This window comes from Schistosoma mansoni, chromosome 1, assembly GCF_000237925.1.
Source record: "Schistosoma mansoni strain Puerto Rico chromosome 1, complete genome".
NCBI classification, from domain to species: Eukaryota; Metazoa; Platyhelminthes; class Trematoda; order Strigeidida; family Schistosomatidae; genus Schistosoma; species Schistosoma mansoni.
In genome coordinates this window covers 47,578,516-47,710,995 of record NC_031495.1, presented here as the reverse complement: position 1 = coordinate 47,710,995, position 132,480 = coordinate 47,578,516, and the positions used below count along the sequence as shown (strand labels likewise).

Here is a 132,480-nt window from a genome sequence, read left to right as displayed (position 1 = left end):
AGACGGATTAGTCACCGAGTTGTACATTATTATGTCATGTTTGCCTACTTCTTAGTGCTAATCGAATTCTATCCATACAGTTGCAATGTGGCCATTTGTTCAAGTGTTCGATAGAATTCGATAACCATTCTGAATTGGAAAAACATGGGATCGGTTACCACTCTGTGATGAACTAGTGTAAATATTTCAGTTCTACAGGAGGTCGGTGACATGACCGTTGTGGTTGACTGAATTATCGTTGATTGTCGAAGTGACTAGATAGACTCCTGTAAGAAGTCAAGAGACTGATCGACAGATGAATACTTATTCCACATTCAAACACCAGATAAGCTAGATTACAACTGGATTAACACAACATATCAATACATTTATTTTCAGGTCGACGCACTTTATGATAATCAACAGATCGAATTCCAATAAACCACAACTCATTCCCCTCACATATACTTCAATCAGACATAACAGTCAGTAGAGACTCGAATCGCTCCGTACTAGCACCTCTGATTATGACACTGATTGGCGTAGGTTCGAAGCCCACACAGGACATCCATTCACTCAAGATTCCAGGTACACCTTACTGACGAGTGCCAGCTAGCACGAAACCTGTGTCTACGGCTTCTTGTCCGTTGCTTCCGATCAACTAACATGGTACAATTCGGTCACTAATATCAGATAAAATCACGGTGACAACCTACTCCAATATAAATATTTCACCCCATGCAACAAACCAAAGAAAACAACAAAAATGAATGAAACACTTTAGGAAATGTTATGAAAACTCTTAGGTTTAAACTACCATGGAGTACATAGGTAGCTTGAGACAATGATTCGGTTGTGCCACTCATTCACTAGCTAACGAGGACAGCTAGTGATGTTCGAAAGTATTCCACAAAGGACACTCACAAGTTCAGTGATGTCAGGTTGTGCTTGTATTTTCGACTGATTCACACAATTTCCCAATCAACAAATATACGCCTTGCTATGCTCACTCGCAATTTTAAAACTGAAGTCACATAATTCTCAATTGTAAATTATTACCGAACTCCTAGACTAGGCGGAACACGAGTTAGGAAATCCTAGGTTCGAAGGCTGACGAAGCGCACACATTCAACTATCACGATGACTTTGAACAAAGCCAGAACAATAAGGTCTACAGGACACAGTCAACCAACTTCACATCCAATAATAATCCCGTATCCTACTTAGTCTTATCAATATATTACAGCTCCCACTCACTACTCTCTTTCTCTATATCACCACAACGAAATTAGCAATATTTTCAAAACACGGGTTCACATCATTCTCTCTGCATTGATCAAACAACCATGGTTTGGTGGCTATTATACTCTAATATTAAATGTTGTAATTCTAGACTGATTCTAATTCACGAGAAGCACTCAATTAAAAACACGAATTCATCTCATCCCGAACGTCTGGCTTTCCCCACAGGAAGCTTCTTTGACTCATTGGAAACCTAGTTACATAACGCGACATGAATTCACCGTTAACATTTCGCACTAGTTGACTTTGAATTGAAATCAGCATAAAAATACCAGGCCAATATGCCAGCTTACAAACATGCTCACGCATACACATGCACCATCTCACCCCTTCCAGTTGTTGCCTACACAAACGCCACTTCTATATCAGCTACATGTAGGCATCTCCCAACAACCCCACACATCGTTTTGCAGAATTAAAAGACAACCGGTCCGATCACCACCTACAAGCCTGAACACATACCTACCACTTACAAAGTATAAGGTTAATAACTCCGACGACCAGATATAGATTACAATAAATTCACCTCCATACGTAAGATTACCCAACTGACCGACCATCCGTTCTTCAACACACTGTCGTCAACTGACTCCATGACACATAGGCACCTCTAACAATTAAGTAGACGTTGATTACATTTCACCAACCAGTCAGTCAGTCAGTCAGCTACAACGTAGGACCAGGCACATTTATGCATCGATCCAAGTTGCCATACTTCGTTAGCACAACAAGATGAATACCGGATTCATAGAAGTAGTTAATTTAGTGGTGGTAGTATATAAAAGATAGGTTGTATATTTATTTATTTAGACACATAGATATTGGTACAAGGAAGCACCAGATACATATGCGCCGCACAAATCTCATTCGATTTGTGTGAGGGCTGTGATACTGCCCAGGTGCCCAAACTGAAGCAGGTGGTTTTCCTAGGGGGCCACACCCGGAGCCTTTGACCTAAAGGTCTGATCCACAAGGCAGTGGAGCATCGTAAGGAGATACAGTCCCATGGTAGCCGGTGACCAACGATTGATTCATACGCCATTTGTTCCATTAGGATACTGGAGCCCATGTACACCATTGGTTTGGAATCAAGGTTTTCCAACTCCCCTAGGTAAACTTACCGTGTCCACCAACCCGGTCAAAGCGCCGGACATTCGCTTTTCGTCCTCTCAATTTCGTAAACAACACCCCCGCCACGAGAAGGCAGTGAGTAGGACTTCCCTGGCAGAGGCTATATACGCGTAGCCATGTGAGAGCATTTCGAGAGGGAGGGCGGACTCTCCCCACTCTCGGCCGTACCAGGGCATTTGGGTTGTATATAAGGATATAGTATAGGGAGGAAGAAAGTTATGAAGCAATTTTAATCTCAAGGTTTAAGGGAAGATAAAGAGTATATACACCGACGCCATTGTGATCGATTCTGAGCCACGTCACCTAGAGTCTCCAACCATTGGTTACGACAGTCACGCGGACCCCAACCAAGTAGTCTGCATCTGCCAACATGGCTCAGACTAGAAGTTAGTGACTTCAAGCACTGATGCCACGTTTTGGTTTGGCCGCCCCTAACTTTCTTCCAACCATACCCTACACTAGTCAGCATAGCGCGTCGTGGTAATCGGTGTTCAGGCATACGTAACACGTGGCCCAACCATCTCAGTCGATGAAGATTCATGACCTCATCAACTGATTTACCATCATTCCCTAATACCCTGTGTCTAACCTCACTATTACTTACCCGGTGATCCCAGCAGATGCGAGCAATATTTCTAAGACATCTGTGGCATCTTCTACTCTTTATTGCCATGTTTCACAGCCGTAAAGTAGAACAGAGCGAACTGCTGCGCAGTATACTCGGCCCTTAATTGATAGACGGATATCTCGTCTTCGCCATAGGTAACGTAAGTTGGCAAAAGCCAAACGAGCTTTTTGAATCCGTGCTGAGATTTCGTCAGACACCAACCCATTAGGGCTGATCAGACTTCCAAGATAAGTGAAGTTGTCGACGCGTCCGACTACTTCGTTCCCTGGCAGCGACACCACCCAACCGTTGCTGCTACCTTGACGCGGTGGTCGGGCTTGCCTATCATGATGAGCCAATCGAGCTATACTGGCTGGAACAATCGTCCCTCAAGGTCCTACCATGCCAGGCAGGTCGGTTGAAGAGCGGTAAAACTAAAAGCAGCTAACCCAAGGGCCGAATTCGTACTGCTGACTGTACAGAGGTGTGACAGCAGTAAGGTGTTCCCTCTAGACAACCAGCGTAACAGCGATGCTGCCTTCCCACAGGGAGGGGTGGGGTTAGAAAAGGTCGACCCTAAAAATACACACCTCGCCCTATCCCACGGATATCCGTCTGCGGCGGTAAGGTCCCAACAAGTACGGAGCTAACACAAAAAGGTCGTGTGTGACCGACCTCAAACAGTTGTCCCTTGGGCACTGCGGTCACACCTCAGGTCATTAAGACCACTTCTAACCCAATTTCCTTTTCAGGTACCTCTAGAAGAACCCTTCCACGGTGTGGGCAACCGGGAAGTGATAACTGCCCTCATACCTCTAACAACACTCAAGACCACTGTATTTCACCAACCTACATATCCCAACTTGCCATACTATGTGAAACACGCGCATTGTAATCCCTACTTATTCTACATTTCGTCTGTTGTTGGGCGGTAAATAACTAACTAGCAACTGGAGACCATTCACACCAATCAACTAAGCACTTACCGTCTCACGAGAAACTATCCAACTTAACTGGGTTGTTAGTCGAGTTCTCGAGCAAATACACCTACAGACTAAACTGCTCACTAACCACAACGGCACTCGACAAATAGCCTTATCACTACACTAACCAACTAAACCTAAATCCCTATCGGAACATCCACTCATTCACTCTTCTTGACGCGTACGCAACAATGCTCCACAACTACACCGGTCAAATAAACTAGGAACAGACGACGTGCTGCCTAAATCGCAACCGAAATAGCCCTGAGGTACAAAAGCCACATCGCACATATACAGATCCCCAACACTCAACTTACAAAGTTTTTCCTAACATCGAGGGAGGAACGAGACAAAGAGAGCGCACACTATCCTACAATGAACGACTAGACACTACACAACGATATTCACTACTCGCAAATAACGAAACCCTGACCCTGTACCAAACAACCGACAACCACTAAAAATCAGAAGTCAAAATTCATTACCAATGAAATCTAAATTCATTATTCAAGTACCAAACAATTTATCACAACAATTATAGGTTAGTCGACCTCCTCGACGGTTGGTCCCTTACCACTTCCACCACCAGCACCACTTGCCTCATGCATGCCTCCTGGCATACCACCAGCCTGGTACACCTTCGTAATTATCGGCGCACAGACCTTCTCCAACTCCTCCCGCTTACTTTCATACTCATGCTTCTCCGCCGACTGATGGACGTCCAGCCAACTAATTGTATCCTCACACTTGCTTATTATTACTTGACGATCACTTTCAGGTATCTTTTCTTTAAGCTCACCCTCCACTTGCTGTTTCATTGTGTACACATAACTCTCAAGCGAGTTCTTTGCAGAAACACGATCTCTCTGCTTCTCATCCTCAGCCTTGTACTTGTCCGCATCGGCTACCATCCGCTCAATCTCCTCTTTCGACAAACGACCCTTGTCATTTGTGATCGTTATCTTGTTCTGCTTCCCAGTACCCTTGTCAACAGCAGATACGTTCAGAATACCGTTCGCATCTATATCAAACGTCACCTCAATCTGAGGAGTACCACGAGGAGCAGGTGGGATACCTGATAGTTCGAACTTACCAAGCAGATTGTTGTCCTTAGTCAGTGCACGCTCGCCCTCGAACACCTGGATAAGCACACCAGGTTGGTTGTCCGAGTACGTCGTGAACGTTTGAGTCTGTTTCGTCGGAATTGTCGTGTTACGCTTAATCAAAGCCGTCATCACACCTCCAGCCGTTTCAAGACCCAATGATAGTGGAGCTACGTCAAGCAACAACAAGTCCTGCACAGCCTCACACTTATCACCACTTAGAATAGCTGCCTGCACAGCTGCACCATAAGCCACAGCTTCATCCGGATTAATAGATTTGTTCAACTCTTTCCCGTTGAAGAAGTCTTGCAACAGCTTCTGCACTTTAGGGATACGAGTGGAACCACCAACCAACACTATGTCGTGAATCTGGGACTTATCCATCTTAGCATCTCGTAAAGCCTTCTCAACGGGATCCAACGTACCACGGAATAGATCGGCATTCAACTCCTCAAATCGTGCACGAGTGATCACCGTGTAAAAATCAATACCATCACACAACGAGTCAATCTCCAGATTCGTCTGGGCACTCGAACTCAATGTACGTTTCGCACGTTCACACGCTGTCCTCAGACGACGCAATGCACGCTTATTGCTACGAATGTCTTTATTGTATTTCTTCTGGAACTCTTTCACAAAGTGATCCACCATGCGATTGTCAAAATCTTCACCTCCCAAGTGTGTATCACCAGCAGTAGACTTCACCTCGAATATACCATCCTCAATCGTCAAGATGGACACATCAAATGTACCACCACCCAAATCAAATATCAACACATTACGCTCACCACCAACCTTCTTGTCCAAACCATAGGCAATTGCCGCAGCTGTCGGCTCGTTAATGATTCTCAACACATTAAGACCAGCTATAGCACCTGCATCTTTCGTTGCTTGACGTTGACTGTCATTGAAGTAAGCAGGAACCGTTATAACAGCGTCACTCACCGTCCTGCCCAAATAACTTTCAGCAACCTCCTTCATCTTCGTCAACACCATTGACGAAATCTCCTCAGCGGAAAACATCTTTTTCTCACCCTTATACTCAACACAAATCTTCAGCTTCCCACCGACTTGAGTCACCTCGAATGGCCAATGCTTCATATCACTCTGCACTGATGGATCATCGAACCGACGACCGATTAGACGCTTCGCATCAAACACTGTATTTGTTGGGTTCATCGCCACTTGGTTCTTCGCTCCATCACCAATTAAACGCTCAGAGTCTGTGAACGCCACATAACTCGGTGTCGTTCTGTTACCCTGGTCATTGGCAATTATCTCCACTTTACCATGCTGGAAAACACCAACACACGAATATGTTGTACCAAGATCGATTCCAATGGCGTTAGGCATTCCAAGATATGTTAAGACGAACAAACAAAAGCAGCCAAGTCACTCAATTAACACTACAACAAGCTGTACACCTCTTTAAATCCTTTTCACGTAGAACGTACTAGAACTTTCTATGACCTTCGATAGAAAACAATCGACCAATGGCCTGTCGACAAGTATTTGCTATTAGCCAATCACACTCAACCATCAGACGACTGACCAAATACTCACAGACAGGATGGTTTCCTAGTCGAAATTCGACGTATAGCCTCCCTAAGTACAATGCGATACAAGGTGCCTAATAAAAACACAATTGTCTGGCCAGTGTGGACAAATCGACAAAAACCAAGACGTGATTCTATCCCATTCACACATTCACAACCTCGAACGCAAAAAACATTCCAATATCGGTTTGACTACTGACATAATTATAAGTAGTTGAACTAACACGTGCGATATTTCGGGGTTGGGCATAGTTCAGTTCAGACGGATTAGTCACCGAGTTGTACATTATTATGTCATGTTTGCCTACTTCTTAGTGCTAATCGAATTCTATCCATACAGTTGCGATGTGGCCACTTGTTCAAGTGTTCGATAGAATTCGATAACCATTCTGAATTGGAAAAACATGGGATCGGTTACCACTCTGTGATGAACTAGTGTAAATATTTCAGTTCTACAGGAGGTCGGTGACATGACCGTTGTGGTTGACTGAATTATCGTTGATTGTCGAAGTGACTAGATAGACTCCTGTAAGAAGTCAAGAGACTGATCGACAGATGAATACTTATTCCACATTCAAACACCAGATAAGCTAGATTACAACTGGATTAACACAACATATCAATACATTTATTTTCAGGTCGACTCACTTTATGATAATCAACAGATCGAATTCCAATAAACCACAACTCATTCCCCTCACATATACTTCAATCGGACATAACAGTCAGTAGAGACTCGAATCGCTCCGTACTAGCACCTCTGATTATGACACTGATTGGCGTAGGTTCGAAGCCCACACAGGACATCCATTCACTCAAGATTCCAGGTACACCTTACTGACGAGTGCCAGCTAGCACGAAACCTGTGTCTACGGCTTCTTGTCCGTTGCTTCCGATCAACTAACATGGTACAATTCGGTCACTAATATCAGATAAAATCACGGTGACAACCTACTCCAATATAAATATTTCACCCCATGCAACAAATCAAAGAAAACAACAAAAATGAATGAAACACTTTAGGAAATGTTATGAAAACTCTTAGGTTTAAACTACCATGGAGTACATAGGTAGCTTGAGACAATGATTCGGTTGTGCCACTCATTCACTAGCTAACGAGGACAGCTAGTGATGTTCGAAAGTATTCCACAAAGGACACTCACAAGTTCAGTGATGTCAGGTTGTGCTTGTATTTTCGACTGATTCACACAATTTCCCAATCAACAAATATACGCCTTGCTATGCTCACTCGCAATTTTAAAACTGAAGTCACATAATTCTCAATTGTAAATTATTGCCGAACTCCTAGACTAGGCGGAACACGAGTTAGGAAATCCTAGGTTCGAAGGCTGACGAAGCGCACACATTCAACTATCACGATGACTTTGAACAAAGCCAGAACAATAAGGTCTACAGGACACAGTCAACCAACTTCACATCCAATAATAATCCCGTATCCTACTTAGTCTTATCAATATATTACAGCTCCCACTCACTACTCTCTTTCTCTATATCACCACAACGAAATTAGCAATATTTTCAAAACACGGGTTCACATCATTCTCTCTGCATTGATCAAACAACCATGGTTTGGTGGCTATTATACTCTAATATTAAATGTTGTAATTCTAGACTGATTCTAATTCACGAGAAGCACTCAATTAAAAACACGAATTCATCTCATCCCGAACGTCTGGCTTTCCCCACAGGAAGCTTCTTTGACTCATTGGAAACCTAGTTACATAACGCGACATGAATTCACCGTTAACATTTCGCACTAGTTGACTTTGAATTGAAATCAGCATAAAAATACCAGGCCAATATGCCAGCTTACAAACATGCTCACGCATACACATGCACCATCTCACCCCTTCCAGTTGTTGCCTACACAAACGCCACTTCTATATCAGCTACATGTAGGCATCTCCCAACAACCCCACACATCGTTTTGCAGAATTAAAAGACAACCGGTCCGATCACCACCTACAAGCCTGAACACATACCTACCACTTACAAAGTATAAGGTTAATAACTCCGACGACCAGATATAGATTACAATAAATTCACTTCCATACGTAAGATTACCCAACTGACCGACCATCCGTTCTTCAACACACTGTCGTCAACTGACTCCATGACACATAGGCACCTCTAACAATTAAGTAGACGTTGATTACATTTCACCAACCAGTCAGTCAGTCAGTCAGCTACAACGTAGGACCAGGCACATTTATGCATCGATCCAAGTTGCCATACTTCGTTAGCACAACAAGATGAATACCGGATTCATAGAAGTAGTTAATTTAGTGGTGGTAGTATATAAAAGATAGGTTGTATATTTATTTATTTAGACACATAGATATTGGTACAAGGAAGCACCAGATACATATGCGCCGCACAAATCTCATTCGATTTGTGTGAGGGCTGTGATACTGCCCAGGTGCCCAAACTGAAGCAGGTGGTTTTCCTAGGGGGCCACACCCGGAGCCTTTGACCTAAAGGTCTGATCCACAAGGCAGTGGAGCATCGTAAGGAGATACAGTCCCATGGTAGCCGGTGACCAACGATTGATTCATACGCCATTTGTTCCATTAGGATACTGGAGCCCATGTACACCATTGGTTTGGAATCAGGGTTTTCCAACTCCCCTAGGTAAACTTACCGTGTCCACCAACCCGGTCAAAGCGCCGGACATTCGCTTTTCGTCCTCTCAATTTCGTAAACAACACCCCCGCCACGAGAAGGCAGTGAGTAGGACTTCCCTGGCAGAGGCTATATACGCGTAGCCATGTGAGAGCATTTCGAGAGGGAGGGCGGACTCTCCCCACTCTCGGCCGTACCAGGGCATTTGGGTTGTATATAAGGATATAGTATAGGGAGGAAGAAAGTTATGAAGCAATTTTAATCTCAAGGTTTAAGGGAAGATAAAGAGTATATACACCGACGCCATTGTGATCGATTCTGAGCCACGTCACCTAGAGTCTCCAACCATTGGTTACGACAGTCACGCGGACCCCAACCAAGTAGTCTGCATCTGCCAACATGGCTCAGACTAGAAGTTAGTGACTTCAAGCACTGATGCCACGTTTTGGTTTGGCCGCCCCTAACTTTCTTCCAACCATACCCTACACTAGTCAGCATAGCGCGTCGTGGTAATCGGTGTTCAGGCATACGTAACACGTGGCCCAACCATCCCAGTCGATGAAGATTCATGACCTCATCAACTGATTTACCATCATTCCCTAATACCCTGTGTCTAACCTCACTATTACTTACCCGGTGATCCCAGCAGATGCGAGCAATATTTCTAAGACATCTGTGGCATCTTCTACTCTTTATTGCCATGTTTCACAGCCGTAAAGTAGAACAGAGCGAACTGCTGCGCAGTATACTCGGCCCTTAATTGATAGACGGATATCTCGTCTTCGCCATAGGTAACGTAAGTTGGCAAAAGCCAAACGAGCTTTTTGAATCCGTGCTGAGATTTCGTCAGACACCAACCCATTAGGGCTGATCAGACTTCCAAGATAAGTGAAGTTGTCGACGCGTCCGACTACTTCGTTCCCTGGCAGCGACACCACCCAACCGTTGCTGCTACCTTGACGCGGTGGTCGGGCTTGCCTATCATGATGAGCCAATCGAGCTATACTGGCTGGAACAATCGTCCCTCAAGGTCCTACCATGCCAGGCAGGTCGGTTGAAGAGCGGTAAGACTAAAAGCAGCTAACCCAAGGGCCGAATTCGTACTGCTGACTGTACAGAGGTGTGACAGCAGTAAGGTGTTCCCTCTAGACAACCAGCGTAACAGCGATGCTGCCTTCCCACAGGGAGGGGTGGGGTTAGAAAAGGTCGACCCTAAAAATACACACCTCGCCCTATCCCACGGATATCCGTCTGCGGCGGTGAGGTCCCAACAAGTACGGAGCTAACACAAAAAGCTCGTGTGTGACCGACCTCAAACAGTTGTCCCTTGGGCACTGCGGTCACACCTCAGGTCATTAAGACCACTTCTAACCCAATTTCCTTTTCAGGTACCTCTAGAAGAACCCTTCCACGGTGTGGGCAACCGGGAAGTGATAACTGCCCTCATACCTCTAACAACACTCAAGACCACTGTATTTCACCAACCTACATATCCCAACTTGCCATACTATGTGAAACACGCGCATTGTAATCCCTACTTATTCTACATTTCGTCTGTTGTTGGGCGGTAAATAACTAACTAGCAACTGGAGACCATTCACATCAATCAACTAAGCACTTACCGTCTCACGAGAAACTATCCAACTTAACTGGGTTGTTAGTCGAGTTCTCGAGCAAATACACCTACATTCTAAATTACGAGTCACGTGCCTTTAAGAAACTGTTTAGTAACCACAACAGCACTCGACAAATTGCCTTGTCACTACACTAACCAATTTTTTTCATGTAAAACATTCTAGAACTTTCTATGACATTCGACAGAAAACTTTTTCGTCACTTGACTCTAAGAAACCTATGCACTTGTTAAATTTTCCATCCTTTATATTGCACACACACATGTTTACATATATATACCGAAATGAATTAACATGACATTGATTTATTCAGACCTATTTTTTGACTGATCACATAATATTTGTTGTACGGTTTTACTTCTTAAACTTGGATTAATTTAGATTTGGTTATTGACTCTCTGAAGATGTGGCTTACTCTGAGTCACGAAACGTCAGAAAATCTTATTTTTCCATTCATTGTGATATTACAATTACATATTATTTATTTTTTTGCACTCGGTTCTCTCGAATATTTCATACAATATTTTTTAATCCATTATGATGACTAATTTAATATTTGTTAAGATTCTTGAAGGTGTTGTATCAACAAATACTCACCTTTCAACTATTGGGTTACGATTTCTAGTTCTTCTTCACATTTTTCCGATTGAGTTGCTTTATAGCATTACTAACACTCAAACAAAGACTGTGACTCAAAATTAATTACACAAACCAGCATTTAATAAACTACTGGAATTGATTTGAAGAATATTTTGAAATCTTTTTCTACCACAAAATCTCCCAATGTAGTTTCCTTTATCATTAATAATTTATATACACAGACGTAATGATGTTAACTTGGTGACTTACACCGTATGCTTATTATATGACTTTAATCCTCTGTGTAAATATCATAACAGACAAGCTTTATGGAAGACATATGCGTAACCTTGACAGAACTAATGCTCCATAAAAGTCCAAGAAGACGCAGCAACCAATAAAGTTTCCCTTAACTTCATCTGTAACCTCTGCTCTACAACATCGTCTCAAAGAGTTCAGTAAGTAGTTGTCAATCTCCTTAATCTATGTGACTAGATCAAGTGACTTATCCGTGTACCATTATGACACATTATTTTCCCGCATCTAGTAACAAAACCATATACTAACACTTAATAAAAAAATTAACTGTGAGTGATTACCATAATCACTACTTATGAGTACTGCCTATGGTGGGCTGTCATTCATATGTTCTGAAAGAAAATTCTGTAGAATTCTTCACTCAATCTTTCTTTTTGGTCACCTAAACATTTTAAGTTGAACATAAATTTCTTGTAGAAATATGTTTTATGCTGACCCCTGAGATAATGATGACCTTCAGATAATTGACATTTTGTTTCTCCATGACTATACATCGTTACAATTGAGTAATCGTATATCGTAATTACTTATTCCAAATTAGTTTATTATGAGGGTTTATGTAGATTCAAAATGTTTAAAACGCTTTTCAGCAATTAGATTGTCGAAAATAATTCGAAATCAAATTATACTGAATTTACGTTATAGTGAAATGTGAAATTCTATATTTAACATTCCTATTTCAATACGTTAATAAATATTTTAATGATGTTTCTCATGTGGACTTACAGACCATTTCAAAACCAAGAAGCATTAACTATTTCAGCTTAACAGTTCAATATTATCTAGTTCTTAGTTGTTTTCTAGTTAATGTAAGTTTATAATAATAGTTCTCTCCAACATTGAACTTACTTTCCACTAAACTCTTTAATTTATTAATAAAATATTATTGCATAGTTTGTATGCTAATAAATCCGTTGTAGATTGTATTCGACACGGATTGATCCTTTTTGGATGTCGTTGCAAAACACGAAGCACTGGACAGCTGTTTCACCCTAATATAGGACTCTTCAGTGGTAAGCACTCACTATGATGAATACAACGTATAAATTAGGACCGATCTTCACAAAACCTCTTCAACTTAGTTTAGAAGGATGACATTCTCGAAAAAAGAATTTCAAACATTTGTTTGTCTTCTTTTAGTTCAAATGTAAATGTGGCTTATAAAAATTTATTATTTATTTATTTGAACGCATAAATATTGGTACAAGGAGGCACCAGATATATATGCGCCACTCAAAAAATTGTCATTTCATTTAATTCTGTGAGGGCTATGATATAGCCCGGGTGTCCAAACTGAAGCAGGGGCTTATAAACATAACTTGATAAATTATAAATGCAACACTGTATAATAACATTTGATTCTTGGTTTGTTACGCAGCTTGTGAAAATAAATTCTGGCAATATCATCATCAAGTATTGTCTAATTAATACATTCTAAACTATTCTCAGGTATAATCAGTCACAAAAATTATAAACAGGAATTTAGCTAGTTAAATAACCCGTGAGATTGACAAACTAAAATATTCTAATGTACTGTAATTATCAAAACTTATCTTTAAAAGTTATCAGTATGTCCAGATCCTGTAATATAATTTGATACATAGCTCCTTTTTTCATTACAGAAACAACGAATGAAGTAAGACCTAAGTTTTTGAGTTAATAAATATTCGTTGCATCAATATCACTGACGATTTATTTGTTAACTAGAGATTAATTGCAATTTTAATTGTAAATAATGGGTAGTTAAAACCAGAGGGTTATGTTAACAGTTAATACTACTAAATGACTTCACATAGATGGACATTAGGAACCAGAAAGAACTAAACAGATGTTTCAATCCAGTATGAGACTCCTCTATAGTGTGTAGTAAATATCCTCCCAGGGACAGTGGAAATGCACCATCGACAACAAAGGATAGTGATCGTATATGATATCCTTGATAAGTGATTAAAAGTAAAAATACTGACTAATTCTATGTGAGAATTGTCTACCTAAACTTCTGAGTGAATTTCGACAATTTCAGTTATCAGTTAATTCAGTATGATATTCTCTTGTATTATAGGAATTTTTGTTAGACATTTCTCTCAGATTTGAAATTTCTTCAGCTTAAAATTTGATAGAAGTTATAAATAATTAGATGTATTTGATAATCACTGGAAGGAGGAATTGTATATAAAATAATATTTTTGCCTAATATATTTTGATGGTGTTTGTATGAACTAACAATTCCTTTATACTTGATTTCGAATTCCAAATACAATACATTCGTTTGTGCTCATCCAGTACCTCATGGTTAAATTGAGTTATTTCTAGTATTCCTAGTTTGTACTATAATTCAAATACTCCTAATTATCACAACTTTTAGTGTGCTTGGACTTACCTTCCCAATAGAAAGAGACTGGGTTCATAGTATTGGTGCATAGTATTGAAGAGTAAGTGTGGGGATTTACGAATTGCGTTGATATTTTTGAAGTGTGTTGTAAACAGCAGGTTATAACAAGTGGTAAGGAAGTTTAATTATGCAAGTTTTAGCTTGATTTATATTTAATTTAAAATACGACAAATTTTCTTCAGATCCAAATTTTAACAATCGTTGAGTGACTTTAGAAGTGTCAGTCATTCGATGTTAAGTTTGTAGTTGAAAAAAAGGAATGTACTTTCCACAAGCCCTGAAGATTTTGATTTCGATCTCTGACAAGTTTCCTGATTCATACAACTCAGGGTTTCCATAGCCTTATTTATTTATATATTCACATACATATTGGTACAAGGAAGCACCAGATACATATGCGCCGCACAAATCTCATTCGATTTGTGTGAGGGCTGTGATACTGCCCAGGTGCCCAAACTGAAGCAGGTGGTTTTCCTAGGGGGCCACACCCGGAGCCTTTGACCTAAAGGTCTGATCCACAAGGCAGTGGAGCATCGTAAGGAGATACAGTCCCATGGTAGCCGGTGACCAACGATTGATTCATACGCCATTTGTTCCATTAGGATACTGGAGCCCATGTACACCATTGGTTTGGAATCAGGGTTTTCCAACTCCCCTAGGTGGACTTTCCGTGTCTATCAACCCGGTCAAAGCGCCGAACATTCGCTTTTCGTCCTCTCAATTTCGTAAACAACACCCCCGCCACGAGAAGGCAGTGAGTATGACTTCCCTGGCAGAGGCTATATACGCGTAGCCATGTGAGAGCATTTCGAGAGGGAGGGCGGACTCTCCCCACTCTCGGCCGTACCAGGGCATTTGGGGGCCTTGCAAAATGGATTCCCAGTACTCCTTCATTTTTAATTGTTGACTATCTAAAATCGCTTCATAAGGTCAATCGTACACCTGAGATAACGAAGGTTTTGAGTGAGATTTTCGGATCCAGGGAAGTTGATGATCACTTCCGTAAAATCGTATACTTAGCTGAAACATACTTCAAGTGCTTCAGGGTTTCCAATATTGGTCTAGCTAAAATCATTTCTTGATTTAAACCATGTTAATTCATGATATAAACTGAGTACTAAACAATCTTCATAAACATGTTATACTATTGACAATTTGCATGTCTATATTGGAATCTATTTCTTCAGTTAAACATTTCCGGTTGTAAACGATGTAAGATAATTAATATATAAATAACAATTGAACTTATTCTAGCTATTCATAAGCATTATTCTAAATAACTCAACAATATACACGTAACACGAATCATAATTTATTTATTTATTTAAATACATAAATATTGGTGCAAGGGGGCACCAGATATATATGCGCCACACAAAACAATGAGAATGGGAAGAGAAAGGGGTAAGATGCATATATATATATATATATATATATATATATTAATGGTGAGGGAAACTGAAATGTATAGCCAGAAGGACTCTCTCAGTTAAGGAGGTTATAACCACTCTTTATGCAGAAAGTAAAAGAAGGTTACAGCAGGATCGCCATTGTCTTCTATTCTGAGCCAAATCCGATACCGTCTCTAGCCACTGTGTACCACCATCTCTCGGACCCCGGCCAGGGAGTCGTGAAGTACCAACAGAAGCCAGTCCTTTGCAGCTTTCTTTCATACCACGACACCATGTCATACACTGACCACCTCTCCGCTTTTTCCAACCAGTCCCAGCGTCGGCAAATAATGTACGACGCGGAATTCTATAGGACGACATTCTTAGGATATGTCCAAGACATCGACGTCGATGTTTCGAGATAGTGACACTATCTGAATTATCGCCACTGTGCCCAAACACACGATGTCGAACCTCTGTATAACTAACATGGTGTTGCCACTGGATATCAGCAATCCTTCAGAGACAACGACGATCAAACACAGAGTCGTTTAGCATCTTCAACTCAGAGAAGCCACATTTCACAAACATAGAGCGAAACTGCTCTTACCGACGCGTTGTAGATCCCACCTTTTACAGCCAGACTAACATCACGAAGGCACCAAAGATGGTCCAGATTGGCATACGTCTCTCTGGCTTTCACTATACGTGAATCGATCTCATCACTAGCATTTACACAGCTACCCAGATACACAAACTGCTTGACTATTTCAATCTGCTCACCACCCAAGGTGAGTACAGGAATAGAATCCTGACAGTCTTTTAAGAGTACTTTGCAGTTTGAAGGTGCAAAGCACCTTCACTGATTAAGTGCAGATTGCATGGCTTGGGCATTATCGCACAGTAGGACAATATCATCCGCATACTCAATGTCGAAACGTCTTTCTCCAGGTAACAGATCCACACTGCCATTACTTACGTCCATCAGAGCTGTTTCTAGAATGTCGTGGATAGCGAAGTTGAAGAGGAAAGGTGAGATTGGGCAACCCTGCCAAACCTGGATACTTTTCAACAAAACAATAGCTTTCTATATATGTGATTATAGACTAAAGAATCGTAGACCATAAACAAACAAAAAAATATTGGCTTTACTTAATTTTTTTCTGAAATCTTTGTAATTGATTACCATCAAAAAAGGATTGCTGTCAACTGTTTTTTACAGACATAAACTCTCATGTTTCCCGGAATCCCAGATAATAGTGTCATATTTAACTTTTTGATCTGTTGATCATTTCATTCAATAGTTTTGCATTCATATCAGATGAATTTGAATTTCCTATGAATTCTAGAACATTCTCTTCGTTAAATCCAAAGATGAAACTAGTTTAAATTAATTTCAGTTTCATATACCATTGTCTACATTTTTTTGTTTAAAATATCATATCGAGATAATTTTATTAACACTAACGACTAAACTGTATAATAGTACCTACTATTGGATAACATTTCAGTTCTTCAGAAAGCCAATATCATCTCAAATAGATGAAGCATGTTGAAAAGAGTCCAATTCTTACAAAGAATATCACTTCCCATAAAGTTCTAGATACATTTTACTGATAAATATTAATTAACAAATAACAGAACAGAGCACTTATATGTTAAATAATCCAAAATAATCGATATGCTATAACTTGATTGATCAGCAATGAAGACTAAGCAGCAATGTCATATTAGTTACTATTTATTGATCAGTTGATTTAGACATCTTAGGAATCAATCTATAAAAGATGTTGATTTATTATAAGTTTTCTTTCAGAACCAGGTTGTTTCATTCAGGGATGAAATAAAATGAGACTTTTTTTACACGAATACTGTCGATATTGTTTTATTTAAATATACTTGGCATTATTCACAAATATCCAATAGTTATGGTGACAACTCATTAAACCCATACTTTCAATTCGCTATGCTAACGCAATCATAATGTACTCTAATAGAAAAGGGCTATTTTCCTTTTAAAACAAATATAGAAAATTCCATTGAACTGTAAAGGCAAATCATTCATTTATAAAATTTGTTCATATAAAAACTAGTATTGTTAATAATAGAAGGTGGATGAAGACAGATTTATTTACAACAGTTGGATGTTTATCATCCTTGGGATATTCTTTTCCGTAATTTGTACTAAATTTCCTCGGGTATCCATTTTTTTATGAGATGCTTTTACAGAATAGCCAATTCCTCACTTATTTTGCCGTTTGAACATAACATCCTAGCTCTATTGAAGAGCATTTTCACTAGACATCTTTTGTAACTAATAGGGCAAAAGCTGTCAAAGTTAAAATACTGTCCTGTTCATGTTTCTTTCCCATATATACTTTCCTGAAGAGTTCCATCATTTTTCCGTCTTACAGTTTGGGCACCTGGGCAATATCACAGCCCTCACACAAATCGAATGAGATTTGTGCGGCGCATATGTATCTGGTGCTTCCTTGTACCAATATTTATGTGTTTAAATAATAATCCGTCTTACAGTAAGATCTAAAAAATAGGGTTGGTTCTCTTTTATATTCCATCGTAAACGTTATGTTGGGATGAGAGTTGTTGAAGTAACAAAGTGAGCAAAAAACCTTTCCTTGTCATGGTGATTTGACATGTCTCTAATAACCATTGTTAGTTTTTTGAACTCTGCCTTCAAACTTAACTATGTTTATTCAGACACTTTGTGTACTTATTTTACTTCTTATGAGTTCGGCTCTATTGCAAACATTTATCTGAACGTCACAAACTAAAGTTTGCTAAACATTTGTTAACAATTATATTTATATTTGTAATTGTAATTTTAGGTTGTATGCAACTGATGAGAAACCGTGAAATCGAATGGATTCATTTTATCTCGCAAAATTTGTTGTTCTTGCTCTGTTTACACTTATCAAGGAGTCTGGTTGTATGAAACATACGAATCCATTTTTGAGAACAAACCATAAACAAGCGTTATGACTGAGTTTACTAAAACTGATTCAAATATGCCATTACTACAGTAGAATTTCTAATATGCCGAAGTTACATTAGATGGTCAGTACTATGAGTAAATTATTCGTGCGTGAACTCAGCTTAGATGAATGACTGCCACGTGAAACATATTCCATAAACGGTCTTTTTATCAGTTTTTATTGCTTGCCTTCTTATTCAGTAGGTTCAGGCAGGAACAATGAGTATTGACTGCTTGATTATCAACTTCTTAAGTTCTGAACCTTATTCGGTAAGATTTTGAATAGTACAGCGATTACTTACTTGCTAAAAAAACGCCAACCAGATTAAACAGCGGTACACTTTCTTAAATGTAATATGCAAAAGCTATAATGATGTACGATGAAAACACTTATTTTCAGATTAAGATGCCGCAATATAGAAAATATCCTCTTTACTAGGCAAGAAAGTACGAAAACTACTTATCTTCTAACATCCTCACTTCAATTCATCCAAGACGATCAGGTTGAAAAAATTAGCCCCGAATAATTCTAGATATATATATAAATTTAATAGTAGTAATTCCCCACAATTTTTATTCAAACATGATACAGTAAGACGATAAAATAAATGAAGCTTAATGATTTCTTCTAATATACTTGCAAAATCAACCCTAGAATAAATGAGAACTGATAGTTGGACTAAATGGGAAAATAGCCTTCACAAATTCAAACAATGGTATCAGTGTGAGTAGTAGTAATAATAATAATAGTAATAAGAATGTGAATAAATTTTTTTTACATTTTCCTAAAGTAACTTTATTACAATGGAATTAAAAATGCAAACATGAGAATCCTTGACTTAAAAGTAAGCCAGTCAAAAATGAGTAAGAAAATGTTACGTGAGAACTTTGACAATATAATGTGTACAATGAACAATTGATACATTAGTCAAGTTAATTGTATATATGTGTGTTGATTTAAATATGCATCTATCAATGTTCAGTAACCAGTTTAAGGCACAAAATAGGAAAAAAGCAATGTACAAATCACATGAACATGGAAAGTAATGGATTCACGTAAGCCATTGGGCGCACATCTGGATGAGGTACTGCCGTAAAGCTGGTAAACATTGGAGACATTTCTCCTGGTTCATCGCTACCTATCAATGTAATAAAAGCTCCTCGATTGTGCATTGTGTCACAGTAATTAGGAGCTGAGAAAACAGTAATACAGCGACCATTATGAGCAACTTCGTAACCCTCATCTTTCACCTTAAAAAAAACACAAAAATTCTTAGATGACTTAACACAGAATGAAGGTCTCGGTTTATAAATGTAATAAGGTCTAAACTGAAATCAGAATATTATTATCAAACATATTGTAACAAAATAAGTGTATTAGGACAAAACTGACAACACAAAGAAATGTAGAGTCTACACCAAAATGATGGTTGCTATATTTCATAACTTTCAGATATCGAACACAATTATCATGGTTGATTTCGCATAATAGCCAATTGGAGATCTATTTGGTAAATTTCCTGCTAAAATCTAGCTATCTAGCAACATGAATGGTATGTATATCAAAAATACACCTCAAAGTATAACATGTAAACATTTTTGACGGAAATTCACATTTCGTAATAGTAATGTGTGCAGCTTTAGAAAGCTAAACCATGTTCAACTCCCGGGTAATAACTCCAGAACGATTGAAGAAATTGAAGCTAGTCAGACAGTTAAAATTAACACAAAGATGATTTTCAACAACAAGACTAACCCCACGACTGCACGAATGGTAGCCAAGATTGGTATGATCCACTTTGACTTTCACTATACTTAAATTATTCTTATTAATGACACCACCACCACCGCTCACACAGACACCCGGATACAAAAGCTTTTCGACTATTTCTAACGGCTATATACCAAGAGTTAGCACAGGCGAAGCCTGCTACCAGTCTAGCAAATATCCTTTACATTTAGAATCTGCCAAATACATGCCATACTTACGGGTATTGCTAACCAACAACATCGATCAGATTGTTTTGTCTCCCATGCTTGGTGATGACTGACTTGCCTAATACAAGGTCCTAAAGGATCTTTGTTGGAGCAGCAGACCAGCTGAACTATTCCTCAAAGAAATCTATCTATCGAGTATGTTGTTAAGAAAAGTCAGGTAATGAGAGTGTCCCAACATCATTTAACTAGCAACAATCTGCTTTATACCACATCCAAACTGTTGGCTTTTATCATACTTGGATGACTGTTCAAAATCCGAGAAATATTGTATCGCGAAGACTAGGTTAGCCTTTGTTCTGATCATTGATGAGATGGTTATATCTTCGCCCACCACAGAATTTTAGAACACAGCCACACCTACTGGACTCAAATGATAATTGTGTTAACTGATATCAGGACGAACTTCAATTCGCAGAACAGGATAGTACACTTTGTGATTGTCTGTCGAAGAAAAGTGTGTGTGAGAAGTTTATTGATACATAGAAAGCTCTGTATACAAACAACTCAGGCAGAGTGAGAGCATAAAACCGCCTCCTCCTATTGTTTTATTTCATTTATTGATTTGAACACATAAATATTGGTATAAAGGGGCACCGAATACATATGAGTCAAACAAGTCACTTGATTTGTGTGTGGGCTGTGGTACTGCCCGGGTGCCAAAACCGAAACAGGTGATTTTCTTAAGGAGCCACACTCAGAGCCTTTGATCTAAAGGTCTAATCAACAAGGAAGTGGAGCAATGTTAGGACATGCAGTCTCATGGTAGACGGCGACCAACAGTAGGTTCATACGCCATTTGTTCCTTCGGGATCCTGGAGCCCATGTGCACCACTGGTTAGGAATAAGGGTTATCTAACTCCCCTATGTGGATCCTCCATATCCACCGACCCGGTTAAGGGGCCAGACATTCGCTTTTCGTTGTCTCAATTTGGTAAACAACACTTCTGCCTCGAGAAGGCAGTGAGTAAGACTTCCCTGACAGTGGGTGCATACGTGTGGCCATGTGAGAGCATTTCGAGAATGAGAGCGAACTCCCCCCACCCTCGGCCGTACCAGGGTATTTTGGGGTAGTACGCGGGATTCGAACCTAGGGCCTACGGTTGGGCGCATGAACGCTTCCAGTAATGGCGTTTGTCAATGAAAGGTGTACTTCAGAAGTATATAATCCTTGTGAAGGCTCTCTATTGGAACACTACTAGTCGAGTCAGAGCTTATGTGAACTGTCGTCTAATTTTTCAACCTCAAGTGATGTCCGTCAACGCTATCCACTATATCAATTTCTGTTTCATTTCATCATAGACCTACTTTTGGAAATAACGCTCTCGTCGATTGAATGTTAAGGCATTGATCTCCTACCAGGAGGTTGACTTATTGGCTTAGAATACGCAGATGATATGTTGCTGTTTGGTGAAGACCCTAATAAAATGCAGAGTTGAACTGCTATATTTAACAAGTGAACAATCACGCTAGGATCTAGAAAGCGAAGGGACTGAACCCTTAATTTTAAAGTAAATCAAGCAAATTCAGAGTATTTTGAAAATAGACCACTTGATGATCAATGCACTTACTTCATGACTTCTAATAATATAGTCTAGACCGTTTTGCTTACAGAACTTTTCAGTGACATCAGGACCAAATTGACAACCGACTCCACGTTTAGAATGGGCTCGACCTTCAGCCTCCATTGGATCAGACCACAGCAATTCACACATTATAGTGCCTTCGTCAGGTTGACGATTTCGAGACACTTTTTTTATTTCATCTAATGTGACATTATCGCGTTCGAACAATCCACCATGCATAACCTAATTGAATGTGTTAACATTGTAAATAAAGTAAAAAAGAATATTGATAAATTTTTTTGGATTAATTTTTACGGCTAGAAATAAATAGGCAGTAAGAACATGGAGAATCACAAAACTAATAGATAAGAACTAGAAAGGATTGCCCAGGACAGGGTTGGATGGAGAATTTTGGTGGGCAGCCTATGCTCCTCCACGAGGTGTAACAGGCGTAAGTAAGTAATAGACAATCCCGACCTATCTGAAAATATCATTTGTGTACTAAACTTTGAGTGATACACACCAACCAATAAAAGTATAAACATCTAACCCTTGATTTTGAAGCAAACTAAAAACAAAATTAAGTAATCCGGTAAAACTTAGTGATTAAAGCGGTTAGTTTTCAACCGATAGGTTATAGATTTGAACTCAACTCGTTACTTATGCATTGGTAGCTAGCTGGGTAGTATTGCCGAAATTCAATCAAACAATGTGGTTTAAAGCTGAATACAGAAAACTATACTTCACAAATGGGTTACGTTGCAGCCCAATATAAATAGTTGCACCACTAAATAGTTTTTGGTCCTAGACAGAATTATTGATTACCACGACTAATACTGTGGTGTGGTCTACTTATATCCATATAAGTAGTACATGGTGTGAGTCAGACATACAATGTATTTGGGCAGAAAACCGATGACAAAAGAATTGAAATGAAGCGCAATCGTTTGGAAAATGCATGAGCAATGAAAATTAAAGAACAAACAGTGAACATGGAGGCTATTGGTTGTTAATTTGCAAATTAACAGTCCATTGTATGGTTATTACAATTTACTCAGATAGTTTGTAATGTTTGCTTAAATACATTCGATTGTCCCCAACCGGTGTTTTGTTCACTACAATACTAACAATACTATTACATCAACAAATGACTACTTCCTAGAAACGTAAAATTTGTAGTTAAACTTTAAAAAATAATATAGTAATGAGATAAGCAAAATAGAAAAAAAAGTCACTAACATAAGATGTTTTTAAAACAACCTTATTTAGTCTTGTTAATGTAACAAGTAGCGCGATTGACATTTGCTCTCATTATGATTCGGTGGATTACATGTATCTTATGCTGTAAAACTGTACAATCAATCTCCTACTACTAAAAGAACTTTGTAGCAAAGCGACATTTGATCAAAACCAACATACCATGATCTAGCTTTAACACTATTATAAGCAGAATCTAATTTGTTGTAGTTATTCAAACAGCTCTAAGCTTATAAAAACTTTTTAATGATCCACTACCATGAGCAACTAAAAGTGTAAACTACTTCCAGTCTTCGAACTACAGAAAGACACACTAACATTCGGTGGATAAAAACAATGTCGAAGAGATAAGTTTCGAGAAGAAAATTTATTTCCTTTTACATTTTCTTCCATACTTTTGATTGCCGGATTCTTTCTGATCATGTGATTGAAACGACCATTCAAACATCCATTCAAATTAAACGAACATCATTTAGTACAAATAAATAAGAACTCAATTACAGAAAATCATTTGAACATGGAAAAATGACTTATGTAAATCGCTTACCAGAATTCTTTCATTAATAAGATGGCATAGAGGTAACCAGTTGAATATATCCGTGAACATATTGGCCACTTCAGAAGAATATTTTGACTTTACCTCACCTTCAAAGCCATAAAGTCTGTTCATGTGTTCGGATTCATGATTACCTATGAGGATAATTAAACGCATACATAAGTGTATGACGCCGAAAATTAAAAGAGCATAAAATATCTGATTTAATACCAACTGCTCACCTCTGGAAAGATAAAACTTATCTGGATAAAGAAGCTTAAACCCGAACAAAGTGAAAATACACTCCACTGAAAACGATCCCCGATCAACAAAGTCACCATTGAACAACTAGAGAAACAAATCCTGAAAGTAATATTGCTTACGTAAGGATTATCTTTGCTCGGAAGCCCGTTGATTTGAAATATGTTCATAAGATCGTAGAACTGACCGTGTATATCCCCACAAACAGTAAACTTAGACTTTTCTGGGACTTTAATGTCTACCAAACTTGGTAAGTCGCGGAGATATAAGAAAATTTCTTTCATTATCTACAAATAAACAATAATAAATATCACGTTAGACATATTGTAATGCACAGCAAACGCTATCATATTAGAAATAAATGCAATTAATTAACAACTAGAATTTTTTACCTAATTTTGGACGTATGTACATCGCTTCAAGTTGCCATAGCCCATTATCAAAGAGAGATGTTATCAGGCGAAACCCCTGAATAATAGAGGTAGTAACAGTGTCGTTGGTTATAGGAAACACTAGGCATCTAATGATAATTACTACTGGAAAATTTATTATTGCTTCAACTCGCATTCAGACGAATCCTACTAAATCATTTATTGACATTCATCTCTATTTCCTTTATGTTGCGACACTTATGCATTCCCCTTTATTGTCATTCTGTGTATTTTATTTTTCAGCTTTACAGCAGCTTGCCTATGGTAATAACCCTGTCCTATCTAAACGGTTTCAAGTAACTGACTGGTCGAAAGTTGAATGCTACAGGCAGTATCACAGTCAACACACAAATCATTTGAATGCTACCAACGACTAGGAATATTGAAACAGTCTTTCTGAAACCACGTATACCATTCAAACTAGCCTACTTCAACGTTTGCACATTAATGCAAATCAGACAACAGATGGGGTTGGTTCCTTCTTTAGAAAGTCGATGTCTGTTGTCTATCCGAGAACCATATTCAGGACTCTAGTGAAGTAGTACAAATTCGCTCTCAATCTTACGCTTCGAAAAGCTGGTTTCACGTGCGTTTATCCGTGGACCCTTTTGCGTATTTATCTGATTTTCCCAGCGATGATGTCGCACTAAGCACCAGAGTTGACGAAGCACTGACCGACTGGATCCCGATTAACAATCGGTTATGTTAGATTAGAAAGCTCCATCAGAGTAAGAAAAAATCGAAGTGGAAAATAAGTCTTTTAGCCATTTCAAACTACACTCTGATAGATTGCAGCCCGGATGCGATCAATGATTAGTTTTACCATCAGTTAACAGTTCAACAGGTCTACAGAAAGTGCGTACAATAGATGTTGTAGTAATAGCAGGAGAATTGAATGCTTACGTCAGGGATGTAGGTACAAAACAGAATCATTTAGGTGGTCGATGGAGGCTTGTTGGTCGCAGGTTAGATAACAGTGACCACCTACCGCAACCTTGTGCAGACCACAACCTATTTCCGGCTAGCACTACCTAACAGCACAGTCATCGCCCATGTACCACCTGGCATCCTCCCTCCGCATCTCAAACCTGGACTCAGATTGATCACATCGCTATCAGTTACTGCTGACATGGTTGTGTACAAGACTGCCATTCCTTTTGAAGTATCTATATGGACTCTGGTCATGCCCTAGTTTACGTTAATCTTATCTTACGTTTTAGTGGCCAACAAATTCATCGTCCCAAACGGATCGATGTCGGCAAATTGGTTGCAGCTTCTGTTGCAAATAAATGTCAGACTGAACTAGGTTCAAGGTTAGCTACCATCCACCGAAAAGTATAGGTGAGCATTGATTGCAATTGCATAACGCCATGAAAATGGTAAGTAAAGTTGCTTGCGGCTTCGCGAAACGTCCCACTTATAGGTACAGGGTTTCTACAGGCTCATTACAAATCATTGAAGCCCGTTGGTCTACTCTGTGTGACTGCGAGTTTGATCATAAGCGAAGGCTGTTACGTAATGAAGTTGTGTAAAGCTTGCGTAAGGACCGAGAGGCCTGGTGGTCGGAGCGTGCCACTGAGTTGGAAACAGCAGTTGCATCTAGTAACTGCTAGAAGCTCTCTCAACTCATCCGAGTCACTGGCAGTAAGAAGTCTGATGTGATCAAAACAATCTGTAGAGATGGCGGGATGCCAATCACTAAAATCTATCGACATCTTGGACTATGGACAGAGTTTTTTGAGGAGCAGTTTAACTGGTCTGCTGCCCCGGCAACATCGATCAGACTGTCCTTCTCTCCATGACCTGTGACTACTGATCCACCAAATGAGGCGGAAGTCCGCAAGGAACTCCAACTCTTGAAGCGCTACAAATCACCAGGCCCAGATGACCTACCTTCGGTCCTTTGTAAAGTTGTTGGTGGCTTTCTGGTCTGGCAATTAGGGAGTGTTCCAACATCATGGAATGAGTTGATAGTTGTTACTATCCTTAAAAAGGGTTCATGTCGTTTCCGTAACAACTGTCGGGGGACAAGTCTACTTTCGATTGCGTCCAAACTATTGGCCTCCAACATACTTCGTAGTTTGTTCAAAATTCAAGAAAGATTGACTCGAGAGGAGTAGGTTGACTTTCTTTTTGGTCGAGTACGTATTGATAATATCTTCATCCTCCGCCAAATTTTAGAAAACTGTCATACTTATCACATGCCAACAATCGTAGTGTTTCTTGACATTAGGGCTGTCTTCGATTTGTTGGACAGGACTGTTCTCTGGGATTGTCTATTGAAGAAGGATGTGCCTGGGAAGTTTATCAATATCTTGAAAGTTCTATATTCAAACACCCCAGGCAGAATGAGGGCATATAACCAGCTCTCTCCACTGTTCCATTCAAGCAGTGGAGTTAGACAGGGTTGTATAATCTCACCATCCCTCTTCAACTTTGCCATTGATGACGTTCTGGGAATAGCTCTGATGGTTGCAGGTAATGATGATGTGGATCTGTTACCTGGAGAAAGACGTTTCGACATTGAGTATGCGGATGATATTGTCCTACTGTGCGATGATATTCAGGCCATGCAATCCACACTTAATCAGTTGGCAATCAGTGTCCGTAGGTACGGTGTATACTTTGCACCTTCAAAGTGCGAAATGCTATTACAAGTCTGGTAAGACCATAATCCTACACTCACTCTGGTTAGTGAGCAGATAGAAGTAGTCAAGCAGTTCGTGTATCTGGGTAGCTGCGTAAATGCTAGTGATGAGATCGATTCACGTATAGTGAAAGCCAGAGAGACGTATGCCAATCTGGACCATCTTTGGTGCCTTCGTGATGTTAGTCTGGCTGTAAAAGGTGGGATCTACAACGCGTCGGTAAGAGCAGTTTCGCTCTATGTTTGTGAAATGTGGCTTCTCTGAGTTGAAGATGCTAAACGACTCTGTGTTTGATCGTCGTTGTCTCTGAAGGATTGCTGATATCCAGTGGCAACACCATGTTAGTTATACAGAGGTTCGACATCGTGTGTTTGGGCACAGTGGCGATAATTCAGATAGTGTCACTATCTCGAAACATCGACGTCGATGTCTTGGACATATCCTAAGAATGTCGTCCTAGAGAATTTCACGTTGTGTATTATATGCCGACGCTGGGATCAATTGGAAAAAACGGGGTGATAGGGAAACATTACGGGACTTATTAGTGAATAGCTTCTCTGGATATTGATCGACTTGTATTCATATCGAAAACCACAACAATAACTGAGATCCAACTTAAATATAATTTGAAATTCATTCACGAAAAAATAAATATCCAGTTCAGCTGGCACGTTTTTGTGGAAAAGAATGAAGTCGCGAAGTGTTTGATTTGAATTATAGCATTTTGGCATTTACTTCATTTAGAATATGAAATGGGCATATCGCTATTAAATTGCTAAATTGGACAAAAATGTTAACTTACTATTATGGCATATTTCTTGTGTAATACTTTTTGAGATTTGTAATGCTCCATTAAAGCTAACATAAACGACTCCGTGACAAAGTATTTCCCATTACTATCCTGTTCTAAGTGCGGACCATCGTAACTAGATTCTACAGTAATTGTTGATAGATCAAAAGATTCTAGTGGAGATGGCTGATCTTCTACTGCAATGGCTTTTTCAAATGCTTTGCGACGAATTATTTTCCGGCATTCAGTCAACTTCTCACGAGCCATTTTGTCACTAGGTGCAACTCGAATAACCTATTTAAGATGAAACCTTATATTAGCAGATAATATTAAAGAGAACATTCTTAATAACTCGACACACAAACACCAAATGTTATTGACTTTCTAAGACAAATCAGGTGGAAATTTGAATCCTATGGTTGGAATTGTATGATTTTATTAAATCACTACTTTACTGAGGTTAAATTGCATTGAAAGTAGCTCACCACATACAGCAATAGTACGATTATGTCCTTACAAAGTAAAAGTTTCATAAGTTACGGTGTAAATGATTTATGTACGGTATGGTATATCGTTACACTATTCAAACAGACACAAAATTTATTGGGAATTAGACTACGGCAATATTTTATAAATTATTATATGAGGTTTATATTCGAAATAACCTGTGACAAGATACTTTATCAGTGTGCAATTCGGCAGTTTAATCCATGTTATAAGACCTGTCTGACCACATACCTTTTAAAACCAAACAAAAGAAATAACAAAGTGGACAGAAAATCCTCCGTTTAGTTTAAATTGTCGAATTGTAACACCTTGGTATGAAAACTAATCTACAGCATTTTATCCAACCAGTTTATACTATCTTTATTTATTTAAACACACAAACATAAGTAGGAGGCACCAAATAGATATGCGCCACATAAATCTCTCGATTTGTGTAACGGCTGGGATACTGCCCGGGGGGAAAACTATGGGAGTTATCGGCAGCAACATAAAGGATACATCAAATTATGTAACAAAAGTGAATACTAATACAGTAGAAAAAAGGAGTAACAAGATTTCCGAAAAACTTGCAAAAATTTAGCGACAAAGAAACACCTTACTGTTGCTGCTTCAAGCTACGACATGAACAGATATGATGTGCATGAAAATGAATATTAATGTCAGAATTATAGTGACTTCGCCGAGGATCATAGAGAGAGATGCTGAGTCACAAGTAGAATTTTATATTTTAAACATTTTCAAAATTATTATATTCCTTTACATTACTAAACAGAAGAAACTAATTCGCAATACATTGGATATTAAAGAATGACTTTGAGACAGACAGGTTTTCATCCCGTAAACTGGGCGAGAACTTTAAAGATAGTGAGAAAGTTCGCAGTTTTGAAATAGGTTGTACTTAAGTGGTGAAGATCCTTGCACTAACTTTCAGGACTTATTGTGGAAGGAAACTGTGATTGAATTCAATCGAACAGGTAAGAACAGAACACAAACTGGATCCTACGAGATGAGAAGCACATGGGTTGGTTTTGTCATTAAGTTCTGGAGGATTCTGTGTTATACTAGATAAAATGTTGATAATTTCAAAAGACCTAGTTGAGAAAATAATTAGAATTTTCATAAAACGTGTGGCATCAGATGAAGTGTGTGGAGCGACATTATACGTATTGTTGAATCTTTCATCATTGCTATACACGATGTTCAGTTTAATTCATTCAGTATTTCAAAGCATTTCTTCAGTAAGTGATGATTAATTAACATCCGTAATTCATTGGATCGTGTCTCGACAACTAGAAACTCAGTGTTCAGTGAGGTAACTCCGAAATTCCGTCATAAAAATTTAAATTTTTCAAAACTTCAAGTAAATTTGTTTTTAATAAATGACAAAGCTTAAATGTTCAGATGTCAGGCTAGTAGAATACTTCGTGTACTTACAGTTTCGTAGTCAGCCAACGCCTCCTTATACTGACCTAATGCCATGTGTGCAGATGCCCTGCGATAATAACCCTGAACAAATAAAGAGATCCAGATGACAAACCTTCACATAGGAACTATCCAAAGATATAGCTTTAGAAGCATCATCCAAAGCATAACCGAAACACTCTGTACGAAGATAAGCGAGGCTTCTGTTGGCCAAATAGACAGCAGTTTCCCGAATTTCAATCGCCTTCGTGTATGCATCGATGGCTTTTTCATAGTCCCCATCTAGTTGAAAAATACCGTTATACACGTGTCCATATTTGTGTGCGTGAGGTTTGTCCATGCATTACCTTTAAAAAATTTGTTAGCTTCTTCTTTTAATGCTTCTGCTTCATCCGAAATAGTCGATAACGTCATCCTCTAATTCACGTGTGCGCCGTTCAGAAAAAGTTTGGACTGACGGGCTCTCGATTAAATGGTTCAAATTTTGGTATGCTGAACGTCGTAGTTAGAAGTTAGTTGACGAATAATTTTCACCAGTTTCAGATATAACCCTTTCAAAATTTTTGATTATTTTTTTTACAGAAATGAGTCAACATTTTTAGATCAATGTCGGTTGCGCATGAGTGTTCAAATGGTTCAAATGGTTGAGGACGGAATAGAAGAAGCTTTTGATTAACGGGCTTCCGTGTCTAGTAGCAGTGGATCACGAATACCTCCAGGCAAGAACCTAGGTATATCAACGATAATAGAGGAAAAAAGAATTTGATAAATCAAAATAATATGTTATCCTTAGTCCTCAAGAATAAGTCAAGTTTCCTCCTAAAGGACTCCTGGGAAGTCGCTTGGACTAGCTCAGTCGGCAGCGAATTCCAGCATTTGACAACTCTTACGAAGTAGAAGTTGTGTCTGCAGTCTGTTCTGTTATGTTGGGTCTCCAGTTTCTGGGTGTTATCTTAGTTTAGTGTTGTGGCTAAGCTTAAGAAGATGTTTAAGAGGATGACCAGAAGTGTCAAAGATACTGTGGGTCATAAGAAGGTCACCTCTAAGACACCTGTACTCTAACGGATAAAGGTTAAGTGACTGAAGGCGCTCTTCTTAGGGTTTGAATTTGAGTCCCCGAACTGATTTCGTGGCTCGACATTGGATACGTTCCAGAGTGCCCTTATCCTTTTGAAGGGAGGGAGGAAATACTATGTTTACATACTCTAAATGGTGACGAATAAAACTGTCAAAAATTATGCCGAAAGTTTTACCGTCAAACTGGCCAAAAATGCGCTTCAATGTTACCAGTGCAAGTTTTGCTTGAATGGCGTTTATGTCACAGTTAGCATACGACTTCAGGTCGTAGAGTACCGACACTCCTAAATCTTTTTCGACTTGGGAAACTTCTAGAGAGGAGTTACCTAAGTTGTAACTATAGTCTGCAACATGTCGCAGATGGACTACTTTGCACTTTGAAGTGTTGAAGGTAAGTCCGTTGTCGTCTGCCCAACTTTGAAGTCGAGTCAGATCCTCCTGAAGTGCTAGTATATCCTCATGGTTACATATCTCTCTCCAAAGTTTCACATCATCAGCAAAAAGCAATAAGTCAGATGAAACTTGTTGAGGAGGATCGTTAATGTAAATCAAGAAGAGAAGTCCTAGTATTGAGCCCTGGGGGACCCCACTAGGACATTCCATAGCCTGAGAGAGAGTGAAGTTATCCCTGACCCTAAAATGTCGGTTTTCTAGATATGAAGTGAGCCAGTCAATCAGAGGGGGTTGGATACCCAGTCGTCTAAGCTTCTTGATAAGACATACGTGGTTGACCCTATCAAAAGCTATTGAGAATTCAAGGTAAATGACGTCAACCTTCCCCTTGTGATCAAGGATGATTGTCCATCTATCCACTGCAGTCAGCAGGTTGGTCATACAAGAATGACCCTTTCTGAAACCGTGCTGTTGGGGTGAGAAGAACTTTAAGGATAATAAGTATTCTTGTATACGGTCGTATACAAGAGATTCAGTAATTTTAGAAGGTATGGAGAGAAGGGCCACTGCGGGTTCATTGCGTCGACCTCCTTTGAAAATTGGTGTGATGTGAGCCAGTTTCCAAATTTCCGGTAGTTTGCCTCTGCTTAACGAGTATGAAAACATCACGTTAAGTGGTGATGCCAGGATTGAAGCTGCTTCCCTCAATATAGCAGAATGAACCATATCCGGACCTGGAGAAGTGTCTTTTCTTAGGTGCTGCAGTTTACGGAGCACCAGGTCAGCACTCAGGTCTTCTTCGGAAAGTCCTGTACAGGTGCAGGTGAGGCTTTCGTCAGTAAAGTTGATGTGGGTCAGCTGGAATTTCTGAGAGTATTGTTCAGCCAAAAGTTTAGCGGCATCACCGTCGTTATTGGTCGGATCATTAGGACCTAATAGTTGGGAAACTCCAGTTTTGCCTTGTCGAAGAGAAGCTGCGTAACGGAATAAGCTTTTCGGATTGAAGACAAATTTATCGATAAGCTTGGTCTGGTACTGAAGAATGTCTTCTCTTATTGCCTTTGAACATATGTTCCTTATATGTTAGTATTGCCTGTATGCGTCGTTATTGTCAGTTCGTTTATATTCGGCCCAACAGTGTCTTTCATGGCTTCGCAAACGACGAGTGTGGTTCTTGATGATTGTAGGTTGTTTTTTGGGACCGTTCGAGGAACTGAATGCTCAGTAGCACATAAGATCATGTGCAGTAAGAAATCCCAATGAGCATCCACTTCAAGTTGGGGGGGAACATCCCAATCCACCTGTTTTAGATAGTCATGTAAAGGTAACACATTCAACCGTTTGGAATTCCAGCGCCTGTTGTTAGTGGGATATCTTAGCTCCGTTTTGCTGTCTTCAATTGTGTGGCCCATAATCGTCATTATATTTTATTGTACTTTAAACATGTGTACCAATCATTAGGTTTCTATTCTGCTTCTATTAGGGAGGATGAATAGTTTGTGACTAAATATGAGAAACAGACACACAGACGTAAATTATTCTATGTGGATATTCGAACTTTCTGAGGATTTATTCCCTGATTATCCTTCTTTCACTCCAAAGTGAGATAAGTCATAATGATATCGGGATCTTCGTATGGTATATAGAATGTCAGTATGAGAACAAATGGTAGGAGAGAACACAAGTCAAATCCGAATAAGCGTTCCTGGGAGTTAAACATGTAGTGGTATTGGTCCTAACCACACAATCGTCAGAGCTGAACATAGATAACTGTGAAAGCAGATATCCAACATTTAACACGAAGAAAAGGTCAACTATGGTGAACGCTGGAATATTCATGCATTCAATGAGAAGGCATGGCTCAGACTTGCAGAAGTGGTCATTCTTCAACCATTATCATGAGTTTTGAACGAGCCTTGGGGATATTTGTTGTGTCTAAACACCTTAGACTTTTGGCAGCTTACACAGGAGCGTGCCCACTCCCTCTTGTCTTTATTCATACCAGGCCAAGAAAACCGTTCTGCTATGGGCTTGATGGATGCACAAACACCTGGATGAGAAAGTTTGTGCAGTGTATTGGAGACGTTGCGTAAATAATGTTTGATGTGGCACATAGCAAAGTTTCCCTTTCTGTTCTCATCTGTTTAATGAGCAGATTTAGGGTTGTTGAGGTTAGCTCGTTCTGAAGATCCATGTCTTCTTTTTGAAGCCTGGCGAGTTTAAGATGGTCGATTTCCTGGAAACTGTTCAAGGAAGCCATACGGGACAAAGCGTCGGCAACTACATTGTTTGCTCCAGAAATGTGTTGTGCATCTGAAGTGAACTGCGAAACGTAGTCCAGTTATCGAGACTCTTGAGGTGAGTACTTGTCTGAAGACGAGCTCAAAGAGAAGGAGAGAGGTTTGTGATCGGTGAAAAGAGTGAATTTTCGGTCTTGCTATCGAAAATTCTGCACATCGGTTCACTGTCTAGCAACAGCCTCAAGAAAAATGTTAAAGGTTGCCAGGTGTGGTTCACCCATTGCTGTGTGACTCCTCCGTTTTCTGAGTCAGATGCGTCTACTGCGATACTAATGGGCACTTGAGTGTCCTGACGTGTCAGCATAGTTGCCTTTGCGATAAGTTCCTTAACTGTGGAGAATGCTTTTCTCGCAGTATCGTCCAAATTGATGGATTACGCATTTCCACGAAGTTGATCGGTTAACGGTTTCATGAGGGATGCGCATTTCGGTATGAACCGATATAGAAACTTACAAGAACGTTTAATGTGCGCAACTGCCTTATCGTGGTCCGTTCTGGGTGATCCAGGATTGTTGCCACTTTGCTTCTTAGAGGTCAGATGCCTTGAGCATCAATAGTGTGTCCTAGGAAGTCTAAGGAGTCAGTTCCGATTTGGAATTTCTGAATGTTAACAGTAATGCCATGCCTTTGGAGTCGTTTGAAAACAATGTCCAGATGCTGGGGATGAGATTCTATGTCTGGACTTGCTATCAAGCAGTCATCAACATACTGATGTACGAAGTTGAGACCTCGGAAAACGTCATCGATGAACCTTTAGAAGTTTTAGGCGGTATTTCTTAGGCCGAAAGGCATTCGCAAACATTCGTGGAGTCCGAAGGGAGTGATGATAGTGGCTTTTGGAATATCGTCAGTAGCCATAGGTATCTGGTTATAGGCTTTAACGAAGTCGATTTTCGAAAAGACAGTTGTACCTTTCGATGGTTTCCTCATTCAATCGCCGATAATTAACAGTTGGGCGCTACCACGTAGATCCAGTGAATGGGCTTGCGTAAACCCACGTTAAGGTAAACGTACTTTTTACCGTATGTGGAGATTGAATTTCCATTTGACACCTGTAAGTTCAAACCAGATTCGTGAAGCCGGTTGTTAGAGTAAGCAGGAGGAACGCTGACATCTGCGCCAGTATCGACGAGGTACTGATTTTTCGTGATCACATCTATGACATATAACAGACGGCTATGTTCGCCGGCTACGGTTGCCGTTAACGCGTGCCAGCTGGGAAGTTCCCCGAACTGTTTTCGTATCAGGTGATTTAAAGTCCGGATAATTGCTGGGTTTTCCGCAATTTTGGGGAGACTTTCCACACTGATTATGTTACCAACACCAGTTGGGGTTATCCGTCAGTCGTAGTCTGGAGACAGATCGTCTACGTGGGATGCTTCTTCGCAGGATTTGCGGCCGTTTACGGTCATCACAAAATCGAAGGAAACGTGAAAGTGTATGACATAGATCCAAAATGTCATTTTGTTCCTTTTGAGGTTTTTCTTTGACTGAAAATACCTCGGCATTAGAGGCCTTCGTGATTTCGAGGATGCGGTCGGCAGACGTAGCCAGCCTGTCTATGGCGTTGTTTTGAAACGAGACGAGAACTGCTTGCACCTGTTGCGGACGTTTAGACAAGAAATGTTGTTTGAATAGGCCTTCATCGGACGTTCTTTGGCCGATAACTTCTCTCAATCTTAGCAACATGTCTGTCGCAGAGCCATGTTGCAGGTCGATACTATTAAGGAGTTGATCTAATCTTTGTCTATCGGTTAGATCTCCGCGTTTCAGAATCCACCGTTTTAGGGTTTCGTAAGGTTCCGAAACTTCACTGGTAAACATACTAGGTGTCACGTACCTGTTGAACTCGCGTGGTAGTGACTTTACATCGGCGAAGAATTGTGCGCGTGAGTCTGTCATTCCGTACTCATAGAAATTAGCCTCTGCGTAGCAGAACCAGGCTTCGATGTTGTCTGACCAGAAAGGTGTGGGCGTAGTCCTTAGCTTAAGTAATTTGTGAAAAATGAAGTAAAATATATCCGAAAACTCGAAGAAAATATATCACAATATAAAAAGTCAAAATAAAACAATGTCTTATGAAATTCCAAAAAGGAACAGACTCACAGTTTATAGGTTGGTGTACCATATCACATCAGGCATAACAAATGAAGATACCAGGGTATCTTAGTTTGACAAAACTTTACCAGTAACACATATAATTGAATCGCGCCCGCCCAATGAAATGAAAAGTCAGAAGCGAAGAGGCTCAAAGATATATTTGATGGATTATCAACATATCGAGGAGTGACTGATCTAATCTGGCTAGTGATCGCAGGAGATGTTGTGCATGCCATTCCAAACCGTGATCTGGTGAGGATGCATGACCGAGCAACTTCAGCTAAATGAGTCCATTAAAACTATTGTGGTCAGCATCCAATATCGAACACTTACAAAGCTATTGATTTTGGGGTTTCATTTAGTGCTACATCGTCCTTTGTGTTGTACGGTCTTCAAAACATCCATAGTACTTTCAGGTACTGATCACGAGGTGTGATTTTGACGTTAGCTGGTTCGTCACACCATTCCCATCTAACTCGAGTGGGACCCCAACCATTAGACAGAGACCATCGATGTTGATGACCCACATTATAAATAATAGTGAAATATGAAGATGCTTTGATGAGCCGCAGTTGGGTAAATAGCATCGATTAGCGATGAGTGGATCTGAATTTACATACATAGTTTTCGCGTTTGTAGTATAAGAATAGTCAAGCCGTGAAACGACGTCGACGGGTTATATTCATTACTGTGATGAGATTGATAGTATTTGTAAAATGTGAAGTCTTTGTACGTTGTCGTTCGCGTTATGACGGATGCATCGAGTTATCGTTAAATTTATATTCGTAGGATGATCAGAGGAACAGGATAGTGACTGGGAGACGAGATAAGCGGAGTCGTATTAGTTTTTGGTCGTGCAGCTCAGAGTGATTTTTGTTGCTTAAAGGAGATGCACTCAACCGTACCACGGCATGATTGTATCCCGGGTGGACTTTAATTTATGGACGACCTTGAGTGACGCCGAAGTGACCTTCGAGGTTGCCGGTGTGTTTGAGTTGCCGACATTGACCTTAACGTTAAACCTCACTCTACAATAAAGAGAAAGGGTTCAAACATTTTAGTTGCTGGTTATAGGAGAGTTCATAAGACCCATCAATAACTTAATTCCCACACGTTGAACACTCAAGTGTGTTAGCGACCTTAAAAAGGCATAAATTGACAGCTTGAGTGCAATATTTCAAGTGATGTCTCATGTAAGTGGGGTTTAGAATCTGAAAAAAAGCATTGGAAATCTCTGGGAGGTGACCGTTACACTCGAAACCCTTGACAGCTGGTGCATTTCATCATGCATTCGTTTTCGATCCATGACTTCTTATCATCCTTAGGTCTTGTTGTTCCAGTGTGTACATACTAGAAGCGATATACTGTTAACGTTATTCTGATAACCATTCCTATATCCAGTGTACATTAGCGCACTGTTTCAGAGTTAATCTGCTAACCCCAACTTTGGGACCATCTAACTAATTTGTCTAAATCAGCCCGGAGGTCAAGATGTTCAGCATCACTACATATTGTTCTCTAGACTTTGTCATCCGCAAGTAAATTTCGGTGGCTAAATTAGTCTTGGTAATTTCTTGACGTGAAGGCGAGAAAACAGGGAACCTGAGGTAATACTTTCGTACACGCATTTTTTGACCGATTTCTTTCCGTATGGCGTCTCATTTACCCTCACTCCAGGCATTTGGCCTCAGAGGAAGTTCTTGTTCGCTTTTGTATTTTATTTCATTCCAAAACTGAAGAGTTTCTGTGCTAGCCTTAATCAAATTCTTTGTCATAATCTGACTATCAAAACGACAGGCGAACCGCTATCTTGGGTTCCTGTCCAATCCACTCCCGCAATTATTGAGTTAAACATGACTTATTATTTCGAAACCCATGTTGTTCAAAAGTTAACGGGTAATGTTACTTTTATGACTCGAACTATCTTTTCAAATACTTTAACTATTAAGCTAGGTAGACTTTCAGGACCGTAGTTGGACCCGATTTCCCCTTTCATACCTAAGTAGAAGGCTAACGATAAAATCCTTCCAATCATCATGGAGTTAATTCTGGGGAGGCAGCATGTCGAATAGCTCTTAAGTGGTTCAAAATCCCAAATACAGGTACACGTGAAAAACCTAACAAAAAGGACTACAAATGGATGACAACATTGTCACTAATGGTAGTAGGAGACATGCATATGTTACTAGTGTTTTGTTATGATTTTTTCTGAATATCGCTTAGTCGTAGTAAAACTACAATTTATTGATAGCTGAGGGTACTTTGTGTTACTTTTTTTTCTATTTAGGAGTTAGGATCACTCTCTGCAATTATTACATCTAAATGCGTGACTTTTCATACCAGATTAAGTAGCTTTGACGAAATACCCTTAAAATGGCGAACAAGTGGTAATAGAAATAATATTTCGAAAATACTGGGAATAAAGGAAAAAGTTGATAATTGAATGAACTCCAATTTTATTATAGGTGTGTTGGTGACAAATTTACTGATTACCTACACCATGAAAGATTATTTATTCAATAAGAACCAGTAGGAGAAATCCAAAATAATCCTGTTCTCATGGTTTTAACGTTGTAGAAACGAAGAGAAAGAGACGTTTTTTAAGAGCACTTCAGTTCTGTAGGTTTTACTTCCTATTCTTGAAACGTGCACCTAAAATCCATAGAGCAAAGAGATTATGCAACTATCAATATTGACCTTTTCGAACTCGTCCTACTAGATGTGGATCGAAGCCATTACGGTTGTTTATAAAAAGGAACTTATTGATCTAGTAAGACTTGAGACCTGAGTACAGATGAAAAGATGTAGAAGCAGATGTTTACTCCTTATAATGCAGTTTGTATGTAGAACAAATCAGTGAGTCTCTGTTCCTATTTCCTTCCCAATTACTTTGGAAAATTCACTTACTGATTCACCGAATAATAAAAGTCTTGATGGCATACGGATACTAAAGTAAATCATGTTTTTTGTTTGAATTCCTCTCATCGTTGTCTCATAACAGTATTTAGTCGTTTATCAGCAAAGTCGTTTGAGAAAATTATTAGTACGATAAGTAGTCATCTATAAAATTATTTTAGGTTTTACAAAGTATCCTAAGGAACACGTTAAATATTTCCATATATTTGAAGTTTTTACAGCGTTAAGATGGAAAAACACTCATAAGTCTTAAGAAGTTCATAGTCTATGCGAAACCACTGCTCATTTTAGTTTCATTAATTTTCTGACAAAAGGTTTCTGAATTACGGTAGCTGTTTATTCATAAGCTTAAGTCCATCATTAAAGCCTCATGCTCGGCAGCATAGTTTAACAACTTGCATGCTTTTAGTCTGCCTGGTTGAAAGGTTAACATTCCATTCATTTTTCCTGTCTTTTATTTATTTAGTAATTTTATCCGTTTTATAGCATCATGGATGCAACTGTTAAAAGACCACTTGGGCTATTGATCTTATTGTTTTGGAGTTACTTCTTCACTTCGCTAGCTCGGAGAGCCATACAGAATATATATCATATAATCCCAGTACAATATAAAGGAACTAAATCAAATACTCATTTAGGTAAGTCATGTCGTAAATTATTCTTGTTACTACGTAGGTAAGATTTTGGTTCAGTTGTATAACTACTTGACTTCTAGCCAGTGAATTGTGGGTCATATGTTCTGTGTTATTCTGTATCGTCGTTTTTATTATAAAGTGACTAAAATCCATCACGGTTCCATCAAATCTCTTGTTTCTTCTAACTTAAATTTAGAGCTGCCGTTCATACATTCATAAATAATGCGTTATAAGCCTTTTGAATATGATCTCGTGTTTGTATGATAAAATATTAATTACTAAATTTTATAACTTATAAATATCCAATATCTGATTAGTCCGAATAGTATCAACATTTCGTGTATAGTACCTTTAAAATGAGTTGTATATTACTTCCTTAATCTTGTTTCAGGCTCCATTATTACTGCTCAAACATTGGGTTATACAGTTACAAAATTAATTGGTGGGATTCTTATGGATCACTTAAATCCACTTCGAATTTTTATTTACTCTCTGATTTCAGCCTCAGGTTCACTTTTTCTTTTATCGGGTAAGTAAATATTTTTCTCGCTTGACTTGTACTTATTAAAACACATCTTTTGACCTCCCATCGTTTCAAAGTCTATTATTTATAAATAAATGAACGGAAACTATGGAAAATCCCTTTTGTATTGCATTTCATCATATCAACTTATTTAACAAATATAATTAAATTTATAAAAAGTAGAAATAGATTCTATCATGTTAATGAGTACATCCAATGTTAATTTCTTTAGTTTCATCTCACCAAACAGTTTGGTTAGTATCCTATGGATTGACCGGTTTAGCACTTGGTTCTAGTTGGCCAGCCATATCAAAGACACTTCGTACAGTAAGTTGACACCAAATCTGTAATTCGATTTTTATCATACTTATATATGACAATTTTGAAATTGCTTAGTTCAATGTCCCGATAACAGTAGTGAATGGTAGCTTTGGGATCCATTTATGGACCAGTATTATGCATATATATTTTTTATCGTATAATTGCTAAATAACCAAACTATTTATATTCGTGTTCCTCTTATTATAAGCTTTATTTTGATCTATAGACTATTGTACGGTTTACCATTCTTGAGTTATCCCTAGTCTATTAATTGCTGCCTCCCACATTTGGTTAAATCTTGTACAAATGTTATTTTCTATTTTATGGTACGATGTGGTCAGTCTGTTTGGTATATAAATTCAGTATGTTTGAAATACTCCGCCTTTAGCTCTTATAGAGTTACTGCCGGTCCCAAGCCCGGGTAAAGGAGGAGGGTTGGGCATGGGGTTAGCGATCCCATCCCGTAGGAAAGCTAACTCGCTAAAAAAACGCTAACCAGAAAAATAATTCAAACCATTTAAACTCTGCCCTGGGAGTTCAAGGAATAATTATGACGCCTCATGATGAAAGCCGAAATTTTTCGGAAGTCACGAGGCCGATACACCTTCTAACAGGCTCAGGACAGAGTTGGATGGAGAATGCTGGTGAGCGGCCTATACTCCTCGACGAGGGGTAACAGGCGAAAGTAAGTAATGTTTGAAATACAAGGATTCATACCGCAGGGGCTGTTATTGGTGTTCTTGACTTAACTGGCTGGGCTAGGCAGAAAGCAAGACCGATACGTACTCTAGACTGCTCGTGCAGTTTTCGTGTGTCACTGTTCCAATCGATAATTCGCCGCCCTCTGATTGGCGGTCTTACCACGTCATACATTAACCGGGCATCCACTCGGCCACAAGATATAACACTTAGTCATAATTTCCTGTGAATATTTTTACGGGTGAAAATGAAAACTAGGAGGTCATTTTTATAAGAAGGATTAATTCAAGTAATAAAATCCATGTAGAAGAAATGTTCGTTTTCTCGAAGTAATGTTTATATTAAGAGGATATCTTCATACTTACAAACTATGTTCGCCCCTAAATGCTCTGGTACGGCCGAGAGTGGGGAGAGTCCGCTCTCTTTCTCTCGAAATGCTCCCACATGGCCACGCGAGTTGGAAAACCCTGATTCCAAACCAATGGTGTACATGGGCTCCAGTATCCTAATGGAACAAATGGCGTATGAACCAATTGTTGGTCACTGGCTACCATGGGACTGCATCTCCTTACGATGCTCCACTGCCTTGTGGGTCAGACCTTTAGGTCAGAGGCTCCGGGTGTGGCCCCCTAGGAAAACCACCTGCTTCAGTTTGGGCACCTGGGCAGTATCACAGCCCTCACACAAATCGAATGAGATTTGTGCGGCGCATATGTATCTGGTGCTTCCTTGTACCAATATCTATGTGTTTAAGTAATAATAATAATACAAACTATGTTCTCTTCCTAATTGGTATAAACTATTATTCACATTAATTTTTTAATAGTAAGCGGACATTAATTCGAGCTAGTGGAACAAAGGCTGTAATATATATATATATATATATATATATATATATATATATATATATGAATCATTTTGTGAATGTGCAGTTCCTTTGTTAAGTAGTCCAGGGGCTAACCATCAAGTTACAAGTATGCATCATGCCTCATCAATAGGGACGATCGTAGCTAAAGAGGATTACTGTATTTTAACTAATTTATCTTGTGGAGCCGTATGTACTTGACTCTGAGCCATGGTTTACATGACGGCTAGTGATAATACTCCATTTCCTAAAGTGTAGCAGACAGATTGGGATTCAAACTTGAAACTCATTAATTGAAAGCAGAGTGTTTAAATAACCGCTAATGCAAAAAGTATCACTAGACTTTAGCCACTAGATATCATTTGCGAGATGTTTTCTCACATTATGATTGCCTTCCAGTTAGATTTGTATGTATCTACCTTACTTTTATAATATTTCCTTTTAGTCCCTATCTTCGTTTTTGTGTTATCAGTGAATCTGCTTGGTTTCGTAGCAAACAACACCCATGAAAACAATCTCTTATTTAATAGAAGAGATAAATAGTTGATCAACAGAAACCTGGCATCTTACAGTTATTTAACTTGAAGTATTATCATTTAGGTAAATTCCTAGTTCTAGTTTAAAGTACATATATGATTTCGTTGCTTAAAGTCTGCTTAAATTAATTTTAGTCTGTGGCTTCTCAGGAATTAGCCACTTGGTGGGGATTAATATCATCGTCTTCTAACCTAGCTGGTTGTATGGGTTCTTGGATATCTATTGTTATTTCTTCGTATGCAACGATATTCCTCGGTGATTTGGCATGGAGAGCTCCGTTCATTTTTGTTGGTAAATACATATTTTTAACTGACCAGTGCATTTATTTTATGTTATACTTGTCATCAACTGTTACCTTCTATTTAAAAGCAGCTTTTTGACCTTGTATGTCATTGTATTTAGCGCTTAATTAAAAAACAGATACCCTAAAATTTATTACCATTCTTCCTACATGAAAATTAATCTGATTTTAGTTTCAGTCATGCATAATTTGTAATATTTCATATTGTCTTCTGAAACGAACTCCTAGCCATATTATCATTTTTCCTAAACAACGTTAATAAATAGATAAGTTCAGATATTTTAGGGAATAAAGGATCGTTCAACTCTATTTCAAATTCGTCTACCGATGCATGGTACAATAGCTAATAATTTGAAAATCACATTGTTAAGTGATTTTCATATCAGTGCCATTAATTAACTGATACAATCATTCGGTGGTTTCGATTTGTATAACACAGTTTTACATAAAATCTAGATTCGTCATTGTTTTCTATTATCATTTAAATCTTCAATATTTTTCCTAGCTGGTGTCCCTATTAAATGTAGACAAGCTCCGACATATTAGCTACGTAGTTGTTTCAGCTAATTGTCAAACTTTTTTGATTCCCTCTGATATCTTTTATTTGAATCAACAGATGTGTTAACTTAAACATACTTATAATTGCACTTTTGTAAAAATGAAATTCAAATTTGAAGTGATTTTTTCTATTGATGTAAATTGTGTTTTACACATCCCACGTAACATAGAAATCCTATTGCGGTAAATTCCTAGTTGTTCTCTACATTGCTGTAGAAGGGGGTCGAAATAAGCAGAATAAAGTTTAAACCTTAGTCCCACTGGTTGCGGACTGAGTGGTTTGGTGATTTTTCCACCAGCTAACCTAGTAAGACAGTTTTCTTAAAAAAGTTAAATGTATGCAAATTATCACTATTAATTCTATTGTCAGTACTCATAGCCTAGTTAATCAATATTATGGAAAATACATGATCTAAGATCTATGACGTCGCTTTACTCTGTGATTTCAATCAGAATTATGATAACATGTACGGTCACCAGACGTAAAGAATATTTTTTTTCCCGACCATTGCTGTTACCTTGACGTGGTGGTCGTGCTTGTCTATCGTGATGAACCAATCGAGCCATACTGGCTGGAACAATCGTTCCTCAAGGTCCTACCATGCCAGACAGGTCGGTTGAAGAGCGGTGAGACTAAAAGCAGCAAAACCAAAGTCCGAAGGCGGAGTCGTACTGTTGACTGTACGGAGATGTGACGTCAGTAAGGTGTTTACTTCAGACAGCCAGCATAACAGCGATGCTGCCTTCCCACAAGGAGGGGTTGAGTTAATAAGGATCGACCCTAAGATTGCACACCTCGCCTTATCCCATGAATATCCGTCTCCGGCGGTAAGGTCCCAACAAGTACAGAGCTAACACAAAAATTACCCACAAAAAGGTGGTGTGTGACCGACCTCAAGCAGTTGTCCCTTGGGCACTGCGGTCACGCTCTCAAATCACTAAGACCACTTCTAACCCAATTTCCTTTTCAGGTATCTCTAGAAGAACCCTTCCACGGTGTGGGCAACCGGGAAGTGATAACTGCCCTCATACCTCTAACAGCACTCACGGTCACTGTATTCATAATCAACTCCCTTCAATTCATATCACTCCTCCCACCTCGACTTTCGACACTAAACTTCCTCTTTCGGTTTCCTCCTCAAGTGTCACTATGACCAACGATTCTAGTGCGTGAAACACTGTCCGAGATCCACTAAAACCTCGCTCCAAACTACACATTGGAGCCTTCAACGTACGTACTTTAAGTCAAATCGGTCTACAGGCTTCCTTGGCTAAAACCCTAGATCCTCGTACGGTTGATGTATGCTGTGTCTCCGAAACACGCATACAGGATCCTAGTGTGGTCATTCAGTTGACCTCACCTCGCCAAAATGGACAGCCAACGAAATACACCCTCCGTGTATCTGGCGACCCGTTGGCTAGTTCTCGTGGACTTGCAGGGGTAGGCATAGCACTAAGTACAAGGGCAGAACAGGCACTACTAGAATGGATCCCCGTTAACAGTCGCCTGTGTGCTGTCCGGCTAAATGGATCCGTAAGAACTCGGAAGGATAGGGACACACGTCGTTGCCTTTTCGTTGTTTCTGCCTACGCTCCCACTGACTGCAGCCATGATGAAGTAAAAGATGACTTTTACAGAAAACTCTCTGAGCTTCTTCAGAAAGCTAAGCGCTCAGACGTGGTAGTCGTAGCGGGTGACTTTAATGCCCAGGTAGGCAGCTTAAATCAAACAGAAAGACATTTAGGTGGGTGTTTTAGTATTCCGGCTCAACGAACCGATAATGGTGATCGTCTGTTGCAACTATGCTCAGACAATCGTTTATTTTTGGCAAGCACTAATTTTAAGCATAAGGAGAGACATCGTCTAACATGGCGACCACCTGCACCAAACCAACGATGGACTCAAATAGACCATATTTCCATCAGTAATTTAAACCAAAGGGTTCAAAAAAACCAATAGACTTCTTCTAAGTCTATTTCACTGATGGATTCGCCTAAACTCATTCTATCAGACTCTGAACACGACAAAGAGCGAAAACAAATCAGATCTAGGTTAACTAAAAGTCTAAGGAACGATCGTTAGCAGTGGTGGGCAACGAAAGCAAAAGAATTGGAAAAGACAGTGGCTGTAGGTAATATCAGACAGCTTTTCAGACTAATAAAAGAAACCGGAATTAAGATGTCAATTGTAAGCGAAACAATCTCGGAAGAAGACGGAACCCTTATCTGCTCTCAGCCCGGACGTTTAGAACAATGGGCGGAACACTTTAGAGAACAGTTTAGCTGGCCTTCAGCTACTCTACAGTTACCCACCATATCCAAACAGTCTGAATGGAACATTGAAGTAGATCCCCCAAATTTAGCGGAAGTTCAAAAGGCTATAGATAATCTGAAACAAGAAGAGCAGCTGGTTCGGATGGATTGGCTCCAGAGGTCTTTAAATATGGTGGTTCAATTTTAGCGATTAGGTTGACTAATATTTTGGCTGAAATCTGGGAGTTGGACATAATCCCATCTGACTGGTCACAATCACTTATTGTCCCAATATATAAGAAGGGGCCAAAATCATCCTGTGATAACCATAGAGGGATTAGTCTGACTAACATAGCATCTAAAATACTTACCTCAATAATTATCGGGCGCCTAACTAAGACTCATGAACTGCAAACACGAGAAAATCAGGCTGGCTTCAGACCTGGTCGTGGCTGCATCAACCACATATTCACTATTCGTCAGGTTTTAGAGCACAGACATGTTTATCGGCGTCCGACAATGATAGTTTTTTTTTACTTGAAAACAGCATTCGACTCTGTAGACCGAGAGGTTCTGTGGCAGTGTCTGTCATTGAAAGGTGTACCTCAGAAGTACATAAACCTTGTGAAGGCTCTTTACTCGAACACTATCAGTCGAGTGAGAGCTTATGGCGAACTGTCATATGATTTTACAACCTCAAGTGGTGTCCGTCAAGGCTGTTCAGTATCCCCATTTTCGTTTAACTTCGTTAAAGACCTATTGCTGGAAATAACACTCGTCGACTAAATTTTCAGGAGTTGATCTTCTACCAGGAGGTTCACTTATCGACTTAGAATACGCAGATGACATAGTCCTGTTTGGTGAAGACACTGACAAAATGTAGTCTTCTGTTAGAACTGAGTAATAATGCCAGGATGTTTGGGATGCGTTTCTCCCCATCCAAATGTAAATTGTTACTCCAGGACTGACATACGTCAACACCTGAACTAAGGACAGGGAGTGAAGTAGTGAAACACGTCGACAACTTCACTTATCTTGGAAGTCTGATCAGCCCTAATGGGTTGGTGTCTGACGAAATCTCAGCACGGATTCAAAAAGCTCGTTTGGCTTTTGCCAACTTACGTTACCTATGGCGAAGACGAGATATCTGTCTATCAATTAAGGGACGAGTATACTGCGCAGCAGTTCGCTCTGTTCTACTTTACGGCTGTGAAACATGGCAATAAAGAGTAGAAGATGCCACAGATGTCTTAGAAATATTGCTCGCATCTGCTGGGATCATCGGGTAAGTAATAGTGAGGTTAGACACAGGGTATTAGGGAATGATGGTAAATCAGTTGATGAGGTCATGAATCTTCATCGACTGAGATGGTTGGGCCACGTGTTACGTATGCCTGAACACCGATTACCACGACGCGCTATGCTGACTAGTGTAGGGTATGGTTGGAAGAAAGTTAGGGGCGGCCAAACCAAAACGTGGCATCAGTGCTTGAAGTCACTAACTTCTAGTCTGAGCCATGTTGGCAGATGCAGACTACTTGGTTGGGGTCCGCGTGACTGTCGTAACCAATGGTTGGAGACTCTAGGTGACGTGGCTCAGAATCGATCACAATGGCGTCGGTGTATATACTCTTTATCTTCCCTTAAACCTTGAGATTAAAATTGCTTCATATCTGTCTTTCTTCATGTACTATATCCTTATATGCGATCTTTCTTTTATATGTTGCTACCATTGAAGTAACTACTTTTATGAATTTGGTGTCAATCTTGTTTTGCTAATGATGTGTGACGACTTGGACCGATGCATAAATGTGCCTGGTCCTACGTTGTAGCTGACTGACTGACTGACTGAAAGAATATCTTTTCTCGACTAATAGTATATCAATTCGAGTTGTAACACTTGTCACTAATCGAAACGAAGAAGTATGAGGATGATCCAGTTCTTCACAATATTTAGATCATCAACCGGAAACTTCTTGGATAATTGTTACCTCCTGATCTGGTTACACTGAAATATGTTAATTATTGAATTTTAAAGCATCTGGTAGTCACTGATATGTCCTCTAAAACATTTGAATTTTTTCGGGTTTTAATTTCATCGAAAATTAAAAGTATGTGATGTTCAGCATAAAATATAATTGAAGTCAATTGTTTATTTTATTTAACTAATCCTAAACTGACATCAATTTTTTGGAAGTTACCATCAAATCGATAAAATTCTTGAAATCACTCTGTAGTAACTTTCAAAGTCTACTAAAAAAATATAACTTTTTCTATGTAATAATAATACTTGATGTCTTTATTATATATTAACATCCATTTGAAATTTATGAATTTTTTTAAATTTTACAGGAGCATGTTGCATAATATCAGCTTTACTTCTTATTGTTTATCTGCATTCGCGAACCATTGATACTCTAAATGAAATCAATTTTAAGACTATACCAACTAAATATTTTAGTCCTTCTAAAATAACAATATCTAACCAATTATTGGGGAAGCATCTCAATTCAGATATAAAACACAAACGCTGTGATGATACTTGTCAAAGTTTAATGTCCACTTCAAAATTGGTTCAAAACACTTATGATACAAGTAATCAGGAAAGGTGTTGTAATGAAAGTGAGATCATGTTATTACTTTAATCAGTCCATTGAAATTCCTCTTAAATTTTCTGTTACGATAAAAAAAACTTGATCATAGAAATTTTGTGTAAGTTACTGATGTGTGGGCGAGAATGACAGTGATTGGTTGTCTTGATGAGTCAGAATTAGATAGGATGACAGGTGTTATATGTGTTATATATATTCCCCTATCCTTATTATGTATTGACAGTTATTGATGGACTGTTATTGATTGACTGTTCCTTGTGTCGGATTTTGGTGTGGAAATATATTGACGTCCTAGTCAGGCTAATCTCGTGTTCTTGATTTGAGTTGTGTTGAAGTCCTGTAGAATAGACACTGGGTGGGAATTTAGTGTAGATATTCGTTTAAGGTAAATTAACGTCCCACATACGTGTAAAAAATGAAAGGACTGTTATAACAAGAATCTCTAGAGTTATAACAAGTATCCTGCAGTTTATAACAGTTATGAATAGTTATTCATTTGGAATTCACTAATTTACAAATAGCGATCTTAATTTTTAAGAGTATGGATTAGAAAATCTTTTGCTAAAATCACAAAATTTGCACTTGTTATTTTGTGTATGGGAAGAGAGTTTTAGGATACTGTACCATGCTACTTTGTCAATAGTATTGAAGTGCTTGATTTTTAGTATAAATCTATGACTTGATAATTAATAAGCATTTATTTTGTTTACTTAAAAGTTCTAATGTAACATTTCAATCACTCTAAAGTAAATCAACTGGTCGGCGGCCTATGCTCCATTGGGAGTAACAGGCGTAAGTAAGTAAGTAAGTAAAGTAAATCAAACTATTATATACATCAAATGAATACGTTTATCACTATAATAATCACTAACTGGTTCTGAATACATTTCATATTTATGTTAGCCTAGTGTTCTCTAATTTTTCATAATTACTCCAGAAAGTTATTGAAACATTGTTTCAACAGAGCCAAGAAACGTAGATTCTTCCAATAAATAATTAGATTGGATTTGATATCCGAGTAGCATGGGAACCAGGGAACTTATAGGGTTAAATTTGACCTCATAAGACATGAATTATTGTGATGAGGGCAAAATTAACTGTATTTAGTCTTATTCACATCCATTCCAGATATAATTTGATATCTGATAATTTAGTGGAAATAAATACGTTCCTCACAATACATGACTTATTGGCCTAACCACCTCCTACCTTGACGGGCGATTTTCTCTGGTGTAGAAGAGGACTGGAAGAAAGGTAAGAACACTCAAACCAAGACATATCATTAGTCAACGAAGTCATTTACTATTCATCTGAATCATGTTGATAGTGTAGTCAACAAGAACAGAGGTGGGGACAACCAAATGTATTTGAACACGCAATTACGGAATCTCTTGGTAAAATCTGACAACCATACAGTAAATAATTCATCTGCAAAATTTTAATCAGTTGTCTCAGACTTGGTTGTTCTTTCGTTTCCACACCAATTATTTTCTGTTCTCGTTCTTTTCTCTTCGATCTTTTTAATCTTCTGCCTCCAGGCATTTCACTTTCAATTGGTGATACATTCTGCTTATATATGCCGACATCAGTAGTACACACCACAATATGTGCAGACTACCTGGTTGGCATCTACGTGATAACCGCTATCAGTGATGGGAGACTTAGGGTGAAATAGTTAGGGATTTTTCACAATGGTGCAGATGCATTCATTCCTTACCTTCCTCTCGATTTTGAACTCCACTATCCCCCTGTATGTGTCTATTCTCTGTGTCCTTTTGAACCATGTTCTTGATGTTTAGTCTTTTTTGTTATAATTGCTGCTTTATAATTCAATGTTCCTCTTGTTATTTTCATCTCGTCGTCCCAATGGGGCGTAACAACTTGGGCCAAAGTGCATCTTTGCCAGGCCCTGTTTTGGTAATGACTGACTAAGCAACTCTTTAACGAAGTAAAGCATATAAATGTATTAAGCTAATTTCTATGATTGCTTCTTAAAATCCATATGCATTAGTTAAACACAAGACTTTTGATTTCTTCATTTTCCAAATCAGTAACCCAGAACAATTTCTTGTGGCCACTTTTAATCCACACATTTCGGCCTAACAGCCAACCTAACATTTAGTGGTTGAAAATCGATTTCCTCACTTGGAACAGTGGCTCACTGGTCCACCCACTTAGTCACGGGTTCAAATCCGTTTCCATCTGATTAGATTCATGTAACCAAGGAGTATCAATACTCACCTGTGTTTTTTTTTCTAGAAACAAGCAATTATAAGTAGGTTTACAATAGGACCGTAACTTTATGCTTTCAGGAATCAGTTGACTGACTAATGGTTAAAATACACTTGACTGCCAAATGTAACTTTTTCATACTTAAATTTTGCTTTATGTAGTTTGGTCCACCAGTCAAATCATATCACAAATCCTCACATAGGAAAGTATAACTTTAGACTAAGTACACCAATTTATACTTACTGAACCGTCTAAAAAATTTCATAGTTAAATACTGAGTCAGTAAATCATATTTTGAGAGTTCTTTGACAACCAAACTAAGTTGATTATCTCACGTGTTTTAAATTATCAACATCCGGTTTTTTACATTTTAGAAACTAACCGATTATCTAACAACTGTCAAGATAAAGATTTTACTGAAAATGACGATAAAGGCATGACAATCCAACCGAATAAAGTGAATATTATCATTCAAATATCAAAATTGTTTCGTACTTTAAGCCTAAGACAACGTTTATTGTTAGGTTCCTCTGCTGGTGTTCACATGTGCGCTACATTTTTACGTTATGCAATCGGCGATTGGCTTGGAATTATGCTTTTAAATAATAAACGTGGTTACTCACAAAATACTGGTTTGTGCATATTTGATTTTTTGTCGTTTCATTCATCAGTTATGCTGGTAAAATAAACTTAGATTAATTTTATTTAACATAAATCTTTATAACATTTCCAACTTTTCAGCAATTATAATTTATCCTCAGTACCTATGCTATTACTTACACAGTCTAAAATTTAATCTACACTGATTTTCATCAAATAATGCTATAGTTTGATCAGAAATGAACGTGTGATAACTTGGACTAGATATCACTGTTGTAGCTTAATCCTTGCTACAGAAGAGTGACTGCAATTAATGAATACGTGCAACTACTCTTCGACACTGTTCTCCCAATACCCATGACTGTGTTCGACTATTAAGAAGGTAATACCTAACCTGTGGAGAATATATATTCAAGAAAAAATATCACTCTTTATTTGTTGTTTCTCTTTCCGATAATTATTGATTACATTTACGCAATTATAGTCTAAAACCGAGTGAACTACATAACAAAACTTATCAGAATACAATCGAATATCTTATTAAAATCGTAACTGAATTTATCTAAATTTAATCAATAATCTTACTCTTGATCTCTTCTCATAAATTAGTATGAACATCTCAAACTCCCAGGAGGAGCTAGTCCCTCCGTTCATGATTCAGTAGTAATGTTATGACTACGATATTGACTGGCTACTGTGGTTTAAATCTAACAGCAAGTGTTGATTTGTTCGAGGTTCAACTGCAAACTTTGGCAGTATTTCAGTTCAGTTTTAGAACTGAATGTTTAACTATACCTAGAAAGTGAAATAAGAAGAAATTACTGATGTATGACAAAAAATAATAAAACTGTCTGGATGCAAAAAAATGATAATGATAAACTGTCATATAAGTGTAGTACATCATAGTTTGAGACTAATCCAGCAATATTTTTACAACCAATAGCTATTTGGATTGTGATGAATAATTAGCAATCAGTGCACTTTCTTCCCTCATTAAACTTTATCAAAATTTCCTAACGAAATTTAGCGTAAGAAACCCATGGACTGCATTCATTGTGTTCGGTTATGTTTCGGAATATATCTAGATGCTATATACTTGAGTTAGTATAGACGTTGGATTTACAAGCATTATGTCACATTTTCAATTCATATAATTGATCCTCTAAATCCTCTCGTTTCCATACAAGAGTTATGATTCACTGTTTAGTATCATGAACCTATGCTTAATTTTATTGTTGCAAATCCAGTTGACGATGTTAACCAAAACTAAACGTTTACAAAGTTCTCAAACAAACCACAGCAGTTTATAATTCAGCAAATACTGTTTCATAAATGTTACTAAATTAAAAAATAAAAATATTTCGGATGATGTTTAATTTGTTCATTTAATGAAAGTAATTGTTATATATTTCAGTTAAAAAGAACTTGTATTAGTTCAAAAATCTCCACCAGTGTCTTACTTCTCCAAAAAAACACATTTATTTTCACTTATTCCTTTCAGCTTACTTAGTTGCCAGTAGTTACGAATTCGGTGGGATAGTTGGGTCTATGTTAGTTGGAATAGTAGCTGACTTGAATATGCTTTCTGTAAGTTACAATCAGATTGTTTGCTTGATGAATAGCTGGATATTGTTTTTATTATTCGGACCCGTGTTTTTTATGATCATTGTTTAATAAGACGATTAATTTAGGATATATTCTATAGCAAGACGGTCCACAGTCAGATGATTTCTAGTCGTATATGTTTGTTTGGATTATGTTAAAATAGTCTTTTCAATTTTATCGGGTTTTCCGTTAGTTGGTAGAGATTCATTGTATTGTTTGTCTCAAGTTAGAAAAACGGTGACCACCTACCGCAACCTTGTGCAGACCACAACCTATTTCCGGCTAGCACTACCTAATAGCACAGTCATCGCCCACGTGCCACCTGGCATCCTCCCTCCGCATCTCAAACCTTGACTCAGATTGATCACATCGCTATCAGTTACTGCTGACATGGTTGTGTACAAGACTGCCATTCCTTTTGAAGTATCTATATGGACTCTGGTCATGCCCTAGTTTACGTTAATCTTATCTTACGTTTTAGTGGCCAACAAATTCATCGTCCCAAACGGATCGATGTCGGCAAATTGGTTGCAGCTTCTGTTGCAAATAAATGTCAGACTGAACTAGGTTCAAGGTTAGCTACCATCCACCGAAAAGTATAGGTGAGCATTGATTGCAATTGCATAACGCCATGAAAATGGTAAGTAAAGTTGCTTGCGGCTTCGCGAAACGTCCCACTTATAGGTACAGGGTTTCTACAGGCTCATTACAAATCATTGAAGCCCGTTGGTCTACTCTGTGTGACTGCGAGTTTGATCATAAGCGAAGGCTGTTACGTAATGAAGTTGTGTAAAGCTTGCGTAAGGACCGAGAGGCCTGGTGGTCGGAGCGTGCCACTGAGTTGGAAACAGCAGTTGCATCTAGTAACTGCTAGAAGCTCTCTCAACTCATCCGAGTCACTGGCAGTAAGAAGTCTGATGTGATCAAAACAATCTGTAGAGATGGCGGGATGCCAATCACTAAAATCTATCGACATCTTGGACTATGGACAGAGTTTTTTGAGGAGCAGTTTAACTGGTCTGCTGCCCCGGCAACATCGATCAGACTGTCCTTCTCTCCATGACCTGTGACTACTGATCCACCAAATGAGGCGGAAGTCCGCAAGGAACTCCAACTCTTGAAGCGCTACAAATCACCAGGCCCAGATGACCTACCTTCGGTCCTTTGTAAAGTTGTTGGTGGCTTTCTGGTCTGGCAATTAGGGAGTGTTCCAACATCATGGCGTTATGTTTTTGACATAGGCTGTAACCAATTGTTATGACTTGATCAAGGTCGTCGCTGATTTGTTATGACCTTGCGAATTTAACAAGGACGTAATTCGCGTAAATTATCCACCAATAGAATACGCCTTCTACGACCTTCACACTGTGACAATGACGTTCGATTAGTATGAGTAATCTAGCGTCCTTATTGGTCCTTATCCGCCTAACCCGTCCTCTTGAGTCCAAAACACCAATAGCAGCTGCTGTAATGCGAGTCGTTTATTTCAAACATACTTTGTCTATATACCAAACAGGCAGACCACACCACACCATAAAATAGAAAATAATATTTGTACAAAATCAAGCCAAATGAGGCTGTAAGCGTGAGAGACAGTATTCAATAAACCGAGTATAATTTAGGAACAATAAATCATATAATAATAATCAATAGGTCAGAATGAAGCTTGTAATAGGATGAATATAAACATAGATAATCTAGTTACTGAATAGTTATACCATAGGAATATAAATAGAATAATAGTCTAATAAGAGGTCCCGTAAGTTATCAGTACTTACTTTTTCCCTAGTATATAACACCTCCCCTTTTTTTGAAGCATCATGGATAATAACGATCCTTGGGATTTATTTTTATACGATTAGGTTTCCGCCTGATGCGATGCGACCGCCTTGGGAGTGTTGTACACGTCTTTATTTTATTCGAGTCCTTTTTAATTTCATTATCCGACTCGGTTAATATATTTAATGGTATATCATGCTTTCTATCACTTCCTATCTCCCACTCCTGTCTGGTCGGCTGTATCTGGTTTGCATGTCGTACCCATATCTTTTGTCCAACTTTCACTTCATAAATAACTTTCCCTTTTCTTCGGACTATGATGCCAAACTTCCAGGTTGGCTTTACTCCCTGGAAATTTCTTGCAATTACTGCTTGTCCCACATTAAACCTTCTGGGTAAGGCACCATGCCTTTTGTTGAACTGCCGTTCCATTCGTTTATTCTTGCGGAGACCGATTTCAGGTTTTGGCCTCATTTGTTCCATAGGTATTCTAATCTTTCTTCCAAAAATTGCTTCTGCTGGACTTTCTTGATTGTTTGTTGTTGGGTCGGGGGTTGCGCGGTAGCTTAGTAAAAATCGTTGAATTATATCTTCTATTTCTCCTTCCCCTTCGGCTTTAAGCAATGCTCTTTTAAAAGTGTCCACGAACCTTTCGACTAAACCGTTAGACTGTGGATGGTATGGGGGTGTCTTAATATGCCTAATGGCATTGGCAATGCAGAACCTCGAAAATTCAGCAGATGTAAACTGTGGTCCATTATCTGACACCAACATATCTGGACACCCAAAACAACTGAATACTTGCCTCAGTTTCTTCACCGTAGCTTGTGTCGAGACAGATTTCATATAGTGGACTTGTGGCCATTTGGAGAAAGCATCAACGATTATCAAGGACTGTTTACCGTTTATAGGACCAGCGAAATCTACATGCACTCTTGACCACGGATTTGACAGTGTTCCCCAACTCTGCATTCCGGTCTTGCGAGGGGCTTTCAGGGCTTTTGTACATGCAGAACATTTCGCAACATATTCTTCAATCTGCGCACCAATATTCGGCCAATATACATAACCGCGTGCATGTGCTTTCATCCGCGCTACCCCTGGGTGTGCAGCGTGCAGTTCTAACATCACCTTCCAGCGTAGGCTTGTGGGTACAATAACTCGATTTCCAAACATTAGGCATCCGTCCACGAGCGATAAGGAATTTCGTCGGTGAGCATACTGTTCAATGTTTTTGTTGTCTATATGAGCAGGCCAACCATGTTCAAGGTAACTTATAATCCGTTTCAGCTCGCCGTCTTCTTGAGTGTAGCGTCTAATATCTTCAGTGGATAATGGTGTTGCTTTTATAGCAACTTGTAGTATTTGGTGGATATCTTCTTCCAATGATATCGTTGCAATAATAGAATCTTCGCTTTCCTGTTTCTAATTCGCAATTAATCGAGATAAAACATCAGCTTGTCCAAACTTTTCAGTTGATTTATATAGAATTCAGAAATCATAAGCAAGTAGTGTAATAGCCCAGCGTTATAATCGATTAGCTGTATATGCAGGAATACCTGACTTCGACCCAAATATAGATAAAAGCGGCTTGTGATCTGTTAGAAGAGTAAATCGACGTCCATAAATCATTTTATGAAATTTCTTTACTGCAAAAACTATAGCTAGTCCTTCTTTTTCAATCTGACTATATTTTCGTTCAGCTGGGTTAAGTGTTCGGGATACATGAGCAATTGGTTTCTCTTTACCGCCAGGAAAACGATGACTGATAACAGCCCCAATTCCATAGTTGGAAGCATCAGCGGCTACAATTATTTCAAGCTTAGGATTGTAATGAGTCAGCAATAGTTTAGAAGATAAAATCCTTTTTATTTCGTCGAAAGAATGTTGGCATTCTTTTGTCCAGTGCCATGTTGCATTAGCCATCAAAAGTTGATTTAACGGGTGTCAATTTATACATCTGGGGTACGAACATACTATAATATCCAATCATCCCCAAGAATGAACGGAGAGTTGTAACATCAGTTGGTGTGGGCATATTTTTGATGGCATTTATATTATCCGGATCTGGCCGGCGACCATCTTTATCAAATATATATCCGAGATGTTTAACAGAATCCAGCATAAATTGACACTTTTCTTTTTGTAATTGAAAACCGGCTTGCGATATTCTATGGAGCACTACGTCTAACCGGCTCATCAGTTCGTGAGCAGAAGAGGCGACAACTATAATATCGTCCAAATAAACTGCCACACCTTCAAGTTTAGACAACATGGTATCCATTATCTGTTGGAAAATTGCTGGAGCTGGTTTTACGCCAAACGGTAATCGACTAAACTGATAAAGTCCACGGTGGGTATTAATGGTTAATAGCTCCCTCGAATCTTCGTCAACTTCTACTTGTAAATAAGCTTCAGATAAATCAAGTTTGGAAAAGTAACGTCCACCGTTTAGTTTAATAAATAAATCTTCTGGCAAGGGAAGTGGATATGAATGATTTTGTAAAGCATCGTTTAATCCTGTTGAAAAGTCTGCACACAAGCGAATAGTTCCGTTTGCTTTCTGCACTACTACTATTGGTGCTGCCCATGCTGAATAATTAACCGGTTGTATAACACCCAGTTTCTCTAATCGATCTAATTCCTTGTCAACTTTATCGGTGGCTGCATACGGGACTTGGCGTTTTGGACAAAAAACAGGTTTTACATCCTGTCGTAAATATAACTTTGCCTTTCCAATGGTACAGCATCCCAATTTATTCTGGAACAACTTCTTGTGTTTCTGCAAGAGGTCCTCTATCGTTATGGCTTTCTTAGTTACATGAACCATGGGTAGATCTCTAGGACTATTTGTGCACTTCATCATGCATATTTCACTCAATGGTACGTCCCATAGGTTTAGTTTATCTATCCAATCTATTCCAATAAGGTCTAAGTCATGCCTGTTCGTTAAATAGCAATTCCCTGTGAAGTAGTTATCTCGAAATTTAACAGAGCATTTTATAATTCCAACAAGCTTTAAAATATCTCCAGATGCATTTCGTGCAGTATGCTCAGTAGGTAATACTTGTGGACAACCAATTAAATTCCATGTTCGTTTAGAGATCAATGTGATATCTGAGGCTGTATCTAATTGTAATCGGACATGAACACCATTAACCACTAATTCCACATACCTTCTTTTATCTGCCATACTTAGAGCCCGTGTAGAATATATACTGTTAATATATTTGTTTTGAAACTGGTGAGGACGCTTCGTCTGCTTTGATCTCAAATTTTCTCTAGTCCGGCAAACTGATTCTTTATGACCAAGTTTATTGCACACCGTGCATCTATGATTTCTAAATCTGCAAAATCTTGAGAAGTGCCATGCGCCACAATACCAACATTTCGTTGAAGGTTTAGGAATTTTTGTGTGATATTGATAACTTTTGGCACTTTTTTGTCGTTGGCTCGTCTTAACAGCATGGACAGAATGATTAGATGGTGCAGCACTTTTGGTTTCTAACATAGCCGAATCCTGTTTCAAGTTTATTAATCGTTGACACTCACCAGTAACAGTTTGTAGCGTCATTTCTTCGTCATGTTCCATACGAGATAATAACTTCATGCGAACATCAGCATCGCTGGGAGAATTCAGACCAGAAATAAATAATAAGCATTTAAATTGATCACTGGTTAACACATTTAATTTAAATCGTTCCGCTTGTAAATTTACTCTTCCGGCATACGTAGTATAATCCTCATCAGCTTCTCTAGTCAGTTGTAGACAATTATACCGGATACGAAATAGAGACATCTGTTCACAAAACATTTTATTTAAAATGTTAACAGTTTCATCGAAACTAATCTCTCGTGGATGTTTAGGCAGGATATGGTTTTTATACTTCTGATGCTCGTTAGGACCAAGTTTCTGTAAGAGCGACCGGACTTTCTTTGCGTCCTCCATAGCAGCAAATTCTACTCGGAAAATATCTTCAATTCTGCCAAACCATGCTTCAAAAGTGTGACCGCTGTCTGCATCGAAAATAAATTCCGGAATTGGATTAAGATATGACTCTATGCTTTTATGTTCTGGAATATCTTGCTGAATAGACATTTTCCCCAAAAGTGCTTCCAGGAGTTGTTGTTGACAAGCTAACATCTGTTGCTGCTGCTGCTGCAATATTAACTGTAGCTGTTCTAGAGAAATTGACTTTTTTTTAATGCGAATAATAATAAATCCAAGAAAAAGAACACCGGCAATTATTATGGATTATTTAAATCCAAAATGACGTCACCGACTGTTGTATTTCTTTTGCCAGAATCCCCGTCGCCAATTTGTTATGTTTTTGACCTAGGCTGTAGCCAATTGTTATGACTTGATCAAGGTCGTCGCTGATTTGTTATGACCTTGCGAATTTAACAAGGACGTAATTCGCGTAAATTATCCACCAATAGAATACGCCTTCTACGACCTTCACACTGTGACAATGACGTTCGATTAGTATGAGTAATCTAGCGTCCTTATTGGTCCTTATCCGCCTAACCCGTCCTCTTGAGTCCAAAACACCAATAGCAGCTGCTGTAATGCGAGTCGTTTATTTCAAACATACTTTGTCTATATACCAAACAGGCAGACCACACCACACCATAAAATAGAAAATAATATTTGTACAAAATCAAGCCAAATGAGGCTGTAAGCGTGAGAGACAGTATTCAATAAACCGAGTATAATTTAGGAACAATAAATCATATAATAATAATCAATAGGTCAGAATGAAGCTTGTAATAGGATGAATATAAACATAGATAATCTAGTTACTGAATAGTTATACCATAGGAATATAAATAGAATAATAGTCTAATAAGAGGTCCCGTAAGTTATCAGTACTTACTTTTTCCCTGGTATATAACTCATGGAGTGAGTCGATAGTTGTTACTATCCTTAAAAAGGGTTCATGTCGTTTCTGCAACAACTGTCGGGGGACAAGTCTACTTTCGATTGCGTCCAAACTATTGGCCTCCAACATACTTCGCAGTTTGTTCAAAATTCAAGAAAGATTGACTCGAGAGGAGTAGGTTGATTTTCTTTTTGGTCGAGTACGTATTGATAATATCTTCATCCCCCGCCAAATTTTAGAAAACTGTCATACTTATCACATGCCAACAATCGTAGTGTTTCTTGACATTAGGGCTGTCTTCGATTTGTTGGACAGGACTGTTCTCTGGGATTGTCTATTGAAGAAGGATGTGCCTGGGAAGTTTATCAATATCTTGAAAGTTCTATATTCAAGCACCCCAGGCAGAATGAGGGCATATAACCAGCTCTCTCCACTGTTCCATTCAAGCAGTGGAGTTAGACAGGGTTGTATAATCTCACCATCCCTCTTCAACTTTGCCATTGATGACGTTCTGGGAATAGCTCTGATGGTTGCAGGTAATGGTGATGTGGATCTGTTACCTGGAGAAAGACGTTTCGACATTGAGTATGCGGATGATATTGTCCTACTGTGCGATGATATTCAGGCCATGCAATCCACACTTAATCAGTTGGCAATCAGTGTCCGTAGGTACGGTGTATACTTTGCACCTTCAAAGTGCGAAATGCTATTACAAGTCTGGTAAGACCATAATCCTACACTCACTCTGGTTAGTGAGCAGATAGAAGTAGTCAAGCAGTTCGTGTATCTGGGTAGCTGCGTAAATGCTAGTGATGAGATCGATTCACGTATAGTGAAAGCCAGAGAGACGTATGCCAATCTGGACCATCTTTGGTGCCTTCGTGATGTTAGTCTGGCTGTAAAAGGTGGGATCTACAACGCGTCGGTAAGAGCAGTTTCGCTCTATGTTTGTGAAATGTGGCTTCTCTGAGTTGAAGATGCTAAACGACTCTGTGTTTGATCGTCGTTGTCTCTGAAGGATTGCTGATATCCAGTGGCAACACCATGTTAGTTATACAGAGGTTCGACATCGTGTGTTTGGGCACAGTGGCGATAATTCAGATAGTGTCACTATCTCGAAACATCGACGTCGATGTCTTGGACATATCCTAAGAATGTCGTCCTAGAGAATTTCACGTTGTGTATTATATGCCGACGCTGAGACCGATGGGAAAAATAGTAGAAGTGGTCAGTGTATGACATGGTATCGTAGTGTGAAAGAAAGATGTGCGGGACTGACTCTTGTTGATCCTTCACGACTCCCTGTTTGAGTTCCTAGAGTTGGTGGCTAGAGACGTTATCAGACATGGCTCAGGATAGAAGCCAGCGGCGATCCCGCTGTAACTTTCTTTTATTTTCTTCATTAAATTTAATGTATCTTCTTTAACTGAAAGAATTCTTTCTGCTTGTACTTTTAATAACTGAACTGCCTCTCATATCATTATTATTATTTCAGTTTCATACACCAATTTCTGTTTGTTATTGTTCCCCTTTTTCCTATACGTACCTTACATTCTCTACCTCTTCACATTCTCATTGTTATTGTGTGGCGCATATATATTTAGTGCCCCTTTGTACGGACGTGATCCCATCTGACTGGTCACAATCTCTGATTGTCCCAATATATAAGAAGGGGCCAAAATCATCCTGTGATAACCATAGAGGGATTAGTCTGACTAACATAGCATCTAAAATACTTACCTCAATAATTATCGGGCGCCTAACTAAGACTCATGAACTGCAAACACGAGAAAATCAGGCTGGCTTCAGACCTGGTCGTGGCTGCATCAACCACATATTCACTATTCGTCAGGTTTTAGAGCACAGACATGTTTATCGGCGTCCGACAATGATAGTTTTTTTTTTACTTGAAAACAGCATTCGACTCTGTAGACCGAGAGGTTCTGTGGCAGTGTCTGTCATTGAAAGGTTTACTTTGGATGTACACAAACCTTGTGAAGGCGCTTCACTCGAACACTACTAATCGAGGGAGAGCTTATGGCGAACTGTCATCTGATTTTACAACCTCAAGTGGTGTCCGTCAAGGCTGTTCAGTATCCCCATTTTCGTTTAACTTCGTTAAAGACCTATTGCTGGAAATAACACTCGTCGACTGAATTTTCAGGAATCGATCTCCTACTAGGGGGTCCACTAATCGACTTAAAATACGCAGATGACATAGTCCTGTTTGGTGAAGACGCTGACAAAATGTAGTCTTCTGTTAGAACTGAGTAATAATGCCAGGATGTTTGGGATGCGTTTCTCCCCATCCAAATGTAAATTGTTACTCCAGGACTGACATACGTCAACACCTGAACTAAGGACAGGGAGTGAAGTAGTGAAACACGTCGACAACTTCACTTATCTTGGAAGTCTGATCAGCCCTAATGGGTTGGTGTCTGACGAAATCTCAGCACGGATTCAAAAAGCTCGTTTGGCTTTTGCCAACTTACGTTACCTATGGCGAAGACGAGATATCTGTCTATCAATTAAGGGACGAGTATACTGCGCAGCAGTTCGCTCTGTTCTACTTTACGGCTGTGAAACATGGCAATAAAGAGTAGAAGATGCCACAGATGTCTTAGAAATATTGCTCGCATCTGCTGGGATCATCGGGTAAGTAATAGTGAGGTTAGACACAGGGTATTAGGGAATGATGGTAAATCAGTTGATGAGGTCATGAATCTTCATCGACTGAGATGGTTGGGCCACGTGTTACGTATGCCTGAACACCGATTACCACGACGCGCTATGCTGACTAGTGTAGGGTATGGTTGGAAGAAAGTTAGGGGCGGCCAAACCAAAACGTGGCATCAGTGCTTGAAGTCACTAACTTCTAGTCTGAGCCATGTTGGCAGATGCAGACTACTTGGTTGGGGTCCGCGTGACTGTCGTAACCAATGGTTGGAGACTCTAGGTGACGTGGCTCAGAATCGATCACAATGGCGTCGGTGTATACACTCTTTATCTTCCCTTAAACCTTGAGATTAAAATTGCTTCATAACTTTCTTCCTCCCTATACTATATCCTTATATACAACCTTTCTTTATATACTACCACCACTAAATTAATTACTTCTATGAATCCGGTGTTCATCTTGTTGTGCTAACGAAGTATGGCAACTTGGACCGATGCATAAATGTGCCTGGTCCTACGTTGTAGCTGACTGACTGACTGACTGAAGATAATATCAAAATTCATAATTTAGAGGTAACTGGAGTATATATCTGACTGTGAACTGATGTCACTCAAAATTTCCAACTGCTTGTTATAGTTGTCTCATTAGATGTCAACTAGTGAGCCTGCACTTTTCTACACAACTCATACGAGCAGTCAATAACTTCCTCAGTTGATGTCATATCTTGGTCTGGTCGACTATAACTTATTTTTCAATCTATTCCTTCTCTCGTTAACATATTGCCTAAATAGACCATCGAGAGTACGTATACGATATAATTCTCAACCACCTCATTCGTTGAAGCTTCACAATGGGATTTATCAGTTTATAATATATGCTTATATTACCTTGGGTTTAATCTCAATAAAGCTCATTTGGTCGCTCCATCACATTCAACCTATACTCCATGATTTCGTCGAAAAGAAAACTTTCTTCATTGAATCTTCTTTATTTTCACTCAACGAAATTAAGTTGTTTTGTTTCTCTTATTCCTCACCATAGTGAAAAACTCTGTACGATATTGAAATGAAGAATTATGAAACAATTAGGACCCGTAGAAGCTGTTACATAAGATCTGTTCAAAAACATTTCACTATTCTTATAACTCCTGTTCTTATCTGAACTCAAATAATATCTCGACTGTCACATACTAGCTTTAATTTCTAATTACTACTGATAAACCAACTCAGTAACATGATATTTACAACCTCATCGAGGACTTTTCTATGCACCAACATGTGCTCATCTGATATACAGGTATCTTTTATTAAATGGCTTTACGTCATAAATTGTTTGTTTTTCAGCTCTCATGTTGTTTCCATGACAACCTCCATTGTAAAATATTTCCAAGTCATTGGATTTATTTACTAAAGGACTATCTCCATCTTTCTTAAATACATTTTGGTTGACTTAAGTATTACTTTCATAGTGTTATCGTCAAATGAAGATCAATATCTGTTACATATATTGAAGGAGAAATTCAATAGCCCAGAATTCATTGACCCTTTGTCCCAACAAAACTAAGTTAAAGTGAGGTGTGTGAATATGTTTTCAAAAAAAGTAAACAGTTAACTAAAGTCAGTACTTTATGTTTCAACATATTATTACTACTATTCATATTTTTTTGCTTCCGCTAGAGGTGTGACTTAATACAATAAATCCTTTTGATCTCTACTTGTCTGTGACTGTGACCGTAAATACTGTAATACATCTCAACATAAATCAGATTTTATATATAACGGGATACCGTTTCTCATAACATTTCTCTTTTATAAGTAAAATAGTTGGCAACTGCTAAAGTTATACCTGTTGAATTAAATTGGGAAACCTTAAATCCAGTCGACTATCTTGTTCAGTTAGTTATTCATGCACTCTATACATATGCGTATACCATCAGTACAGAATATTGAGACATTTCAAAATAATATTCGTTGATTCCTAACTAATAAAATCTATACTTTCCGTCATAATAAGTGGTTTACGTTGTAATCAATGTTTAAATGTGGATTGGGTTTTGGTTCTACACAAGTTTTTTCCTTTTAGCACTTACATAAGTGTTCAGTATAACTTTGTTATATCATATGCATTTGTTCATCCTACACTACCATATGATTACAAATAAAATGATTTGAAAAGTCACCATTCTCTCGACACTATGTGTATCATGTATTTTCAACTTGGCTTAAACAGTTTTTCTGTCTCTATTAGACTGAATAGGCTGAAAATTCTAAAAGATATTTAAGACCTCTTTTTTGTCCCACTAACTAATTATGAGCTCTTTTAAGCTTATAATTCTTTGATCTTATCAATCCTCGTTAGGCGTTCTGAACTCTGTCAAATAAATCAGTAACCGATGACTTGACGAATTATTTTCATACCTTGATTTGAGGACCCATGGATATTACCTAGCATAATCACACTTCTTCCAGCGCCACATGTCGTGGAAAATGATGACATCATGTATTTCACATTACCACATTAAGTTAATCAAATAAGACTAAATTATATTATGTAAGTCAGATGACAATATCCGGAATGCTTATTCGATCAATCGTTTAGTGCGACTCAATAAATTGTCAGTCACTATCATCGTTCTCTTATTTTTCCTCAACAGTATCATATCTATTGCAAAATTATTCACCGCCAACAAACTTCGTATTAAACATCTATTTGTATTATTTTTTCGCTAAACAATTAATAAACTCCTGTTCTCTCTAAATGTATTGTGAATTGATATGTTGTTAATGATTACTTATTTTATGTTTAATTATATAATGATAATAGCATGTTCCGAAAAGTAGTACAGAAAGGTAGTCAATTGATAAACATAATCAGGTTGATACAAGTTGCTAACTAACAATGATGATAAACTTAAGTTTATGCTTTCCGAAAAGATAAGGTTTCTAGGTTACTTCCAAATGAGCATTTTGGACAAAATTTGAAATAATAAAATATGTGTATTGAAAATCTAGTTAATAAGTGTAATATGTCAATCATGTTCAATTCAACATTCAATTTCGTAGTTGATTTTTGTTCTTTAATCTGTTTATCACCTTATTGATCCACATACTGTGTTGTGTTTTGGCCTTAGAGAATTTCTTCATGGCCTAGACGTCGGATCCTATTGATAATTATACAAATGTTAATTGCTAGTGGTACATTAATGTGTCTGAGTTGGATTACCAACCATAATGCTTCTTTAGTAAGTGTGAATTTAATTTTTTGTTCCTTTTCCTTATACTCATGTTCGTAGTATAGAAAAGTATCATGCATAATTCATCAAGTGCAGTTTCATTGATGTATTTGACTTTAAGACTGTTAGGACTTATCAAAATCATCAGTATAGGGTTGTGGAGATTGTTGAGTTTCAATGAAATCATGAGCCGATCGATGTTAAACCACTTTTGAAAACCAGAAAGCAATGGACGGCCGTTTCTTCTTAGCATGGGAATCCTCACCAGTCTACTTCCACGACTCCGCTCACGGGAATCGAACCCAGGACCTTTGATCTTGCACGCGAACGCTTAACCCCTAGACCACTGAGCCAGAATCTGACGATGTCAATGTCTTACTTCATCCAATCCATGATATTGACAAAATGCCGATATGGCTACTGGTATTGTGGTGTGTGCTACTGATATCGACAGATATAAGTAGTATGTGTCATCATTCGAAAGGGGAATACTTGACAGCTGAAGGTTAAGTAGATCTAGAAGAAGAGAACGGGAACAGAGAATTATTGGCATAGAAACAAAGAAAAAATCAAGTCTAAGAAGATTGACTGACATTTTGAAAATGAAGTATTTATTTTATGGTTCTCAGATTATACTAAGACGTTCCGTAATTTTGTATCCAAATACATTTGGTTGTCCCTCCTGTTGTTCTCGTTCACTACAGTATGACTAGCCGTTACAACTCCCGAATAAACAGCTATCTACTAATTAATACCACAGAACAAAACTAATGTGGCTCGATTCGAAGAAAAATACAACGTAATAGATGAAGATTTATAGTTGCATCAAACACTTATCAAAATGTACAGTGTAATATATATCAGTTTTAAATATCCTACCAATAACTGAATTTGAGTGCATTAAACTGTTAGTGGTCAATATTAATTAACCAGTAATTTAATTAATTTACAAAATCAGTGGTTTAAACTACCTGAACTGACAATTATAGTTGAATTACCGAGTTATACTTTTTGCTTCCTTCTAATAGAGACATTTTATATGAATCCATATAATACCAATCAGTTGTTCGAGCAATAATGTGAGGACAGCAATGCTTGAACCTGCAATTCAATGACTGAAAGTCATTTTCTTTAAGCACAAAGTTATCAATTTACTTCTTGTTAGTTAACCATAGATGACAACTCAATACTTAGTCGATAAGCATGGCAACTTGATAGTCTAGCCTCATTTTCATTGACTAATGATGATGATGAATGGTCTACAAAATTGTATTCTACAATTAATTCTTAAATTAATTTCAGTATTTTTGGAAAATAGCATTGTTATCTTTATAAATTCGTTAGTGACTACTTGCCTAGTAACAAAAATAATGTTATTTTCAATACTATTCCACAACTAATCTATATTTTTGTCTTCATAATTGTAGAACTTGATACAAAAGCACTTACCTTTTCTCGTTATTCGATTAGTAGATTCTTATTATTCATGATAAAATTATTTCTCTACATTCTAAGAAAGAGTAAAATAAGTCAAGTTTTCGATAAATATGTTTTTTTTCTTACAAATCTTTTATCTTCGATAAAATTCTATTGTTTAAGATCATATATATATATATATATATATATATATATATACAACTCCGGGAAGTCCTGTTAAGTTTACCCATCAGTGAGCCCAAGATCAGTGGAAGATTGCTCGAATTGAACAATTCGCGGCATTTATGAACATATTTATCGAAGTTTATTCATTTATGAAAACCATTAGATAATGTGATTAAATTTTCTCTTTAACATTTTTGCTTTAGACTATACTCCTCATTATCAGCTTAACACTTGGTATTACTGTTATCGGGGCAATTGCTTTATGTGGTGTTCTAGCTGTTGAACTTGCTCCACCTGCTTTTAGCGGTACTGCACATGCGTTGAGTGCTTTGACTGCGAATTGTGAGTGATTATTTTTAAATAATTTCTTTAGATGTGAATCAACCATGCAAGTCAAGAAAAAAACAAATCTTTGGTAAATGTTTTTTCAAGCATTTACCTAATAGTTTTGAATCTAACCACTTAAACGGAAGTAGAATAATTGAGAATTCAATCAGCGACTTTTCAGTTGAATATTAAACGCTTTTACAATTAATCTAATGCCCATTCCTTCTTTTGGTTATTTATTTGCCTTTGGAAAGTACAGGAATCAATAGGAACTGTGTTGATTTCTCTAGCAATATCTTTTTTTATTATTCAAAATCACCTGAAGTATATTTCTTCTGTTTCAAATATGATCGATTTGAAAATAGTTACTTCACGTTACTAATTATATGTTCACTTTACAGGCAACCAGGAACAGGCTATCACCCACACACATTTAACAGTACTCAAAATCACCTCAAATCACTGATTACACTAGGGTTTTTATTTTAATTTGTAATTCAATCACATGAGCAAATTACTTACCTATTTACGACTGTTATCCCTCGTGTAGAAGCATAGGCCACCCACCAGCATTTTCCATCGAACTCTGTCCTTGGCAATTCTTTCCAGTCGCTATTTGTCCTTTTCATGTCTGCTTCCAGTTCCTGGCTTAGTGTGTTCTTTGGTCCTCCTCTTTTCCGTTTCCCTTCAGAATTCCAAGTTAGGGCTTTCTTCATGATGCAGTTTGAGGATTTCGTCAATTTATGTCTTATCCACCTCCAAGGTCTCTTCCTGATTTCCTCCTCAGCTGGAAGTTGGTTTGTTCTCTTCCACAGTAGATTGTTGCTGATGGTATCCGACCAACAGATATTCAGTATCTTACGTAAACAATTGTTTGTAAGTACTTGTACCTTTGTGATGATTGCTGTGGTAGTTCTTGAAGTTTCAGCTCCGTACATTAGAAATGTCTTGACGTTCGTATTGATGATTCTCATTTTGAAATTAGTCGACAGTTGTTTTAAGTTCCATATGTTCTTCAACCGTAGGAATGCTGTCCTTTGCTATTCGTTGTTTTTATATATACATCAGATCCTCTTTGTTCATTAATGATGCTACCCCGATAGATACGTGAAAGATTGCACCTGTTCAATAGCTTCTCCGTCAAGTGTGATTTGGTTGGTGTTCTCCATGTTGTATTTGATGATCTTGTTTTTTCCGTTGTGTATGTTGAGGCCCACTGATGCAGGATTAGCAAATTAATGTAAACTAAACTCTGTTCGTATGTATGGTGGAATAGTAATTCCTCAGATATTAGAGCAAGCTTTTTCACTTTAAACCAAAGGTTCTCATATAAGAAAAGTTTTCCATCTAATAAAAATGAACTTCTTAGGACTCATATATTCCCTTGATAAATTCCCTACACACAATCTCTTGTTTTGTTGTGTGTTTATTCTACTTAGGAACTCCAAACTAAGATGAAGTTGTTGTTCAGGGCTCAATGGTTCTCAACTATTTCTTTGCTAATATCAGTTTATGATTAAAAATTAACTTTACATTAGGTTATCTTGACGAAGCCCTCACTTAAATTAGTTGTTTAATATTCAAGAAGTTCTTCAGAAATGTTGTGGGAAATTAGTCATGTCTTGAATGTTGACTGTCATTTGATTTATTTCTAGTTTTCCTGATAGTAGTTGGACAGATTAATTGAACTAACAGATGATTTTTCTAAAGCGTTATTCTACTTTGTGGACTTAATTATTTTATATTTTTCAATAATTTATTACCAGTTCTATATTTTATCATGCGCCACTTAATGTAACCCTACAGGATTACATTTATCAGTGGACAACATCAATGTATTAAATACATTCTTAAATCAAGATTTCTATCAATATATTTCAGTTGGTGCTATCTTGGCTGGTTATCCATTTGCTCTATTGGCTGAACATATCAACTGGTCTGGTGCCTTTCTTGTTGCTGGGATAGTATGTGGACTCTCAGTTATCCCACTTTCATGTTTTTGAAGTTTCCAACTAATTTGTTCTCCTACTAATGTAGATTATTTCACAACAGTTTCTAGATAATGTACACTCGTTTTGTTTCATTTCTCACAATTGTTGACATAACACTTTGAATATCAGATGAATTTTAACTTGCCTGATTGTGTAGTTCCTTGTTTCTATACCAATTTTGCATTTCATGGAGTTATAAAACTATCCTGTTGTTCCCAATCATATTTTTTGTCAATGTGAGTGTTTACACTTTATTTCCACTCAAATTCAAACAAACAATGACTTGATAAGTTAATATTTATTAACCACTAAGTATCTCGATACTCTTAAAAGTAGGTATTCCATCTCCATCGTTTAGTTAAAATACTGTTTTCGACCAAAACCATTATTCGGTTTCAATATTCCTAAAGAAATCCTGAGTTTCTACCGCTTACTACTATGTGTGTTGTAGTAGTAAAATTATCACAAAATCAAGAATTCCATCGTTTATAAAACATAAGGAGTGGATATACCAGGGTGGTAAATACTTACGGATAAAGATCGAATGTATCTGACCTTAGATTCTTCGGTAAACCACTTGAGATTATTCCGCATTCGGTCTAAGGAAATCTGTTAATTAATGATTAGAAGCAGGAAAAACAACATAAGACATAGTATTTCATTGGGATAGGACGAAAATGTAGATAGAAAAGACTACAGTAAACTGACTGGTTAGTTCGGAAGTCAGGTCTTGAAAATTTTGCAGACCAGGAATAATTTATATAAAATCTTGACAGAATTTTTAGGGTCGTGTGTTTTGAAGTTATCAAGATAATAATGAGGAGATGAATATGGAAGGTTAGACCTACTAAATTGTTGATCCTGTACTAAAACAGCTCTGGATTAGGAATGGCTGAAGCCTGGTACTAGACGACTTCGGTAACCCTGGTATTCACAGAACAGATTTGCCCTTGACTAGGCTTCTATGGTACATTAACCGACAGGTTCCTTGTAATTTCAATGTGGCATATTTTGTAGTGTCGGTTGATATGTTAAGCCCATATACCTTATCGAAGCTTCTGGACAAGCCAATTTACCTATCCATCTTGAGTGACGTTTTGACCTTGTTAATTATTAACTTGTCAACCCTGACTTTTTATATGAGCTTATGTGTGTGTACACTTCTTACCCATCACATGTCTGTAACCTTTTTTTATCTGACTATTTTGGTTAACACTTGATTAAATGAAGTTGACTTACCCGCCATCTGCAATGCGTATTATTTTCGCTTCGCTCTCTTCTGTTCGCTTCATTCCTCTGATTTCATGTTCAAATCAATTAGTATACATAATATATGTATTCGAAATCCATTCTCGTATTTGACTTATTTAATTCCGTTATTTACCAAAGCGAGTTAAGTCATTTATTACATACGAGGATAGACAGAGTGTATATTTTGACAGTAATCATTCCTACGATCTAATTGGAGTCAGATCTAGGCTCTCAAAAACTTCAGTATCTATCCAAACCCTGGAATTTATCGTTGGAAGAACTATCTTCTTTATCAGACCTAGCACCGTATCACAGACATTATCTGTCTTGATAATATACTTCAGCTGCCAAACCTTGACTATCTAGTCTCATAATTCAGGTTCAGCAATCATGATCGCATGTAAACTCTCACCGATGTGTAGAGGGCAAAAGCCTCATACATGCTTTATATGTATGTAAGTCCCCCATGCCTGCGTTCTATATAACAACATTCCTTTGTTTCCCTCTGCATGAATTGCTTCATTCACCTCCCTCCGTCTAGTGCTTTCTGGATAGTGGGTGATCAACTTCCCATCAACTGACTCAGGTAGTACAAAAGAGCTTGGACTGACCACTGATTTTGCACAAATCCGGTGGAGTTCGAGTTTATTACTCACACTTTATTCTGATTAACTGCAGGATAAAGGCTAAATTGAGTTGAGAGCGTGGTTGCGGTGCTGCAGAACACTCCATTTTGTTGCCTGTAAGTCGGACAGATGCAAGCCAGAGCGGGGGCCAACAACATATCACTTAATCCCTATTAATCTCGACGTTTTCTACGTAAGAGAATGACGAACATTCTTCTGGTTATTGTGAAGGTCAAGGATGGCTAATTTGAATTGACTAATGCATTTCATGGGTTTGGCGCACACAGTGACCATTCACTACTAATCATTCTACCTCCTCATTGTCTCCTGAACAAAATTAGTAATTTTTGTGGCATGGTTCTATGCATTCTCGAACTGTGCTATGAAAGCAGGATAACGTGGCTATCACATTTATCGCTTGATGAGAATTTGACCAAAGATCATCTAAGATAGGCGGTCATACTATCCTCATTCTCTTTCAGCAAACTAAACGTCCGCAGATTTTAATTCTTCCCAATTGGGCTGTGAACATTGATACTTTTAAGCGGTAAATATAATGTTTTTCAGATATTACTCACAAAGATTTTAAATTCATAGATAGGAATAGTCCCGAAAGGACAGGCAGCTAAGTGTCGCTTGATGCCGCCTTATCTCGGATCTTATGTACGGGTCATCTAGCATTTTGAAACCTGAACCAACATATTATAGGTATATAACAACTAGCGCATTTAATACGCTATCAGTGTGACATTGACACTACATGACTTTTTCAAATATGAAATGGTCACGCTAGAGTAGGGTCAACAGCAATGACTAAGCCGTTGAAAAGCCTTTATAATCTAACGTGCGAAAATGCTGTCGTTCTTTAATCGATGTCAGGTTAAGTGCAACCCAGTATTGGCTTGGTCTTAATGTGAGCAGTGGTTTTGAGAAGAGATCTGATTCTGACTTGTAGCCTCGACGAATCTTACGATTCTCGATAATTATTCACTTTGTGAGGTGTCTGTATAATTGTTGATTCCTTTGTAATCCATTCCAAATACAATACGTTCATTTGTGTACGTCGAGTTATCTAAAACTCTTAGTATGACAGTTCTGTGATTCCTAATTAGCGAAAAGGCAGTGCTTTTGAGACGTTTAAGTGGAACGGGTAATCCTCAAAACATTGATATATGTCACGAGGACGCTCGTGATCTAAGAGATAAAGCATCCGATATAACTGCTGCCAAAAAAGTGTGGCCCATCGTAGATGTAGACTGTTCTCCAATCATTGCAAGTTACATCTATGTTGGAAGTGATAGATTTATAAATCGTAAAGGAGAAGGCACAATACTGTTTGTTTGAAATCATTTTAGTGTACACTCGAGCACACTAGATGCACATGATAGTGATACTTTCGAGGTAGCTTGTTGTACAATTAAATCTAGACATGGATGATTGACTATAGGAGGAATGTACCGTAGTCCACATTTTCTTTCTGACATCTAAAGTTAAATCTGTCCTTAGAGTAAGACCGAATGTTGTCTCATCGTTGGACATTTCATTGCTCCGTATATCAACGGAATAGAGCCTACAACTTCTTGTGGATTATTCGATAGCTACCTGCTATTAACCGCTATTCTGTATGCAATTGTACAATATATCGCGAAACTGACACATTTATTTGGAACATGAACCGTCATTGCTGGATGTTGTGGTTACTCACCACTGTGACGATATTATTGACATTCAGCACCTTCTCGTACTGGCAAATAGTGATCACGTACTACACTCAAGTTTTCGGACGCGCAGTTTATTGCAAATGTCTCTTTCACGCCGTTCCGATGTCTGGCGCGCTAACATTCTGGCAGTCGTATACTGTGTTGTCTACTCCACGGGTATTGTTATCATTATATAATCACATAGCTGAGATACGAGCTATAGGACCCGTGAGTGTAACTGAGAATGCTGTTCTCCGGATGATCATGACATTAACCTCAGGCCTAGTAAGGTACCGAGTCTTTGATTGTGAACATCATTCCGCAGTCACTCACGATGCTCTTCAACATGTCCATTTCCAGCACTCAAATTCCTAGAAATTTGAATGATGTTATATTAACTCAGTATTTAAATATGGAAGGGTAAATGTTATGTTCAACTTCTAACCTTTCAATCTTACCAGGATAGTAGTTAAGTCGCTCAGAAAAAAAGTTGGTAAGAAACTTCCTCTGTAGCCGAAGATGGAGAACGAGTGTAAAAGGGACAATATATGAATAGAAGTCAGTCAAAAGTAGTGTATTGCATGACTATATTTTAGGTCCCTTACTTTTCCTCTACGTCAATGAATTACCGTGACTGCTTGTGTTGTCAACATTATTGTTTGCAGACAATGTCAAGAGTCAGGGAACTTTAAGTGGTGGGGTTGTTCATCTTGATTTTCAAGGTTACCCTTGAAAAACTAGTTAAGTGGTCACATTTTTCGGGCTTAGACATTAATTCCAGTAAGAGTGTGGTCACTTATATCGGGCACAGTAGTAGTTGTCAGTATACCATCAACGGTACATCGCTTTCACGTGCGCAGGAACACAAAGACTTAGTGGAAATAGTAAGTCACAACTTGAAAACAACTAACGTTACAATTCGAAAGTCACCAAAGATTTTCGAGCGTTACGGTCACTTCACCGAGCTTGCAAGTGCTTTGAGATTTTTCGAGGTTTATATCCCACTTATGTACGACCAAACCTAGAGTACTGCATCTAAGCAGCCAGTCCGTGTCTTATAAAAATACTAGCTCAATCGAGCGTATTCAGCTTGTGGGAAAGGATGAGTGAAAGATCTTTCTTACTCCTTTAAGATGAACTCTCAAGACTCCTGAAAATTTTCCCCTTATCCTATCGTAGAACGTGAGATGAACTTATATTGACACTTTGTGTCTTTCATAGGGATTGAGTATTATTATGTCTAATCTTTGTGCTCCCCTTAGCACTACTAATCTTCCAAGCTACAGCTCGGGGGTTCAGGAACAGAGATATAATAAACTTTCATCAAGAAGACTGAAGAACATCTACCACAGTGCAGTGATTTCGTTCTTGTTGTGATTATCGTTGCTTTTGTGTATTTGTTGCATCAAAAAGCATTCTTGGTCTACTTTAACTTGAATTATTTCGGTTAAGGTTTGAAGTTTTGTTGAACCCTTTATCTCGTGGTACCTTCTTTTGCATGGACTCTGACACTTGTGTTACTATCGTGATCATATTGTATTTTTAACCCTAATTTGATTACAACGGTTGACAGTGTTTACAAATGTGGACAGCTGAACTGTTTATCCCCCGTAGATGAAGGGATGCAGTGTGATGAATGCAAAGCGTGGTTCTACAAGATGTGTACCCGTCTCTGTCCGGCTGTATACAAAAGATGCTCTAAGCCTAACTCGTACTGGCTTTGCATGTTCTGTTGTACTAACAAGACGATATTAATCCAGGAGGCTATGAGCCTATTAGCTCTAGCCTGTAAAAAGAACGATAGTAGGTGCGCTAGTAACACAAGTACTGACAGTGAAGACAGTGTCAGTGTTGTAAGTGCTGTCAGAAGACGCGTTAAACAATTTACTATGAATGATGGGAAAGTGAAATTTCCGTTACAACTAACGGGGAGTAAATCACCGCTTGATATTGACATGAGTAATAATGCATCTTCAGTAGGAACTGAGGACCCGGATAAAACCGTCACCGTCCCAAATAGTCCCGATGTGGCTGTCTTGAATAATGAAAAATGGACCTCAGTACGGAGGGATAAAAAGCTAAAGATAAAACACACTTGGTTGACAAGTCATTGGGGAACTCGCATCCTGAGTCACTCAATGCACTATCACACTCTGATAGTACGGCAGAACACACTAAAGGTGTTCAGGTCAAAAAATTGGTTGGAATAGGTAAAAGGGTCGATGACAGTGTTCTACCCCGACCATGTAGACTCCTTAAGGTAATCCAAGGGTCGGAGAAATAACGTGATATTCTGTTAAGTAGTGCTCGAAGTCACGACAATTCTGATATTCGAGTTAGACCGGATATGTCTCTTGAAGACAGAATAAAAAGGAAGACAGCACTAACTGAACTAGAAACCTGTCGACAAAACGGTGAGGAAAATCTTTGATTGGTGGGTTATCTAATGGTCAGGTCTTCGATGTGAATGCTACCATGGCCTGTGTGGATAGGTCGTTCTCCCTAGGAGTTTTATATGTCAACGCTCGTAGTCTAAGACATAAATTCTACGAACTAGGAGCATTAGTGGACAAATTAAGGCCACTCGTCTTAGGCGTGACGGTAATTTGGTTAGTCCATGACTCCGACATTACCTCAGAATTATCCAGATACCAATGCCTCAGAAGTGATAGACATAGATGCAGGAAAGGAGGTGGCGTCCTTCTATACATAGCCAATAATATAAGTATCCGCTTCTCCGTTTGCGAATCCCATGATAATGGAAGTTGCGAAGTCATTAGCTGTGAGCTCAATATCGGATGTTGTACATTTGTACTCGGTGTCATCTATCGCAACCCAATCTGCTTAGCTGATGTATTATTTAAGAGCACATTCGGCTATGGGGTGCAAATAACAGATGCTTGATATTAGATTTTAATGCACTTGACATTAGTTGGACTGAGATGACCACGAAAGTATATATAAACTCCTTTGATAGCAGGTTCTTGGTAACGGTAATGGAGCATGCATTAGTACAGCATGTATCCAAACCTACACGTTTTGGTGTAAACCAAGGTTCTTCTCTGTTGGACTTGGTAATCACTCATGAGACTGAAGATATCTCTAACCTAAATATTCTTCCCCGTTAGTAAATAGCGATCACGCTGTTTTATTATTCACGTTTAGAGCTAGTGATATGATATACGATCAGATTAAGCCTCGCCCAAACATATAGAGAGCTAACATACCAGCCATTCAGGAGTGTGCTGCTAAGATAGATCGGTCAGTAGATACTAGCTCATCAGTTGAAGAGGCGTGGTCTATATTTAAAGGCAAGTTTAGTGCAGTCACGTCCCCGTTCATACCATACTTGGTACCACGGAGACCGAATAATAGTCCACCATGGATAATCAAACAAGTCAAGAAACTTCTTAGGCGTAGGAAAAAGCACTGGAATATGTTTATCTCTACTGGCTTTGAACATTACAGATCCAGTCATTGTAAGATTAGAAAAACTTGTAAAGCGTTAATTAGTAGGACTAGACAGTCATATGAAAAACGATTGGTTAGGGATTGTAAATATAGTCCAAAACGGTTATTCTCGTACATAAAAAGGCGAAGTCAGAGAAGTGATGGAATCCCATCACTTTTGGTACAAAAAAATCCGTTAATTTTGCCAATAAATGATATCGAAAAAGCCGAAGCTTTATCAGAATATTTAAGTAGAGTTTTTTTCTAACCATAATGAGGAACGACCACCTATTCATTGTGATTGTGGAGTCTTGTTGGTGAACCTTTCGTGCCTTAAGGTAACCCTCGTGCTATTGATAGAAGAAACCAGAGAAGTAGTGAATAGGTCTTTATTTCGATCTTCGCGCAGTCACAGTGGAGCGTGGGATTATCTGTTCAGACAAACAAAGGCTCTCAACATTCCATATAAGATAGTAGGGAATATAACGCTTACAAAAGGTAAGGAAGTGAATGAATACTTGAACAATACTGTTTTAGCATATGCTTGGTTGTTTGGGGTCAACTCTTAACCAACCAACCTGAGCTGTTACAAACCGTGTAGTTATTGAGAAAGATACTAAGACTACTTCAGTATCTCAAACCTGACAAGTCCAGTGGTCCTGATTATATTCATCCTAGGATTATGAAAGCCCTATCAGATGTAATTGCTGAACCTTTAACGATACTGTTTGATGTGTTCCTTCGGCAGTCCAGATTGCCCAGAGACTAGAAAGACGCGGTAATCAGTCCGGTGTATAAGGCTAGGAGTAGAGATTTAGTTGGTAACTCACGACCCGTTAGCTTAACTAGTGCAGTTGTAAAACTGATGGAAAAAATTATTAGGATGGCTGTTATAATCTATGTGGAAGGACATGATCTATTATCCAGGAAACAAAATGGTTTCCGGAAATGCCTATCATGCCTGACAAATCTCCTTGCTGCAAGAGAAGATTGGGCTGAGGCAAAAGACAGAAATATTCCTGTAGATGTGATTTTCGTAGATCTAAGTAGTGCCTTTGAAAAGGCTCCCATTCTGGTCTTAAATAAAAACTGGATGCTTTTGGAATTCATTATGCAGTCGTAGGCTGGATAAGTGACTTTCTGCATGACAGGAGACAATGGGTAAGAGTAAATGGAGCTCTCTCATCGTGGGATCCTGTAAAAAGTGGAGTTCCCAAAGGCACAATCCTCGGTGTTCTCTTTTTACTTTATGTAAATGAATTACCAACTGTAGCTAAGTCATCCGTCCTACTTTTCGCCGATTTGGAGACCTATATACAGCATGTCAGATAGAATAGTATTACAGGAAGATCTCAACTCATTAGTGGCATGGATGAACGAGTGGTCACTAGAAGTAAATCCTAACCAAATTGTAGTGATGCAACCAAATAAATACAATGATTCGTATTACTACACAATATGTGGATTCGTAACTCCGCCTGTAGCTCTTCTAGAGTTACTGCCGGTCCCAAGCCCGGGTAAAGGAGGAGGGTTGGGCATGGGGTTAACGACCCCATCCCGTGGAAAAGCTAACTCGCTAAAAAAGCGCTAACCAGAAAAAATAATTCAAACCATTTAAACTCTGCCTTGGGAGTTGAAGGAATAATTATGACGTCTCATGATGAAAGCCGAAATTCTTCGGAAGTCACGAGACCTATGCACCTTCTAACAACCAGAGCAACACTCTTTATGGGTACATGGAACGTCCGGACAATGTGGGAGACAGGAAAGACCAGCCAAATAGCAATGGAAATGAGGAGATACACCTTGGCAGTACTCGGAATCGGCGGAACCCATTGGACACAAACTGGACAACAAAGGCTAGGTACAGGAGAGATGCTGCTGTACTCCGGTCACGAAGGGGAAAATGCTCCACACACTCAGGGAGTTTCTCTAATTCTGTCCAAAGAAGCACGAAATGCACTTGTGGGATGGGAATCTCATGGACCCAGGATAATCAAAGCATCATTCAAAACAAAGAAGGAGGGGATCACAATGAACGTTATTCAATGTTATGCACCCACCAATGATAGCAACGACGATGATAAAGATCAGTTCTATGAAAGGCTGCAATCAATTATAGAGAAGTGCTCACGAAAGGACCTGACCATCCTGATGGGAGATCTAAATGCTAAAGTTGGAGTGGACAACACAGGATATGAAGATGTAATTGGACGACATGGACTAGGAGAGAGAAATGAAAATGGGGAAAGACTTGCAAACCTATGTGCATTCAACAAATTGGTTATAGGTGGCACAATATTCCCACACAAACGCATACACAAAGCTACATGGATCTCACCAGACCAAACCACAGAGAACCAGATAGATCACATCTGTATCAACAAAAAATTCCGAAGATCAATGGAAGATGTGAGAACCCGGAGAGGAGCTGATATAGCTTCAGATCACCACCTGGTTGTGGCCAAGATGAAACTGAAGCTAAAGAAACACTGAACAACTGGACAAACAGCACTACAAAGGTTCAATACAGCCTTCCTTTGAGGTACTGACAAGCTCCATGAATTCAAGATAACTCTCAACAACAGGTTCCAGGCTCTACAGGATCTACTGAAAGAACAAGAAACTTCTTTGGAGGACAACTGTAAAGGGATAAAAGAAGCCCTAACTTCAACGTGTCAGGAGGTTCTTGGTCCCAAGAAGCATCATCACAAGGAATGGATCTCTATGGGGACCCTGGACAAAATTCAAGAAAGGAAGAACAAGAAACTAGCAGTTAACAACAGCCGAACACGAGCAGAGAAAGTCAAAGCACAAGCAGAGTACGCAGAAGCAAACAGGGAAGTGAAGAAAAGCATTAAGGCCGACAAGCAGAAATACATAGGAGAACTAGCAACGACGGCGGTAAAAGCTGCAAGAGAAGGGAATATGAGACAACTATATGATACAACGAAGAAATTGGCAGGGAGATATAGTAAACCAGAGAGACCAGTCAAGGACAAAGAAGGAAAGACAATCACTGAGATTCAAGAACAGAGGAAAAGATGGGCAGAATACTTCGGGGAACTGCTGAATAGACCAGCCCCATTGAATCCACCGAACATCGAAGCAGCCCACACTGACCTTCCAATAGATGTCACTCCACCAACGATCGAAGAAGTCAAGATGGCCATCAGACAAATCAAAAGTGGGAAGGCGGCAGGACCTGACAATATACCAGCAGAAGCACTGAAGTCAGACATTGAAATAACTGCAAACATGCTTCACCTTCTATTCAAGAAGATTTGGGAAGAGGAACAAGTGCCAATGGACTGGAAAGAAGGATATCTCATCAAGATACCAAAGAAAGGAGATCTGAGCCAATGTGAGAACTACAGAGGCATCAGTTTGTTATCAGTACCAGGAAAAGTTTTCAACAGAGTGCTGCTGAATCGGATGAAAGACGCAGTAGACGCCGAACTTAGGGACCAACAGGCTGGATTCCGTAAGGATCGGTCGTGTACAGACCGAATTGCGACACTACGGATCATCGTTGAACAATCAGTTGAGTGGAACTCATCACTATACGTCAACTTCATCGACTATGAGAAGGCGTTTGACAGCGTGGATAGGAGAACATTATGGAAACTTCTTCGACACTATGGAGTTCCTGAAAAGATTGTCAACATTATCCAAAACTCATACGATGGACTACAGTGCAAAGTGGTGCATGGAGGACAGCTGACAGATGCATTTCCAGTAAGGACCGGAGTCAGACAAGGCTGTCTACTCTCCCCATTCCTCTTCCTTCTAGTGATTGACTGGATTATGAAGAATTCGACATCTGACGGGAAATACGGAATACAATGGACTTCTCAGAATCAATTAGATGACTTGGACTTCTCAGATGACCTAGCCCTCCTCTCTCATACACACGAACAAATGCAGATGAAGACCGCAAATGTAGCAGCAGCCTCTGCATCGATAGGCCACCACATTCACGAAGGAAAAAGCAAGATTCTCAAATACAACACAGAGAACAACCCAATCACACTTGACGGAGAAACTCTGGAAGAGGTGGAAACATTCAAGTACCTGAGGAGCATCGTTGATAAACAAGGAGGATCGGATGCAGATGTAAAGGCGAGGATTGGCAATGCAAGGGCAGCATTTTTACAATTGAAGAACATATGGAACTCAAAACAACTCTCAACCAATTTCAAGGTCAGAATCTTTAATACGAACGTCAAGACAGTCCTACTGTATGGAGCTGAAACGTGGAGAACTACTACGACCATCATCAGGAGGGTACAAGTATTTGTAAACAGTTGTTTACGCAAAATACTCAACATCCATTGGCCGGATACTATCAGCAACAGCGTTTTATGGGAGAGGACAAACCAGCAGGTTCCAGCTGAAGAGGAAATTAGGAAGAGACGTTGGAAGTGGATCGGACATACATTAAGGAAATCACCAATGTGCATCACGACTCAATCCCTAACTTGGAATCCGGAAGGGAAGCGGAATAGAGGAAGGCCAAAGAACAGACTACGCCGGGAAATAGAAGCAGATATGAAAAGGATGAATGTTAACTGGAAAGAACTGGAAAGGAAGGCTCAAAACAGAGTTGGATGGAGAATGCTGGTGAGCGGCCTATGCTCCTCGACGAGGGGTAACAGGCGTAAGTAAGTAAGTAAATGTGGATTCGTGTTACCCGAAGTAAAAAACTATAAAGATTTGGGAGTCATACTAAGCAGTGATCTCAAAACAACTAGTCACTGTAAGGCTGCTGCAAAAGGCTTTAGGGTATTATGGTCTATTTGTAGGTCTTTCCGGTATCTGGATGAGGAAATGTCCAGATTATTATACCCAACTTTCGTACGACCACATTTAGTACATGGGATTCAAGTGGCGAGTCCTTGTTTCAAATATGAGACGGATATGTTGGAACGAGTCCAACGCCGCGGGACAAAAATGGTAAAAGGTCTATCTGGCCTATCCTATGAAGATAGACTGAGACACCTCAACTTATTTCCGTTATCTTACCGAAGAATACGGGTGATCTAATATTGGCATATCGTATCCTGAACGATGACCTTGGTACTAACATGTCCTGTCTTTTCCTTCCATCTAGGACTGATCAATTGAGGGGACATTTGAAGGAAGTCCAAAAAACCGAGGTCAAATCGTCTACGTCTGGAGTTTCGTTTCTCGCGTCGAGTAGTGAATTATTGGAATTCTCTATCAGAACACGTAATATCAGCACCTTCTGTTGATATATTCAAAACGAGATTGGACCTCCACAATGTAACAAACTGCAAGGATTAAAATAGGTCGTTAATATACCTAGGTTCTTGCCTGGAGGTATTGGTGATCCACTGCTACTAGACACGGAAGCCCGTTAAGCGAAAGCTTCTTCTATTCCGTCCTCAACCATGTGAACCATTTGAATAGACCTCCTATCCTTATTACTGAAGACTGAAGTGGTTAATGACTGAGACGCCTTGCAAAAATTAAGGGTATCAGCTCCGTCAGTGAATATTTTCATGAAGAATGTGAACCTTCACCGAAAAACAAGCCGTAGGGATTCACACAGGTCCACCAATCTGCTATCCTTACTAATGAGTACTGAGGATTATTGATTGAGTGCGGTAGTTTCGAGAGCTGCGCTACTTCGTGACGTGTTTGTTTTATTTTAAGCTATGGTAAGAGTTTTGGTATAACGTAGTTCCTATTTGACGCCAATATTTAAGGACACAAGCTCTACGAATTATTCTTATGGTGATAGTAGGCGGATGATCCTTTATTATCTCGGACATTCATCCTACACATAGTCGCCCAAAAAACCAATAAAGGGGAAATAATGGCGAACAAAGGGGAAATGCATTGGAAAATAAGAGAGGAATAAGGGGGAATCGCACAAAAATGTCTGCTTTTTCACCTGTTTGGCGGAAATAGTGCGGTTTTCCCCCTCTATGTCGTTAATTGTTTCAAGTGTCGCTCAATTGTCTACTTTTCGCCTAAATATACTCCGAATTGTCTACTTTACGCCTAAATGTACACCGAATTGCCTACTGTTCTCCTAAATGTTCGCGTAAATATACGCATTTATTGCCTATTTTTCTTCTAAATGTACGTCGAATTGTCTATTTTTCGCCTATATACACAGCGATCTACGTAATTTTGCATCCACTCTTAAAGCACTTTTGGCATGACCCTAAACATCTCCTGTGTTCTTCATTCCCACAACACGCCACACGAAAACAAATGTGTGTAAAATATGGTGTATGTTCAAAAAAAATAATTGAAAACAAAAAGCGTATTGTCGTGCAACGTTGTGAATAGTTGATAGATGCTAGAGCATCAGTCATTATATTTCATTTATAATTGTCAGGTGCCAGTGTCAACGATCCGTTCTAATACTGGCCATAAATGTTGACTAGAGCTCCTTTTAATAGAAAGTCCATCCATATTAATATACAACTCTAAAGTATCAAAGTCACAAGTGCACAACCAAAGTTCAACATGTCTTAGCAGATTAGTTTTCAATCCCAGATTGTAGTAAACCCCACTGCTGATGAACTTTGGTTGGACACTTATGCACGTCCTCAGGACACTTCTGATGCTAGTCTAGACGCGTTCAGAACTTTTCTTCCAAAGTAGTTGATTTAATGTTAATTTCCTATACTCATTAAAAATAAAATCGAATAAAATGAAACTGAAAGTGGGCTGCTTTGTCTCCTCACTGTAGCCTCATTCTTCTACGTATGCATCAACATTTAAGTAGTTCAATAAGACGATCCTAATAATGTGAGTCCATAACTCTCCTTCATTAAGTTAGCACTAAAATTAGCAATAAAGTCAGTGTGTCTCCTGCTTTTTCTCACTTTACCGTATCTCTGTGTTATGACAAGCCAGATATCTGATGTGCTTGTTTTCTCTTTGAATAATGGTTATGTATTTTTTCGCGACTTATGCATGTAAGTCTATTCTTAATATATGAGATTTGTTCCTTTGACAACCGCTTCAGGTTAACGTTATATGGATATGATCAAAAGTAGAGAGTCCGCTTTTTCCAATATGTGTGTACTGATTCGGTTTCTAAATATGTAACCTATATCTTTTAAGGTGCTTAGTTATGAATATAAAATCCTTAAATCCATTGAAGTCGATTCCCAATGAACACGAACGTATACTTTCGTAAGCTTTTAAACTGAAACCAGCAAAGTGATTCCGATGTTAGCCAACTGTAGCATTATAAGTCTCATTTATGTACGTATATTGCATATCAAATTTATTTTAACACTATCACAAAATCGTACCTTTCTCAGATAATTGTTTTCATTCGATTGTTGATTTAGGTTTCTGGCATTCAAACTATCGATACTAACCATGAAGATATGATAGTAAGCTTTTTATATTCCAAATATTGTCGAATTCTTAGCATGATGCTCAGTTGGACTACTATGGAACAACTCTAGCAACAGCTTCGTCTGACCATTCAGTTAAAATATTTGATGTCCGTAACAAGAAACAAGTTCTTATAGCTCATTTACGAGAGTATGTTTTAAGCGATTTTGTGTTAATATTACCATAAACTTTTGAATGCATTTCAACATGATTAGAGATTTGGGGGTATTCCAACCAATTCAAGATACTGGGATCAAGAAGTCTAATTTCAGTGAAGTAACCGCATAAGTTGGCAGCTCGTTAGTTAGTAACATCCAAAGGCGTGTCTGAGGATTGGAGGGATTTTTTGGGAACATTTTATCTGGTTTGTGTCCTCGGCAGTGTCGACCAAACTGCTTTGTCCCTCAGCCCCCCAAATGCCCTGGTACGGCCGAGAGTGGGGAGAGTCCTTTCTCCCTCTCGAAATGCTCCCACATGGCCGCGCGTAATAAGCCTCTGCCAGGGAAGTCCTACTCACTGCCTTCTCATGGTGAGGGTGTTGTTTACGAAATTGAGAGGACGGAAAGCGAATGTCCGGCGCTTTGACCGGGTTGGTGGACACGGAAAGTTCACTTAGGGGAGTTGGAAAACCCTGATTCCAAACCAATGGTGTACATGGGCTCCAGTATCCTAATGGAACAAATGGCGTATGAATCAATCGTTGGTCACCGGCTACCATAGAAGTGCATCTCCTCACGATGCTCCACTGCCTTGTGGATCAGACCTTTATGTTGAAAGCTCCAGGTGTGGCCCCCTAAGAAAACCACCTGCTTCAGTTTGGGCACCTGGGCAGTATCACAGCCCTCACACAAATCGAATGAGATTTGTGCTTCGCATATGTATCTGGTGCTTCCTTGTACCAATATTTCTGTGTTTAAATAAATAAATAAATTTGTCCCTCAGCCAGTGACTACCAATATGCTTAAGTTAATAACGCGGAGGCTTGTAAGAAACCTCAGCTTTTAGGGTTCTAAGTTTTAATTTAAATCAAGAGGTCAAAAGTAATCCTGATAAAAATATTCGTTCATAAATTAACAACATCTTCGACACTTTGTTTTCATTGTATCTTTTGGTGACTTATATGACATATGCACAAAGTACATGATTCGTGTGGTCACTCGTGTACGGTTAAGGTTTTTCCTTATTCTGTGGCTTTTTTTAATTTGGTATATGTGCTTACAATTTCTTTGCCACATTTATGTACAATATAGTTTTTATTTGCAAATTCTGAATGTAAACTAATCTTTGGTTGTCTAAAAGTATTTCATACACATACTATCATCTGTTTTATCTACTAATCATTTTCTTATAGTCATCAAGGACCTGTTTGGAGTTTAAGTTGGTCACATCCTATGTATGGGAGTTTACTGGCCTCTTGCGGTTATGATCGTAAGGTGATTATCTGGCAAGAAATCAATGGACGATGGGGAAAAGTCTTTGAATATTCTGAACATGCTAGTTCAGGTTAGATATAAACACAATATTTCGAAAATATATTTGATCATGTACCAGTATGAGTTGACTAGTATCACAATTGTAGTATATTTTAAGCCACCAGTCAGTTGAACATCCAGTGTTTTCAATTGTTTAAGCAAGAACTGTTCCTCATACAAGTCTATGAAGACTGATGGTTTGGAAAGGTGGTTCGAAATACTTTTTCATAAATATAATCCCACGTGTTCGCCGTTACTCCTTTTGAACCGAGGAAACTTTTTCTTTCTATAAGAGGTAGTTAATATGTTAGTGGTCTCGAAGATCCTAAAAATAACACAGTCATAGGTGTTTTATCTAAAAACTTTCTTGATGGAATGTCAAGGCCGATTTTTTGTACATAACACAGCCCTCGTCATATTTTGGATAACACAAGTGTACATAATTTCTCTTAATGTCTCGGTCATATACATTCCAATCACTTGCTTTCAATTATTTGTTGAATCCAAGATTACGTACCATCTACGGTGCTTCGCAAGCTATGTATCACTTTATAATTGTCGTTTTTAGAGTTCTCTTACAATTTAAATCTGATAAATCACTACAAAACTCAAAGTCAACACACAATATGTTTAAAGTGGCTTTATAGTAATTTAGTCCTATGTTGGTAGTGCCGCACAAGCCACACTTGCTTTTAAGATGTTGGAGAAGACTTGTAGCTCAGGTGGATGATTTTGATAGAGTTTTGTTCTCTGAGCTGGATGGTTTGGTCGTGGGGCTTTCATCGTTCTTCTGAACGACATCGTCAGCACACACTTTGAACGTAATTCTAAGGTATTTCCTTAACTTCATGACATTTGCATTTGGTTAGCTATACAGCTCTTAGTCTTTTTTCTTCTGAGTAATCCACTGTTTGTTTTTTATTTAATAGTCAATTGCGTTTGTTGGGCTCCTCATTCTTATGGACTAATGCTAGCATGTGCAAGTTCAGATGGGACAATTTCCATCCTTATATCAGACGAAACAAACTCTTGGCGTGCCTTTCGAATCCCAGAGGCACACTCCGTAAGTGGTTATATCAGTTGTGTAGTTTCATGACCCCCTCAATTTTTTACCAAATCGACCCCGTCATTGTTTAAAGCACATAAGTTGAACGTTAATACTGAAAAGCCATCGATATTACTTTTCGAAAACATAACAAGCTACTAACAAACATGTTAGTAGTACAAAAATGCAATATGTTCTAAGAGTGCATTTGCACTCCGTAACAAGAGTAGGAAATTATTTGGAAAACGGTTTCACCGTTAAAGTGGTATAAAAATGTAAGTCACTTAACTCAGAAAAAAGAGTGATATTTTAATGCGGGTCTATTATATCAGTCAAACAGCGTTTTCAATCTCTGCTTTTGATTTCACAGTTCTGTCTATAGGTCAAATGATTTCTAGTTGACAAATGTTAAGTAGTGATTTAGTTTTTTCACACAAAATATTATGTATATGAACGATTCGTTTAAGGGAATATTACTGAATTCTAAGCCAGTCTACGATACATTGTGTTTTGGCAGGAATAATCTCAAAAATACTCTCGAAACTGTAAATGCATTTTTTTTTATAGATATCTCTCCACCTACTATTTTGATATCTATTGATGTAAACACATAATTATCACCATGACCCAGTATGTAAGAAACAAATTCTTGCTTATTTGGGACACCATTATAATTATTATACTTGGAAGTGAAAACTTCCCCCATAGTTGATAAGTAATTTTTCCGTCACGTAAAATCGTTTTTATATGTTAAAACATTTAGTAATGTAGCTGAATTTCTGGTGAGATTGAATTCCTGACCAATCCACTTATTTTTCATGTTACTACTAACACTAGTATTCTACAGATTTTTAATTCAAACTGATTTAGTTACCTGTAATCGCTACATTAATTAGTTTAACTGCTCTGTAGCTACCCTCTAGTTGCTACTTTGAACAAACGACCTGTATGGGATGTCATATCATCTCCTCGATTCAGTAAAATAAAAACAACCATAGCTAATCTAAAGCGAGGGAGGGCAGAAGGCTCTGTTGAATTAACCCATGAAATCTAGAGGAATAGTGGTTCAGTTTTAGCTGTTAGATTGGCTACGATATTAGCTAGAATATGGGAACGGAACGCATCTCTTTTCCACTGGTTTAGATCGTTGATCGTTTTAGTCTGTAAGAAAAAACAAAATTTCACTCGTAAAAACCACGGACGAATCAGTTTGACTGACAGTATCTATAATATTAGCTTCAATCATCATCCAACGCCTAACTGAAGCTCGTGAAAAACAAACTCGAGAAATACGGGTTGTTTGCAGACCTGAGCGTGGATGTGTTGACTAGATATTTACCCTTCATCAGGTTCAGAAATGTAAAATTATCTACTGACTCTCAACCACTATCGTATTTCTCAAATTTAAGGCAGGGTTAGAATCAGTAGGTTGACAGGTTTTGTGCCAACGTCCGTCATCGAAAGACATATCAAAGAAGTACATTAACTTTATACAGACTTTCCGTTTGAACACCACTGCTCGAGTCAGAATTTTTAGCGAGCTGTCACGGGAGTTCATAACTTCAAGTAGTGTTCGTCAGGGTTGTTCTCGTCCTTTATTTTTTATCCAACTTTGTCATAGACATTCTTTTAGGGATAACGCTCACACTGTTTGACTTATCAGGAATCGATCTTCTACCGCGAGATTCTCTTTCTGGCTTTGAATACCTAGGTTATATAGCTCTATTTGGCGAAGGCTGAAAAATACAGAGTTTTCTGGTAGCCTTAAGCAACGATGTTAACATGTTTAGATTACGTTTCCCATCCCACCCCATCTAAATTCAAAATGCTGCTTCAGAACTGATTTGTATCAACTCCTGAACTAATGACAGGGGAGTGATTTGATTGAGCTCATCGACCACTTAACCTCTCTAGGAAGTCTTGTCAGTCCTAGTAGGTTGGTGTCTGACAAAATCTTGCTACAAATTCAGAAAAATTAATGGGTATTCGACAACTTCGGTCGCTCGTACTATGATGGAGATATCTGTCTACTGATCGAATAACGAGTTTTTTATGTAGAAGTTCGCTCCATTCTACTTTATGGGTGTGAGAAATGGCCTCTAAAAGTAGAGGATATTCGTAAGCTACTAGTATTCTATCATAGGTATCTTCGAACCACTCATCGTACATTTTGAGACCATGGAATTAGAAATTTTGAGTTTAGAGTCAGAGTATTAGGTAATTATGGTACATCTACTGAGATGATTAAAAAACATATTACATTTTCTTTCCGATCGACTACTGTGACGCGCAATGATGGTTCGTATAGGAGTAGGTTGGAAGAAAGCTAGGAGTAGTCAAATCAAAACATGGTATCAGTTCCTCAAGAAACTGACTACTGGACCGAGCCATGTAGGCTAGTACCGACCACCTTGTTGGGGTCCGTATGATTTTCACAACTAATTGAGCAGATGCATCCACTTTGTCTTCCTTTAGATTTAAGGTTCCTGAATTTCCTGTAGATTTTTATTCCACTAATTTGTGATTTTTGGAATTGCATTTTGCATGCTTAATCTTTTCCATTACTACTAATGTCACTATATTTACTGCTGTAGGATTTGTCTGGCCGTACCTCATTAGCAAAGCCAGACGAATTTTTCAATTTGAACTGATGTACACATGTTCCAGGTTTTACCTTGTGTATAACTAACTACACTACATTGATTAGTACTTATTCATCAAGTTTGTAGTCATATAAAAAAGTATCCATACCTTCTAATCGGTTTTATGACAAATACCTACTAAATCTTCTTGTATCCTTATCAAACAAGCATTATAAATCAAGTTATTTTTCTATTGTTTAAGGTTGGTGTTAATAGCGTGTCTTGGGCACCCTCCATAAATGCTGAATTTATATTCAATCCGACGTTGGCAACAACAACATCAACAAATACTATGATTCCGCCTATCAAAAGACTAGTTTCTGGTGGGTGTGATTCTTTGATTAAAATATGGCGGTAAGTTTTTCATTTATTGTCACTTTCTTGTTTTTCTTTTCAATATTTTCCAAATCATTACTAGTTTAATTGTTAATTAGTTCTTTACTAAGCTGTTCCATGCAAATCAGTAGTGATGTTCAGTTTTATATTCCAATCCCTTTTAAAACTACTTCGCACTCCACTATACAGTTTATTAAATTAAGTCATTCTCAAATAGTTCAGCTTGTAATTTTTTTCAATTTATGTACGCTTCAAAGGTAATATTATTTTAACAGTAGAGAATGCGCTTACACTGTATCTTTGTAGTCAAATGGTATTGTCATTAAGTAATGTTTGACTTACTTTTTAAACTAGAGTGTTGTTTGTGTGGAGAAGTTTGTGGCGATTGTGGAATTTTCTTAGCTTAAATCACGGTTTGATCTTCGACCACCGTTGAAAACCTGGGAACACTACAAGATCGCTTCGTTCCGGTAAGGAACTCATCACCAGTGCGCGTTCGGGAAGCAAACTTAGGTTTTGTATTAATCGGTTAGTCGCAAACTAGGTAAATAGTAAAGAACGAATAAAAAAGTATAAAACTGTATGAAACAGTTAAGATTTGTAAGTACTTATCGGTCCTGCTTTCGGCCTAGCCCAGCCAGATAAGTCCAGAACACCAATCTCAGCCTCTGTGGTATGAATCATTTATTTCAAACATACTGGGTTTATATACCAACCAGACAAACCACATCGCACCATAAAATAGGAAACAACATTTGTACAAGATTTAGCCGAATGTGGCTGTGAATAAGGGAGATAGTAATTGATAGCCAGAGCATAACTCAAGAATGGTAAATCGTACAACAACAGTTCATAGGTCAAAATAAAGCTCACAATAAGAGGGATATGAATATGAATAGTTTAGTTATTTAACAATTATGCGATAAAAATATACACATAGTATTGGTCCATAAATGGATCCCAAAAGTTACCATTCATTATTCTTATCGGGATATAACAACTAGAAACTCAGTTGTTTTAATGTGTAGGTCAGTTGTTATTTTACTTCCGTTGTTTTGCCTTCTCTTTTCATTTTTACCTGAAATAACCGTGACCTAGCACAATTTTTGTACAGTGGCAGTGGTGGTGTCAGTGTTGACGATTATGATGGTAGTTTGTTTAACCCGTAACTGCACACGAGACCAAGTTGTTTAACCCAGATTGAGTGGAATTTCTCGTCTAAAATCGGAGTCAGCCTAATCTAATTAAAGTACAGAAAAAAAGAAATCATTCATAAGATATTTAGTCGCTAAGGCATTTAGAATGTCTACCTATTCACTTTCACTCATATACGCCTACTTAGTCATCGTATGTAGCATTGTTTATCAGTTTATTGTTTTCCGCTATACCTATGTATATCAGTATGCCAGTTTTGTGATGTGTTTTTTTAATGTTCACCTGAGTTATTCAAGTGCATCAGTCTATTCATTGTAAATCATTCACTCACCAACCCTGTCTTTCCAATGTTGTGATGTCTTAAAATGTTTGTAAGTTAATCTCGTGAATGTAATTATTAGGAAAATAATTTTTTGTTATTATATTGACTTGCTGCTGTAAATGAAAATAATGATAAATTGGTGGGGGAAAAGAAGTTTGTAGTTTTTGTTGGTCTAGCTTTATACCTAAGCTGAATGCGTTATCATTTTAAGGTTTGTGTGACTAGAAACAACACGTATTTAGTAAGACTGATAGATTAACATCTTACAACAACATGGCAAATGAACACAATCTTCAAACTAACCGCATAAACTATAATCCCAAATATTAGCAGTTATCATTGTGTTTGCAATCGAATCAAAATACCAGATAACTTTATCCAGACAAGATAGTGAGAAATAAACTCATATAAAATAAAATACTAACATATTGATTGACAACATTATGAAACAATATTAAATCATTAACTGACTCCTGGTCTGAGTTGTGTGTAAAAGTGCAGACTTTTTATTTAACTTTCGCTCAATGAATATGATTAGTGATTAGGGAGACGTTAGACGACAATTACAGTCGTTCAGATCTATTCATGCTTCATCTCACAGCTTTTCAGTATGCAATATTATTTCACATTATTTATCCAGTGAATCCTTTCTTTCTTCTTGATCCATATTCTGTGTGTTGAGTTACTATTACTGACACTATCGTTACATTTGATCTTGGTCAATCTGGTTTCCATGAACTCATCTCCAGAAAATATATCATCGAGTGACAAACATTTTAGATTTTGAAACCATATGAAGTTAACCTAACTTGCAAATTAAGATGCTTCATACTTTCCTGTTGTTAGAGGTGTAGGGATCGTTGTCACTTCACTGATGCGTACACCGTGAATGAATATTTCTTCTCAAGAAGTATTAAAATATAAATCAGTTAGTAGTCGCAGTCCTGTCAACACTAGAGCGTAACTTTACAACCTAAGAGACGTCTACTTGTGCCTGGTCACAAAGTCAGTCATTTACAATGTAGGACCAGACACTTATGTACATCAGTCTAAGTTGCCATACCTCATTAGCACAACAAAATCAACACCAAATTCATAGAAGTAGTTACTTCAATAGTAGTAATATATATAAAGATTGGTTACAAGTATATGATACAGGAAGAAAGAATTAGCTCATAGAAAGAAAGTGATAAAGTAATTTTAATCTCACCGTTTAAGGGAAAACAAAGAGTGTATACACCATACGCCACTGTGACCGATTCCGAGTCATGTCATCCAGAGTCTCCAACCACCGGTTACGATAGTCGTGCAGACCCCAACCAATTAGTCTGTATCTACGAACATGGCTCAGACCAGAAGTTAATGACTTTATGGTCTGATGCCGTGTTTTTAGTTTGGCCTCCCCTAACCTTCTTCCATCCGTCTCCAACGCTATTCAGCATTGCTTTTGGTCACATAAATTTTTGCAATTAGTTTGTGATGTATTATTTCCGTACTCTCCAGACTTTACAGGCGACATCAGAAATCTGTGTGGCAAAGTGAGATGTGCTGGTTGCAGGATCGACCCCTCCTAACCTTCTTCTCATTGTGAGAAGGTGGTATTACTGCAGATCCTTGTTATCTGTGAGGAATACCGTGCTACCACTATAACTCAGCATAGTCAGCAGTATGATTTTACCTTCGGACCTTAGATTTTTACACAGGACCTGTTAATCAAAACCAACTATTGAAACAAAAAAGTGAGGATCCTTATTTTCTGTAGAATATAAATATTAAGTGTTCACTCAATCAGACATTGACAAAATAAATGCAATCTTAAAAAAAATTTGACAGTGATGTTGGATGGAATGTGTTAAACATCTTTAACAAAGAAGATTTGAAGTTGGATCCATTACAATAGTGACATAGTCGGTTAATTGATAAAACACTTGATTTTTGGTTGCTGAATAATTACACGTTACAGACTCGCTTTGTAGACATCATGTTAATAAGTGTAGTTCATACTCGAATGTACTAGACCATACTTCGTTAGTGAATTAAAATAAATTTCAATATTCATTTTGATGTTTACGTAATTATTAATTAAAATAATACTACTACTTTATTATGAGACAATGTTCCAAACAGTATATTGTTGTTGGCTTTTTTACTCCATATTTCATATTTTCTTAAATACAGTATAAATTCACAAATAATCGTGATCACTTTAAGTTAGCTTCATAATAATTATTTGCCAGAATCAGAAGGGGTTTTGTGGAGATTTCAGTATTTTTCGAAGTTGAAGTCATGAGTCGATTGAAGCTAGACCACCATGGAAAACATGGAAGCACTGGACGGCCATTCCGTTCTATTGTGGGACTGACTCCTCAGTAGTGCGCATCCACGATCCCACACTCGCGAGATTCGAACCCAGGACCTACCAGTCTCGAGCCAGAGCCCTTAACCGATAGACCACTGAGCCGGCATCCAACTGTGTTAATGTCTAACTTCAACCAATCCACGAAGTTGGAGCAACCGTTCACCAATTGTCTTCAGTGCGTTGTTATCTCACAACAGACCTGGTTGAACTCCACTGGTCACTGCTTCCCACTAGAACTCCAGGACATGTATCTTGCTTCCAGGTTTTCCATGGTGGTTAAGCTTCAATTATTTGCCAGTTTTCGGATAATTCTATCATAAACACCTAACACGCTTACTGGCCTCTTGTCTTATAGCATCGCCAACTTTGACAAAAACTATTTATCAGACATGGCTTGCAATTATACAATATGACTAAGAGAAGAAAAAATTTTCTTTACTTTTTTTATTCAATTTAATCATAACCTGTTTTTCAGATGAATTACAAAAAAGATTGTTTTACAAACATAGAAATATACATATTATCTGGTTTCTGTTTTGTGTCGTTTAAAAAAATCTAACTTCGTTGATGTATTTGCTTGATCTAACAATTTGATCTTCATTCCTTACAGTTTATAATATGTCTGTTCTCTACTACCTGTCTGATTTGTATGCTTTTATTTGTGTCTGCTCAAAGTGTATCGTTCGGATTTTCTCTTAAAGTTATGTCTAGGTCTTATATATATATATATATATATATATATATTTCATTGGTTATTCTTATTCTTTCGTTGTCTGTTAGTTACGTCAGTCCAAACGCTTGTACGCACAGCATTTTATGTCCTTGAGTGAGATCATTTATATTTTGTCCAAAATTTGTCTTTATGATCTAGAAATGTTTTATACACTCAATGTTTCTCTTTTTACTCTGAAACTTAGTCATGGGATGTTTTGTAGAACTTAATCACTATAGTATGAAAAATAGAATGACAATAGATTTTTACTACAGCAAATGTCATTTCATGTATGAAACGAATGTTTGTTTTCTACACAATTGGTAAATATTATGCTGATAATAGATATGTAAATATTTTTATACACTTACGAAATCAGAAGTTATTACGATTGGATTAACTAAAATTGAACATATTCCTTGTTCTACTTTTTATTATGTACTGTTCGTTTAAAAATTACCTATACTCAGTTTTAAATTGTTCAATTCGTTTGATCAGACGTATAGGTGTCAGTAATTTTTTCAAAAAAACTTGTGTTAATTATCACAGTAAACAAAATAAAATGTTTTTATATATCTGCAACAGGTATATCTTATTTACTTAGTTAACCCTATTCGTCTTCTTTTGTTTTTCTAAGAAAACATTGGTTATTTAGATTTCCCACCACATGTGACCAAGTATGATATGACTACAATAGTAGCGCCTAACATTCTTATGCCTGTCTTCTTTCCTATAACAATCCCTTAATATCTCAAAGCATCAAAAATTCACATTGAATTGTTATCAAATTCTACCACCCAATGACCTCATAAGGTCATGGCTTTGTCCTTGTCCTTATTATGACCCTCACGGTTAGAGCAATATACGTACCTAATTCTTTTTTTAGGTATACACGCCTGCCGTTTGAGAAAATCGTGGATCAATAAAGTTTCAGGTCATTCATTGTTCTGGTTCTTTTTTATGGTCAAACCGGTTTTCGACAATTGTTTTAAACATCAAATAAGTTACAAACACAACTAACTGTTCTATTTATTTAGCTGTAGTTATTTAGTTACTCATAAGTAGATAATTACATGATAAGCATTATTTTTAAACAGATCATATGGTGTCACTAACCCAGTAAAGCTGTTAATTTAAGGTATTTAACTAACCTGGCTTCTAATAGACTAGCAATACATTTGTATAATAATAATAAGTGCATTGTTGACAATAATTCTCTGATTCCTGTAGGAAATCGCCCATTAAGATAACTTTCTTTTCTATGAATCACCTTATACAAATTATCACTATATTTATGATATCACTAACAGTAAAAACCCTGTCCTCTAATAGATTTCCTATTTCAACTATCCCTGTAAATCTTTTGTCTGTTCGTTTATAGTCACTTGTGAATTTATATTCGTTGATCGTGATACTTCTGGAAATAAATATCCTTTCAATTATTCATTGGTATCTGGCTCTAAAAAAGCACTATTCAAACTATGTTTCATTAGTTAATTTCATGTTGATTAGTAGTAAACAATCTTTGCTTGCATCTACAAATTCTTCTCAGTATATACCATGATCTGTCTTTCCAGTGTATATTCGGTGAAGTAATTAGCATGCTTAATTATTTACTGAAATGTGTTCTAATCTTACCATTGCTCACTTTTTGTTCTGTGTGAGCTCTTTATAAAAACATCCATTATCAAGAAATAGCGACTTTCGTATATCGTCTACCGTCATAGAACATCTTTCACAGTCGCAAAACAGTATAGAGCAGGGTATTTCCAGTAAGTATCGTTATTTTATTTTATTTGTGGGTCCGAGAGATGGTGCAACACAGTGGCTAGAGACGTTATCAGATATGGCTCAGAATAGAAGTCAGTGGCGATCCTGCTGTAACCTTATTTTACTTTCTTCATAAAAAGTGATTGTAACTTACTTAACTGAAAAAAATTCTTCTGGTTATACCTTTCCGTTTTCCCCATTATTATTCTTATTATTACACTAACATACACTAATCTGTTGTTGTTATTGTTCTTCTTTTTTTCTCATACGCATCTTAACTCTTTTTTTTCTTCCCATTCTCATTGTTTTTGTGGCACATATATATCTGGTGCCCCCTTGTACCAATATTTATGTGTTCAAATAAATAAATAGAGCAGGGTTCGTTCACCTGAGTCAAAAGTTTGTTGGTTGTCGTCACATTAGGTTTTATAAGACTTCAGAAATATATAGTGATCAAAATTCTCAACTACCTCACTCCTTTAAGTAAGCTAAGTATTGATATAAAGCAGTCTTGAAACTCTATTTCGCATGAGAAGAAACATTTCAAACCACTATCTGGTTAATGAAGGCTTCCTGACTACAGCTCCTACCTTGACGTGGTGGTCAAGCTTGCCTATCGTGATAACTAAACCAAAGTATATTGACTGGAATACATATTTCTTTCGTTCCTATCATGTCAGGCTGGTCGGTCGGTAAATGGTAGGATTAAAAGAAGCAACTTAAGGTTCGAAGGCGAAGTCTTACTGCAGACTGTAGAGGGGGGGCGGCAGCAGTGTTCCCTCAGACAAACATCATCTGCAGTGATGTTGTCTTCTCACAATAGACGGAAGGTGTTAGAAAAGTTCTTCCCTGAAAATGTCACACCTCGTCTTATCCCACGTATTTCCGTCTCCGGTGTTAAGGTTTTATAAAGTTCCGACCTAACACATAAAAAATTACCATTAAAAGGCCATGAATGACCGGGCGTAAACAGCCTTCACTTGGTCTCTACGGTCATGCTACCAGGTCACTAACCCAGCTTCTTTTACAGTCCCCTCAAGAATAAAAATATATTTGCACTGTGTAGACAACTGGAAAGTGAAGCTCGACCTCTCTTTGACTAAAGATGTTGTTCAGAAATATGAATTTCGTCAGCCTGTGCGCCATACATTGCTCTAAATTCGTGACGCTTTCTGTCCAGCTGCATTCTTATGATGGAATAAGTAGAAATAAGCTTCCAATTCTAACGAAATCGACTCTTGACGCAACTAATCAAACTGATCGGGTTTATCCTACCGTATTGTTCTCAGAATCATCAACTTTCTGTGAAATTTATCTTATAAGAGTACAACTAAAACCTGGGACCTGAAATTTTTTAAATCATATTGCTTTATTGATCCTTTGTTGTCAATGCTAAGATCTTAATAGATAGCAGCCCTATTTACTTATATGAGTCATTAAAATATATTATGGTCGAATATTTTGCAAATTGATTAAAACGTAAGCTGTTGAATACTTATTTTGTTTGAAAGTTAAACGGTAGTCGCTATTCATAAAGATCCTTGTTTCAATTCCTGACCGCGTCCCAGCTGAGTACTACTGACGAGTCCCATACTGAAGCGAAACAGCTGTTCACCTCATCTTGGTGTCCAGTTGATCGCCAGCTAAAAACAAATCCCTGATGTAAATTAAAAAGTAGACGAATGTATTTGTTATTCCTCCTGATATTTTAAGTATCTACTAGAATTATGGATTTGATTATAACTAAACTTTGACTGTTGTTTTCTACTCATACAATACCCGTTTGTTTAACAATACTTCTGTCTGTATATCTATCCTTTTAGTTTTGGTTGCCAATTTTTGGCAACAGTCCAAATTTATTCGATTGTCAAAAATATCACTAAGGTGCTGGAAGAGTAGACAAAATAGAGTTATCATCACCATAATATTAAGTCTTCAATTAACTATTGTTTTTATTATTATCGTTATTCACCTACCCACCCTGTAAAATCACATAAACACTATGACCATCATTCACTGCGTCAATAAGTATCAGCCATAATAATAATAATAATAATAATAATAATTCTTTCTGTATCCATACCTATGTGTGCACATGAAAGTAGCGATGACCTTGTATACGCTTAGTTGTCTAGTATTTATTTGTGTAAGTGTATCCACATATATATATATATATATATATATATAGAGAGAGAGAGAGAGAGAGAGAGAGAGAGAGAGAATAGAGAACTTTTTTGTAATAGAAAACAAACATACTACCTTGAAATTCATGCCCAGTAGAAATCGAGTTCTAGTTCATTGACTCTAGTAAAAGGCAATAATTTGTTCTAAAATTAAGACATCTAGTTAGTTTGTTTTAATAATCACGGATACATATGAAGTTGACTTGTTCAGTTCACTAAGAAAAACGTGCACTACATTGATTTATAATAAATTTTTGTGGATTTTCCAACTGCTAAAATTGAAAACATACCATAACTAAGAGAAGAAGTAGTAAGTAAGAGTTTGCACATAGTTGTTTTTTGAAGAGGGTTTTTCAACCAAGTTTCCTGTTTAATAAATCCATTCAATAAACTTGTAGATTATTTGCCGATGGCTCTGTATTCATATAATCGTACAATTTTCAGGCCAATAGGTGGTGACTATTGGTTCTGACCTTGCTTTAAATATCTAGGTGTTAAAAATCGAGTAGATATTTCTAATTATTAAAACGGAGTAGATGAACTTGTAGCTGGTTTCTGGGTCACATAAGCACATGATTCTCAACAGACACTACTGCTTCTCATTTTTTGAGTGTTGGAATATGCGTAACTTTTCAATGTAAAGGCAATCTTGAAGTCAATTGTTATTCAGCTGAAGTCTTATGTAAAATCGGATATTTCTGGAATAATCTATCTTGTGCAGAAAGATTTTATCACATTATGAAATCTATTTCCTTCATCATTGTTTTTTTCTTGTGTAAGCCAACTCTGTAATTTATTTTAACTTTTGTTTCATCTGCTTTTCTCATTTTCTAATTTTTAAATACTGTATTTGGTTTTTCTTTGTCTGTTTTGTTTTTAATATGAAGCATTTTTGTAGAATTTCAATTCTTTATTGTTCACACGCTGAGTGACATTCATGAAACAAACATTAAGACTGTTTCGTCCTAGTATAGGACTTCTCAATAGTGCTCAATTATGACCTCGCTACATATTCGATCTCAAGTATTTTAGGTCTTACAGTTAGTGCTTAATCGCTAAACTAGTACTCAGTAAGACGAATCAGCTCTCCACTTTCTCCTGGTTTCCGGTAGTTGTTTGAACAAGATCAGTGGATGATATTTGACTATGTTTCATTACGAAGAAGTAATAATTCCATTATAGCAGAAGTATGAGCGACATATGGCACACAATCTCACCCTATTTTTCTACAACACTACTAACAAAGTGATTAAATTTTTGATTGGAACGATTGTAAACCTTTTTTCAAGATTTTTGATGGTTATGAGAGAAATTACTGAGAATATAACATAAGCTGAATAGTACAGTTTAAACTGACATAATGCTGTGAGTATTTTTGTTGACGTTGTTGAAATAGTTCTTTTCTTGCACAGATTTTCTTTTAAAAAAAATATGTTTTTGCTAATTATGATTTTTGCGGTGCTATTTCTACGTCAATTTTAAATGATTATAGCTTTTTGCGATTATTATTACTCTGTACAAGCACATTTTCTAATCCTTATCCATTCTAGTTGCTACATTTCACATGTGTAAACATTGTGAATGAATTTCACAACAATAATTGTAGTAAACTAATAGAAAACAGGTGACACGAGTAGTATTAAAGCGAAAATATTTAGTATGATGAAATGGTCAATATCTAGCGTTATTTAAACATTGGTCATCATTATTACAATTGCGCAAAAACCTACATTAGAATCGTACGAATCAAAGATTTGTGATTAGATTGTTCAATTGTTCTTATGTGTTACTTTTTCGCCCTTAACCTTGTTCTATTGTGGTCCATAGTATTATAATCACTGGATGTAACACTACTTATATTAGTTGTATATATCTTAGAAACAATTAAGGATAATCTGATAACATTTTCAACTCCCACACTTCATTCCAATGAATTTTGAGGTCGAAATTCTACGATGTTCGATGCCGACTTAATGGTCTAGAAGTTGAGCGTTCGAACGCAATGTCAAATGTCTTGGGTTTGATCTCCAGTTTCAGGTTTGTAGATTTACACTTCAAAGGGCTCTCATACTAAAGCGATACAGCTGCTCATCTCCTCCATGTTTTCAGTGCTTGTTTAACGTGTGTTGGTTCTTGATTTTATCTTATTGAATATGTCATTCTCCTTGTGTCCACTAAATTGATTACTAATAGTAAATTAATGCTTTTGGAAATCAAGTAGGCAGAATACGCATTGTTTTTTTGTAGTTTTATCGGTGATCATAGATAGCTTATTATCTGATGAATATCTACTATAAACATTCGTTGGGTTGGAAAGATCTTCGTTTAGCGTTCATTCGTTATTTACATTATCAATTAATGTTACTTATAACACTGATATGTTAAGTCAGTGCGAAGGGCGTTTGATTTAGTCTTTGAATCTTTAAATACTGGCAGTTCTACCAAAAATATTGTCTTCCTATTAGCTTCTGAGTTTCTCATAATTTTTTATGTCACTAATTTATTTTTACTTCGATTTTATCTTCGATGCCCGATCTTTTCTATTACCATTAATGCTGCTATTACCCTGGGATACGCCCTGACAATTTCACCTCTCCGTGCTAAAGGGATATGATCACTTGGACTTTTGTACACACGTACCATGTTCTACGTTGCGCATGACTGACTGACTTCCTGCTAGTGTGGGAAGTTTTTGGGATTTAATTAGTTTTGTAGTGTATATCATGTACCGATTTCCCACCAGGCAACCATTGAGAACCAGGAAAAACTGGACGATTGTTTCATTCCAGTGTGAAACTTTCAATGAATGTGTTTTTTCGGAACTGCCTGGGGTTAAACCTAATTCTTTTAACCTTTATGAAAACCACTACGTTCGCGTCCGATGGTGCGTAAATATAGTATTCTTACGTTGGTCGTTATTATCGGTTTTAATTTGGGAAAGGCAAAAGTTGGTTGATCTATGTCAGTTCTGACTATGGGGTTCTGTCAGCTGATGTTTCTTTTGAATGAGTAGGGAGATGGGGCTTCGACCACTTCCTTGAGGTAAAGAGTTCCATTTGTTGAAATTTTTATGGGAAATTTAGGAATTGTTAGACTAGTATTTGGTTCTGGATATGTTAAAGTTTCTAAAATGTGCTCACAGATCCTCTTTTTCGGAAGACAAAAAAATGAGGACATTGAAGACCGTAATCCAACCATCTCTAGTTCTTCTGTACCACAGGGATAATAGGCTAAATTTACTCAGTCTTGTATCATACAATAGCTTTACGATTCCAGGAATCAATTTATTTGCGGTTCTTTGAAATTCCTTCAAAAGCTCACTGTCTTTTTAGACAGGAACTAGTTACTTGTATGCAATACTCTATTTTTGATCAAATGAACGCTGCATGCAAAGTCTAGGTTAACGTTTAAAACAAAAGTGAATGATCTTTTGATAATTTTTATCACTAGTGAAATGGAATTTTATCCTTCTCTAGTTCAAGTGTGACTGACCTTTGAGCATTGTGTTGTCACTAGGTCGGACTTAATATGACTGCTAGTTCAGAAACTTGCATATTGTCATTCTATTTTATCTTATTTTTCTAATCAAAATACGTGAGTAATCATTGATATGCTTGATGCTAGTTACGATTTCTCCTTACTCGGTAAACGGAACGAAGGTCAATGAAACAGTGACACGATAGGCTATTCTAATCCGTTGTCCCAGGCCCCACTAACTAGAGTGAGAAGTCCAAGACGAAGTAGGGGAAATATATTCCGTAAGCAGTCGAAGTACAAGCAATCTCAATAGGAAGAAATCAAACGTATATATACAGCATAAAATTATCCTTGGGAAGCATTACAAAATAGCACACCTAAAAGATACAACGGACCAATAACGTTTAAGATATTTCCAAGTGAGAAATACGACTCGAAGGTGAAAAGGGCGCTTTTGACGCATAAAGAAAAAAATTTTCAAAATAAAATTACAAAAATAAATTATTTACTAAGTGAGTTCTAGGGATTTAACATCCTCAACAGTAATGAAAAAGTGAGAAAATTACAGGAATACAATGAACCTTATTATACATTTCTATTTATTATTATTGCTCTGGCGCAAGACTGGTAGGTCCTGTGTTCGAATCTCACAAGTGCGGGATCATGGATGCGCACTGCTGAGAAGTTCCATAATAGGATGAAACGGCCGTTCAGTGCTTCCAGGTTTTCCATGGTTGTCTAGCTTCAATTGATTCATGATTTCAACTATGAAAAATACTGAAATCTCCACAAAATCCCTTCTGATCTATTATTATTTCGTTCAGTTATAATAAATTTAAAGTGATTTAGTTAATAAGGAAGAGGAAACTAATAATAATAATAAGTTAACTGATTTATTTCATCTGTTGTTTATATATTCAATATTTATTTTTCATATTTAATAAATGTTTATTACAATCAGAATTAAGTGTATTTCATATTTATATTCTTTGTTATTATTATGATTTTGTAAATAATTATTTGAAATTATTTTTCATTATGATCAGTTAAAATTTTAATGTAGATAATACTACGATTGAAAATGAAATATAGAAAAGGATATATTCACAGAGTTCTACTGACTTATTGTTAAGATTGGACTTACGTTTACATCCAAAGAAAAAATAAAGATAAGAAAAAGAAATTGAATGAGATATAGGTTACAGGTGCCTAGGTATCGCTTACTCTAAACACCTAATGTTTATTGGAGTACCAGGAGATTATAAGAGAAAACTAGAGACAATCAAATCAAGACTTCATAAAGTAATTAATAGTTAGTTTGAGTAGTGATACAGATTTTCTCGTTTTAACTTATATGGTATTAGTAATTTGGGATAGTCTAAAGGAATTCTAGTGAGATAAATTTATTCGTTCTTTATGTTTCCTTGAACTTTGTTTCTTAGTATTATCGACAAGTTTATTCATTTGACTCCTTCACTAATGCAAATTGTGAATTTTCACATGTTTTGCTTAAGTTATGACTGGCAACATGAACGGATACACATTTGTACCAAGTCCTAACTTGTTTACCAATAACTGACTCTATCAGCTATGTATTGCATAAAAAAAATGACTTAATTTCTGATACCTTCCAATGATTTTACAATGCATTATTTAGTGTGGCTTCCTTAGTTTTATAAAACCTTTAAAGTTTAAACTGTAATGAACCGATTAATTCATTTCAACAAATCAACACAAATTAATTACAACACCTAATGAGATTTGACTCTATTCATTATGTCAAATGAAGTTAACGTAAATTAACAAGTGTTAAAGATGAACTTCCACTTTAGGCCACATCAGTCTGTATTCATAACCTTGTTTACTCTTATGGAGCAGGTTACATTGGACAAACAAAGTGAGCGCTTTCCAAACGTGTCTCCAGACATTATCCTGCATGACTTTCGAAAGGCGAATGTAAAATGTGCACTGCAGAGGTGTTAGCAATCTATTTTTCAAACTTTAACTCTATATACAAAAGGGGCACATGAAAGTCATCATTCTTTTGTGATTACATTTTTATAAACAGTAATTTGATTGTTAATATGTACTTCTAGTGTTTTTAATCTCTTTAATTTTAATTATTCTTTACCAACACTTTCACGTTCCTAATTTATTCTTTACCCTTCTCATACTCGTCAAGTGAGCAGTCATCTTCCATACATTACACTTCATCTTATTATCTTCAGATTCTTTATTATTAAGCGTATTTCTTTGACACATTATGTAGTGTAATCGTCCTCCTATTTTTCAATAGACTACTTTATGTTTGAATTTACTATAAATATGATTGCACATCTAGAGTAGATGATATCGAAAAGAAAATTTTCTTCGCCAAATGGTTTTTTTAATTTTTCTTCAATAAAACCATGAGTTACTTTTGTATTCCTATTAAGAAACTGTAATTGTAAATCATAGGTTGTACTGTATTAATGCTCATATGATACAAAAGTGAATAAGTATGAATTCATTCTATCTAACTTTTGGAGATAGTTTAAGTGAAATTTTGTTGTTGCTCTCTATTTTGTTTTTTTTACTAATAGTGAAGATACTTCTTCTGGAAATTCAGAATGGATCGAAGAAACTCGTCTAGATGGTCATACCGATTGGGTACGTGATGTTGCTTGGTGTCCAAGCTTGAATATTTCACGACAATTAATCGCTTCATGTGGTCAAGATGGAAGATTAATAATTTGGCAGTCGGTAGCTAATAATGATAATAATAATAATGAAAATCGTATGATGAATCGATCGACGGCAATAAACGATAATAATAACAATAATAAAAATCCAAGTTCTAATGAGTTGGTAGAATCGAAAGATTTTCAATCAACACAATATTCTACATTTTGGCGTCCAACCATCTTATATACTTATCCCGATGTTGTTTGGAATGTTTCATGGTCTGTAACTGGGAATATTTTAGCGGTATCTGGAGGAGATAATAAGGTATACTTTCAAACTATAGATTGAATCAGTTTTCTTTTTGTAGAAATGTTTATTACGATTGAATTTGTAATAGTTTGGATTATACCGTTATTATTATTTTGACTGAAATGTGATCACTTTTAGTTAATATGTGTGCATCTTGTGAGGATTTCCTCGATATAGCCGTTATGACAGTTTTATATAGAATAGATGGAATGTGGCTAACAGTGGAATATAGGGTGAGCGTTTCGTTTGATTTTAAACTCGTCAGTTGGATTTACCTGCATTCCAGCGTTTTTATCCACTCCGGAACTGGAACCCATTATCTTTCACCTTAAACTACAACGTATTATCCACTTGATGAATGAGTATAAATTTTGACTCGTTTTTTAATAGTTTAGATTATCTTGTTGATATTTTCACTAGATAATCCAGCTGAAGAGTCCCACATCCTGCATCCCACTGGCAGCCACATTTCATCCGCTCTACATAAACTTTGCTTATCATGACCATTAAATTGTCATATTTATCAAGAAAATGATAAAGTCTATGCAACAATGTGACATCGGCTATTTTCCTGGCTTCCTGATTTTTCAACCAGTAAACATACCAAGAAACATATATCGCACTAAGGAGATATGGATTTCGATGGTTTCTACCAGAAATTGTCTTTTTTTGCATTGTTGTTTTAAACTTATTAGTTGAATATTTTCAATTCCATTTCATTAAAATGAATGACCTATTGAAGGCATCCCTTATTTCCTGTCCGCACTCTATATACTGTTTGATCCTTCTCACTAACACTGATCCTTCTATATTTTTCGACCTTTTTAGCTATCCCCCTTGCTGAACTCATCATCTCTTTATACTGACAGTGATATTATGACAACTTGGGCAAATGCACATGTCAGGTTTTACGTTGATTATGACTCGCTGATTGATTGACTGACTCATGACTTATCAAAATTTGATACAAATATTGTTTTGGCTTATTTCACTTTCCATTTTGGCATAATCCATATATTTTAATCAATTCATTCTGTTCACTCAAATCAAAAGTGATTTTTTCCGATATTTCAAGATTACCTTATTATCTGTAGCCAACTTCTCTTTTATCAAGTCAAAACAACGATAAATCATTATTTATTTTTTGTTATTATAATAATCGTTAGTTAATTGCTGTCTATAATAAATAAAGTCCCTCGGATGAATATGATAATTTAAATGTTTAGTTTCATGTCATTTGCTCACTTTTGTTTTCTTGTCTTTCTACTCCATGAAATGATTCCTACTTCTCGAATCACGATGTCTATCACCTTAGGTTTTTTGTTGCCTTTCGTACTAATACTGTTTCTACTATTCTGGAATTCTCTTTGATAGTTTCGTCTCGTTATGCTAATGTGCTGCGATAACTTGAACCAATATATGTGCTCGGTTCTATTTCGCCACAAGCGAACTGACATTTGTTTACATTGTTTGTGTCCCATAAATTTGGATTGGGTGTGACGAAATTTATAATAACCAATTTGTGTGTACGAATTTTTTGTGCAGATAATCTACATTTAGCAACATGTGAAAGGGCCATTGAAATATATGTTGCTAGATCATGTCGACACAGTTCTGTTATTATTAGAGGACTTCCATTAGCCACCCACTTTTCCTTTTTCCTTCATATAGTACAGCTGAAAACGTAACACTCATTTTGTGGCAACCTCTTTTTTCATCTACTTAGTTTCCTCCGCTTGAATTCTGTCTGGAAACTTTTTATCCATTAATTAAGGTACTTAGTCTTAATTATTAGGGCACTGTGTTCTTTACTAGTCATTCGGTCATAGACTGTTGAAAACAAAAGGTTCTGTTCCTGACTTATATGTAAACCTGTTTAGTATATCCTACGATTTACTTGATTCTTTTTTCTTCGCAATTTTACTTATTAAACTCATTTTATATAAGTTACATTTCATACTATGTTACTAGGGCTAATATTCACATTGCTATTCAGTCACAATACGACACTGATGCTTTTCCAGAGAAAATCCTCTTTTGTAAACACTCATTTTAAATAGATCGAATTGTTTGTATTCTTAGATGTCAACGTCATATACTGAACTGTAGAGTGTACCACATTTATTTTTATGTCCATAAGTAGTATATGCATAACTTGACTCAGTCGTTTGTCTTCTGAACAAAATTTCTAATATTATCCTTGTAATTCAGTCCTATTTGATTGACTATGTCTGAAGATAACAAAAGCTGATTGGATGGAATATTTTCGGCTCTTTCTGAGCTTCTTAGAGCTTCCTCAACTTCACTTGTGGACCGTCCTCACACCTTCAAATTACACAGTGATAGAAAATATGTTGATTATTGGTATGGTTTATGATCTGATAAATAATTCACGATTAAAATGAATGAAAAAAAATTTGTCTCAAAATAAGATGCTTCTTTTCATCATATTAGCATTTTCTCAAAAATACTATATCACAAGCCACTGGAGTATAACATTTTTCTGACCACTCATTCTCTAATGCATTAAGACCTAACTATTAGGTGTCATTAGATCAAGTGTATGGATTCCAGTTGATGAGTTCCTGTTCAACATCTCATTTATAGTTTTGTAACTAAGTCAGTTAGCGAATTTAGGCTGGACGTTGACAGAACACGATAACTGTCATCGCTAGAAAATTCCGAGACGTGGTAGGATGAAAACTTTCTTATTTTCTGTCCTCATTTGACTAATGATTGGTTAAAAATAAGAAAGTTGTCCGAAAATTCCCCATATTCCGCAAAAAGATCTTTAATGAAAGGAAGAGATATGTTTTTTATCGTTGTTTTGTTTATTCTTGGACATAGTAAATTGAGTTTTAGATCAGAGGGGGTTTTGTGGAGAATTTAGTATTTTTCACAGTTGAAATCCTGAGTCTAGCTTCAATTGACTCAGGATTTCAACTGTGAAAAATTGAGTTTTGTTTGATTACTGAAAGGCTCTTGTTTTTTACTAGTTAGTATTGAACACAGGTAGAGACAGCCGATTGCATTTAAATACAAAATTACAAAATATGAGAATCATACACTGAATACTTCGTTTGCAAATTTCCATCATTTGTCCTTCATATTCTGTATGATTCTTCCAATTCACGATTCCTTTCTATTTCCTTTTCTGTTTTCTTCTAGTCTACCCGCATAGCCTTCTGCTACCATGCATTCCTCCTCTGATTACTGTTACGTACTACTTATGACTGTCAACATAAGTAACATACACCACGATAGATGAGTAATTTTATGAATGCTAGATAGTACAAATCCTTTGTCAATAGAATCTTACAAACTGGGGTATTTCTTGCCGATTCATTATAATCATATTAGTTTGTTGATTTTTAATTTCTCCAATATCAAGTTAATTAGTCAGTCATACGCAACATAGAACCTGGCATATATGTGTATTGGTTACCATGTTGCATTAGCACAACAAGATGAAATTTTCAAGAGAAATTTCAGAGTAGTAGAAATAGTAACAGTATCAGTGGTATTAGAGAAAGTGAAGAAAGTTGGTTGAGAGTTAATTATTTCGTGGATTAGAAAAAAATTATGAAATAATCTTGAAACGCAGGATCATGAAAAAGATAAAAAGTGAATGCATTTATGCCATTACAAACAATTCTAATCCTCATCACTTAACGTCTCTAAAGATTTATTACCAAAATTGCACGAAACCTAACTAGGTAATCTGTTCCTACACCTATACAAATTAGTCCGACTGTCAATAACTTCATGAACTGATACTAAGTCAACTTAACGTTGTACATAAAATTAAAGAAAGCAAACACCTTGTTAATATTCTGAAGTTTTATAGTTTGCTTTTTCGATTAATCTAAACTCATGGTATCAAACATAACGATATACAATTTAATCTACATATTAATTAAATGTGTAAAAAAGACAGTCACCGAAATTTAATTATTTCTTCCTCTCAAGTATTGACGGGAGTATTTTAAGTCTCTACATCCAAACCCGTTGTTCTTCTTTTTTGAGTGTTAGTATTCAAAACCACCCCACTTATTTTCACAAACGGTGTTACTCCTGTTCAAGTACCTGTCAATATACCTCAAAAGTTAGTCATTATGCGTTGTTATTTGTCTTTGTGTTTTATGTATGTATGTGTGTGTGAGAGAGAGAGAATCATTCGCCTTTCTCTGTGCTTATTTACATTTCGTAATTATGTATTCACCTCAATTTAGCATTCTTTTACTTTCAAGAAAAAAATCAACCTAATTCATTGCTCTTTCATCTTCAGATGATGTCATCATCTTCACAGAATATTTTTGTGTTATTTGTTTGTTCTAAATCGACTTGGTTAGTGTATGTATATGACCCTGACCTTTGTTTTGCAATTTCAAACCAAGGTTATAACTGTCTTATTGGGTCAAATGAATTCTGTGAACTGGAACATCAACTTTTTGTATTCCACTCCTTTCACTTCACCTTGTCCTTTCTTTTTTTAATGTGAAGATGAATGAATGATTTGGTTATACGAAGATGAATCATATTATTCTCTATATTTTATCATGTTATTGTTCTATTACGAATAGTTTTACATTTGTATTACAGGCAAATAGTTATTGCTTTTGACCTGAATATGACCCTAGTGGAAAATTTGTGTGATGATGAACAGTTACATGCCTATATATTGTGTAGGTATAGCAGTAGTAGTGATAGTAGTACATTGTTGTATTTCAATAATTGTAATTAATTATGCAACTGTAACATCACCATTATATTTCCATGTTAATAAATGTTTTCTAGTTTATTTAAATACAAACGTAAATGCTTCAAACAATGTAACCTGACCAAAAAAATGTCGAAATTGTCATACTAAACGAATACTTTTTAACGTTTTGGATACCCTTAAGGTTGAGAAAAGTTTCTTGTCATATTCATAAGCGTTTCATATACATAAAAAGTTGTATATTTATATTATTTGCCAAAGGATTAATTTCCCATCACTTTGTTCATGTACTCTCCATACTACTACTACTACTACTACTACTACTAATAATAATAATAATAATAATAATAATACTGTTACTACTTGTACTACTCACTATGCTAATTTTGTATGGTGGCTTGAATCAATGCACATAATGAGTCAGGTTGCGTATGTTTGACAATTGACTGCAGTCATCCATTTCACTTAAAACTGAAAGGAGAAAATGCCGTTTCTTACTAAAACATGTTGTGTATTCAATGAGACCATCAGATAGACGTAATTATGTGGAACTTATGTTTCTGATTTCATTCAACTATACTACTGATGTGAATTGTTAAACTCACACCTTACCATATGTATATATTTTTTCCAAATAATCTAATCAAATAAAAGAATTCCACTGGATATTATATTTTTGATTATTTTAAATCTTTGTAAAGTAATTTTAACTGGGAATAATATGAATTTATTTGTTGTTCTATTGTTGTGTAATTCTCAACAAGTAACTACTTTCAATATTGAATTGTCTAGACTGCGATAAAATTGCATAATATTGTTCTGTAATTAAAGCCTATTGTTGCGCAATTAGAGATAAATTGAAGATAAAAGACACAATTATTGTTTGGAATAGAAGAGAGAAAATCATTCGCACCATCCGCTTTACGTAAAACACACCTATATTTTACACTTATGAATTACCACTATTTACTCAAAAAAGTATGGAATTGGTTAAAAAACGAAATGAAATAAAAACCTGATTGTAAAACCCTTAATAAAAAAGTTTTCAATGTGAATTAAGTGACTGTAAAGAAACCAGTGAATGCTTAACCAAGCAATTATGTTATAATCAAGTGTCCTGGTACGGCCGAGGGTGGCGAGAGTCTGCTCTCTCGAAATGTTCTCACATGGCCACGCGTATTCAGTCACTGCCATGGAATTCCTGCTCATTGCCCTCTCGTGGCGGTGTTGTTTACGAAATCGAGAGGACGAAAAGCGAATGTCCGGCGCTTTAACAGGGTTCGTGGACACGGAAAGTCCATCTAGAGGAGTTGGAAAACCCTGGTTTCAAACTAGTGATGCATATGGGCTCCAGAATCCTGAGGGAACAAATGGCGTATGAACCCATTATTGGTCACTGGCTACCACGGGACTGCATCTCCTGACGTCGCCCCACTGTCTTGTGGATCAAACTTTTAGGTAAAATGCTCTGGGTGTGTCTCCCTAAGAAAATCACCTGTTTCGGTTTGGGCACTCAGGCTGTACCACAGCCCACACACAAATCAAGTGACTTGTGTGGCTCATATGTATTCGGCGCCCCTTTGTACCAATATTTATGTGTTCAAATAAATAATGAAAATTTCCAATAAGTACAGATGAGATGTAACTAGTAGTGGAATCCAAGACCGCATCTCATCTTATTTGAGATTCGTCTGCTGAATATACCTGCATCTCAGCGTTGATTTTTACTGGGGTATTTAAACCCAGTGTTTTCCGTTTCAAGCTCCAGCGTGTTGTCCACTTTAGCCATATTTCATCTAAATCTATATCATAATGGCTATAAATAAACAGTCTACACATCATTCACATTGTCATCTGAAACTGATCACATCTCAGTCAAAATATCAATAATAAGCTAATCCAAAGCATTATAAATGAAATCAAAAGATGTATTGAATTACACTGGTCAGAGAATTAGATTGAAATGTTGTTTTCTTCTGTTTTCCAAATACATAGATAATTATGATTAGTTCCTTTGATGATAATAGACAGTGTACTACTCACTGAATTACACTGTATCTACATTGTTCTGTCCTTACTTTCTAGATGCCAATATTATATTATTGATAACTTACACACCTTTTTGGTTAGTGTAGCCATGAATCAAGCTTTGAAAAATTACAAATATTTACAGATACCTCTTTGCATTCATATCTTAATTATATCGTTTGTCTGAATTTGCTGATTCTGTGAATTCTTCCCATGATAATATAAAAAACCTCATATTCTTTGTATAAGCATTACGTAGCACTACGTAGTCCCGAATTTGTCATTATTTTGTTCACAGTTCTAATCATTATCATTATCATCATCATCATTGTGTTTAAAGTACAATCGACTTTTTCTATCAGCTTGTATTTTTCTAAGATTAAGGTCAGTTATCACCTCTGGTCAAATTGAAAACTATTTAAAGGTTAATTGTGATGTAAAAATTCCATATTTAATTCTCAATACCATTTATTTAATAGTACATAGTTTCGCTTGATTAATATAATAAATCATATTGAAATTATATATATAGTTTCAAAGCCAAATTCTATAGGAATATGTCGACATGATTACACTGTGATGATGGCTATGATTATCGTTCTTACTTTTACATATTGAATAATATCAGAAGGGGGTTTTGTGGAGATTTTTAGTAATTTTATACAGTTGAGATCATGAGTTAATTGAAGCTAGACCGCCTTGGAAAACCTGGGAGCACTGGATGGCCGTTTCATCCTACTGTGGGACTCCTCAGCATCCACGATCTCACCTCGTGAGATTCGAACCTAGGACCTATCGGTCTCGCGCGCAAGCGCTTAACCACAAAACCGCCTTCTGATGATGATCATATGCTCACTAGTGACTAGTTCCATGAGATATTTCCTGGAGTTCTAGTGAATAAACGCATTTATTTTTTTAATGAATTAATTCATTTCTATGTTTCTAATGCTTCCGTTTTTTTATAAATGCAGAATAAATGATTCTTGTGTTATTTCCATTTTTATTGTGTTCTTTCTATTTTCTCCAATCATCATCATTTAGGTTACACTTTGGAAGGAAAATTTAGAAGGAACCTGGATTGCTTTGAGTGAAATTGCACGTGGTGCTCATGAGGCATCCGGTTTAATTGGAACTGAAGGGAATAGTCAAACGTCAGATCAACCTACCACACAATTGGCTGCTGCTTAACAGTTACCCAGTAGGATGTGTGTGTATACATGAATATACTTATGTATATGTATTCGTGTGTCGATTCTCTTGGTTCTTTGTCCTGTACACAACTAGGTCATCAATGCTTTTTATTTCGAATTGTAATCTATGCATTCTGCCTTTCTTTGCTTCCACTGTTAATGTACTAATAATATGAATAAAGATGATTCATTATTGTATTTCACTAAAGTGTTTGCTGTTAACATTTATTTATTGAATGAGTTGTTATTATTCACTTTGGAAAATTCTTCGGAAATTTGTACGACTATTTCTAATTACTTCTTCCAAAGGAAATAAATATTCAAAAATAAATGTTCATATTTATTTTAAACAAGTGTTCCACTTTTTCTCATCTTGAAATTTATCGGTTCTGACTTAATTTCTGTTAAACAGCCGGTTAAATACTTTTTTCTCAGAATGGTTGAGACCAACTTATAGTTAGATGAAATCAAAGTGATCTGACCAACATAGTTACTTACATATGTATTTATGAGAAATTACATTGTGCTCAAATTGCTAATGTTTTATTCACAACTTCAAATAACTATTAATTCGATAGCATGAGGCAAAAAAAGTAATCAATTTTCGAAAAATTAACTATCTACCATAAAGGTGGTTAGTAATTGCGCCCATATTTTACTAGATGACACTAATTGCTTTTATTGTTTACGGTTGTCACTATGTAAAACTTAATACGAATATGACCTTTAGTCGGAAAGTGTATGATAGTCTGTTCGTAAACCATTATTAAAAATAACCCAGTTAAAGGCTAATTCCAATTGATGATCAGGCGCTTGCGACTGTGTATGCTTCAAAATCCAGTATAACTAGATGAGTGGAGATCTAATAAATGTACTGTTAATCTACTATTAGTATAACCCTCGTCTACATTAATTTAAAGCCTAAGTTAAGCGTCGAATAACATTTGACTCTGCTTGATTAAAAGACAATTAGATGTTGACACACTCGTCCTCTGCTTCTCATCGTCAATTAAATTCCTAATTACTTTTATTAAAATCCCGTATAATTTAATGATATGGTGGTGATTCAGTTAGTAATCGTGAATTTCAGCTTTTAATACTTATGGTATCCACTTTGTGATCGGAAGTATCCTTTATCCTACTACAGTTCAGTAAATTAATCAAAATCATGCGATTAATAAGATTTAAAAAATCTAGTTTTTGCGATCATTGCCAAGAATAAGCGCAACAAAAAAAGAATAACATCATAATTGAGTGATATCCCAATAATTTATCCTGACTTATAGTGAATTACTCGGGTAGGCAGTTTTTATCATCAATCGATATTCCCTAGGGAACAATTGTATGCAATTGGGACTTGGTTATTTTTGTGAAAGCATATTTTACTCAAAACCTTCAGTGACTTTAAACTGACCTTGAGGAAGTAAAGTTAGTTTTTAACCAGTTTAGGGATAAATTGGTGAAGCACACTTTTGGTTATAGAAATGAATAAATGTGCTGTTTACTTTTGACTTTAGATGTTAAGAACCCTTAGATTATCTTCAGGAATCCATAAAATGTGACTCTTGTTATTCAGTCTTCTGGTATTTGACAACTTTAAACTTTTTAGTAACTACATATTGGTAATTTTTACTTGTTTCTTAATTAACTTTCAATAATATGCAAGTTACCAATCTTTACGTTTCAAAACTGATTGGTTCGTCATTAAAGTGTATTTTCACCGTTATTTCTTCCTACTTTAAAGCTACTAAAATTTGTGCATTCACAATCCCACTTTAATTTTTTATTGAGCATTATACCATTCACTCGACAGGTTGAGTTCTATTAACTATCACTTTCAAATTCACCCGATTTATCTTCCTTCTCCGCCTGTAGTTCTTCTAGAATTACTGCCGGTCCCAAGCCCGGGTAAAGGAGGAGGGTTGGGCATGGGGTTAGCGACCCCATCCCGTAGAAAAGTTAACTCGCTAAAAAAACGCTAACCAGAAAAAATGCTCAACATCCACTGGCCGGATACTATCAGCAACAGCGTTTTATGGGAGAGGACAAACCAGCTTCCAGCTGCAGAGGAAATTAGGAAAAGACGTTGGAAGTGGATCGGACATACATTAAGGAAATCACCAATGTGCATCACGACTCAATCCCTAACTTGGAATCCGGAAGGGAAGCGGAAAAGAGGAAGGCCAAAGAACACACTACGCCGGGAAATAGAAGCAGATATGAAAAGGATGAATAGCAACTGGAAAGAACTGGAAAGGAAGGCTCAGGACAGAGTTGGATTGAGAATGCTGGTGAGCGGCCTATGCTCCTCGACGAGGGGTAACAGGCGTAAGTAAGTAAGTAAGTAAGTAAGTAATCTTCCTTCTATGATCATCGGTACATTCAAATATTTCAATTCAGATTTAATTTATTCTACGATTTGCTACTTTTCACTGGGACCTCATAGTATCAGCCTCAAGCAAACCAAGTTATTCGTTATTTTGAGATTTGTTTCTAATCCATTTAATTACATCACTTGCAACTGTCATGTATGTGATGTTAACTTTTTGTAAAACTTGTTTTGAAGTATGGTAAGTTCTTCAAGTATCTGTTAGATTTTGAATGATACTACTTACCAGCCACTATCATCAACATTAAAATTATTTCCAAATGTATATATTGGTTGTGAGTGACCAGTTACCATAGCAGCTAGGGATTTATTTGTTTTCTGGATGAAAAGGAGAAAAGAAAAATGAAGGTGTGTGTTTCCATTCTGAGTGATTAGTTTTTTGAGAGGTTTGAAATATATATATATATCATCATATATGTCATCTTTAACACCCGCATTCATTATTTTTAAATTTCAAACTTATTTTCGGATTTTTGAAGACCTATTATTCCAGTGAAGCAATAAATAGACTTTTTAATATAAACGATGGTCGCAAAGATAACCGGAGGCAGTTAATCATAAGTGATCATTTGGTTAGTCTTTTATTTTTTTTACTCACCGTACTCATCAGTAAAATATATGATGGCAATCCTATATTCTACCATTTTTTTAGGTGTTAACAATGATTTGTCCTTCATCAATCAAAAGTATTAATATGCACTTCTTGAACTTCGAACAGCTTCTTAGAGTAGTATGTTGTGAATAGACTGTCAAAAATTGCTTCATAGACGAAATTAGTTCATGACTCTTTGCACTTTAGTTCATTTTTAAAACAATATTTAACATCTGAGATATAATCAAATTCATGAAAAACTGTCGAAAAACTATTCCTTGATTAGTTGATATTCATGAAACCTATGATTGATTATATTCTTTTCAAAGAGCATATGGTTTTTATTTCATTATTTTGTTTGGTAAACACAATTTCTTGATATAGATTTTATTGAAGGCGAAACGAAAGTCTATTGTAATCATCTGACAACCGTATAATATATGTACAGAAATATAATTAAATATTTCACACGCTTGATTTGGTCTTCTTGCTGTCTTACATAATACTTAATTACGCCTGTCACCCCTCATGGATGAGCATAGGCCACCCACCAGCATTCTCCATCGAACTCTGTTCTGGCCAATTCTTTCCAGTTGCTATTTGTCCTTTTCATGTCTGCTCCCAGTTCCTGGCTTAGTGTGTTCTTTGGTCCTCCTCTTTTCCGTTTCCCTTCAGAATTCCAAGTTAGGGCTTTCTTCATGATGCAGTTTGATGATTTCCCCAATGTATGTCCTATCCGCCTCCAAGATCTCTTCCTGATTTCCTCCTCAGCTGGAAGTTGGTTTGTTCTCTTCCACAGTAGGTTGTTGCTGATGGTATCTGAACAACGGACATTCAGTATCTTACGTAGACAATTGTTTATAAATACCTGTACCTTTTTGATGATTACTGTGGTAGTTCTTAAAGTTTCAGCTCCTTACAGTACAACTGTCTTGACCTGATGACAGATAATGTGTAGTCTGGATTCATGTAGATGTTGATAACATAAACATATTTTTATTTATTCAGGTATTTTGGACGGCATCTTAAAGTTAGACAGTCGATGAAGTCAGTTAATGTTTACAAACGTAGCCACACCGCCGCCACACCTCTTTTTATTGTTTAATCGATCCTGACGATAGATATTGAAATCACGTAGTGATGCTAAGCAATCGTCCTGTAAATCAGTTAACCAAGATTCTTGAGTTGTGATGACACCACAATTATGATACACGTTTTGACTTAGTAGGAATTGGAGATAGTCCATCTTGTTAATTAGTGATCAGTACTTAGAATTTAGAAGCTCAGGAATCGACATTTGATTAATGTTCATTCTCTTTAATGCATATTGCCAACCATCACGATGTCTCTAATTGTAATTTTTGCAGCGAAAGGACGTAAGCTTTTCATAAGCGCGCCTGTGTAGGTTATGAGATTAATAAACATAATGAGGTGTTAAAACAAATAAAAACAACAGACAACTTGTTGAAATATTTAGATGACAGAAACAGATAGCCCAGATATTCAAGCAGGCCGCCAGAAAGATCACTTTTAAAATAAACTTTCTATGTAGATATTTCATTAATCATAAAATTTATTTTCATTTCACCAGCAAGCATTATAGAACTTATATAAGTGATGCAAAAAGTTTTCTTCATTTCTACTCCGCTTTATCATCTCTCTTAAATCTTCTAATATATTAGACAATTTGTCTTTGAATTATAAATGGTAATTTTAATGATCACATTTTCTAATATCAATAATTCGGACAATATTGATTACCGTAATCAACATTCTTTTAATCTTAAAATTAATTTCTTCCGTTTTAATAAATACAAATTAATTGACAAATAAAAAAACTAATAGCATTTTCTCAATGAGTTAAATACAGTAAAATTATATTAATTTTGGTAATTGAATTGAGTGTTAGAGAAATGAAATAAATTATAGAAAGTATTAATTTATTGATATATAGTTAGTTTTTGTTATTACTTAGCATAAGAATCAAAATGAAATAACATTCCTATTGTTTTAATCAACTTGACATAAAAATTAGATTCGAAAATAAACGATATTATTTTCTCACATTTTATATTGTTTGTTTGAATCTTTCCATTGATATGTTAGGACTGCAACTAATCAGTCTCTTATTGGCCATATATGTATCTTGTGCGTATTGCCTTAATATAGCCTTAATTCACAAGCATTATAAGCAAAGATGGATGGTGACTAGCAGTGGAATCCAAGACTCGCGTTTAGTCTTATTTAAGACTCGTTGGTTGGATGTACCTACATCCCAGAATTGATGTTCACTCTGGGACTCGAACCCAAAACCGTTCGTTTCAAATGCCATTGCGTTATCCACTTAGCTACTGAGTCCTGATAGCCACTTGTTCGAGTAATGTAGTGAAGCTTATATTCATTTTCTTTGTTTGAATCTTCCTGTTGATGTTTGGGACTTCAATTAATGTTATTTTTTATTTTATTCTTTTTATATCATTCTGATCAGCTCTTAGTTCTCTATAAACAAATGTAGAATAGATGTTAATTATTGAAAATTTATCCCATTTCTCAAGTTTTGTCTCTTTTTTCATTCATCTTTTAGTATGTACCATGACATGTTAAGAAAGTTTCTGATGCATCAAAGATTGAAAAGTTTTTTCAATATTTTTTATCATTCAGCTGTTGAACTGTATATCATCGACATCCATAAATTAAATGATTACAAAACCAGTGTGTAACTCTAATTGTATTTAATTATTGAGGAATTTCGAATCAAAGGAAGATAAATTTGACGACAATATACTATAGAAAGCATAGAAGAAATGCTCTGTAAATTGCTTACATCAAGTGAAATACGTTGATGTATATTGCCAATAATCAGAAAAAAATCATTATTTTCATGTTTTACCACTGCTAAAATATACAGAATTATTATTTCTGTCACATTCCATCTACAGATTTAATTTTCTGAAAACATTTTAAATTCTGAAACTTTTCAGTTTGACCTAGTAACTATTATTCCATATAGATATGCCAATGATATTCTTTTATTCATAGGGTTTTTTCTTTTCCCCCCCTGTTGATGCTGAGGACTGTATTTGCTGTTGGTGTATTTGCACCATAAACGGTTGACTTCATATTCTCCGGAAACACAACCCATTGTATATATTTAAAATTCTGACTAGTAGTGGAATATAAGATGTGTGTTTAATTCTAGCTGAATATCAACACCAAGAAAATACATATCTTTATAAATAGTATCATGGACGTTGAATAGTCTAATGGTTGTTTGGACTTAACTGCTTAGTTAATGATGTCTGATGCTTGAAGAGACAGATACTGGATCCGAGAATCAGTGTGAACATCGATACTATGATACAAATACATCTGTATGATAAGTGACAAATAGGACGGAACGCGTCCTACTTCTAGTCAGAATCCAAACACATGCTTAAAATGATATCCCCGTTGTTGGTAACCATACTATCTGTTATGCATCTTTATACAAGTATAAATAAATTAAATGCTTATTGTATTTATAGTACAATAATCAATTTTGTTATTATTGAACATTTTTTCATCATATTAATGTCCATTAATTAGCTTGACTCATATTTTTAAAGTAAATTATAAATCAACTTATACAGTTTTATCATCGAATTTCATAAATCACTCAGTTGACAGTAGTCTATATTCTTCTAAATTCATTAGTATTAAATAAAGTCAACATGATTATGTATCGTATTGTATTACAGAAACAAAATTTATCAATGAAAATTTTCATCTGAATATAATACAGTGCAATCATGGGTATTTTAGTTGATAAGATTCTTGAAATATAAGTCGCAGATAAAGACGTAATAGGGTCCTCGGATAAACGCACGTGAAACAAGCTTTTCAAAGCGTCAGATGGTGAGCGAATTTGTAGCACTTCACTAGAGTCCTGAATATGGTTCACGGATAGACAACAGACATCGACTTTCTAAAGAAGGAACCAACCCCATCTGTTGTCTGATTTGCATTAATGTGCAAACGTTGAAGTAGGCTAGTTTGAATGGTATACGTGGTTTCAAAAAGACTGTTTTAATATTCTTAGTCGTTGGTAGCATTCAAATGAGTTGTGTGTTGGCCGTGATATTGGCTGTAGCATTCAACTTTTGACCAGTCAGTTACTTGAAACCGTTTAGATAGGACAGGGTTATTACCATAGGCAAGCTGCTGTAAAGCTGAAAAATAAAATACACAGAATGACAATAAAGGGGAATGCATAAGTGTCGCAACATAAAGGAAATAGAGATGAATGTCAATAAATGATTTAGTAGGATTCGTCTGAATGTGAGTTGAAGCAATAATAAATTTTCCAGTAGTAATTATCATTAGATGCCTAATGTTTCCTATTATCAACGACACTGTTACTACCTCTATTATTCAGGGATTTCGCCTGATAACATCTCTCTTTGATAATGGGCTATGGCAACTTGAAGCGATGTACATACGTCACATGTTCTATGTTATGACCGACTGATTGCTTCTGTTACTAAGTACTTTTGACCTAATTAAACTTTTTGTCGATTGACTTGATGTTGTTTACTTTAATCTTTCTATTGTTATTTACGATTGCAATTGATCAGTCTCTTATGTGCATCCTGTGCAGACTGTCTCGATATAGCCTTAATTCACAAGCTTTATACGCCACTATTTTTGTTGATTAGCTGCTAAATCATATAATCGTACTAAGAATCTCCTAAATTAATCTGTAAATCAAAATCTTAGGGCTATTTTACATAATTTGCAATCGAGGCATAAGTATGTAAGATTTAAACAATAACAACATCCCAGAGTGAACATTAACTCTGAGATACAGGTACATCCAGCTGACGAGTCCCAAATAGGACGAAACGCGCGTCCTGGATTCCACTGCTAGCCACTATCCATCTTTGCTTATCATGCTTGTGAATCAAGGCTATATCGAGGCAATACGCACAGTATGCACATATGCCAATAAGAGACTGATCAGTTGCAGTCCTAACACATCGATGGGAAGATTCAAACAAACAATACTAAATGAAATAACATTCTAATGAATTGTAAATTTAGACAGTAACAAAACATGAACGAATGTAATAGTAACTTTTAAAATAACATTTAATTGTACATCAGTAAAGTTGTATTTTTTTATTATTTTCTTTAAGGATAGACAATTTCAAGTTATTTGTTTTTCAGTGTTCATCACGTGATTCCCAGTCGTTGTTGTTTTTTGTTGTTGTGTGTCTGTTTTCATTGATTTGTTTCTGTCTACCATTATATTATATACATATATATTATGACATCATCCTCATCATCATCATAATCATATTTATCTGTTTATATTTTGGTTATCAATTCGATTATTGTGTAGTTAAATTTAGAACAATGATTCACTTTTCATGCCTTTAAATTTGATAATTGTAATCGACCGAGGAATAATTTAATGCAAGAAATACTTTACAAAATATTAATAATAATAACAACAGACGATTAGTATATTTCACTATTCCTCTGTTATCAGAAGAGGTTTTGTGGATATTATAGTAATTTTTTTAATAGTTGAGATCATGAATCAATTGAGGCTAGACCACCATGGGAAACCTGGAAGCACTGGACGGTTGTCTCGTCCTATTATGGGACTCCTCAGCAGTGCGCATCTATGAGTAACATCTAGATGTGCTAATGAAGTATACCAGTTTAGGTTAATGAGAAAGTAACAGTTTTTATTTATCAGTACTAAGGACTAAACATGTTTATGTAACACTAACCACTGGCCATTTACACGACTTTTATTTACTCAAAACGTGTTGTTTTAAGTAGATGATGGGAGTTTTTATTGTTTTGTAAGTATGTGTATCTCATAATTTTTAATCAATTAATAAATTTTCCGTAGGTGGTAGGAAATTAAACATATATCTCTGTCTTTGACTTTCTTCAACAAAGTCAGTCTTGCCTAGTCTATACGACTAGAAAAATTCCTAAGAAAATCTAAATGCAAATGTTTGGTGCTTGCATGTAGTAGGTGGGAACCATTAGACCGATGTTTTGTGCATGCATAAAATCCTCAGAGAAGTTACCTCTGAGTTATTCAAATCGTGACTGACTTCCTGTAGGACTGAGATATTTGAATTGATTAGTTGTTGAATACTAATCAACGTCATATTTGTCTGGCCCATAGTCTTAATCGAATTCTATCGATCGAGTTGGACAAGATTTCCAGTTACTTTGGCTGGTGGCCGTTTCACAATTTGATCTATCGAACTCGATCGGTACTATATGATTAAACAGTCAAACAAACCCGGTGATCAATCAATTTAGAACAGTGAAATGTTTTATTCTGATCTATTTTTTTAAGTTAGTATCGTTCCCTCCAATGTCCCTTTGTATCGTAATGATATACAACAAATTAAATCACTCGACAACCGATAAATGAGCTAGTTATCGTTTAACTAATAATTAGGTATTCATGACATGGTAAATGCAAGTTCTGATACCTATTTACGGAACAGAAATACAAATTCACAAAACCATCTACCAACATTGTCAAATCTGCTTTCATTATAAACAATAAGGTTTTATTTACAAATGTTTTAGTCCTGAAAAAATAATATTATAAATAGACAGATGTCAGTTAAGGTCAAGGGTCATGGATTTAATGTTCTTTCTAACCTATAAAATGAGTCAACAATATTTCGGTACGAAAATAGTTTTCATCAACCAATTAAAAAGTAGGATATGCTAAATGATGTTCTGCCTTAGTGTAAGACTAATTTATTCAATTCATATGATTTTATTACTATTGACAATGGTATAGTGTTTTCCCGTTGTTGATTATCTGGACTGAGTCCTATAAGTTTCTTTGGGCCGAAACTCCAATGTCCTTTGTATCTCAAAGACTGTAAACATTATTACTAAGCAAATGGAGATTTTTTCTGATAAACTGTCTTTACAACCAATTTGCCTCATATTTTGACTTAAACATTTTATACGTATAAACCTCGTTTGTGTAAAGTATATTCATGCTCTTCATACTAAAAACTGTCAGTTTGCCAGAAATTGACATGAAAGACGAAGAAACGATCAGATCATGATGATGAAATCGTCGAATTACACATGAACTGATTTAGTATCTGTTGTCATATCACCACTTATTACTTGTTGTACTGTAAAATGCTTGATATCATGTTGAATACGGCTCAAAACTATAATCAAAAGCAATTCTTGTTTGATTTTGTGGAGATCCATCTCTAAGAATAAAATAAATCTTCAGCATATCACGTTTTAGTGTTACATTTTCATACTTTCCCATATACCTTAATACTTTCAACCATGAATGTTGCATATTCTTCTTCCTTAAGCAAATAAATTTCCTCTTTTATCTTGTTTATTTTTAGTTAACCCTAGACCTTTTCAGTACTCAGTTATCTGGCTCGAGATCTTTATTTTAGATGTATGTGTGTATTTATGTATGTGAGTGCATACCAGAGCGAAATCCAAACATCTTTCTAATCTTATTATTGTATAGATGTTTTTCTCCATTTTTTTCAGATAATTAAATAGTCCTCCCGATCTCCCATATTGTCTAGGTATTTTATGTACCCACATTAATTTTTATGGTTATCACAAGGAGTATAGGCCTCGTAACTTTCAATGAATCTTGATGTTCACCACTTGATGTTACTCCCGTAATTTAGTTCCTATTGATATATTATTATCAGTATTATTAAATGATTTAAATTATTTCTTCCGGTTAGGAGTTTTGTAACATGATAATCTCTGACAAATTGGAGTTGCCAACCCTATATCTAACCCTTTTTTATCTGGGCTCGGGATCAGCAGTAATCCTAGATGGGTTATAGGCAGAGTTCGTGTGTACATATATTGTCTGTATCTATTTATATACATCAACTGTCCTTTTTTTAAGCTCCATGTCAACTTTTATTTAAGTTTTCTTACGCATATGGATGTGTACTGATTAAAAGAAAAATAACTTTCAATTTATTATTTCTCGTACAAATTCAATTGATTGTCATTTGTTTGTTTTGTTAAAAAGAAAATCTATTTGTCTATCACTGGTTTGTTTATTTATCCTAACATTAATCAACCTTCAAGTAAATATCACTTGTAACTTTGATTTTTTTTTTCAATTTTTTTCTCTCTGTAAACACAAAAGAAAACGAAGTTAATTTTTTTTAAGAAAGATATTAGTAACTGAAGTGTTTCTCTCTAATATAATCACAACTAATAGTTATAATTACTTGTCATAAGTATGTTGTTAAAGTTGGGCAGAAAAAAAATTAGTTCGATGTAGAATGGAAAGTCTACTTTACACTTTCTGTTGTAAATTATCAATGAAGCATGTCTTTTCTGGAGTTTTCTGAATAATGACAATTCTGGTCAAACCCTTGGTTAACATGAAAATGATACTTCGTCTTATTATTATTATCAATATGATGGGTTATGGAGATTGGTGAATGTTATTGGGATCACGACCCCTACAGATTCCCATAATGATAATCATTATTTGTTCACAAGTAGCTAAATTTGAAACGAAATTACACGAGTTATAATGAGAAGACGTGATCAGTGGAGTGCAACGTTTTCAAGTCTTCGATAGATACCAACCAAGAAAAATAGAAGATGGTTGCACAGTATCGCGAATTTGTTAAATTTATGCTTGTGAGCAATTCAATGCCAATTTTGGTAGTGTAAAGGTAAAGCGGTTACCACGTGACTTGAAGGTTATGGGTTCGATAGCCTGTGAAAGGGTTTTAGATATGCTTTGATGGGGATTTTAACGAAACTGTTGTCCAATGCTTCTTGATTTTTGATGGTCGTCTAACTCAGATCGATTTATGATTTTAATAAAATTTGTTACATTTTTTGTTCAACCTGATATTCATTATCATGATGTAGCGTTTCTTACCGTTCTTTGCTTTTATGCAGGAAATCAACTGTAAAGTCTCGAAAATTTATTTTCGTTAATATTCCTTCTTTTGTCTCGATAGGTTGGTTGATCAGCTATTTTTTCTGAGATATTTAAACTTCTTTCCCGTTTTTGGGGGAATTTCTCTGTTTTCTGAAGCTATGAATTTGTGTGGTATGATTTAATCTATATCTTCTCTTAGATTTCTTTACATTAAAGTTTAATTGAATAAACGTATTATTTTGTTTGAATTTATTAATTCTATGCAGTCATTAAAAAAAAATTATTAAAAGTTTTCACATCGATTAATAATAATCAATGTTTTGTTGTACTAATTGTTAGTGCTGATTGGGTTCTTACAATCATGTTTGTAGTGCTTCTACAATTTTTAAAAAAAATTAGTGTTCAATACAGTGTACATTTTTATGCTCAAAGACAATCCTCAGGAAAATCCCTTTATATTAACAGGATTGTGGCGGTCTTCTTCTTCCTCCTCTTCCTTATATTATTATTAATAATATTATCAAAAAATGGAAAGTTGGATCTATGTTTTACGAGGATTCATTACGAAAAGTTCTTTGAAATCGCTACGTTTAGGGTGGGATGTAACATTTTAGTCACTAAATTGTACGAGATGTAAGATATATAAAATACATTCCGTGAGAAGTTAATTTTGTTCAATGCCAGCAAAAAAGCAACTTCTCATTCTTCTGAACCATTAAACGAGAAATCAAACATAATAGCAACTAGTCTTTTGCAAGAATTTCACATAAGAATTAATGAGCATTTCAAATTTTCTAATGCAACTGTTTATTATTATTTATGAGTTCAGAAACCCTATAAATTATGAAAATATGAAGTTGTATACAGGTGAATTCACATATCTCGAAACGCTTTAAAATTATCACTCGAAAGTCCTGTGTCATTCTACGGTGATATGTCTAGAAATAATTAAGCCTACCGATCAAGTCTTAGCTTATTCATTAGTGAATGCCGTACACATTCATGTCCTACAATCATTTGTGCTGAAAATGTTTCATCCAATATTTTGTAAATAAGTGTATAATTTTGCTGTATTCAGTGTCTCTCTTCTTGCTATGTGTTCGTTGAAGGTTTATGTCAATAATCAGGGTTTTATGATTAGTTATCGTTTGATCGTACTATTCAAATCGATTAACATGATTGATTACACAATCCACATCTACATAATTTGATGTTTATTCCATCATGTCGTGAGTGTTTATGAAATTATTATTTAACTTTGTACTGATTGCCATCTGAGAGATAAACTAAAGATTAATGATTACAATTACTTATAATTGTAATTGTTATTCAGTTTTTTTTTTCTTAAATGAATTAATCAAATAATTCTGTCACCAACGAACATTTTGTTGATATGATGTAAAATTGAAAAAAAAAAGAACTGTATAATAATATCATTTGCTGGTGAGCGGCCTGTGCTCCGCCACGAGGGGTAACAGGCGTAAGTAAGTAAGTAAGTAATAATATCATTATAAATATTTAATATTTGATATAATCGTAATCAATTGTAGTTGAGTGCAACTAAGGTCAATTCTATTTACAAATTTACGCATACATCAATAGCCCTATTGATAAATATTCAACTATATTAATGAACTCACTTAATAATCTAATCATATTCATTTATTTTTTTTAGCATATTTGATTGTTTTTTTTAATGATTTTGAAGCAAAATTTGAGAACTTGAAGGTTTAACAAAGAAATTCATGTTAGCAACAAACTTTTTTGTTATAAAAAAATAAACTAAGAGTTTATTTTAAGTTAATAACGTTAATTAGTCAATAAATAAATAGATCAAATATAGTGCATAGACTACTTATATGACGAAAACTATTTTCCGTCAATAATATCAATTTATGAAAACAAGTAATAGAAATCATATGAGATAAAACTTACCATAATAAAAATGTTTCGGTAATGAAATGCGAATTTACAAAATATCATTAAAATGATCTATTGTAGGATTTCTTTTACTTGACTGAGAGGTAATTTTAACTTTGAACATGAAATAGCTTACTGGATACTTATTAGCCATACGGAACTTAACATCTTACGTGATACAATACATCCTTCTGAGTTTAAGTTGACTTTTATAATTTACCCATGTCAATTAGGAAACCATTAAAAACCACAGAGTAATGGATAAGTGTACTATTCAAGTGTGTAACTAATTAGCAATGTTTACTGATAGGCTGAGCGAGTACGTCACAGGCCTACAGTCACATCCCATCTCAGGGTCAAACTGTAGATGAGAGGTTATGGATGCTACTGGAGATGTCAGCCTTTATGTTATTGTCTTGTTCAACAGAGTGGTCATATAAATACTTGTGATTTGTATGCATTACAGTTTGATAATTTAGTCTCCTTACTAATTTCTATTCTCTCATTTGTATAGTAGGCTTGGTATACCGTAGAAATTGTATATCTTATGTGAACACAACGTACATCCACTACAAAAATATAACGGAATATTTAGGGCAAAAACCAAACTCGAGTTAAATAAATATCTGGAAATCCTCTAATCAGTGTTCATGTAAATTGAACTGATTTAATGATAAGCTATTGTATACTAATACTAGTTTTATCATCAGAAAAACTATTTTCATTTGTTGGATTTTCACTTATTTTTCGATTCCTCATTTCCTTTTTCTGAACAATACACTGATAAAAACAAATTTTCTTTGATAGAATAGCAATTAACTTCTTATAGCGATCAGTGAAAAATACACTAGACTTTCTAATGTTTGGCTTCAATCACCCAAACATCAGATTCAATTGCTTCAGTGGAAACAGTGTTATAGTTCCACAATCATTTAAATAGATCGTATTTATGATAAGATTCGGTTCATTCTGTACAGACACCGAAAAACCAGCATTGCCTGGGCATTACAATGGATTAATGCAGAATGAATACTTATTGAGTGATGTGGCTTCGATGTGTGCTAAGTGGTTATACCGTTCCCGTCCAATTCTAGTATACTGAATATCCACCGATATTTTATCGATAATACATCTCTATAGTTGTTAGAATTAAACACAATTTCATTAAGAAATTAAAATCATTTAAAGACATTTTCAGATTAAGAATGAAATTTATTATACTGTTAAGTTATTTAGATTGTTTCATTAATACGCGTACACACTCATAGAAATGGTAATAACCAATCAATTTTCCTAATAGTAATAATAGTAACAATATCATAATAATTTCTGAGATTTTCACATGTAATTTAGTTCTTGAAGGATTTAAAACTAATCATCATTATAAAATATCATCCAGATAGATACCTGCTTTGTGCCCATCATATTCAGTTTGTCATTGGTCATACTAACAACTTAGCTGAATCGTATCACTTCAAAAAATTTTCATATACTATTGTTGGCTAAAAGTAAAATAAAAGGTTGATTTATTAACTCCTAATCTATTTAACTGTTTACAAGTAGTATATAAATATCCCGTATACTTTGTTCTTTATTGATTTCTGAGTGAATGAATTTGTGCACGTTATTGTTGTCATTGGTGTTTTTATTGTTCCAAGTAATATCAATGTTTATAAAAAGCTCAGTTGAGAGGCCACTACAGATCGGTTTGTGATCTCAACAAAAATTTAACAATCCCCACAACCTCTGTACTGATAATCGTTTTTTGATTATTGACAATAGAGTTTTAATTGACAAACTATTGAAATTCTAACTGTGGGGATCTTCAGTGATTAGAAATTGTTAGAATGAAACTTTACGTCTAGCGGTGTCGGCAATCTTGAACGAACTGATTATATTCAATCGTCAAATATCCGAATATAGTGGATATGTAGTTATTTAGACTAGTATTCTCACTTAAAAACTGATTAGTAGAATTCGATCATTGTTGTGTACTATACAAACCAAATATTATTTAGTACTTTGTGATGAATCAGTGTAAATTATAAAAAATCTAATTTGAAAGAAAAGCATTAAAGAAGATAATGTTTTTATTCGCAACAGTCATTACCATTAAAATATAAAGATTCCCTGTTCAGTTAATAAATCATTAAATTTTAGATCTAATGAATGAAACAGTAAAAGGACTGTACTATATAAAAGCTAGGTATGATTTTTCCTCATGGGAATTTGAATGGACTTGAGTTCATTTTTCGTCACTGATACATCTTGCACTTAGATTTTTGGACACCGAAAGCTCGACTGTCTCCAAGTGACCAGAAATTGGTGATAAATTCAGAAATTGTCGAATCAGGAAAATGGAAACGAGATCGGTCGTTTTTTGGATAACGCCGACTGGTCCACGTATTTTTAACATTTTACTTACTTGTAAAGAATTTTTTGAGTAATTATCAAGAGTTCCTAGTACTTATATACTATTTCGGTTATTTTCGTCGATGTTTATACAACCCAGAAATAAGCAAACTCATCATGTCAGCTATTATCATGAAGTTAAAACTGAAAACTGAACTAAAATATTAGTTATTACATAAGGGTATTGGATGTATAGTTCCCTGAGCTTTAAAGGTAAATTTCATCGAGAATTAATATAATTTATAGTTAACTCATTGGTACTATTGGATAGATATCATGATATGTTATAAATTGAGTAAAATGGAGGACTATTTTATTTCCGTCTTAGTGGACAAGACCTAAATGATGTGAGTTCAACTCTATATTCAACGGTTAGTCAGTATTACTGGGGCGTTATTATAGGAATTATGAGGAATGTCAATAACTGAAGTTCACATCAGAGACAGAAATCGCTTAAGCAACCATTCAGAACTAGGCAACATCGGACAGCTGTTTCGTCTTAGTATAAGACTTCTCAGAAGTGTGGATCAACAATCAATGCAATACCATGCATTAATTAATTAAATATGAAAACCAGTGCACGTCACCTCAGTGGTCTGATAGTTAATAGTTCACTGCAAGATCTTAAGATTCAGGGTTTTATCTATGATCAAATTGTAAACACCCGTTGCTGTGGTGTCCTATGCTAGGATAAAACAACTATTCAGTACTTCGCGGTCTTAACTGGTCATTTATCCAAGGTTAATCGGTGATATGAGATAGTTCAAAATAGGAACAAAATAGTGTTTCAGTATTCAGCGATTCTCCAGTTGATGTCTTTTTAATGAATGTTAATTTTTCATTATGTTAATATAAAACTTGTTAGAAGTATTGATCAGTCTATGACACCTTACAGTGAAGAATTTCTCCAAAATTTTCTAAATAATCAGGATTTTAAAGGTATTTATTAGCTACAGTTACGCTACTGTTAAGATTTAGAGTTCGTTGAATGAACTAAGTTTATAAATGTTAAAAATGAAGGAATGAGGCACATTTTTATTATTACTCTTAGTATTAATAATAATAACTTTAACAAGTTTCATATACAAAACAAAACAAAAATAGAAGAGAAAAAGGTAAGAAAAATTATTTGAATTTGTACAACTTTTCAATCAGAAACATGCTTAAGAATTCAAGTTAGTGACCAAGTCAACTCTAACAACTTGTTGGTCACAGAGTATATTTGCTAGATAAGGTATTGTAGAAGTTTTATACCTTTGCTTGGGTCCATAGATTTCGATGTGTTGATATCTTGTTCTGCCAGAAGACATACAAGGAGAAAGACATGAATGAAGTGGATAGTTAGTATCTGATAAGATATGCAGGGATGTGATTGGGCCAAATTATAGTTGTTCACTTACCTCTTGAGTTATTTGTCATTAAAGACAACTAAGTGGAACAGTAAGTTTCTTTTTCCTAATTAAACAATATACTGATATACAAAATATTAATAGAAAAATAAACATTATTAAATATCATAGACAATCGGAGGAAATCAACTTTGATAGATCATTAACTCTCCAGCTAATGAAAACCTCCATTATATCAATCATGAATTAAACTGACAACATCGAATGTAAACAATGTTCAATGAACAAAAATGTTGTTATGTAGTAATGTTGATATTAAACTTTTCTTGATAAGTTTATGAATATTTATGACTTATAATTTACGTAGTATTCGGTTCATTAATGTTAGCAAACATACTACAAAATTTAGGACCAAGGGAAAAGCTTAAAACTTCTTTTCCCGAATCTCCAGAGAAATATGTTTTCAATTACTCAAGTATAACATTATCGACTATTCAGCTACAAGCATTATCCCTTGGTCCTAAATTTTGTAGTATGTCTGTTAACATAAATGAACTGAACGTTAAAATCTAGTTTGGAAGCCCCATTCGTCAGACAAATGACCTTATTCCAGTATCTAACAAAGATTATGAGCATTTACATAGTAATTTATTTACTAAATATTCAGTAAGATTAATCATTGTATAACTTTTGAAAATGAAATTATACAAAAGTGCTCTGCCGTGAGACTGGTAGGTCCTGGGTTCGAATCCCACGAGGTGGGATCGTGGATGCGCACTGCTGAGGAGTCCCACAATAGAACGAAACGAGTGTCCAGTGCTTCCAGGTTTTCCATGGTGGTCTAGCTTCAATCGATTCATGATCTCAACTATATAAAATTACTAAAATCTCCACAAAACCCCTTTCTGAAAATGAAAAACATTTTTGCTTTAAAATAAAATTTAGGAAAATCCTTCCTTCTTTCTCTTTAACTAATCAAATAGGTAAGATTTACAACACCTGTAAAATAAACATTAAGTTCTACTATTTATTATTGTTAATCACTTTGACATTAAATTTATGTTACAGACAGGTGAAACAGTAAAAACGGGAACAAATAAAAATTGTATTCATAACAACTGTTTATTTAAGTAATACTTAATAATAAATAATCAAACAAATCAATAGACAATTATAATCAATCCAGGTGTAATGATTCAAAAAAAAAGAAAAAAGAAAGTATATCTTTCAACCTTTTCTTACATTTGTTCTTTTTTATTCTCTACCCCCTCTTGTACTCATCCATTTGTTGTTTTTATTCTCTTGAATTTTTCTTTCGAAAGCATATTGACATCTCTACTATTTTGTCACACTTATTTTTGTGTTTTTTTCCCAAAAAAAAAAGAAAAGTAGACGACTTGACTAAAATAATATTTTTTTTTAGAAATAAAACACAGAACATGAACGAATCAATAAAGATACAAACGTTAAGTAATAAAAACAAGAAAAAAAAAGAGAGTGGGTGTATTCATAATAACAACAGAAGAAGAAGAAGTGCCCCCAGATTATATTTGAATCATAATAATCATAATAATGATAATAAGGATTAGTATTAATTTTGTTATTTATGATTACTATTGACATATGAACATATGAAATGAATATTGTTTTTTTTTATGTAAACAATGAAAAAAAAAGAAAACAGAAAAACGACAACAACTGGATAATCAACTTTGTAGAGAAAGGGCTCATCATATAAGTCAACTAACAGCTTCATCAATCATTTATTACTATACCTTTTATTAATATTAATAATAATCTTGTGATAAATGAATATATATATATATATATTCACTTTATATTTGTGGAATACAATGAAATGTTTGAGTGAAAACATCTGCTTTGAATTGATTTCATCGTATAAAAATGTAGACTGTTTTTTTCTTTAATGATTCACATTATCCTTATTGATAAGCATGTTTCTATATCTTTGTAATTGTCTACAGGAAATGAATGAAATGACAAATAAATCTAAAAAAACAAATAACAATATGTACTCAGTTGTCTGATTATGATTATTTTGTGTAAACATGTTTGTGTTCAGTTTTGATCATAGTTGATAAGTTGAGTTAACATCTTATTTATCATTTAAAGTGTATGAATATTTTTTTTCCTTTTCAGCATAATTTCAGCTTGTACGTTTTACTTATTCTAAATATCCTTGTAGGAAAGAATAAGTTACATTCTTCAACTGCCTTATTGACTTCTGAGCTGCGTTTACATTGTCATTACAATATTCATGATCATCATTGAAACGTTTGATTTATCTGAATAGATCTGATTTCTTTGTTGGATTATCTCTTTATAAATATTTTTTAACATTTCATGAGTTCCCTGAAAACTTTTATCAAATCTGATTGAAAATTTGTTATTGAGCCGTTATTTTATCTCTATTCAATAATTTTAATCTTTGATAAGAGTAAAACTGTCTCTTTAATGTTACCTTTTTAAGATTTTTAAAGTTTTAATCAATCTATTAGTTACAAATTCATATCATAAACATATATAACTGTATACTGATTAAACAAACCATATGTCTATTTACTGGTTGCAGGATTTATTTTGCTTATAGATATGCAACGACTTATGGAAATAAAATGTAAGAGAAGCTAAATTTAGCAAAAGTACAACTTAACTTTTCATACCTTATATATATAACAGAAAATTATTGTAACTAACACAAGAATAAGTAATATAGATTTATAGAGTTGAGATCATGAGTCAATTGAAGCTAGACCACCATGGAAAACCTGGAAGCACTGGACAGCCGTTTCGTCCTATTATGGGACTCCTCAGCAGTGCGCATCCACGAACCCACTCTCGCGGGATTCGAACCCAGGACCTACCAGTTTCGAGCCGAAGCCCTTAACCGATAGACCACTGAGCTGGCATCCAACGGTGTTAATGTCTAACTTCAACTGATTCACGAAATTGAGCAACCATTCACCAATGTCATCAGTGAGTTCCTATCTCACAACAGACCTGGTTGAACTCCACCGGTT

At 36.4% G+C, this 132,480-nt stretch overlaps 4 protein-coding genes and 1 non-coding gene across 5 annotated transcripts; 1 reads left to right on the top strand and 4 right to left on the bottom strand.

The window, feature by feature from the left end:
• Window positions 1–3,919: 3,919 nt before the first annotated feature.
• On the bottom strand, window positions 3,920–6,655 carry Smp_106930 (putative heat shock protein 70). The gene has a single exon (XM_018794647.1). The coding sequence runs from the start codon at window positions 6,456–6,458 to the stop codon at window positions 4,545–4,547; it is 1,914 nt and encodes a 637-aa protein (XP_018649038.1). The 5' UTR covers window positions 6,459–6,655; the 3' UTR covers window positions 3,920–4,544.
• Window positions 6,656–8,567: 1,912 nt separating this feature from the next.
• On the bottom strand, window positions 8,568–8,762 carry Smp_200010 (uncharacterized protein; the record flags this gene model as incomplete). Its single annotated transcript, XM_018794646.1, has 1 exon — window positions 8,568–8,762. One exon carries the CDS (start codon window positions 8,760–8,762, stop codon window positions 8,568–8,570), a length of 195 nt encoding a protein of 64 aa, XP_018649037.1.
• A 10,406-nt stretch (window positions 8,763–19,168) lies between these two features.
• Smp_090860 (putative protein phosphatase-5) lies at window positions 19,169–30,435 on the bottom strand (the record flags this gene model as incomplete). The annotated part of the gene is made up of 9 exons (XM_018794645.1): window positions 19,169–19,861; window positions 22,177–22,413; window positions 23,975–24,117; window positions 24,205–24,310; window positions 24,346–24,510; window positions 28,105–28,386; window positions 30,034–30,105; window positions 30,137–30,303; window positions 30,369–30,435. The coding sequence occupies 9 exons, from the start codon at window positions 30,433–30,435 to the stop codon at window positions 19,637–19,639; spliced, it is 1,464 nt and encodes a 487-aa protein (XP_018649036.1). The 3' UTR covers window positions 19,169–19,636.
• An 8,862-nt stretch (window positions 30,436–39,297) lies between these two features.
• Smp_090870 (putative protein transport protein Sec13) lies at window positions 39,298–112,011 on the top strand (the record flags this gene model as incomplete). Its single annotated transcript, XM_018794644.1, has 17 exons — window positions 39,298–39,445; window positions 39,834–39,971; window positions 40,198–40,292; window positions 42,522–42,678; window positions 47,852–48,121; window positions 50,718–50,975; window positions 52,445–52,530; window positions 65,018–65,128; window positions 66,925–67,063; window positions 68,930–69,012; window positions 83,407–83,451; window positions 83,490–83,605; window positions 84,807–84,958; window positions 85,857–85,990; window positions 88,817–88,968; window positions 103,511–103,916; window positions 111,691–112,011. The coding sequence occupies 17 exons, from the start codon at window positions 39,298–39,300 to the stop codon at window positions 111,835–111,837; spliced, it is 2,637 nt and encodes an 878-aa protein (XP_018649035.1). The 3' UTR covers window positions 111,838–112,011.
• Window positions 65,399–65,472, bottom strand: Smp_tRNA_01478_Pseudo_GCA.1.1. The gene has a single exon. It is a non-coding gene (tRNA).
• Window positions 112,012–132,480: the final 20,469 nt, after the last annotated feature.

Coding starts and splice junctions, on each gene's coding strand:
- Smp_106930 (XM_018794647.1), bottom strand. CDS start 6,458: ATGCCTAACGCCATTGGAATCGATCTTGGTACAACATATTCGTGTGTT.